The sequence below is a fragment of the Eublepharis macularius genome, chromosome 1 (assembly GCF_028583425.1).
Source record: "Eublepharis macularius isolate TG4126 chromosome 1, MPM_Emac_v1.0, whole genome shotgun sequence".
NCBI classification, from domain to species: Eukaryota; Metazoa; Chordata; class Lepidosauria; order Squamata; family Eublepharidae; genus Eublepharis; species Eublepharis macularius.
The window spans coordinates 222,968,303-223,112,481 of NC_072790.1; the positions used below are offsets into that span (position 1 = coordinate 222,968,303).

The window sequence follows — 144,179 nt, forward strand, 5'->3', positions numbered from 1 at the left end:
TGTTTTGGTTTCAGTGGGCTACATTACTCAAAGATCATTTACAAAGTGAAAACAGTATGGCTGTACTGATTGACTTCTACAATTTCAACAGTGGTGTCATGTGACAAAGACTATGTGAACGCAAGATGGCCTGTCATGAATGACAGCAGGAAAGTTCCCCTCTTGTCAAGGGAGCAGTCCTGACTTTTATAGGGCAAGGGAATGCTGCTTGACCAGTTCTGGCCTATGGATCACACTTCCTTGCTATAGTTTCTCCAACTGGCCAGAGGAGCTATACTCATTTAATCTCCGCCTAACACTGCTCCAAGTTCTGGAAGTTCTGGAGCTTTGACTGCCAACATAAGGTGGGGAGTCGGGAGTCAGGGTTAAGCAAATACTGATTATGTAACATTCCCTGAGTCTTCACAAACTAAATCATTTTCAACTCAGAAATGAAAAGAACCATCAAGAAGTGTGGTGTGTTGCGTTGAAGGAGGGCAGGAATTCTGAGTAAAATCTCACTGAGATACAGAGCTATATTGTTACCTGTCTGAACAATAGTCATTGGCAGAAGTGCCAGACTGGCTGGTCTGTCTCTGGGCCTTCTCCATCCAGGTACTCTTCAGCTGGCCCACGTATCACCTAATATATGGGAGGCCTTTACAAAAGAAAGGTTGTTTAAAACAGAGTACAATTTTTCAGTACGCATTTATGCAACTGTGCTGTTTCCACGTAGTGAGAATGTGCATTTCTTTGTGCTTTGCTTTTTTTAACTGAAAGAAATAATTTTAAAAGTGTGATGTCTCAAAAATGCCCATTTGCTGAATTAAGTTTTGGTGCATCTGAACTTTTGGAAAGCTGCTCATCAACGACATCGGGAGGGGAGGGGGTCAGACATCCTATGTACAGTTCCTTCTGAGTAAGCCTCTTTGAACACAGGGAAACATACTTCCAATTAGAGGTTGGCACAGGCTGGAAAAACCCCATGGACTATCGGTCCATGGTCTGCTGCATTTCACAGACCACAAACTTTTCACGAACCGCCCCATTCATAGACCGGTTCATTGGTCCATGGTCTGTCACTTCCAGGGGCCCTAAGACTGCTCCCTTCACACTCAGAGATGCCAAACTTGCAGTGAGGCTTCGGCAGGCTCTCCTTCAGCCACCCTTCACGTTTGGCTAAGATTGCATTTCAGAGGTCCGAGTAACTCCCAAAGTGGCCACCCCAGGAAACTTCCAGTAGATACTAGGAGTCACAAATGCCAATTGACTTTCATTGGCTTGCAGCACCAAAAAGTTGCAATGAAGCAAAATCAAACAGAAAAGGGTGAGGGGAGAGCCCTCTCACTCACCACACAGACACCTTCCCAGACATTGCTTAGGGAATTAATTCTTGCTTCTTGCTTGCATAGCGAAGAATGGGAGCTCTCTAGTTGGCAGCCAGAGCTTCCTATCAGGCTTTTGAGGGCTAGGATTGGTGTGTTCCCAGGGCTGCCTCCGTTGCCTAGGGAATTAATTCTTGCTCCTTGCTCACATAGAGAAGAATGGGAGCTCTCTGGTTGGCAGCCAGAGCTGCCTATCAAGTTTTTAAGGGCTAGGATTGGTGTGTTCCCAGGGCTGCAGAACATCCCTCCCTTCCGTTGCCTAGGGAATTAATTCTTGCTCCTTGCTTGCATAGAGAAGAATGGGAGTTCTCTGGTTGGGAGCCAGAGAGCAGATGAGTCTGCGAACATCCATTCCATTGCCTAGGGAATTGATAGATCAGCACCAAGATGTCTGGACTCATAGGCCACGGACTGACAGACTGGCCCAAATGGACCAAAATTTGTGAAAAATGTGAGTCCCGTGAACTGTGTTCATAAATCATGAACTGGGCTGGACCGTGTCAAATTTAGGTCCATTTTGCAGACCGTGCCCACCTCTAATTCCAATTGAACATAGTTAGCATTAGGCAATCTGTTGAACAAAACATAAGGGACAACCCCAAAGTTACTGGGTAAAAGGAAATGTTTTGAGTTATCTGGAGAATTCTAATTTTTTTAGTGAAGAGGAATCCAGCATAGCATTTTTTCAATTGGTTTAAAAATAATAGGGATAGGGAAAATATCAGAATAGGTGACAAAATCATTTTTATCTAGTTTATAATTACATCTCTTGGGGGAAAATGAGATACAATTTTTTTAAATTATGTTTCCAACACTGTTTTTTTAATCATCAGATTTCCAAGATATAGAGACCTCAGGGTTATGCTGAACATTCATCAGTATCCTTTTGAATCTGTTCACTGTTGTGATTGCATCCTCTCTACCCCTGCTTTCACACTTTTTTTTGTTTTGGTCTGGTTAGGGTCCCTCTGGAAGTGATCCAAGCTTATCAGGGATCACATAATGAAAATTATTGCATCGCAGTGCTATGTAGCTTGAGATTTGTTTTCTCTTCAAACTTGTCTTGGCTCCACCAGCGTACGTTTGCACTGAATAAGATTAAGCCTATGGTCAGAGCAATATCTTGCTTCTTTTTTACGGGGTGGGGTGAGGGGATTCCAGGTGCAATTCAGGTGTTTAATTTAAAAACAATCCTACAGCTACTCTATGGTGTTGCTATTTGGATCTCAGTGATTACAAAAACTTTTGACAACCAGTTTATACGTAGGATAATAGGCATTCCTCAATGTGTCTCAAATGTATCTCTCAGGGCTGAATTAGGCCAAAAGTAGCTGGAAGCTAGAACATAGCTCAGTGCTTTTAAGTTAAGAATAAAGACCATCTTCGCCACAGAAATGGAAGGTTTGCAGTTTGTTCTTCAACAAGATGCTTGGATGAAGATGGTTGATACTGGTTCATGACAGTTGGGGCTCAAAACCAAAGACATTCTTGTTCTGGGTAAGGCCTTTCTACTGTTAAGCGTCATCATCAACCTTGATTACAATAGTACAGTGATATGGACTCGTAGACTTAGCTCGAACCAATTTCTTGGTATCTTACCACCATGGTCCTTACCATCCTACATGAGATATTTAACGGCCTTTTATTATGTTTGGGCATTTGTGCTCGTTCAGTTGAATGCTAACTCTTCTGAAGTACTGAATGGCAACTTTTATCATATTCCATATTCAGATCTCTCCTTTGTTCTTGCGGTCCAAGTAAATTTGACACTTTGTGTCATAAAATATTGGAATGTCCTCTTTTTACTATGTTTACAAATAGTAGGATTTTACCTTTTAAAACTTGTGCTCTGGTTAATAATTTTCCAAGGGAGGTACTTTCCTATCTGATGCTAGAGGAGTTAGCCATGTTAGTCTGTAGTAGCAAAATAGTAAAGAGTCCAGTAGCACCTTTATGCTACAGTAAAGTTGGTTAGTCTTAAAGATGCTACTGGACTCTATCTGATGCTAGATAGTGATCCAAATATAACCTTGTTGGTTGCTAAATTTCAGTCTAGCATATTTTCCTTTAGAAATTAATGTATTATTCTATTAGTCATGGCTCAGCATCATTCGATCATAGGAGCTCTGAAAAGGAAAGGGAGGAGGATGCTATGTGGCCAATCTGATTTAGCTATGTGATGACATCTTTGATGGCAAATAAAGCTAATTGAGCATGAGGGCAAATTGGGAGTGAGGACAATGGACTATTCACATGGGTGGTCCCAAATAATCAGATAATTTATTATCATTCTGAACCCATGGACAGTTTGACATTTTTGTGCAGCCCCTTAGCAAGTCACTAAAGGGGAACACTTTTCTCCACTGCCAAAATTCTGAGAAAAGCACCTAGCTTTTGACTCAGTACTAATTGATTTCAAGTGAATGTTTAGACTTCCTATGTGTATAGTAAAGAAACTATATAGGAAGTTCTAAACATGGTTTGCACCTGGTGATAAGATAGGATGTGTACATGTGAGTGTGCGTGCAAATGTATATGTGATTCATTGGTAGATCCAATAAATGGCCAGTTAAATGCATTGAATGATTTTTTAACTAAGAAGTTTCCATAGCATCTTGGGATAGTTCCTTCTGTCTCCTCAATGAGTAGTCTGTGGGTCAAACTACACAATATATATTTTGGGTGAGTTGGGTTCAGGATCTCCAGACCCAACTTATTTTCCATGCAGCCACACAGCAACTGAGGGGAAAGTCATTTTGAAAAACAATGGGAGCCCAATTCACTCCAGAACTGCAACGGGAGGAGGGGCTCTTGCCTTCTCCCCAACACTATTTTCCGAAGCCAAAAGTGTTGGGGGGGGCGGGAGTTATCTCCCCCATTTTGGAGCTACAAGTCAGGCCTGGGGATCCTGAACCTGACTCAACAAAAAAATGTATCATGTAGTTGGCCATGTGGTAAGAGATGAATTACCACAAACCACTTGGCAGGTATTCCTAATGGTCCATGCGATTAGAATTATCATCATTATGATCACCTTACTTTATAGTTTCGTACCTGCTACAAATGGCTCATTCTGATGTTTTTAGAACTACCACATCCACATGCTCACCTACAGGCCGTTTACCATGGTACATTGCAAGAAAACTAGATTTGCTACCGTGTATTCTTGGACCAGGCGCCTCAGCTGATCCTGTCTCTCTGACACGTGTTTCTTTATGATAAATGACTTGGATTCTATGAATGAGTTAGTCTATGCTGTGGAGCATGCTTCCTCTTCTGCTAAGACTTCCATTTACACAAGGGCCCACTGAAAACCATTGATTGCCCATGAACTGAAGTTTTCACTCTCATGGACCTTATTCATAGGATCCAAGACTCTGTTATCCCAAATTCATGTATGTCATGTTCACACTGTGGCATTTCTGGCAACTCCATGCCTTGATCCAGGTCAATATTTCAGACTGTCCAGGATTAACCACGTGCTAATCAGCTCAAGTACTAAAATTCTACAAACAAATTCAGTTCATTGCTGTAATTTCATGCAGCAATTATTTAAACTCTGCAGCATTTTAAACCTATGCTGTCACCAGATTCTCATAGTTAAGAGTCCTTTCTCAGTTTTTGGTGTGCAAATTCTAAATAGAATTAGTGAATGCCGACAAAAATCCACTCTGCAAAAGGGCCACAAAATCCGTCTCAGGACAGCTAAATAAACCAGTTTGCTGCTGGCAGCAGTTAGAAGAATGAATGGTCAGACCTACAAAGATGATTCAAAGCCTTCTAGCCAACACTGAGCACATGTTAGCTATAGACCTTTACCTGAGCCAGCAGCCTAGCTTCTGTGTCCAGGATCAGCCCAGGAATACATCAAGGAACATGTAAAGAAAGCCATGCTTTTGAGCACATGCAGTGTGCTTTATCACCGAGCGAGCAAAACCAGTCTTCTCCCATCTGGGATTCAGTCTGAAGATATTCAAGAAAGCTTGAACCCTGGCAAAGGGTTAAAATTAAGTCTTGGTGAATTGCACTGCAGAGATTATTCCCTATCTCTACTCTTCCCTGCTCCCAGGTAGCAGAAGTCATCAGGAATTTCTTGTAATCCGGACTGTGATTGCTTACCAACTTGGACTGATCAACAGCAGTGAGAGCACGGCACCAGACAGACAGGAACAAAGTTGTTCAATGCACCCCAGCCTCATTTTTGGAGGCTCACAATGCAGTCCTAAACAGAGTTATGCCCTTTTAAATCCATTAGAGTCAATGGGTTTTAAAAGGTGCAAATCTGTTTAGCAGTGCTCTGTAAGAGAGATTTAAGCTTTGCTGAGGTGGGCAAATCAGAGGTTGGTTTGGTATGATTTTTTATTGGGCCAAACTGTAAGCTGCAGCAAGCACATTCTGTATTTTTGTCATCCTTTGCTAAGGATATAGGGACAGTCTCTGCAACACCTTTTTACCAGTTTGCCATCCCAGACCCCGCCCTGTAGCCCAATGATGCATTCTGAAGATTTTGTCTGCAATGCACTCAGCCTTATGTTTTTTCCTTTGTGTACGTGACACTGGGTGGGTTGCCTCCATCAAGGCAACTGTGGTCATGTGAGCAAAAAAATTGCAAAAGCCTTAACCTAAGAAGGTCTTAGCCTGATTTGCTTGCTGATGCATGAGCCAGTTTTAGCCAGGAAGCATAGATGTCCTGAGCACTCTCTCTCTCACTCCCTCTGCTTCCTTTCTGCTTCCTTAAGCCTCTGCTCTGCTCCCTGTGATGATGTTAGCAAGATCGAAGTGAAATGAAAGGTCATGTTGGAGGAAGCTAATGCTCTTAACTTTGAAGCAAGCTGTCATAACTGTTGTTTGAGAGCTGGCGATGGGGAGGAGAAGTCAATGGAACTTGCTTGGGGAAGGAAAAGGGGGCCAACACGAAAGGGAATTGCACAACCAGGTTCAGTTTTCCGCTGGTTTAGTCTTTTTCTCTGCTTTTTTCCTGGTTCACCCCATGTGCCAGTGACTGAGATTTTCACATTGCTTTCCTGGACCATAATATCCTATGCTCAGGACGGTTTACCTTGTGAGTCAGACCAACCTCTCATTTTGACATTGTTAATGGCAACTGCTAAGGCTGCTCCGGGAGGTCAGGAACGTGCCCTCCTTAAAATCATAACCTACGAGTATGTAACGATGGAGGAAAATGTCATGCTTGCAAGTACTGTCCTGCCTCCCTCGGTGCAGGCCAAGGGCCAAAGAAAGGCCAATTCACACAGCCATTTTGAGTGGCTCCTGCTTTGCAACAAGTCACTGGATTGTTTTAAACCATCCCCGGATCATGAGTCATGGTGGTCTTTAAAGGTTGATGGAGCTGATATTTGAAGATGTCTCAAAACCATGACACAGCCTCTTCATTGTGAAGCGGGACCTGTTCAGAGGGGAGCACAGCACCCAAGTGGTATGATAGACAGTTTGCCCTTTCAAGGACTTCAGTTCTTGATATCTCCAGTGAGGGAGGAAATCTTTCTTGGGTAAGAAAGGCCTTAGAGTTGAAGTACATGATGGAACGATCCGGTGTAACTTCAATACTTACGCAGGGCAGGAATCATGTGTTTTAATGATCCACTCCCCAATATAACACTGCTTACAGTCAGAAGAGTTCCTCAACCTTGTTAAGCTTATGAGCACTTAAGGACCTTTTGAGAAAGGGTGCCACCACAAAATAGCTGCCATGAGAGGCAATTAGAAAATTATGAAGCATCTTTCCATGATGGGGACAGCCATTTCTATATGGGCTCTTCCTGCAGACCCAAAGCCAGTGACCCCTGTGGTTTTCTGAAGCACCGCCTGCTCCAATGAAGTGGAAGAAAGACAGGAGTGGCTCTTTGCTTTGGAGAAGAGGCATTTTGGGGGAGAAGCAAGTGAATGCCAGGAGACACATCAGCAGGCACTGTATTAGGGCTGAGAGGAAGGATGATAGCTCAGTGGCCAAGCCCTTGTCTGCTTGCCAGAAATCCTAGGTTCAAGCCCTTGCATCTCCAGTAAGCAGCAGTGGGAAAGACCTTTGTTTGCAAGAGAGCTGCGGCCAGCCAGACCAGACAATATGGCCCTACAGTCCGTCATGATCTAAGGCAGCTTCATAGATCAACTTCCTAAAAGTTAAGAAATGGAACATGTTAGCAGAGCTCTAACCAGGCCTTCCCCATGATACCTGATATATTTTATACTCAGCTCCATAGTCAGTTTCTCTCCCAAAGCAGCTTACGATAAAAATCTATCGTGATTTTGTTGTTGAGAGTTGTTGAGAGGCACAGTGTCATTGGTTTGATGTTCCCCTCCCATCTGTATAAAGAAACTCTGCCCATTATTGCACCCTTTCTTGGGACCTGGCAGAATCTGGGAAGTGGGAGCCATCTGTGAATAGAGATGATGGTGAACATTTGCAGGAGTACATGAGGCTGCCATCAATGTTGGCATTGTCTACTCTGACTGGCAGCGGCTCTGCAGTATCTCAGGTAGAGATCTTTCACATCACCTATTACCTGATCCTTTTTTTATCTGGAGATGCTAGGATTTGAACTTAGGATCTACTGAATGCAAAGCAGATACTCTACCACTGAACCATGATCCCTCCCCCAAGATGTTAATCCTCCACTCTCATCCACACTTTCCAGTTGCTGGGGGCTTTTAACAAGTGGACCCTAAGTGTCCCGGCACTGGACAACAAAAATAAACTGGTGAGCCCAGAGAGCCTTCCTCGTGAGACCCAGTAACTGCTAAGCCCTGCCAGAACACTGACACACTAGATTTTTATATGCCGGGTGTTTTTTAAAGAACACTCAAAGATGCTGCCTGAAGTGGGATTGTTCTGCAAAACCTGTATCCTTAGATTCTTCTCATGGTGTGCATCAACTCTTAGATAAAGAGACAGAAGAATCATTAGCCAAGCATTTCTTTTCCATCCTCCATCAAGCATGCTAATGGTGGTTGTGTGAATTAATCCAGACATTTTGGATTGGTGACAAATAATGATGGGGAGATGTTTCATAGAGGGGCTTTCAAATAAGAGCAACTGGCTGGTGTCTGCTGGGGTATATCAGGTCAGAATGCACCATCTGCTAAGGCTCACCTGCTTTGCATGGGTATTACAGTTCATCCTGGGTCAGAGAATACCCAGTTTGGTTGGAATACGTTGTGCCCTTAACATCGCACCAGACTCCTCCCGTACCACAGTGCGGAGATGCCATATCAGGATATTTCTAGGAACCCTTCACATTCAAACGCAGCAAGCACAAAATGTGTATGTTGGGAAAAGATTTGAGAGGGAGTGGCATTCCCTCTTCGAACCTCTGCAGAGGGCACAGAGAGAGGAACAAAGAAAGGGAGGGAGGGAGGGGGAGAATGTAGAGATCCAGTCACTGGAATTTGATTTGTTAGAGGAGTAATGTGAAATTTTGGGGCGTAAAATGTTCAGTAATGGACCTGCACACATGCAAGTGGCACGGATAGGCCCATGCACATATGTAGCATATAGACATCCTCACAAAAGCACATACATGATCAGGGCTGTTTTGTACACTTTGGTACCCTGGAACCTATTCCTGAGTGAAAAATACAGAACAGCAATGTCACAGGTGAAAAGAACACAGTAATTACAATGCAATTTTTGTTCAGCTCCAGCCTGGCATCTTGCAGTAAATTACAGATATTAGTTTCACATGTCCTGTACCCAGGAATAGATTCCCCACCCTCTGAAAGATGCATATGAGACTCAGTTACACACCAGTGAAGGTCAAGTGAGGGAGTACTTTGCTGTTAAAATGAATGGAGAACAAGATAACAGAGTGGGAAAGTGCTGTGTTCACCCCAACACAAACACACACACACACACACACACACACACACACACACACACATGCACTTTTACTGGACTGGGATGCAAAGAATTGCTACATCATTCCATCAGTCCTCAGAGGTATACGTCTAGATGCAAACACTCACTCATGAGAGCCACCTCCACATCCTATCCAGTGCTCCCATAAGGGTGCACATTTTTATTTTCAAGTTTCACATTTTTGTGGAGTTGCTGCAGAAAGAAAAATTAGAAGTTTAACCAACTTAAACAGTGTGGGGGGGAAAACTCCCTTCCGGGGGAGAACAGGTGCCCAAGGTATACCCCACTGGAGGAGTGACTGCCATTTCCCCCACCCTTCCTGATCCACATGGAAACACAACTGAACCCACCCTTACATCCTTCTGTAGAGACCCAAGAGGCTCAGCACTCCATTGTGTTGGCCAAGGTGGCCAACCCATTGCTTAGTCGGTCTGTCTATGCATTTCCTTGCATGGTGCACACCCAAGATGCATGCTCTTTCTTCCTCAGCGTTAATAGTATCGGTTTGCTTGTCACCATTTTTACTCTGCCTGGTTTTTGTTTTGTTTTGCCCATCTCCACTAGTTTCCTTCCTTGCTCTGTATTTAAGGGTTGTTTTTAAAAGAGTTCCTTAATTTCACACAGAGCTACGGCGCTTCATAAGTCCTTGGAAGGCCGAAAGGCTATGAAGCCCTGTGGAAACAGAGCTGATGGCGGAACGCTGAGCATTGCAGAAGCATCTGTTGGACGGTGTCTCAGGGTAGTGGCCAGGTGAGGAATGGCTCTGTTCCATGCACGTGTCTGAGGTGGAGAGGTCTCTGGGGATTATCATAGGGATAGAGTACTGCAACTTCTCCCGGCTCTTGTACCAGAGGCAGGAGCACATGGACTGGAAGTGGAGAACCTCAGCGTAGACATTCCGGAACCCCCCTCGGCCACTGCCACTCCCACCTCCCACCACACCCCCAAGTGCGGCAGTAGTCGAGGAAGCCGTTGTGTCCGTGGTATGCACACTGCTAGCTTGCCCGTTGCGATTAAGCAAGGCCCGGTGCTCAGCATCCCGCTTCTCATCCTCAGCATTCATAGTCATGAACCGCAGCACCACCAGGTTGAGGAAGGCCCCAATGACGGTCAGCCCAGTTAAGATGTAAATAAAGCTGAAGGCCACATACTGGGGCTTGGTCTGGAGTGCGTGCTCTTTCTGAAGGGCCACATAGTCCCCAAAGCCGATGGTGGTGAGGGTGATAAAGCAATAATAGTAGGCCTGGAAGAAGGTCCATCGCTCATAGTGGGAGAACGCTGCAGCTCCAATACAAAGGGTGCTAATGCAGGAGAAGAACCCAATGGTGACCATATTGGCCATGGACACTTCTGGCCGTCTCATGCCAAGGCACTTCTTGATACGGTGGAGGAGGTATCTCACAAAAGTATTGATCCTCTCACCCAAGCTCTGGAACATTACCAGGGTAAGAGGGATTCCCAGCAGGGCATAGAACATACAGAAGACTTTCCCACCGTCGGTGCTAGGGGCTGCATGGCCGTACCCTAAGGAAGAAAGACACAAAGCACAAGCAACCTGGTCAGTACCAGTTGACAGACAATTGGTATCATTTGTAGGCTGAGAAAGGAGCCTCCCCTCCTGGCTTGATAGCTGGTGGGTGCCACTTCCTCCGCATTCATAATGGTAGCTTGGAAAGGAAGGAGTCATGGCTGGAGGGCCACTCTGGCCTGCAAACTCAGTGGTGTGGCAATCTGTGCCGAGGTCCTCCTCTTCTGGTCCATGTGCTCCTGCTTCTGGTACAAGAGCCAGGAGAGGCTACAATACTCCATCACTATGATGCTAACCACAAAACCCTGTCCGCACACCCTGGACACATGCAGAGCCACACCATGAAGTCTGCAGGCTGGAGCTGCCCTTCAGGGACAATTGTAGGAGGGAACAGGATGCGGGAGGAATAACTGGACCAGACTTAGGGAGGATATGGGAAAATCAGAGGTGCACGGCTGGGTAACACAAAAGAGGGAAGGTCTGAACCTCTGTGTGGCTGTGTATGGTGCAGCTGTACGTAGGGACACTGGTGTGATCTGAACTCTCTTTCCCTATATCCAAGCCCAACCAAATCTCCTAACAGATTTTTTCCCCCTTCTAAGAATATTGTTGGTTTGATATTCATTTGGGAACTGAAAGTCAATATCCTTTTTCCACACTTGAGCAAGGGGAGCTGTGGATTGTATTTTCCAGGGACTTGTAATACCGGACTTTTGATATGTTATGTATGCTTTTTCCCACGGTAACACTGGAAAAGCTTGTCACGCTCATACTCAAAAGGATACATGGATGTTGTCTCCATCAGTTCCCTACAGAATGCTCAGCCATTTCCCTTGCAACTGCTGGATAGCAATCATATCCTCTCCACGCATCCCTCTCTCCTTAGCTCCATCAGAAATGTGTCTGTCCTTTCCTGGATGTGGAGGGATCCTGGTATGTTCCTAGGATTCCCCCACATCTATCAAATATAGCCTTGGTTATTTAATTGTTAGTCCCTTCCCGAGGATGAAGTCACATTAGTAGAGTGTGGGACTGATGCTGCACAAAATGGGCTCAATGCATCCAACATATTTCATGAAGCACTTCACTTTTTCTTGCAGGACAGCAGCGCATCCCAGCATACACTTTGGGAATTGGTGTTTTATGCTAATATCATACTTTTGCGATCCGAGATTGCTCAGCCATCGTTTGTAGAGACGACATTTGAAAAGCTAATATTTGATCAGCGCACTGCTGTCTGGCATGGGGTACTTTGTAACTTTGAACTGGGAGTTCATAATTGGGGTGAAGTTCCCCGTCTGACTCAGTTCCCCCCAAGTATGATCTTATTTTTAAATTTCCTTTCCAGCTAAAGTTGCCATTCTCAAGGTATTGCCTGGTATTCTCTGAGAATTATAACTGATCTCCAAGGATCAGTTCCCCTAGAGGAAATGGCAGCTTCAGAGGGGGGACTCTGGTCATTACACCCCCACTGCACTCCTTCCCCTTTTCAAATTCTGCCCTCCCAGCACCAGCCCACAAGTCTCCAGTTATTTTCCAATCTAGAGTTGGCAACCCTATTTCCATCTGATATAGCTTATAAAGACATTCAGCATAAGGTTGCCAACCTCCAGGTAGGGTCTGAAGATCCCCTGGAATTACACCTGATCTCCAGCCACAGGTTCCCCTGGAGCAAATGGCTGCTGGGGGGGGAGGGTGGATTGTATGGTGAGATCCCTCCCCTTCCCAAATTCTGCCCTCCCCAAGCTCCACCCCCAAATCTCCAGGAATTTCCCAACTTGGAGCTGGCAATCCTAACTCTAAAGCACCATCAGGATTGAAGCGAGTCCAGAGCAGCATGCTCAGTGCCAACAAATGACAATCAAAGCAGCCACCTTTATAAAATAAAAAAAAATCATTAGTAGAAAGTTTGACAGGAATCATTTTGGAGAGAATTCCATGCAAGGAAGCAACAACTTAGAAAACCTTGTTTTCAACTTTGCTTCAACTGTGGGGGGTAGTCTCTTTCGGGAGACAGCCCTCCTTGGTGAAGTCAAAATATGCAAAAGCCATCTGCATTAGGTCCAATATCACAGGAGAACTATCTGTCTTGTCTTCAAGGAGAAGCTTCCTGTGACAAAAAGGGATTCTTGAGAGGCTTCTGAGCAGACGATACTACCTAAGCTTACGTGAGCAAATCAGCAAAATCGTGGAAAAAAATTAACCCCGTGCTTCTGGGCAGCCATCTTGGAGGCTCTGAGGCATTGAAATAGCACTGCTTTCCACTAGGGGGCTCTAGCATTGCTTGACGAGTCCCCAAAGGCCATGGCATCTCCTGACCCCTTTTGTCGCTGATGATTAGAAATTCGCTTGTTGACTGATCTCAGCAGCCACGAAAATGAAAAGAGGAGGTCAAATCAGCTTTAAACTTGCCCTGTAGCTACAAGGCATAATTACAGATGGTTTTAAAGCCTAAGAGGATAATGTGACCTCAGAGAGAAAGAGGGAAAAAGCAGAAAAGGGAGCGGAGGGTGTATGGGGGAAGGGCGCCTCTGCAATGCAGATGGAAGAGGCTGGACACACAATGGCCTCACAGTAGGATTGCCATATCCAGCTTTGGAAAATCCTGGATATTTGGGGGTGGAGTCTGGGGAGAGTGAAGGGGAGGGCTTCAGAAGGGTATAATGCCATAGAGTCCACCCTCCAGAGCAGCCATTTTCCACAGAGGAGCTGGTCTCTGTAGTCTAGAGATCAGTTATCATTCTGGGAGATCTCCAGGCCCCACCTAAAGGTTGGCAAGCCTACCTAACAGAAAAGTCATCTTCTTCCTCCCCCACCCCAGGAGGCCCAAAACATCAGAAAAGAAAGCCCAGCCCATCCACAAGATGGATGGAAAGCCATTTCTATTGCTTTCCTACTCCTACCCCAAATCACGGGGAGAACGTCGCACATCACTCTGAGCTTCTTGGAGGAAAGGTGAGATAAAAACATGATAAATTAGAAAATCCTGTTCATTTCTTCACATTATCATAATCATGAAAGGATTACCTTCAGAGAAGAGGGCTGATCTGGAAAGAGTACATAATTGATTCTCTACCATGTGTATTCATTTATTTATACTCACACCCCTTTCTGAGAAATTCCACTAATCTTATCATAATCCCTTTAACTTGCTTCAGATTCCTGTTCCCCACAGATGTTTCATCTCACCAAAAGCATTCACAAGTCCATTACTCTCTGCAGTTTTCCAAGCCCTCATCCCTCCCTCCAGCCGAAGCGATTTTGCTGATTGTATTCAAATTCTTTCCGAAATTCCACAACATTCAATACTGTTTCATCCGAGTCTGAGCCTTCTAAAGGCACACCATCATTCCATTTTTATTTCAGCAAAATTCAGAGGTCATCTCTAATACATTAATTTTGGGCCTCTCTTCCCAAGGACTTTGGGTAGATAGCCATTTTTAAATGGCAAACTAGATGATGACTTTAAAAAAAATCCCATAAATTAACACTTTGAGTGTGAATACCTGTAGCGTGAATTCTGAGCATCTTTTATTCTAGATTATTTGCTCTGCAATAGTCTCCTTATCAACCTGGCACAAATAAATATAACTCACTGGAAGATTATAACCCTGACTATGCCCTTGCTGTGACACACCCTTAACACATTAGCCACTAAAGAGTGACTTCAGCAGTGGGTATGATGTAATAATCCATGGGAAGTGACTCAGAGCATGTGTGGAGTGCAGGCAGCCTGCTTCCAGGAAGCTTTAGAGTGCCCCAGCTTCTTTTTCTGGGAAATAAATGCTGGATAGTATCATATGGATGGTCAGTCCAGCCTCAAGCAGCTCCTTTCCCAGTGCTCTCTTTGTCCTGCCATGAACTCTACGGAGCTGCACAGATGCAGGCAGGAGGGGTGGTGTGGGGGAGGGAGGAAGAGGGAGGCTGCCTGCTGCCTGCATCTTCTTAGGGAAGGACATACAGCCATACAAAGACTATGGGATGAAGTCTTCTGCTCTGCCAGAGGTGTTTTGGCCAAGCGCAGAGCCCTCCTCCACTCCTGCAATCCTCACACCAAGGATAAGGGAGTGGCCTTTGTTGCAGGATGGCAAGAGGGCCCAGGGAAGGGGAGAGGAGGCAGGATGAAGCCTCCTAGTCCTGCAGGCAGCCTGACCTCATTCGGCCCCCTGTCTTCAGGGAGTCCCATCAAGTTTGTTTAAGTGCAGCGAGTGGAGATGGTTCTCGCCCGGCAAAGAACAGGCACGTAGAGAAAGAGAGAAAGCTATAAAAAGAAAAAGGGGCTGGAATGCATGCGGCTGCCGGCCTCCTCTTGGTCTCTGACTCAGCATCAGCCCCTCAACAGCCTCCCCCACCCCTGCCACAATGGTTTGAGGCCAGAGCTTGAGATGCCCCTAAATGTAATATCAAGTCAAAACAAAATAGACTCCAGCCCAAGCCAAAAAGAAAAAAAAAATGGAGGAATTTTGTCCACAAGGAGTGCCCCTCCCGTCCCTGGCTTTAATCCTGGAAACTAGTTCAATGGGTGGATTCAACTGTGATAAAAGCAGTAATGAAAGAGGGCATTAGAGCATGCAGAGAGTTCCTTTGCCTTATCACTGAACAAACATAACCCATTATTCCCAGTGGACTCTGCCATTCCACAATTCAGAAATTTTTTTTTGCCATATATGAGATGGAGTTGAGAAAGGGGGGCCATGTGACAAGTTTGAACTGGGTACACAGAAGTGATACTCAGGCCTTGTTTTGGATTAGCAGTAGAAGGTAGGGCGGTATAGGTGCAGGGCTGCCAGGTCCCCCAACATCCCAAACTCTGAGACTTATGGAGCAGGTCCCAATGCACAGCCATATTAATGGTACTATTTCCTTACACTGCTAGCATTTGTATCACATGATACCAGTAAGAGTGTACTTATGTGTCTTTGATAGGTCTCCCATTTACCCGCCCAGGGTGAGGAATTACCTGCCCCCAGCCCCAATGTCCTGCCTCTGATGAACTGAGTGGGATAAAAAAAAAAAGACCTCATCTATTTTGACACTCTAGGAATTCCCCCTAGTCTCTATGGTAAAGACCTTTGCAGGCTAAGAGTGGCAGCCTAGAGAGTCACCCAGAAGTGACTCGATCTTCCCAACTCCACCATTCCTAGGCACTGCAATCTCCAGGCATTTACTTAGGTAGTGTTGGGAACCCTCCTCGTTGAAAAAATTAAATATTCATACTATACAGACACACACTGCCCTTGACGATTGTTTGGAGGCTACAATTGATAGAAAATGCTGCTGCCAGAATGCTAACCAGTTAGGGACCATATCCTTCCAATCTTATTCCATCTACACTGGCTCCCAGTTTGTTTCTGGGCCCAGTTTAAGGTGCTGCTATTGACCTTTAAAGCCCTATATGGCTTGGTGCTAGGCTTGCCAGTCCCCCAGTCAACATGGGAGATACCCCACTCCCAGGTCCTGTTGCCCACACCACTCCATGCAGTGGTGGGAGAGAAAAAAATTTAAACCAGCAGCAGTGCATGAGATGTTATGTCACTTCTTGTGAAAACCCATAAGTGATGGAGGGCGGCTCTAGAAATCACCATAAACTCTAAGATATTCCTATAGAATTTTCATTAATTCTTAGTGCTACCCCATGTCAATTCTGGGTTTTCACCAGAAATGATGTGACAGCATACACAGTGTCATGGCCTCTTCACATCCCTGTCCCCAAACATCCCACCAGTTGCGAGGCTTGGCAAGGCCTGTCAACCCTACTTGGAGCCAGTATAACTTAAGGACCACTTACTCCCTCATGAACCTACTCGACCACTCCAGTCATCTTCAGAGGCCCTGCCTGCTTCAGTTGCCCTTGCTATATGAGGCTAGATGGGCGGCATCCTGAAAAGGGGCCTTCTGGGTCATCTCTCTTCTCACATTGTTGCCTTCTGCCAGAGAGTGAAGAATTCTGTGGGTTTTTTGGCATTCCCTCACTAGCTCTTATTAGCATTCCTCCCTGTTTATATGTTTTTATGTGTTTATGTTTTATTAAACTGTTTTAAATGTTTTATTTATATTTGTAGTTTAAACACTGTTCTAATGTTTGAAATTTTTTTAATGTTCACCACCTTGGGGACACTGATGGGGGTGGAAAGGTGGCATAGAAATGTTTTAAATATGATCTAATAAATAAATGAATAACATTGTACGGGGTTGGATCAGGCAGAAGAGCCTCTTAAGTCGGAGAAAGACTCCTTGCACCAGGGGAAATGCAGGTACTACTGGAACAGACCTAGGGGATCCCATGGAAATGAATCATGCACAAAATGCAAAACATAGCGGAGCTGCCAGGGCCAGATTATTGTCTTCCATCTCCAGTCAACAAGTGCTACTAAAAGCGCAGAGAAAGCGCAGAGGTCATTTCGTAGAAAAAGAGCTGCAGGAACTCATTAGGATAACTCATTAGCATAACTCATTCTCATATGTCACGCCCTTTGACATCACTGGAAGTGTGTCAGAAGGTAACACCCACCCCTCAGGCTCCACCCCAAAAATAGGACTTTACTTCTTACTGTTTTTACAACCTAAGTCATAAACAGCAACCCTCATCCCACAGGAGGAGAACCAAAAAAATTAGTTATCGTGTAACTTTGATGTACGTTTTAAGAGTGCGGGACTCTAATCTGGAGAACCGGGTTTGATTCCTCACTCCTCCACTTGAAGCCAGCTGGGTGACCTTGGGATAGTCACAGTTCTCTGGAACTCTCTCAGCCCCACCCACCTCACAGGGTGTTTGTTGTGGGGATAATAATAACATACTTTGTAAACCGCTCTGAGTGGGCCTTAAGTTGTCCTGAAGGGTGGTATATAAATCAAATGTTGTTGTTGTTATTAACTTAACAGCTGCCAAAAGTTTTTCCAGATTTCAATACAATAGGACTACAATTCAGGGCCGGATCAAGGGGGGTTACCCTGCCCCCGAAGCCACCAAAGAGGAGGCGGCAAGTTGGCTGCCCCAGAAAATGGCGTGCCGCGGAGCTGGCGGCAGCTGCACGGGTGGCTGAATGGAAGGCTGGAAGGCCACTACACCATTCGCCTGCCCCGCTGACCAGGTAGCTGGCAGCAGCACAAGGTGCCCCCTGGAAGCGTAATGCCCGCACTACCTACTGCTGGAGGGAAGGGAGCGTGCAGCAAGCTGGGGAAGAGGAATGGTGCGGGCAGCCTTCCAGCCCTCCACTAAGCCACCCACACAGCCGCCACCAGCTCCACGGCCCGCCGTGTTCTGGGGTGGCTGGCTTGCCATGCGCTCCCTTCTCTCCAGCGGCAGCGGGGTGGCATGCTTTTCCTGGGGGCCCCCGCATGATGACATCACAAAAGTGACATCATCATGCAGTGCCGGGAGCGCGTGCCCAAAGCGCGTGTAGGGGGGACCACAGGGCTTGGGTTGACCCAGGCCGCAGGCAATCGTAGATCTGGCCCTGCTACAATTACAGACTAGAACATAATACAACCCCCCCCCCAAAGGCTCCTAAAACATGACATACCAATGTGGAGTGGGAGGGAGATAATAGCAACACTCACCACCATTCACCAACATTCAGCACCATGACTTGCAGGCTGGGAGGATGGGCCGCACAGGCCGCAGTGGCGCCGGCTGGCCATGGGGCCAGCTCCGGAGGCCACCGCAGGCCATGCGCTGCCTCGACCAGCTTGCAGGGTGGGAGGACGGGCCACGCAGGCTCAAGTGGCCTGGTTGGCAGCAGGGCTGGGTCCGGGGAGGAAAAGGAATCATGTGGGCGGGGCCACCACCGACATAATTTCTTTTCAGAGCTTCCGGAATAGTGTTCTGGCGCGTTCCCTCTCAAAATGAGCCCTGGTGCTAAGCAACTATTTAGCCCCTAAACAAAGTGCAAAAATGCTGTGTGAGGGATTGCCAGATGACATGCATCACATATGAATTCCTACTTGGGTGTGCCTTTTTCATAGAGATTGTGTGACATGGAGAAAAGGCTTATGCTTCATGGCTGGTATGAATTAGAACCTAGATTCCCTCATGTCCAAACACAACACTATAATACTATACAATCACATTGTATATGGACTTCATATGGTTGATAACAAAGACCAAAAACCAACCCACAGAAAAAGGACTTACAGTGTTCCTTGATGTTGCTCAGTTTAGAGCTTTGGCTAGCCACTGTGGGACATGAATTCCATAATGGGAAAGATACAGAGGTGCTAAATTCCTTTGAGAGTTGATCATCAGGAAATTTCCCCCCTTCCTGGATACACACCTTAACACGGTGAGGGAGTTTGAATATGTCAGTGAAGATGAGAGCAACACCGTCAGGAGCACAGGCTTGGTCAAGAGTCTTCACTCCTGGAAGAGGCACTCAAGGCGGAATGGTCAAAGCTGAGACACCAGACTAAGATGCATCCACCCCCTTCAGGAATTAACAGTCACATCTGCAGAAGAGAATTGACTGTTCCAATGGTGATGGGAGCGGAGGAATTCCTGAAGGTTAGCTACTGGGCAGCAGCAGTAGTGGAAGGTGACAGTGGCAGAGGATCTTTCACAGACAACCGCAGTGTTTCTTCAACTAACCCAGGTTAGTACTGCGAAGCAGAAGACGGCAGTGGTAAACCACTTCCACTAATCTCTTACCTTGAAAATCCTATGAGACAAGTCTGTTAGTGAAAGATGTTTTGGAGGTCTTTCATTCATAGGGTCGCCATAGATCAGAGGCAACTTGATGGCACATAACACACACATACATCAGGGAATTTAAGGGAAGAGGCAGCCTCTAAGGCAGTGATTCCCTGTGTGATAACTCTGGGCACCATGGATCCTATTGATGTCTCCCCTAGTGATCAAAGAACCATGGAAACTTTTGTTCCAGTTGTTGGCCTAGTGAAGGGGGAACTCAAGAGTGAGGTCATGGCTAAGTGGCAAATCTGGTTCATGTTCAGAAGGTTCTAAATTCATTCCCTACCATCTCCAGGAAAAGCATCAGATAGTAGTTAATGTGAAAGACCTCTACCCTGAAGAACCAATGCCCGTCACAACAGACCAATTGATAGACCAATGGTCTGACTCATTATAAGGCCGCTTTATGTGTTCTTGTAGACCTCCCCATAGCTGAAGCACAGGCAACCAAGCTACTACCGTTCTTCCTTGAGAGAAAGGACTACTGGAAGCTGCTGGTGATAATACTGGGAAAGGAGGGCAGCAGGTCACAAATTCTCTTTGCCAGGCCCTTCTTCTCAAAAGCTGCATCTACACCATAGTGCACAACAGCTCTATGGGATGTCCATCATTTCCAAACACTTCTTGGAAGAAGAATAAAAGGCTCTGTAAATGTTGTGGATCAGCTGGCAGCTGATCTGTGTGACTCTTCTAGGATTAACTTTCTCTTCTCCCTTAATCCCTCTCGATTTAATAGACTTTCAAGATGCAACTGGATCGGAGAAGAGGGCAAGGTACAAGCTGGTTGTTCTTTAGATTTCTGTTGTTTATTTGTTGCAGTCGCAAGGACCCATATTAGGCCCCGTAGGGCACCCTACTGGGGGGGGGGGAGAGCAACACCCACACGCCCTGCTCTGCCTCTGTCACAGCCAGTTATCGTTATCGCCACTGCTGGCCGGAGCTAAAGATGGTAGGGACAGGTGATTAGGAAAGCAATCCTAAGCAGGTCTACTTAAAATCCTACTTAGGTCTATTCAGTGTGCCTTACTCCCCTGGAAGTATTCTTAAGATTACACAAGGGTCGCTAACAACCTGGATAAGGTAATGGAATGCATTATCCATGTTAATTCGGGTTGCCAACCTCCAGGTAAGACTTAGAGTTCTCCTGGAATTACAACTGGCCTCCAGACTACAGAGTTGAGTTCCCCTGGAGGAAATGGCAACTTTAGAGGGTGGACTCGGTGGCATCACATCCCTTCTGAGCTCCCTTCCTTCCACCAAACTCCACCCTCTTCAGGCACTGCTCCATCGATCTTCAGGAATTTCCCCAGTTAGCAACCCTAGTCTTAACACAGTTCAGTAAAATAATGTCTGCCTGCCTATCTGTCTATCTATCAGATAGCCCATTCACAAAGTTCCACCAGGAACAAAAATCCAGAACTGCTCTAAGAGCCAAGCTACAAGTGATGCCTGACACAGGTTGGACACTTGTCAGCTTCCCTCAAGTTTTGATGGGAAATGTAGGCATCCTGGTCTTGCAGCTGTAATGGAGAGCCAAGCTGCAAGAACAGGACGCCTACATTTCCCAACAAAACTTGAGGGAAGCTGACAAGTGTCCAACCTGTGTCAGGCATTACTTGTAGCTTAGCTCTGAGATGATTAGCTCCTCAGTGGTTCCCACTGAGTACAGTAAATGAGCTGCAATCCAGGATGTAGCTGAATGGGCGGTAAAGCCCTTGCCCTGTCAAAGGTGTCACCAGTTCTTGATTTGTGATACATCAGCTTTCTAGACATGTGCACGGGCTCTGGGCCTGTGATTCTGTGACTGGGCTATAAACTTCCAGGTGGGATCTGGAGTTTCCTCCAAATTAGAACTGATCTCCAGATGGATAAACTAGAGTTTCCAAGTCTGCCGGGCAACTGGCAGGAGAGGGAAAGACAGTGCTTACCCGGCTTCATGCATGGGCATACTCCATGACCAGCGAGCAATAATGCCACCTCCCAAAGTGATGTCATCACACTGGATGTGGGAGTGCTTCTGTTCTTCGTGCAGGTCGATTCTGTTTGGAGCTGAAATTGGCCCTGCCCAAAGCGTGGGATCACTCCTGCAGCCAGCATGATGGCATCACTTCCAGAAATGATGTCATTGCATGCTGGCTGGGAAGCTGCATTTGCCCAGGTTATTTCCTAGTGGCGGGCAATCGCCAGGTGGCTTGTCACCTCAGTGGCCAACCCCAGAGTTTGCTTGCCACTGGGGGGCACCTGGCAAGCCTAGATCAATCCCACTACAGGAAATGGCAGCTTTGGAGGTCAAATTCTACAGTTGTGTTCTCCAACCTTTTTCACATGGAGGAACACCTAGATCGATTTTTGAAATCCCAAGGAGACCCTGCCTATGAAAATGTTTACAGGCTAGAAAAAAATTAGTGGCAGGGAGCGCAATTCAATTACTGCTAAATTGTTGTCAAAAAAAATTATTTGTACAGAGCTGCACATGCTGTCTCTGTCTCTCTCATGTAAGCTGATATAAGGGGGGAAAGTGTAAGAAAAAAGTATTTTTCCTATCTTCTTTGTATTACCTAATCTTTTTTTGCAAATATCAGATCAAAACAAAGTTTACTTAAACATCATCACCTGCTTTCAGTTTGCCTGGGGGCTTGTTGAGTTGTTTACATGTATATTGTTGGTGTGCATTTTACAAGCTGGGCCTCTTGGGAGCTGGAATTGATGTTTCAGGCATTTGTTTTCTTGCCTCCCCCATGGGAGGGAGAGGATCAGGGTGTCATGCTTCACTCCCTGCTCCCCGGAGAGTTCAGGGAGCAAGATCAGGCCGGCTGCATCCAGCTGTCCTGAAACTTGATCTGAATCTAACACAGAGGTGGTTATGCTGGGGATTGGGGTGGGGTGCCAATTTCTGAAAAGATTTAAATAGATTTTGATATATTCCACCGGGACAGCACAGAACTTCTGGGAAGCTGCTAGGAATGTGGCAAAGTTGCTCAGCCTGCCAAGGTAAACAAACATCTCCATTTCCCCTTTTATTCCACCCCCCCCCCCATCTCATAAAATAGGAACGATTAATTCAGTGTATGGAGCCCTCGTCTATAAGGATCTGCACACATCATTGTAGCCACTAGGTTCTTAACCTTCCGTTGCTCTAGCAACATTACGGACAGCCATAAATCAAAGGTTTGCCTTCTTTTTCTCAGGAACTACTACACAGTTTCCCTCCATCTGGAGACAGCAGCATCACCCCTTTCACCATACTCACCCTTGGCTTACGGCTCCCCACAATACACTTTGCTAACCCTTGACTTGCCTCACAGTATTTTCCAGTTTCCCTCATGAAGTTCACACGCGAAACAAAATAAATATCTAAGGGGATGATCCACAAAGCAATTCCCATGCATGAATACCCATTACAGACACCTGGCTTTCAACTTGTGAGAGGGCATGATTCTTTCTAGCCCTCATGGAGGAAGCCCCTGATGACTCTTTATTATCCTCTCACAGGGTCCTACAAAGTTTCTGTAACCATCATAATTTCTCCTCTGCTACTTGCCCATCAGAATCCCATCTGGTTTCCTCTGCTGTTGTATCCCTTCTTGGTAGGGTTGCCAGGTCCAGGTTGGGAAATTCCTGGAGATTTGGGGGGTAGAGCATGGAGAGGGTGGGGTTGGGGGAGAGGAGAGGTCGCAATGGGGTATGATGCCATAGAGTTCACCCTTCACAGCAGCCATTTTCTCCAGGGGAACAGATCCCTGTTGCCTGGAGATCAGTGGTAATTTTGGAAGATCTCCAGCTACCTACCTGGAAACTGGCAACCCTCCTTCTTGGCAACTTCTGCCAATCCATTCCATCCACCATTTCAGAAGGCTCGTTCTATAGATTTTTACAAATTATGCATCAAGGGACCTTTTCGATGCACAATCTTAAAAACTTGCTCTATTCAGAGATGCCTTCTGGCCGACTAGGAGGATATTCTTTAGCCTGGCTAAGGTGGTTCTGAAAGCTGTCTTGTGGCCTTGCTGGAAAGCCAGGAGAAGCCCTCATGAACTCTTCTGGAGTACGGTTGCCAGCCCAGCATTGGCAGCTTCCAAGAAACAGAAGGTGGGGAGGGTGGAGTAGGGACAATTGGCCTTGACTGTGATGTCACTTCTAGTGCACTCAGAAATGATGTCATTGCATCAGGGTGACACGCTAGGATTCACCTGTGACATCACTTTTAGAGGAATCACGCCAGAAAAGACATTGTGATGCTGGAGCAATGCCAATGTTTGCAGATTCCTCTGTATCTGGGAGGCTTTTCTACAGGCAGGAAGAAGCCACTAAAAAACCCAGTGCCCAAACTGTTGCAGAGTATAACTTAGACAAAGGAGGTCCTAACAACAGACCTAACTGGGAAGAACGAAGTCGCTGCATTTGAACATGGAAGGAGAGGCAGGCCTGTCAATATGTGTGCCCCAAGTCAGAAAGGACTTTGAAGCTAAGTAAAGGTAAAGGTCATTACTGACCCATAGGGGGATGTCACATCATGACATTTTCTTGGCAGACTTTTTATGGGGTGGTTTGTCATTGCCTTCCCCAGTCATCTACACTTTACCCCCAGGAAACTGGGTACTCATTTTACTGACCTTGGAAGGATGGAAGGCTGAGTCAACCTTGAGCCAGCTACCTGAACCCAGCTTCCGCCGGGATCGAACTCAGGTCGTGAGCAGAGCTTGGACTGCAGGACTGCAGCTTACCACTCTGCGCCACGGGGCTCTTTGAAGCTAAGTACCAACACCTTAAATTGGACATGGAAACTACTCAGCAACTTCAGGACCTCAAAGTAGGAGTAATGTGACTTTGTCAATATTTTGACATTGGTATTCCGGACCTTACAAAGATGTTAAACAGCATATGGGACAGGACAGAACTCCTGTACCCCTCAAGTTCCCTCTGGATACTAAAAAACAGATTGCAGTGATAGTTCCTTGCTAGAACGAGGGGATAAAAGATTTTCTGAAACCACTCTTTGTGAGCTGGGTTGGGGTATATATTTCATATCATAGCACTAAACATTGCAATGGCCAAGTGACCTCCTGCAGGACGTTCATGGAGAGTTACGGAATAAACAGATGATAATCCATCTGGCTTGGACTCCATCTGAGAGGAAGACATTCCTGCCAACGACAGCTGTTGCCAACTATGCCCTCCTCCCGCACACTCTTGCCACTGAAGATAAGAGCATAGCCAGGGAATCTAGATTTATGAAATAAGCCCTCTGGCACAGAATGAGGTCAAATTTCAGCTGTTCCATTTTAACGAGTAAGTATCTAACCCTACCCTCTTCATGGCGGGGGTGGGGGGGGGCAGGGAGAGACTGCAACAGCTTCTACAAATGTTTCTGCTGATGGCTCACAGATTCCATGGAGGCAGCCGTGTTCATCTGTTGCAATAAAGAGAGAGAGAGAGAGAAGTCTTGCAGTGCTAGCAAATGTATTTTAAGTTTCATGGGCTGGAGCCCACTTCATCCAGTGCATGAAGTGAAACCTCAGATTCCACATGGAGAGGGGGGAAATTGTGAACTGTGGTGTTAGCAGGGCATAAAATGCAGTAGCTATAATTGTGTGGTTCCTATGCCAAATTCAAAAGCATACGTGATAAACACAGAGTGGTGGCTCAGAAAAGTGGTGGCTCTGCTAAGTCCTGGTTAATACCATTGAGGCTATTAAGCGGTTCTAATTCAGCATATTCACACTCTGAAGTTCCTTTGTGGCTGCTGATTCTCAGCTAACAGATCACGGACAGAGCCCTCACCCACCCACCCCCTGCACCAAAAAAAAATATGCAGAGGGGTGGTCTAAGGGGCATGTGAAACAGCCGTTTTGATGAAGCTAGTCTGGTTAGTGCCTGGATGGGAGACCAGTACTCAGCAGTGGGTTGGACTCAATGATCTCTGAGGTCCCTTCCAACTCTGTAAGGTGAAAATTAGAGAATAAGTGAGTTTCCCTAGCTCTTCAAACACTGAAGGGTGGGCAATGAGTTTCTAAACAAAAATGGAGCGTGAAGATGGTGGGGCTAACACCCCAGGCCTTATCTCACTGTCCTCTGGGACCCATCTATTGTGCTTCTCTCCTCATAAGGCTCTAATATAGGAAGTTAGATAGACACAGAGAAAAATGTTTTAAGTACCACAGGAAGGTGCAGGAAAAATCAGAGTTTAACTTCCCTCACCATTGTTTAAAAATGGTGGGCTTGGTCCACTTTGGCTCTGAACTAAAAAAAACGGCTTTCCCTTTGATCACCCTCCTCCAGAGGTCCTCTTAAATGGAATTCAAGACATTGAGAAGCAACAGTTCTTTCTCACTTTGTCATGGTCTTTCCTTATCACCACTTTCTCATGTCTTGTCTGGATGGGGGTTTTACAGACAGAGGAGTGGTGGTGGCTGGGGGGTGGGGCAGGATGCCTCCCTGCCAGAAAGTACAAACAAATAATTTGCTTCAGAGCTCACTTCCAGGGAAGGTATGCTGTCTATCGAAGGGTCAGTGTGCAGCCCCGGCTTCCTAATTCTGAATATAAAGAAAATGTCTAGTAGGTGCAGCAACAGATAATATGATCTCTCATACAAACAGGACCCAATCAGAAAGACCTCCCAAAGCCTGAAATAGTGGGAAAGACTGAAAACACTGTGCCAGTCAAGACAATCCAGTTCAACAGATGGACGGACAGACGGACAGACACTATTGTTGCTAGATTCATTCTCTGTACTTTTAAAAACCTACCTAAGCTAGTGGACATCCCTACATATTGCAGCAGTGAAATACATAACTTGCTTATAGATTGAAGACGTAGCTTCCTCGTCTTAAGGCTGTTTTACATGCTAATGCAGAAGCAGCAAAACTAGAAGACTGAATGTCCATTGGATTGTCTTTCCCATAGCGAACGGAATGGGGGCTCCAGGAGTCCCCTGGAATCATGAATGTCATGTCACAGCATTCATGATGTTATGTACCTTACATCAATGTATAGGCTTCACTGTAAGTTGCCCAAACACTGTAAAACCCTGAATTTATTATAGTCTCAGGTTATCATTCAGTACAGCTTAGGAAATATCAAAATAGTAATGTCAAATAAGCAGGAAAAAAGGGGCCTTCTGATCAAGATGCCTACGAGGTGGGGGACTGCTAGCGCATAGTGGCAGTCTCCAATTCAAATCTCCTGTCCATCACAACTCACCAGGTTTCTCTTAGGCAAGCCATTCCCTCTTGGCCTCAGTCCACTGTCTACAATATGGAAATAATAATACTGGCCTACCTTACAAAGCTGTTGTAATGACTACTGAGATTATAAATGTGAAATGCTTTGAACATCAATAGCACTATAAAAATACTAAGTATTTATTATTAGGATCTTCTTTCCCAGTATGGAGAGTGAGAGTGCTCCAAGGGCCTTTCCGCATGAATTAGGCTTGCCAGCTCTGGGTTGGGAAATTCTTGGAGTTTTTGAAGGTGGAGCCTAGAGAAGGCAGGCTTTGGGGAGAAGAGGGAACTCCACAGGGATGGGATGCCATAGAGTCCACCCTTCAAAGCAGCCATTTTCTGTCAGGGAAACTGATCTTTGTACTCTCAAAATCAGTTGTAATTCCAGGAGATCTCAAGCCCCAACTGGAGGCTGGCAACCCTAACATGAATACAAAGAAAGAAAAAAAGAGTGTAGCTTTTCTTTTTCTTTTGTAATGCGTGAAGTATCTAAAGATCAGGCTATGTACACATCTAACTGGGGTGTGTTTGAATAAAGGGCCAAGCTATACATGGCTAGGGGATCTCCATGTATTTATTCACATGTCCTCCCATTCACATAGAAACCAGGGGGTCTTTTATAAAAATGAAAATAACCTTTGGTGAGTGAGGGAAATTAAATCCTGCCCCCTCTCTCACTTTACCAGCCTGGAAGAAACATGTTACAAACATGCTTCAAACGAATGGAACGCATCAGAAAGAATAGAGGGATGGGCAGTGTTCAGTTCCCTTTGCCCAAATGTTCCATTTCCAGTTAAAAATAGTGCTCCAATCTCCACTGTATACACAAATAAGAAGACATTAATATAAATATATATGGGGCCCCATCACAGCCTAATCCTGTTTGGAGCAAAGGGAATAACTAGGCTATCCTCAGAAGCCTTTCTAGTTCTGCCTCTCACCTTAAAATTATATTTGAATAGGTTGCCAGAGAAGCTAGCAGAAGCTGGATGGTTTCTAACATTAATGGTTTCTAACATTTTTGTTTTTTTCCGTATTAAATATTTTTATCGCACCTTTCCCTTATGACTCAAGGCATCTTACAATTCCAGAAATTAAAAACCAACAGTGAACATAAAAATCCTCTGTAAAAATACTCTCCTTCCCAAGAAAATGCCTGTAGTTTAAACCCCCTTAAAATGTTGCTATTGTTGCTGTAATTAATTTTTTTTTTTACTGTTGGATCACTATGATGTGTCATTATGTTTCAAAAATTTCTAAGTCACCTCATGCATACTGGAAAAGTATATAAGTGCTTTAAATAAGTAAATGAAAAGGGAGGAAAAAACGGTCGCTATTTACAGGTAGCATATAAGCCTTACAGATTTCCCTTGGCTAGTTGAGCCGTAGCTGACATTTTCATGGAAGATAAAGCTAACCATTTAATGGCATTGATTTTTGAGCAGCCTCCACCTCACCCCACTGAAGCTAATAATGTCCAGCAAAGACTGTCCAACCAGAAGGCAAAGCAGCTGCAGGCTACACAGTCTGCTTCTGTTGGCTGCTCCGTAGCTGGGATCTGTCTGGCTGTGACTTTAACACATGGGCCCATCTCCTCCGTCGATTCCTTATTAATAGCATATGCTCTATTTTCTTCTTCTGAGTTGTGAGGTTTCGGTGCCACTTTGAGGGTAAACATCTCTTTGCCAAGCACATTAATAAAGGGTGACAGTTGGGGACGGGGACCAGGGAAAAATAAAGACAGCTCTGCCTATTTGAGAAAATAATAGAAATGTCAAAAATGTAAGGTCAGTAGACTCATCCGGCAACGTGCAGACTGCTGCAGTCAACTGATCGCACACAGCCTCAACCTCAGCATTTATCTCTCTTGGATTAAAGTGTCAAGAACAAAATGAACAATGCTTTGACATGCTAACGGTGTTGAGTAAGGCCAGCAGGACATCCAGGCATCCCATTTAGGAAGGGCCGCTGCTTGTCCGTTCTGTATCTCAGACCACATCAGGTGATTAGTCCAGGGATTTCAGAGAATGAAAAAATTGAAACCCTTCTATTTCAAGCCAGCTCACTGCTTCTAAACACTAAGTGACACGTGTTGTAAACAAAAATAAACAGAAGTCTTGTGGTACCTTAAAGACTGACAAGTTTTTATTCTAGCATAAGTTTTTTGTGAACTAGAACCTGCTTCATCGGATTCATGCAAGCACCCTTCTTTCCTAAGCAATTCCAGCAGATGAGGGATCATGTCACAAAGGTGATAAATGTCACAAGTCACCTAGCCAATCAGATTTGGTGCGGCAACAATAAGAACCCCATCACATCACTGATTGGTTCACAATTTTAAATTAGCAGTATTTTGAGTGGTGTTACCTCTGTAGAGTTGACAGCATTCCACATGGCAGCTGCCTGGATAGTTGCTGTTGGCCACATGCACATGAGATACAACATTCCTGGGACTTCATGTGACTCAAGGTCATGAAAATATGAAGCTGCCTTATATTGAGTCAGACCCCAGGCAATCTTAGTGATTCTGGAGCCTTGGGGAAAATCCAGGTTAGAGGCCTAGAATCTGCTACCCTCTGCAAGGATCCCTGTCACCAGAGTCCAGCTGCCAGGGGCTGTCTCACTGCCGTATTGGCTGCCCAAGTTCCAGTTAGGGAAGTGCAAGCAACCACGGTGCCCTCCGTTGGGAGGTCTTGGGTTGTCAGGCCTCCCCCAGCATGGAGCCTGGGGGCAGTTGCCCATTACCCATTAGTTAACATTGCCCTGGGCAGGCCATTAGTCTATCAAGGTCAGTATTGTCTTTTCTGACTGGCAGTGGCTCTCCAGGGTCTCAGGTGGAGGTTTTTGGTATCACCTACTACTTGGTCCTTCTAAATGAAGATGTTGGGGACTGAACTTGGGGCTTTCTGCATGCAGTGCTGATGCTCTGCCACTTTGCCATGGCCTCTCCATGTCATCATGGGCAGGTCATGATAATCAGCTACCATTTGAATGTATAACAAAGCTCAAGATAATGCATCCACCTGGACTGAATCGAGACCTAGGCTTCCTGTCTCATTACCAATGCTGATTTCTCCACACCCACCTCCCCTCTGCATACCCCACCCTATCCAATCACGCCTGCCATTGTCATTCATCGGCTGTTATCATTTGGCTTTAATTACTCCACTCTCCAAGACGTAAGGACAAACAGACTCACAGTCTAGGTGTATCTGAAAAAATGAGCGGTGACTCATGAAAGCTCATACCCTACCACAAATTTTGTTAGCCTTATGGATGCTACTGGACTCTTGCTTTTTTTTTACTGCTACAGTCAGACTAACTCATCTTGAGCTATTTGAATGTATGTGCTACTTTTGTGCTTGCACCATTAGTGGAATTCTTCCTGGTCATCACACAGGGTTTACTGAATTGAGTAACAATTCTCATGCAAAAACAAACTGGAGTCCTGTGGAATCTTAGAGACTAACACATTTTTATTCAAGAACACACAAAATCCTGATCTGAGCACTTGCATACAGTCTGCTTTGGGAGTCAGCAGGCAAAATGGACCAGCTTGAAAATATAGAGAGAGTCGCATCCAACTAGAGATGGGCACGAACCGGGGGGAAACTGAACCATGTGGTTCGTGGTTCGTCAAATTTCATGAACCACGAACCATGAACTTTCAGAGACTTGCCCCTGGTTTGCGAACCAGTTCGTTTGGTTCATGAAAACGTCACATCCAGGTCAGAAAATCATCACTTCCAGCCCAGCAGAAGTTCACTTCTAGGTCAGAAGAAGGTCTGCAGGAAGTCCATCCCCTGTTGTCTAGGAAACTGATTGATTGGCTATCTGCAGTGATGAACCAAAAAAACGAACCAAATGAAGCAGCCTAAAGTTCGTGGCGGTTCATCAGAAATGGGATCTGACGAACCGTGGTTCACGAACTACAAACCGGCCTGGTTCGTGCTTAATTTTGGTTCATATTTCGGTTCATGCCCATCTCTACATTAAACTTATAGCAACCCTGTAGGGTTTTCCAGACACGAGGTGAACAGAGATGGTTTGCCATTACCTCCCTCTGCTCAGCAACCTTGGTGTCCCATTCCAATACAAAACAGGACCAGTCCTGCTTACTTTCTGAGACCTGATGAGATTGGACTACCCTGAGCCATCCAGGTCAGGAGCTGGAATATTAGAGAGAGAGAAACCATGCAGCTTCTTACCCTGCCCCAGCAAAATGGAGACGACTATGGGAAGCATTTGAATGCAAAATTAAAGGCCAGTGTAGTATAGTGGCTAGAACTCTGGACTCTGGACCTTTTATTTCAAATCCTTCTGCTGCCATAGAATAGAATTATAGAATTATAGAATAATAAGGTTGGAAGGGACTTCCAGGGTCATCTAGTCCAAATTCACAACTACCTCCCCCCCCACACCCCCAGCGGCCCCTGTTCCATGCCCAGAAGATGGGGAAACACCTCTAGGCTCCCTAGCCAAACTAGCATGGAGAAAATTGCTTCCTGACCCCAAAGTGACGATCAGGATTAACCTGGGTGTGTAAGAAGGGGCCACAAGTACTAATCACTGATGTAACCCTTCCTGCCCTCCCACTCATGATCTGCCCAGGTTCACAGAATCAGCATTGCTGTCAGATGGCCATCTGGCCTCTGCTTAAAAAACTCCCAATAATAAGAGCCCACCACCTCCTGAGGAAGCCTGTTCCACTGAGGGACCACTCTAACTCTCCGGAAGTTCTTCCTAATGTTTAGCCGAAAACATTTTTGATTTAATTTCAGCCTGTTGGTTCTGGTCCAACCTTCCGGGGCAATGGAAAACAACTCTGCACGCCATCCTCTACAGGACAGCCCTTCAAGTACTTGAAGATGGTTATCATATTGCCAGGAATCTAATGGTGACCTCGGGCCAATCACTCAGCCACACAGGGCTCTTACCTTGAGGATAAAATGAGGGCAAGGAGAGAAGCATGAATGGGTGGGATAGCAACACGATAGCAATCATTTTCCTGTTGTGTGGGCTGGGTGGGGACTGGGAAAGGTCTGCAAGAAACTGTATCATCACAGATCCAGAGGAGTTAGCCATGTTCGTCATGCATCTGACGAAAGCTTATGCCTCCGTAAAGTTGGTTGGTCTTAAAGGGGCTACTGGATTTTTTACTATTTATCAGCACAGAGTTTGCAAAGACTTTAGAATGCTTGAGAAAAAGCAATCATTTTCAATTGTTCCAGAGTGCTGCTTGGAATCTGCAGGTCATGATAAATCTGCAATCAGTCTGCAATCCAATTGAATCTGGGCTTGGGAAAAAATCACATATTTGAGTTTTTTAACCGTTTTATTGATTTCTTGATAGCAGCCTTATGGGGTGGTTCAATTAAAGGGCAGGATATAAATATCTTAATTAATCAAATATAAATAAATGTAGAGAGAGTTCCTCATGAAATTCTCTTAAATGTAAAGGAGCTTCATGGCCACCTGACCTCTCTACATCATCAGTTAATTAATTCAAAAGACAATGGTGGTATTTCTTTATTAATTAAAATATTTATACCCCACCTTTCCTCTTGGCTCAAGGTGTTTGGTCTTACTGACACTTAGGTCAGAGTGTAGCCTCTTGACCATCCTGATAAATAGACTAACAGTAAACTCAGAGATTTACTGCACAGAAATGGCTTATGCAGTAGATAGAGAGGAAAGCAATCATCTAGAAAGGATAAAAAAAAATTTTAAAAAACCAGCAACAGTGTAGGAAGCTGTCAGTATAAAAGTAGCATCAGAAGCCATGGAAGAGAAAGAGAGAATGCAGAGAGCATGAGAGAAAGAGCGAGACCCACATAATAAAAAGCTTTGGGGATCCTTGCAGCGAACTGGAGCAGTGAGGAGGGGGCAAGAGCCCCCAGAGAAAGTGCAGATGATCAGGAATTTGAGATAATGGAAAATTTATGGCACAGATCAGTGATTTGCACCTTCAGAGTCCAAACTAGCCCCATCCAGGATACTACAGAACCAAGTTGTCAACAGTAAATCAAGAACGCATATTTGTGGGATCAGAAGAGATTTGGGAATCTTCCCTCAGCCCTCTCATTTGTGAATGGAAGGGGCACAAAGACTTTGGCCCCACCCTCCATCTCTGTAGCATCGCCAGCTCATGAACATGGTGCCTACGCACAGAGGAGGAGTATGTCCGCTCCCTCACTATGATCAGGGATACTGCTTTCCAAATGTTCCTAATCATGCATTGGAAGCGTACGCACACCCGCTTCCTCCATGGATAAGCACCATGCTCATAATCTGGCAACTGTGCAGGGAGACACGGCCAATAGTCTCATGCCCGCTCCTGCTCTGTGTGCATTAATAGAACTCATGAATGGATGGCGTCTAGATGGGTACTGAATTAAACCATTGGTCTGTTGAGGTCTGTATTGTTTTCTCTGACTGACAGTGGCTCTCCATGGCCTCAGGTGGAGGTCCTTCCACTTTATCCACAGGGGTTGAATATGGAAGCTTCCATATGCAAAGCAGGTGCTCTGCCACAGTCATGGCCCTTTCACAGCTACCTAGTGTGAGAGACAGGATGGGGCTCCAGGACAGCACCTTCCAACTCCTCCTCCAATTGGGCCTTCATAAAATTAGTTCCTAACCAGGGATGGATCCAAATACATCAATGCAACAGCTCAAGAGCTGCTTCCTATCTTGCTCCTGCCATCATTGCTCTTCTAGTAGGGGAGGCCCCTTCACCTGAGGGGTGTTTGGTGGTTAGAGGAGGGATGTGAACCTAAGAATATAAGGAGCACTTGGTTGGCTCAGAGCAAAGATCCATCTGCTCTAGAATCCGGCTTTCAGCCATGCTCAAATGCCTCTGGGAGACACAGTGACAATATCCCACACCCCCTGCTGCCCCATCAACTGGTATTGAACCATTGTTACTTTGATCGTGGAGGTTCAGTTTATCCAACATGGTAGCTGTGGATAGACCTGTCCTCTTCCCTGAATCTCATCTCATCATCTTTTAAAGCCAGCTAAGCCAGAGGCTACTAACACAGCAAATTCTGCAGTTTAATTAGCATTGAGTGAAGGAGCACCTCCTTTGGGCTTTCAATGTCATTGGGCTCAAGGAGAGAAAAGTAAAGTTCTCTGCCTGCTGATTTATCCATGTGGTACATCATTATCTAAACCACCAATATGCCCTGCCTTTGTTTAACCTAGGGTTGCCAGCTCCAAGTTGGGAAATTCCTGGAGATCTGAAGGGTGAAACCTGGAGAAACCTGGAGAAAGTGGGGTTTGGGGAGGGAAAGGACCTTGGCATGGCATAATTCAATAGAGTCCACCCCTAAAAGTAGCCATTTTCTCCAAGTGAACTGATCTCTGTGGCCTGGAGACCAGTTGTGATTCCGGGAGATCTCCAGCCACTACCTGGAGGCTGGCAACCCTAGTTTAACTTTTAAAAAGTCCCCAGTACTTTAGCCTTAGGAAAAAGGGCCCCCAACACCTTGACCATTTTTTGTTGCCCTTTCCTACTCTCTTCCCACTTCTAGCGTAGCCTTTTCGAGATGGGGCAACCACAATTGGACACAGGTTGGTTGCTGTTCTGCTCAGCTGACAAGTACCGGATAGAGACTATGCTTAGGAAGAGAGATGAGCAGTTGGCTCCCTCTCCAGCCCTGTTCACAGCCGCCCCACGCTCAGAGACACTTTTTATCTGTATTATTTCTTAACATATTCTGTGCTGATGTTGACTCTCAGCCTGGAAAGCAGGCCCCAGGCCTCAGCCTTTATAAACCCTTTGTCAATGGTACAGATTCAATTTTGCCATTCGTAGCTCCAGACAAATCTGCTCCCAGATCTGCTTGTTATAGTGTATGCACGTACAGCCTGTATGGACATCTGTTTATAGGAAAGATCCGACTTGACAAATGAAACCAGGGGACTAGTATCTGGATAAAAGTAGGTTTCAATTATATGTTCACCTGTACATGCATTGAACATAACACAAGAATTACTCGAGGCACATATAAAGAAAAATCAAGTCTACACTGTACAGGGATTGTATGTGCATTCACTGTAACTTGTGAACAAGGCTACAGTGGCCTCTTATTTGCATCTCTAAATGCTAATGCAGGGGCACTAGAAGTTGGAACGGTGCATTAGCATCAAGTGAGTTAATTCCTTGGGGAAAACGAGCATCTCTCCTGCCAGCTTTCTGTCTTGCTAATTCAAACAACATCCTTTGCAAAACTGCATGCAATCCCAAAGGCGAGAGTCCGAGATGAAAGAGATAGGCTTTTTCTGAAGCAAGACATGGTCATTTAGCTGCCAAAGGAAAGATCAAGTTCTTGTCGGTTTATTCCCCTGGGAAACAGTGCCCAGTCAAGGGAATTTTTTCCTTAGTAAGAGTCATGGAAAGCCCAAGGAAGAGAGAATATGGAAGAGACTGTGATCTTCCTGTACAAGGAGAAGAGATCTGGATTCAATTTCCAGGTTGTGGTCTTGGGCATCTCACTGGCAACCCGACTGCAAAGCTTTGGCATTTGAGTCCAGATTGCTTATGACTTCTTTGGGGCACATCAGCGGCTGGTGCTTGAGGCACAAAGACAGGCACTATTTCCAACCGTAATCAAGGGGGGATAGAAACAGCTAGATTTCCTCATACACCAAGGAAGAACCAGCTATCCGGCCTTGTAATCCATTCTGTGGAACACCTGATTCCTTATTAATCCCTTATTTCCCTGAGGTATAGAAGCAGAATGCCAAGGCCACTAGCTGAAAGGATAAACAGTTCTTGGTCCCACAGGAATGGCTGTTTAGAAAGGTGGTCTCAGAAGGAGACAAAGCAATGTTTGGCATTCCTCCTTGGCTAGAAATCTTCTCTCTCTGAAACCAAACACAATCTGAGAGGGCCATTTCTTTTTTTAAAAATGTGTTGGATGGCATTTGCCTCACTGTCGTTTGAAACTGAAGGGCTGTTTCCAGTGATGAGGGGAGGATCCTTTGCACACTCTCAGAGACACTTTTTTTCCTGTATTATTTCATAATGTGTTCTCTGCTGATGCTGACTCCTAGCATGGAAAGCAGGCCTCAGGTCTTGGCCTTCATAAAACCTTAGTCAATGTTACAGGTTCCGTTTCGCAGTCTGTAGCTCCAGACAAACCCACTCCCAGATCTGCTTGCCCAAAACCAAGGAACGGAGTTTATGAGGAATTTTTGGATCTCGTAGAGATTAAAGTACATGCAGCTATAGTACAATGCTCTGCAAAGTGGGATTTCTAGAGTTTAGGGTGTAACGCCCAATAACCTACAGGCATTTGAAGGTACATTATAAGGGGTGAGTTGGAGGCAAGGAAAGGTTAAAAAAAATCATGAGACTACACAATGTTTGTTAAAATTAAGACTCAGCCTCACAACTGGCTTCTGGTGTCAAGTCTCAGTCCTAGCAGAAATCGAATAAAACCAACGGTCTTCACATCAGGGGCCTGACTACCCCAGTGCCTCTTCTCTTTAGAAATTAAATCCCATGCGTGCCATGTGCTTATCAGAACCCACTCCCCGTTTCCTGCCCCCTCACCTGTTTTCTCTGCCTGCCTGCCTGCTGCCATCCCTCCAAGCTGCATCCCACAAAGGCACAGCAGCTTCTTCCACCCTAACATCCAAGGCTGTCAGGTTGAATCTGTCACCCGTGCCTCCCTTTCCACCACACCCCCACCCCAATATCTCTACTGCAGGGCTGGGAAGGCCTTATCCCTCTGCCAGAGAGCCGATGGTGTCATGGAAAATGCTGCAGCCAGCCAAAGGGAGTGTTTGTGCTGACAGAATCAGGCAATTTTTTCTTGTTTTTACATTGGCCCCAGGCCAGACCCATTCCATGCTGGAGTCATTCCAAGCCCTTTGCAGCACAGGATCAAGGCAAGCGGCTCCCTCTGCCCTCCACCCACCCAGGCCAGAAGGAGAATGTTGTTTCCCCCCACCCACCCCCACACACACTGACCACCTCATTTCTCCCCTCCCTCAGCCAGCAGCCTGCTTTTGTCAGCCAGAGGCAGAAGCAAGGAGGACAGCAGAGGAGGTTTAAACAGAAAAGATAGAAGAAATGGCTAAGCAGAGGTGGCTGCAGCACCCTAATCCCCTACTCCAGGAAACTGTGGAGTCCAGATCGGCCTAGGGCAGGATTTATGAGGAACTCCTTCCCCATAAAGCCAGCATCTGGGGTCTGCTCATAGCAACAGGTGCTCTGTGCGTGCACAGGGACACATGCTACAATCTGATTCTTCCTTGTACAGTTTATTTTACTTTTTCTAACTATGATGCTGGATTTAACTGGCTTAAATTGCATCTGCCCCCCCCCCCCATGCGACCCACCTAATATCATAACAAAACGAATTACTTGGCTTGCTGTTACTTTGAATAGAATAATAATTGTTCATTAGGTAAAAAGCATTGAAGGAAAAGACCCAGGATTATTAAAGAGCAGATTTTACTTCTTACGGTTTACATGATGCATATTGTAATAGGTTATGGTACAGAAAAGCCACTTTCAAATAACAACTCAACTGGTACAGGTAGTGTTGCTACTCCCCAGCTGATGGCTGGAGATTTTCCAGAATTACAACTGTTCTCTAGGCCAGAGTAGTCAGTTCTCCTGGAGAAAATGTTTTTTTGGAAGGTGGAGTCTATGGCATTATACCCTGCTGAGTTACCCCCCCCCACACACACACACACACTCTACGCCCAAATCTCCAGGAATTTCCCAACTCAGAGCTGGTAGCCCTGTTTGCAAATTAAATTGTTATTAAAGGGACTGCTACAGGGACCAGTTTAAAAGTCAGCAACCCTAAAGGATACCTTATTAAATATTTGTCATTCTGTAAACAGGTGCTCCAGACTTGCTATTCTTGAGGTTCTAGGCCAAATGCCCCACCATTGGTCATTCTGTCTATGACACTCTCACAATACCATGTGAGTGTGGAAGTTCTACCACTAGTTTGGTTATTCATTCTGACATCACCAGTTACAGCCCTATTTTATTTATTCACTCAATTTATAGTTAGTTGTCAACTCCAAGTTGAGAAATTCCTGAAGATTTGGAGGTGGTGTCTGGGGAGGTATAATGCCATACAGTCCACTCCCCAACACAGCCATTTTCTCCAGGAAAACCGATCTGTGGGGTCTGGAGATCTGCTGTAATTCTGGGAGATCTCCAGGCCCCACCTGGAAGTTGGCACCCTAGCATAAGACAACTAATGAACACTGCAGTAGGACCTGGGCCATTTTCACACATCTTACCAACTGCACAAAATCACGCAAAACTACCAGAATGACGGCATCTTCCTGGAGCAATTTGCCATCATGACTCTAGTTTGTGGTGCAATTTGTGCTACAAACCGGAATCATGACAGGAAATCGTGCCAAGAAGACATCGTTGTTCCAGGAGTTTTGCGTGATTTTGGGTGGCCAGTAAGATGTGTGAAAACAGCCCTGGACTACAGAATTAGAGAACAACATGAACAGCGAACTATCTAAGGCAAGGTATACTATATAAACAATAAAGAATGTGGATTACAAGGGATAAGAAAATGCAGTGAAAGCAGGTGATACCTGCAGTAATTGCTGTGGTCTTCAATCTTTTTCCATTATAAACAGTGCCTCCTGGATTTTTCCACTCTACTACAGTTTTCATCTCTTTTTAAAAATGCTCTCTTGAACGAATTTCAGGTCTTGGGATGCTGAGACCCAGGGCTTTTTTTCTGGGAAAAGAGGTGATGGAACTCAGTGGGTTGCCCTCTGCGAAAACGGTCACATGGCTGGTGGCCCCGCCCCCTGATCTCCAGACAGAGGGGAGTTTAGATTGCCCTCCGCGCCACTCCAGCAGTGCGGAGGGCAATCTAAACTCCCGTCTGTCTGGAGATCAGGGGGCGGGGTCACCAGCCATGTGACTGTTTTCAAGAGGTTCCGGAACTCCGTTCCACCGCATTCCTGCTGAAAAAAAGCCCTGCTGAGACCCATCCACCTTAATGGAGTCCACTGAAGAGAAGGCACATCGTGGAGGGACAATATCCCTCAGCAATGGGGGTGGAGCCCAAACAGGGCCCTCAGAGTAGGCACAGGACTGCAACAAGAATGGAAGGATCGGTTCATCTATCACTTGTGCTTCATGCTGCATTGAAAACAATTTATAAGGAGGTAAAGCTAAAATGTCAGCTTTCTATGAAATATGGCAGGATTTTATTTCATATATGAATCAGAAAGGGACTCACCATCAACATCTATCTAGGCCTTTCCTTAGATAATGGGAAAGGAGTTAGATATAAAGCATTCAAGGAAATACTTCAAAAAAATCCCTGTGCCATTACTGATTTCCTCTCTTAGATCTTGTAAGATAATTTGAAAAATGTCTTGGATATTAAGCTGTCTGTCAATAATTTGTTTTAACATTGTCTACCTTTGCTTTTTTAATGTATTTCTTTTTTTGTAATCTTGTTTTCTATGTTTGTAAGTAGAACAGTGGTTGTTTTTCTTCTTGTTTCTTATTTTGTTTGAAAATTAATAAAATAATTTTTTTTAAAAGAAAAGAATTTATAAGACACATCCAGTCCTAGGGAAGATCAAATCTATACACCTCCACAGAGACTGGCGGGGGTGGAGAGGGAGGGGATGAATCAATTCCTAACCTTTCCAGGAAAGTATAACCACATTGTGATTGGAGCGTCCTTAAGGAAAATATTTCAGGAATTCAGCCCTACAAAGTATCATATTTCACAAGCGGAATAGATGTGTGGTTTTCTATCTCGACTTTTATTTTTTAACTATGCCCTTCCTCCAAGGCATTGTGACATTTCCCCTCCTTCCTTTTATCCTCACAACAACCCTGTCTGTGAAAAGGTTACGCTAAGAATGAAAGTGCGTGTGTGACTGGCCTGAGGTCACATAAAGAGCTTTAAAACCCAGTGGATATGTGAACCCACATCTCCTTAATGCTCGCCCAAACACTACACTGCACCACTGACTCTACCACTGATTTGGACCAGAGAAATCAAGCCAAAATCCCGCCGTACTAAAATCCTTTACTTAGCCTTCCTTTTTTTTTTTTTTTTTTGAAAAATTTTTTATTGGGTTAGAATCCATTATTTCCACATTTACATTCAATTTTCCCCAATTTTTTCATCTCTAACCCCCTCCCTTCCCCCCCCTTTTTGTTGACTTCCAACAGCTTTTCAACCCTTTGTCCCCTTTCCCTTACTTTTATTAGCTTCCTCTATCTAAAACAAATATAAATTCTCCATTATTCTAAGCAGTACATCCTTAACTATTTTTAACATTATATGCCCAAACTGTAAGCCTTTGTTTCCATCTTAGATAAACAATTTATCCCAATTTTTCAATTTCAGGTATTTCTATATATCATAAACCATATAGATCATACATTCGTTTATATCAAACAATTTGACTTATTCTCTATATATATTACTCATTCTATCTTTTTATAATAGTTCTATATATCTCTCCTCACGTAGTCAATCAATTTGACCCATCTATATCTTCAGACATTTCAGTTTGGTACAAAACTTCTGTTTGTACCAAACTTTACTTAGCCTTCCTTAGGGATCCGGTGTAGCATAGCAGCTAAGAGAATGAGCTGGGTGGAAATCTAACCTCTGCCATGGAACAAACATGCAGCTGAGGCAAACTCCTTTTTCTCCTCCCTTTATCAGCAATATGGGGCTATTAATACATTTACAGCTGTTATAAGGATGGAAACAACATAAAATACGCAATTTGAACATTTGCACTAGGATTGCCAACTCCAGGTTGGGAAATTCCTGGAGATTTGGGGGTGGAGCCTGAGGAGGGAAGGAAGCTCAGCAGGGATGTGATGTCATAGACTCCACCCTCTGAAGCTGCCATTTTCTTCAGAGGAACTGATCTCTGTACTCTAGAGATCAATTGTAATTCTGGAAGAATGCCACCTCCCACATGGAAGATGGCGACCCGACGCAGGACCGGATCTAGGGTTGCCAGCGCCGGGGGCAACCCTTGTCCGGCCTCGCGCGCACAGCGCGCACACACTTCCGACGCAGCGCGATGACGTCATTTTGGTGACGTCATCACGCGGGCGCCGGAGGCAGCGTGCGGGGCTGGGAAGCCACCTGCGCCATTCACTTCTCTGCAGGCGAATGGTGCGGGCAGCCTCACAGCCCCCCGCGCTGCCTTTCGACTGCCCTGTGGGACAGGGGGCGGCCGGCTGACCTTTGTCTGCCCTGCAGGACGGGGGGTGCATGGCAAGCCGGCTGCCCCCTGTGAAAGGCAGTGCGGGGAGCTGCGAGACTGCCCATGCTGCCGCCTGCGCACTCAGGCAGCTGGGAGCTGCTCCCGGCACCCCCTCCCTGGCAGCGCCGGGGGCAGACTACCCCCCCTGCCCCCCCTCGATCCGGCCCTGACCCAACGTGCAATTCTATATGAATGCTAAACAATACTGGAAGTGTCTTGAATACCACCAGCATCTGCCCCTCCTCCCAAGAATGTCCATGTGATTTCTGACTGGGCCCTTACAGAATACAGAAGGAGCTTTGAGTCTGACCCAGCCCAGCAATCTTTATGTTCTCAGGCTTCAGATTACAAATTAGGGATAGCAGAATTGAGAGAGAGTAAAGTAGCACCTTTAAGACTAACCAACTGTAGTGTAGCATAAGCTTTCGAGAACCGCAGTTCTCTTCATCAGATGCATCAATATTTTGATTAATTAGTTAGTAAAATATGACTGTAAGAATGAAAAGGACATCCAGTTTCATACAGGGAAAAAAAACACCAACTAGTTTAAGTTACAGAAAAATTACAGAGTTGTAAAGCAAAGCTTTTCACCTCTGTTTCATCCCTATTCTCTCTGCTTTCTAACCTTTTTTGTATAAATCATCTCTCCCCACCCCCGTCTTCTCCAAACTTTAACTAATATATCTATATAGTTTTAAGGGGAAAGTCTAGTAGGAGGCTGAGAACAAACCATCTCTTGGAATGCAGTTTATTCGCCAAGACTCATATCGGTTGTCTTTCGTAAGGCAACATAGTGCTGACACCTATTCGGATCCAGATAAGCAGGATATCTGATGTGGGGGAGATGGAAAAAATCCCGACTGTAAAAGCAATTAGGCACTGGAAAATGCTGCTCATGCAAGTTTTGAAGCTTCATCTTCAAGTGGGTTTAAAGAGTAGACAAAGGACATAATCCACAAGCAGTTTTCTAGGAGGTGCCTTCTCAAGTGATATAGCGGCTTTTTGGAGTGAAATCTGAGTGCCGTTTTAAGAGTTTAGAGGGAAGTAAATGGCCTGGCTCTCCAAGCACACGAACCTGCCTTATACTGAGTCAGACCCTTACAATGAAATCCTAAGTAGAGTTACTCCAGTCTAAACCCTCTCAGTATTTCCTGCCCTGACCGGCAGCAGCTCTCTGGGATCTCTGGCAGAGGTCTTTCACAGCACCTACCCACCTAATCCTTTTAACTGTAGATACTGGAGGTTCAGCATGGGACGAACTGCATGCAAAGCAGATGATCTGCCAATGAGCCATCCCCCTTTCCCCTTTGGATGAACACTCACCCAGTGTTCAAAGTGACTTACGTCATAATTAAAATGCAATGGAATATCTAATCGCATCCAAAACATGACTAAGTGGCACTGAGTGTGGTGGAGAAAATGGAGAGGAATTTTTGTTCCCTTCCCATAGGAGCATCCAATAAAGCTGAAGGGCAGCAGGCTCGGGACAGACAAAGAAAATTTCTCCTCCACACAATGCGTACCTGTGGCTTCAAAAGGAGGATTGCTCTGATGCATGGAGAGAACAGAACTATCAATGGCGACCTCTGAATGCCTGCTGCTGGCGTGCAAAAGATGGGAAACGACTGTTGCATTCATGCCCTGGCTTCCTTGTTGGCTTCCCTGAGGCTTCTGGTTGGCTATAACTACAGAGCAATTAAGCAGAGTTACACCTTTCTAAACCCGTCGACGTCAATGGATTTAGAAAGGAACAAGCAGGGGATCTGTAAGGACTTGCGGGGGGCATCTCACATTCTCCTGCACCCCCACACTATTTCTGATTTCCCTTCCCTCCTCCCACCCCATAGCCTCTCCCCCTTTCCTGGTTCTTCATCTCCTTCCCACTTCCCAGTTGACATTTATCTGCTCCCTGTCATCAGCTTTCTCTCCTTTATTCCCATAGCAGCGTCTCCCTAGGAAAAATCTGGCTGAGTTCTGCAGCGGCCACCAGCACTGGGCCAGAGTGAGTTGCTTAGTGGCCACTGCCATGGGGGAGGTCAAGGCTGGGCCCAGTTGTAAAGTGGCCACCACTGTCACTGCTGAGCTGGGTCCAGTTGCACTGTTGCTTCTGCGTTGTGTCCTGTTATGCACTGGTCATTGTTGCTGCAGGCCAAGCCAAGTTAGGCATTGGCCACTGTTGCTGCCAGGCTGGGCCTAGTTGTTCCCCCTGTTCCCAGGCTAGGCCCAGTTATGCAATGGCAGCTTTCTAGGGCTACCATTCCCCTGGTGGGAGTGGGGGATCCCCCAACTTCAGATCCTTTTGCTTGCTGCCGTTCCAAGCAGTGGCAGGAGAAAAATAATTTAAAAGCCAGTGTAGCTTTTCCAGTCAGAGTTGCCAGGCCCTCACAGGGGGCAGGGTATCCCCTGCCCCATCGGTGTTTCCCTCTGCCAGCTTGCTGGCAGGGGAAAAAAGAGACAGAAACTGGCGGGGGGGACTTACTGGAAGCACAGGCCCTTGCCAGAAATGTTGTCATGTCGCCAGCGATGTGCTGACTTCACTTCGTGTGTACTCAGAAGAGACATCATCACATGGTTGTGTGAACCCCACTGCAAGCTACACAGGCTCCGAGAGGCCCACTGAGCCACTGCACATTAGCCTAGGAGGTTTCTTGCATCCTGGGCCCATTCCCCGGGGCCTTTTCTCCCCACCAGGCAAGTTAGTGGTGGCGTGGGTAGGGTCGCCAGCCTCCAGGTAGTGGCTGGAGATCTCCTGGAATTACAACTGCCACAGAGATCAGTTCACCTGGAGAAAATGGCTACTTTCAGGGTGGACTCTATGGAATTATGCTCTGCCAAGGTCCTTTCCCTCCCCAAACCCCACTTTTCTCCAGGTTTCTCCAGGTTTCACCCTCCAAATCTCCAGGAATTTCCCAACTTGGAGCTGGCAACCCTAGGCAAGAGGCAGAGGCTGGGAACAGGGACCTCCTGCCCCCACTGAGGGACTGGCAGTCCTACTTGGAACATTCTTCAAGTTTACAGAAATCGGCCCATAGCTACTTTTGCTCATCTATTAATTCACACACTATGGCCCCATTTAGAATGAAATATATTGATAACTGTGATGAGGGTTGCATAGCTGGAAATAGGATTTTTGAGCCAGCAACCAGTTACACTCCATTCAAACTATAGGAAACAGACAGTCCAGTAGCTGCACCCACATCCTTGCGGAATCGGTTATAGTGGGGACACCACTGCAAAGACTCAGCTCCGTGCCCTTGGGGCCCAAACATGTGGTGTATGTGTGTGGCAGAAACGGGCATAATTTACTGGGGCCCTGGGACTCAAAAAGGCAGAAATCTCAGAGCAGAACCACAAGTGACAGAAGGCACAGGTTGGACACTTGTCAGCTTCCCTCAAGTTTTGGCGGGAAATGTAGGCAGCTCGGCGGAATGTTAGACAAGTGACAGTTGAAAAGTCCATTGGACAGCAGCCAGAGAGCCAAGCTGCAAGACTAGGATGCCTACATTTCCCATCAAAACTTGAGGGAAGCTGGCAAGTGTCCAATCTGTGCCTTTTGTCACTTGTAGTTCCGCTCTGAGAGCCTCGCTACAAGTGACATCTTCCACGCGAAGGGCACTTGATCATTTTCGCAAGTCTTTCTGGGTACTGAAGTCCCTCTCCCACACCCCTTTTCCTTCTGTTCCTTCCCGTCTCCGTTAGCACGGCTGCCTGAAGAGACGGAGAAAGCCTACGAGAGCAGCTTTTGCAAATCGTCTTGCTGGGGGGTGGGGAATGCTCTAGAGAAAGCTGACATGTGAAGTCCTCCCCTCTCTGTTAGAACTGTTAGGATCGCTGCCTTAAAAGTCAGAGAAAGCCTGCGTTTGCAAATCGTTTCTCTAGTCGCAAGCCTGCTCTCAATGATCTTTGGGGGCGGGCAGCTGCAACTTTCTAAGCTTTCTCTAGAGTATTTCCCCCCCTCCCCGAGCAAGACGATTAGCAAAGTTGCAGCGGGCAGCTCGGGGAGGGGGGGAATACTCTAGAGAAAGCTTAGAAAGTTGCAGCTTTCTCTGACTTTTAAGGCAGCGATCCTAACAGTTCTAACAGAGAGGGGAGGACTTCACATGTCAGCTTTCTCTAGAGCATTCCCCACCCCCCAGCAAGATGATTTGCAAAAGCTGCTCTCCTAGGCTTTCTCCGTCTCTTCAGGCAGCTGTGCTAACGGAGACAGGAAGGAACAGAAGGAAAGGGGGTGTGGGAGAGGGACTTCAGTACCCAGAAAGACTTGCGAAAATGATCAAGTGCCCTTCGCGTGGAAGATGTCACTTGTAGCGAGGCTCTGAGCTGCAAGCTCATCTCCAGGGTATGTCATTTCAAGTATAAAACAGAACAAGCTGGGGGGCCTGTGAGGAATTATGGGACAGGGTGGCAATTTGTGCCCCCCTCAATCTGTCACGCCAAGATTTTATAAGAGATCAAGGGTACTGCTCTGCTTTCTCCCTTCTCTGTTAACTTATACTCTGCTGTTTTCATCCTCTTGGAGCATGCTCAGTTCTCACTAGTTCACTTTAGAGCAGGATAAGTTCTTTTGCAACTGATCAATTTGCAAGCACTTTTTTCTGGGTACCTTTGGAGAAAAATGTCCTGTCCCTTTAACAGAGGCTTAATTTGTAGAAAGGAGCAGTGGAGGCTTTTCATGGCATGGAGGTAAATAACCTCCCTTGTTTAACAACATCCCATTAAGCCTCTATTAAAGGGACAGGACTTTATTCAACAGGCAGCTGGCAACCCTAGAAGAGGCCCTGACGTACACAGAATGCCTTCCATCTGGCACCAAGTGTGCAAACCTTTTGGTAACAAGCCAAGGTGTACTTATTTACCCAGGCTGTTGTAATTTGCTAATTTGGTGTTGTTCTTCCTCTGCTGTTTTAAAATCAAGTTTCTAGTGTGGGGAGGGGGAGATCTTGTCTGAACTGAACTTTCTGCTGCCAGTTTTTAATATTCACTCTTTAACACTGCTGGTTGATGTTTCATGTTGATTTTGCTGCTTTTCAGTATTCATTCAAAACTTTTAGATGCCACTTTTCTGAATCTGCTGGAGGCCATTTCCAGTAAAGCACCTAGGATCAGAATATACAATAAAACCATACAGTTATGTTGTACAACGTGACTCAAACAAATCTGGAGATGTGATATATCAATAATTTTGAATAAGAGGAGAATATATCGGAGAAGATGATAGCAGAGGTATACTTACCCCTTTGCTATGGGTTTACATTTTTTGCTTAGTAACCCCAAATAGCATATCTTTTGGCTTTTCAGACATTAGTCAAAGTTAAACTGACAGTGAGAGGGTTATTAATATCACAGCTGGCCTTGAATTTGCTCAGTCAAGACACATAACTCTCTCTCTCTCTTTCCATAGGCGTGTGCGCGCACACACCCCTGCCCTGGCTGCCTGCAATGCTGGACTTGGCATGGGTTTTTCACAAGTTGCACTGCAGGACGTGCTGATGACATGGTGAACACCCAGCTGCAAAGGCCAGGATCACATACTTTAGGGGAGAGGATTAGAGAATCCATGATGACCTTGGCAAGGTGGCCTCAGAACAAGACAATGAAATTCAGTAAGGACAAACTGGAAAGTGTTGTGTGCCGCAAGTGGAAGCCTAGAACAGTGCCAAGGAAGGGCAAGGATGGAGGTGAAGAATCACAGACAGCCGCACAATACTTGCTGGATGAATACTTGTCAGGGATGCTTTAGGCTGTTGGGCTGGACTAGACGGTCTGTAAGGCTCTTCCATCTCTATGATTCAATACAATGGATAAAGAAAGAGTGGGACGAAGCCATTGCTGTGCATATGGTAGAAAGAGCAAAAGAGGCTTCTGGGGAGCAGTTCAGGAAGGCACCAGCCCTCCCTCTAGGGGTTGGTTGTCCATATGAATGGGGATCCCATGAATTATACACACTTTTAACAAAAGATCTGGATGATATCCTGGTTACGTTCTGGCTGCTGTTTTTCCATCTTTTTTAAAAAATAAAACCTGATTATGTCCAGATTTTTTTCACTTTAAACTCAATTATGATGCAAGGCTTTCCTGCAATGAGTGTCAGAACTGTTATTCTTTCCTTTCCTTTCCTTTCCTTTCCTTTCCTTTCCTTTCCTTTCCTTTCCTTTCCTTTCCTTTCCTTTCCTGGTACAGCTCTTTTGGCCCTAGCCTTGAGCCTGATCTCGCATTAACAAAAACCAAAATACTACTACTACTATTACTAATAATAATAATAAAAGAATCTCACTCCAATCACAAAAGTTTTCTAATTTTAGACTGGGTTACTAAAAGGTAGGATGCCAGTGACCTGGTAATGTACAGGCCCTTATCTTGTAAAAGAAAAGAAAGGCTCTGATTAATATTTGTGAGCTCATTCTTCTCAAGTATCAAAGTAATCCATCTTTGTCTCTCCTCACTGAAAATTTCATCATTCAATAACTAGATGAGACAATGTAACTGTCAGCCCCTGGCAGTTAGATGCCCAAGTTCTCCACAGTTAACACACAGGTGTTCCAGTTGAAGTAATTTTATTAGAGATCCATTCAGTACAAGGTGCTTAGACAGTGGAATTGGCAGAAGTGACGTATGTGGGGCTTGCAAGGTTAGTTATAGGGAATCTTCCTGCCTTGGGAAAGAGGACTGTTGTGTGTGGGGGGGGGGGGGCGGGGTTGGAGTGAGACATTGTTTTAGAGTAGACAGTGAGAAAGATGAACTTATCTTTGGTTCTCAAGAAGGATACATTTGAGCCAGTTTTGGCTGGCAGTCAAGGACACAGACTCAGTGGAGCGAGAAAGAGAAAGTAAACATTTGTGAGATAACCTACTGGCATTGCAGCAATAAAGAACTTCCCATACTCTCAGAGATCAGAGGCAAAGCCCATATATACTCATGGTAGATATGCAGGGGCCATATATGACAGTAACTATCTTCCCTGTATTGCAGGGAACACCTACGTTCTGAAAAGGGAATTTTCAAAAAGCGACCTTTCATTTCTGGAGTTAATACAGCATTCAATCTAGCAGCCAAGAAAATATCTCAGTATGAAGGTATTGTCATGGACTTTAAATATGCTGGTAAAGTATCTGGAGGTTCAATTCCATTATAGGCAAGAGGACATACCCTTCTTGCCCGCTGATTTGTGTTTCTGAAATCCAGCAGCAATAACTGCTTTTTGACCCTTTGGAATGCAGTTTTCTCACTTCCTACAGAAAGTAGTAAAATTGGAGTAAAGCCTAATTGTTCCAGTCTCTGATCAATCAGTCTCTTCCATTTACTCTGGAAGGGATCTTCTCTTAATCTAAAAAGGAGTTTAGATCTGTAGTTAAAAAGGATCTTGATTCTATATGCATCCAAGCTAGTGATTCTAATGAAGAGATTGCAAATTCTTGGTGGATCGCTGTACTGGATACACACTTTGGTAACCTGGTTATTTTTCTCAGGAATTTTAATAATAAGGAATCAATAGTCTCAGATATACCTTTGACCCACACTCCAGCACCATAAAGTATCATTTGATTAATTTTACCCCAAAAGGTCTTTATTGCTGCTGGGTAATGTTTCCCTCCTTCTGTGTGAAAAAAGGTGTCAAGGCATTTAAATATGGTGTTATCTTGTAGGAGATGGACTGGAACGGATTTTTCCAAGATAGGTCTTGAGACAATGTAATTCCTAAGTATCTAAATGTTGTTACTTGTTCATTGTTGGTATCTGCCATCCTCCAGTCCTTTTTCTTTGGGCGGCATCCTCTTGCAAAGACAACTACTTTGGATTTCTCAGCATTTATAGCTAACCCTTCATCAACACAGTAAGAGCTAAAGCTAGCCAGCATGCATTTCAATCCTATCGATGTGCGAGTTATAGGGTTGCCATTCCCCCGCAGGAGGCGGGGGATCCCCAGATCCCACCCTTCTCCCCCCATGTCCACTTACTTGCCTGGCAGGGGGCGTGCTCCTCAGGTGGCGCAGCATGCCCCCGTGCCCTGAATCACACCCCGAAGCGGGCCCGTTTTGGGTAGAATCGGGCCCCGCAGCAGGCAATTCAGCCCCTTGGGAGCACAGGAAGGACCCTTCCACCCACACAACGGCAACTGCTGTCGCCACTTCCAGAAGTGATGGTGTTGCGCAGCCGGTGTGATGGCGTCACTTCCAGAAGTGATGTCATCATGCCAGCTCCAGGGCGCACGTATGCAAAGCGTGCACGTGGAAGGTCTCCACGGAATGGGGGAGAGGTAAGTGCCAGGTCCCAATCCTCCCACCAGGAGGGTAGAGGGACCTGGCAACTCTAGCGAGATAGTAGCGCAGTGTCATCAGCATAAATTAGAATTGAAAGATCTTGATTATTGAGGGTGGGTGCATGGTGAGTAGGTCCTGAAACTGCTTTAACGATATCATTGATGTAAAGATTGAATAAATAGGGGGATAAAAGAGAACTTTGTTGGACACCTTTAGAGGTTGGGATGGGATCTGTAGTCTGGCCTTCAGAGCTACATCTGATTTTCACTTCTGTGTTGTGATACAGTCTAGTCAGTAGCCACATCAAGCTCCTGCTGATCATAGTTTACTTTAGCTTCTGCCATAGTCTAATTCTAGATATGCTATTGAATGCAGAGCGTAAGTCCATGAAGGCTACATATAAATGATTATTTACTTTACTGGTATACTTTTCAATCAAATGAGCCAAAACCAGGCAGTGATCGACTGCAGAGCATCCTTGGCGGAACCCACCTTGTTCTTCACTCAAAATTTCTGACTCCTCCATCCATTCTTTCAATCTTAAGCTTAAATAAGCTTCATGTAGTTTCCCAATTACTGAGAGGAGGGTAATTGGGCGATAGTTCTGTGGGTCGTGTCATTTCCCTTTATTCTTAAAAATCAGTACCAACAGAGCTTTCTTCCAGATGGGTGGAATACATCCCGAATCATTTATTATAGAAAAAAGGGGGGAGTCAAAACTTCTGCCCACCACTTTGGGTTTGATTGTAATAGATCTATCGGTACTCCATCCATTCCTCGTGCTTTTTCCAATTTCCTGTTCTTTATTAGCTGTTCAGTAGTCTCAACTGACACTGGTAGCCAAAATTCCAGTTCCCCGATCTCAACCAATTTTTTTGCTTCTCTATTGCTGGTTGTATCCCCTTTATATAAATAATTAAAGAAAGTAAACCATACATCCGAGGAGATGCAAAAGGGAATAAATGAAATATTCTTAGTACTATGTTGTTCACAGTACATCAAAACTGCCTGAACCACACCTCAAAGCGGGCCCGTTTTGGGTAGACTCATGATGGAAACTGTTGCTCTCCATTTTTTCATCCAAGGTACCCTTTTCTTATAGATTACTAGTTGTTTCCATCTCTCCTTAGCCATCTTAAGTCTGGTTATGGTATATTCTGATCTCTTCAGTCTAAACTCCTTGTGATAGGCTTTCACTAAAAAAGTTATTAAGATATTGCCAAGTTGTATTCCCTTTAATTTTTTCTCTTGCTTCCATTTCTCATGGAGATGCAATCAAAGTAGTAAAATGTGTTCACCTTAACATGAAAAAAATGGTGCCAAGAAACAATGGCATGAACATAAAGACTGTGGAGTTAATTTCCTTTAAAGGAGAAGGCATATAATATCAGAAGAAGGACACTCAAATCAAACCAGCAAGCAGATTCACAGGAAGGCAGGGTCAAGGAGCTGAGCGTCCACCACATCTAGATGTTTTTGCTCCCAAGTGGGGATCCAAAGTGGCTTATAACATTGTTCTCCTCTCCATCACTTCATCCCCACAACAACAACCCTGTGAGGTAAGTTAGGCTGAGAAAGAGTAACTATCCAAGGTCTCCCAATGAGTTTCCATGGCAGAGAGGGGGGCTGAACCTGGGTCTCCCAGATCTAACACTATTACGATTCTTTCAATCTTAATAACTTTCTTTCAATCTTAATAACATCTATTATAATCAAATATCTATTACAACATCTGTTACAATCAATCCTGAAGTGGTGGGCAGAATCGGCTCTTTGGACCTTGAAACAACTTCCCTAGTAAAGTCCAAAGATCCTCTGCTGTTCTTGCAACTCTAAGGAAAAGATGCAAAAAACACGAATCTCTTCCAAAAGAATTGTAAGGAAGCACTGCAGGCCTGTGATACAGCTGCCCACCTTTTCACAATAACATTTTTATGATCGTTTTGTTTTATTGCTTTTTGCATTGCATTTCCTGGAAGTCACCTCGAGCCTCAGAGAAACAGGATACAAGAGTTCTACATCAATAAAAATTAGAATTTCCTGAGTATCTCAATAGATTTTTATCAGGTGATGTTTAATACATGCTGCTGCCTTGGGGGGGGAGTGTGTGTGTGTGTGTGTGTGTGTGTGTGTGTGTGTGTGTGTGTGTGTGTGTGTGTGTGTGAGAGAGAGAGAGAGAGAGAGAGAGAATACAGATCCTTGGCTTATAGCTGGACACTTTTTTCTCTCTCTCTTGGGTTCAGTTTACATTCCCAAAGAACAGGAGGACACATTTACGGCCTCCTCTGGTTGACTTGCCCTGTTACTTGGCAGGACAGAAGAGCAATAAACACAGAGACTGTGGCACCTGTTGGGTTTTTCTAATGAGGCCCTGACAGTCTTCCAGAGACAGACGTTCTTTTCGTTTGGATGCTAGGGAAAGAAGCCCCCTTTCTCCTAGATAGCTCTCTGATCAGTCTCATTTCCCACCTTTTCAGTTGCTGTGATTCTGGCTCTACCTCACGTTACCAGCACAGCACACTATGCCCAATCCACTCGATTCACATGGCTGCCATTTTGTGTAAATAGGGCAAAGCGCAAATTTCCCAGCTTTGGTATATGTGAGCCATTTGAGGGTACTCATTCATGCATACCAAAGCTGCAAGAAAGACACATAACGCCCTAGTTGCATAAAATGGCAACAGCATATATTGAGACGTTCACACATAGCACACTCTCTTGACATGCACAGTAGGAACACCAAAATTGCAAGAACTGGAAAAGACTAGTGTTGATTAAACAAGTTCCATGATACTAATCCATTCTTCTAATTCTGCTTCTCCATTCCACAAGTCTGTTCAACGGCAAAGCGGAACTACAACACAGGCAATGGATGCACTACCCTGCACAGAGCGCTGCTTCCTTTCAATTTTCCAAACAAGCCAAAAAAGTTTTTAATTTGTGCCGTGACAGTTTCCATTTAAAGGATGAGATCTTGTATTCAGGTTGTGAGTGTAAAATGTCATTCAGGTGCAGAGGCTTACTGCCTTTAAATGTGGAGATTTCCTTTAATCACCATGGCTAGTAGCCATGGATAGACCTATCTTCTATGAATCTGTCTTAACTCCTTCTGTGACTTAGGACTTAAAACATGAACTTTAAGCTAGAAATGGGCACGATCCAAAAAAAAATATTAACAATCCAGCTGATCGTGGATCGGCACCGGCGATGATCCAGAATTAACGATCCACACCGATCATCTCCCGTTCCCAAGCTGTGGATCGTGGATTGTGGAGGCCAAAGTGGGGCACACTGGTATTCCCAGCTATGTGGGAAAGTGGGTTGTGGCGGCGGCCAACTCTCTCTCTCTCTCTCTCTCTCTCTCTCTCCCCAAAGGCTAGCAAGTAGCAAGCAAGAGCTGTGTCCCACTCCACTGCTCGCAGAAAGTGAAACCCAGCCTGGGAGCCCAGTGCTTTTTATAAGCTGAGGTCCCATTGAGCAACACAGGAGGTCTGTGGTTGGTCATAAGAGCTGCCTATCAGGGTTTGCAGGGATGAGATTGGAGTGCCCATGGCTACAGAACACCCCCTTCCCCCTCCCTCCTCTGGGTCTCTTCTCCCAACTGGTGGTGAGTGTGTTGCTGCTCCGTGGTTGGAAGGAAGCCCTGCTGATCAAGGAAAGCTGGGCTTCCATTCAGGTTTCCAGGGCGACAGAAGGAGGGCAAACAGAGCTCAGGCATTCCCCTGGCTCTGTTGCCAGGGGAATAGATTGCTGGCGCCTGAGTGTCTGGATCCCCGAACCAAGCCCGATCACCCCAATCCAGGCCTCTCCTGATCACTGGATCGTTGGCCGTGGACGATCACAATGCGCCGGGTCACGATTGTGCGATCACCATTATCATGGGTTTTTTCAATCGTAATGCGGATCGTGCCCATCTCTACTTTAAGCAGGGATGGCCAGAAAGCTCGTGCTGGATTTCAAGAAGCTCCAACTGCAATTAGAATAACTTGACACAGTTATTGACCTGCCAAGCCATGAATACGGAAATCTCCTGTCCTTGAAAATAAAGCATGAAAATCAAGGCTGACGTCTTAAGAGTTTTATTGATTATTAATGAATTAATCTCACACTCTCCTCTTCGAACACGCATGGCCCAGGCTGAGAAGTGTGCTCTGTGTCAGGGACGCTTATCAGGCTTCAGCAGAAGTTCTGTCACAAACTGTGATCACCACACTTGAAAACTACCAGAGAAGTACACTTTGTTAAATGTTTAAGTTGGATTGCAAATTTATCTCTATTTATGTATTTAGATACTTATCTCTCACTTTTCTCCCTAATGGGTATCCAAAACAACTCACAACATCATTCACTCCTCCTCCTCTGCTTTATCTTCACTCAGATCATATTCTGAAATGAATGCTAAAATTTAAACAAAAATATGGTCCGTATATATGTCCTAAAGTCTAAATGCAAGGCCTTGGAGCTAAGATATTCACCTAAGGTCTCACAAGACCTAGGTTTGGGGCATCTCGTAGCTTAGATCTTTTTAGGCTTGCTGGTCTCCTTCCCCCACTCCCAGCCCCCAACCCTCTGCCACTACTCACCTGGCTGGTAGGGGGAAAGACAGTGGAACAGGCCTCCCAGGCGCGCTCCTGGTGCGGCACGATGATGTCTCTCCCAGGAGTGATGTCATCACACAGGCCCCAGGAGCACCCCACACTTTGCACCAGGCTGATTTGGACCCTACACAGGACAATTCTTTAAGAATCAGCCTGGTGCAAAGAGTGGGAGTGCTCCTGGGGCCTGCACAATGATGTCACTCTCGGAAATGACATCATCACGCTGTAGGCTTGCCAGCTTCCAGGTGGTGGCTGGAGATCTCCTGGAATTATAACTGATCTCCAGGCCACAGAGAGCGGTTCCCCTGGAGAAAATGGTTGCTCTGGAAGGTGGACTCTATGGCATTATACCCTGCTGAGGTCTCTCTCATGCCCAAACCTCACCCTCTCTAGAGTCTACCACCCAAATCTCCAGGAATTTCCCAACTTGGAGCTGGCAATCCTATTGCGCTGTGTCAGGACAGCGCACACATGCTTTGAGTACATGCGCAAGAAGATGCTGAAGATGAGTGCTGGGTTCCTCCCCTCCCGCTAGGAGGGTAAGGGCACCTGCAACCCTAATTTATTTAAGTGTCGTATCATAAGAAGCTTTCATTTGAACCATACAAAACCTGCTTGCTGCTAAATCACATTGTAAAATGCCTTGGTTCCATTATAAACTAATTAAAACAAGAACCTGAACTGCTGGATCACTTTAATTGACTTGCGAAAAAACCGATTTGCTTTGCAGAGTGTTCTGCTTTGATCTAAGGAATATCTCATCTTTCTGAATCAATTTAACCTCAATTGCCAATAACATGTACAACAGCTATTAATAAAGGTAAGATTGGTTATAAAATTGGCCCCAGAGCGTTTTGAGCCTCTGTGGAGTGCAAGAGCTCTCCTGCGCTCCGCAGTGGCCCAAAATAGGCCCAACCCGTGCCAAAATGGGCCCAAAATTAGCCTGATTTGGGCCCAAATGGGCGTGTTTGGGGCCGCTGTGGAGGGCAGGAGCACTCACATCCTCTGCAGTGGTCCTGATCCAGGCCAAAAGGAGCCCGGTCCAGGCGGCTGCTGTGCACAAGAGTGCGTAGCTCCTCAGGGGAGTGCGCACGGAAGGTGCATGTGCCCCCAGCTGGCCAGGTAAGTGGGGGCAGGTTGTGGGAGGCAGGGGATCCCCCACCCCCACCGGGGGTCTGTCATCCCTAGCTGGGGGTTAAGAATCCCCTTTCAGAGCAGGGGACCTGGTAATCCTGTATGGTGCAGTAGCTTTGTGAAGCTAGTCTGGGCTGGATTATTGCCTAGATGGAAGACCTCTGTAGGGATCTTATGTCACTTATAGGGCCATGAAAAATAGTAGAAGATAAATGTAATAAAATAAAGAACACATCAAGGAATGGAAGATCAATTTAGAGTTTCCTAGCCTCTCACTACGGTGGGAGGTCTCTCATTGGAAACCCTTGTGTGTACTATCATTGCATGCATCATGATGTAACTTTCCAGAAACCTGGAAGTGATGTCACATAGCCCTAGAAATTGCTGGAAACTTTGGTTTTACCATAGAGTTTCTGACAATTCCTAGAGAAACTTGACATCACTTCCTAGTTTTCCCAGAAGTGACATCATGGTGTCATCATGGTGCACACAGTGCCCTTTGACACCCTCCATGTTCCCATCCCATATGCTCCCACTGGCTGTGAGACATAGGCTGGCAACCCTAGGTAAATTTGATTATAATCTAGTTTCCCTTTTACAAACTGGGAGAGTTGGTTGCTCTACCGATCAGATCAACTCTAAAAATACCAGTTTGTGGGTGCAAAGTATGGCATAGACTATTATCAAGGGAGCAAAGAATTTGCTATACATATTCAGTACATACTTTATAGCAGTGAGTTGCAGCTTTTCCAAACCTACCACTCAAGCCCAGACATCAGCATGATTCACTCTAAGCTGCAGCCAGGAAGTCATATAACATCAGAGTAATGTGACAGGAAGAGAGGAACCAGAGTACAACCTGACCGGGAAAGGGGGGGGGCGTTCTACACTGCTGCACAAACTGGTAGGGGTGAGAATGACTGGGCTAGGGGAAGAAAAGGTAAATAAGAGGGTGTTAAATTTGGATATGCTGCACAGGAATCATCTTCTTTGCCTAATCTTGCCTTGGTATCCTGTTGCACATCGTGGCTTAGGGTTACCAACCTCAAAGTGGGGGCCTGAATTGCAACTGATCTCCAGACTACTGAAAAAAGTTCCCCAGGAGGAAATGGCAGCATTGGAGGGGGGGCTGTATGGCATCACATATCTGCTGAGCACATTCCTCTCCCCAAACCACCCCCTCTTCAGGCACTGCTCCCAAATCTCCAGGAATTTCTCCAGGCTGGAGTTGCCAACCCTCTTAATTGGTTACATGCAGTGCGAAGCAAGTTGCATGGTGCTGCTGTGCTCTATGCACACCCAGCAGCAGCAGGTCGTCCTCCCCAAATAACCCAGAATTAATGGCAGGCTTATAGGTGCTCATGTGACTCAGCAGGTAGAGCTCTGCAATTCACTTGAGGGTCCGGACACAGGGGCTGAAGGTACCTGTTTTATACAATGGGGGTGTTAAATGAAATTGTAATCCATGCAACAGAATCTTAATAGAACCATGAATGAATAGCAGGGGAGGAAAGGGGCAGCAGGGAGAATGGAGAAAAGAAATTGCTACCACTCTCTTCTCCTTGGAGTCCTCCTAGCCGCAGAAGACAAATTTACTCAGAGTCACAGTCAGACAACAACTTTGCAGTAAGCAGTGCTTTGATTCTTTGCTCACAAAGAGCTGTCAATTTGGGCAAAGGGAGAGGTAAGGATTGCTATCACACCCTGTGCCAAGAAGGTTGTCAAATTTCCACTCACAAAATCACAGCGTGAGTACATTTAAAATCAAAGAAATTCATAGTCTGCACTGATCCTGTGCATCTGACAAAACAGATGGGGTTTAAAAGGTCTCTTCTTTTCAAAACCTCTGCAGAAAGGTTTTCATTCATTTCCCTTTCCCTCCTTCACTAAAGATTTAAAGCCATGAGATGTGACCAGTTCTTGTATAGAATATGAGCAGAACATGTGGAAATACAATTAGCCTTACACCCATAGAACCATAGGGTTGGAAGGGACCTTTAGGGTCATCTAGTCCAACCCTCTGCACAATGCAGGAAATTCAATCACAACTATGCCCCCACCCCACCCCACACACACAGTGCCCCCTGTTCCATTCCCAAAAGATAGCAAAGTCAGTTGTGACAAGTCAGTTATCAGGGCAACACTTATTTGGAATTAAGTGGAATAGAGTATGCTGGTCTCCTTCCTACACCTACAGTCGAGTACACTGGCCCCATCCTTGCCTACCTGCTTTCTCTTTAAAGAGCACAGCAGCCATGCATAATGCAACCTGTATGCACATGTGCTGCACTTTCATGATCAGGAACACTTCTTTTCAAATATCCAATCATAGGGGCAAGGCAGCAAATGAATAGTTTGTATGTGTACAGGCAGTGTGCCCACCTGAAGACAAATCAAGGACAGGACTGGCACACTCAGTACTAGATAGCAGCAGAGCCAGCCTGCTCAATCCTCCTTTTTGCACACTGCCCTAGACACAACCATGTCATGTGTAAAGAGCCAGAACTACCATACCCACATAAAGGTACATGTGAGAAATCACAGGTCTACCTTGACCCTCAAATGCATTCAACGTTTACTGTTTGGGTAGGCAGTTACGGAATAGGGTAAGGAAGCAGTGTGCACAAGCCATTGGTGTCCACACATGCACATTTGGAGGCATGTGGGCTGCAGCAATCAAGATGTGTTCTCACTCTGCAAGAAAGGGGCTGGGTACTGAAGTAATCTACTGCTCCTGAGCCAAGGCCCCTTTGATATTTGCAGCCCTTGGACAGCTACACCACCCAATCCATGGTCTTTCCTCCAGGCAGCCTCCTCCACAACCTCCCCAAAAGTAATCCACTTGCTTCAGGCAGGCCCAGCAACCTCCCTTCAACCATTTCAGAAATACCATCCTTGCCAGGGGGAGTTAGGAAACTCATCAGTTTCCGAGCACATTTCCCTTTCAGACTGTGTGTTTAGCAAACATTAATCACCATATTCCCCCTGGGAGGTCAATTGGCAAATATTTTCTTTCTCGTGTGGACATAATTAATCAAACAAAAATATGACTGGGTGCTTAGAAGGAGCTTAGCAACTGCCCCAGTGTGCAATTTTCTGCACAAACAAGAACAAATCCACAGAGTTAGCAAATGTCAAATGCTTTATATCTATCTATCTTTTCTGATGACTTTTTAAAAAAAATAGCAATGTCTATTGCAGTAATAACTAAGCCGAGAAAAATCAAAGGCAAAAAACAGGCCATAATGGCTAAATACACTGATTTGATGAAAAGACTGGATTAGAGAAAAACAGAATTATAGACTTCAAAGGCACCCATTAGTTCAACTATTTGTTAGGAGGAACAATATACTATTCTGAATGAATAGGTCAAGAATATTCCAGATGACCTGAAGCTTCTTAACATTGTCGAAGAGACGACCTCACATTGTGGCTAAAACCCTATCTGGTGGTCCTGAACAGGAGTAGAATCAACAGAGAGGAGAAATCAGGACTCTGACTGCTCAATGTCTATTCACTTATGTGTATATTTGTGGAGAAACACCATTCTGTTGGTGGAGTTAACTTTCTATGGGCTGCAGAGGGGAGGGGCCAGTTCTGGAGTAGAATGTGATTGGAGGGTGAGCGAGTCAGTTGGTGGAGGGGAGTTGGAAGTTGACAGTTGGTGGCTGAGAGCCAAACTACAAGTGACACCTGACACTAGTTGGACACTTGTCAGCTTCTCTCAAGTTTTTTTGGGAAATGTAGGTGTCCTGCTCTTGCAGCTTGGCTCTTCGACTGCTGTCCAATGGACTTTTCAACTGTCATGTCCAACATTCCGCCAAGCTACCTACATTTCCCATCAAAACTTGAGGGAAGCTGACAAGTGTCCAACCTGTGTCAGGCGTTACTTGTAGCTTGGCTCTGAGTTGAGGGAGAGATAGCTCTAAGGGGAGAGGTAGATCTAATGTAACTCCAGGTATCAAAGGATCATGCCTGCCCTACACAACATCTAATTAGGGCATGAGTATAGCGAAGCAGAGGGAGAAAGAGTAGAGGTTTCTTTTTATGTTGTATTATTCCTTCGGTTCACTATATATTTGCCTGTGTATAGTTAGAAGTTAAATAAATGATTTTCGGAATTTATGAAGGAAGAAAGATCTGTTCCACATAGTCCCCCAACCGCTTGAGCCCACTAGCAGGTGAGGGAGGTTAGGAGGCTGTCCCGCCTAACCAGGACTCCATACAAGGACAGTGGTGGCAGCAACTACCTGGAGACAGGAGACAGCCCCTTCAGGTGCCTGGCCAGAGGTGAAAAGGGAGGGGTAGGCAGAGTGGGGTCTACCAGTGGGAGGAAAGGCCCCATTTTGCCACAATATTTATTTATTTACTTCATTTATATCCCACTTTTCTCCTCAGCAGGAAACTGAAGCAGCTTACATTATTATGTTATCCTCACAACAACTCTGTGAAGTAGGTTAGGCTGATTGGGGATTCGAATCTGGGTCTCCCGGATCCTTGTCTGTCACTGTGGTAGGGGAGGGGAGAGGATGAGACCAACAAGCCTGAGCACAATCACCTGATTCAACCTGTATTCAGAATATCTGATTGCTGTTTAAGAGGGTAAGCTTACCAAGTTCTGGACTCAAATTTCACACCAGCTACATGCTCACTAGGTGGATCCTCCTGAGCTTCCTTTGAGTGAATGCGGGTTCCTAATCCAAACTGATTCGAAACTAGCTTGTTTTCAGAAGAACTCATTCTGAATCAATCCTGGGGACGCATGAAACTGCCTTATACCGAGTCAGACCATTGGTTTATCAAGGTCAGTTTCATCACTGGCAGTGGCTCCTCAGGATCTCAGTCTTCCACATCATCTTTTCCTTTGGACTAGAAACACTGGAGATTGAACCTGGGGACTTCCGCTTGCGAAGCAGCAGCCTACCCACAGACCCACAGCCTCTCTCCAACCTCTAGCTCAAGATAACTTTTCAAAATGGTGCTTAGATCAGGCAGGCAGGCTCTGAACAGACAAGATTAAAATGAATGTGGAGTCAGCCAGTGCAGGAGTACAGATCTTTCGCATGTACCTATTCAGGAGGAGCCCAGGATGTGGGTCAACTTGCAGTGCCTTTAAGGGCAGCCTAGTATTTATTTGGGAACAAAGGCAAAAGATAATTCCAATACCGTCACCTCTAAGCTGCATCTGTGCCAGTACATGCCAAATGGCTCCAGCTATATTTAGCTAATAACTATCTACATACTGAGCTTTCCTCCCATCTGCTGTGGCACACCTGGAGGCTTGATCTTTACAGCACTTAGGGAAGGGAGGCAGGTGAAAGAATCAGGGTGTTCTGGGGAGGGGGGGGGAGAATGGATGAAAAAAGCTGCAGCTGCCTCCCAATTCAGCAGCAGATTTAAAGGTAAGGGCAAATCTCCCAGTTGCAATCTGGCAAGCCCAAATCATCTATTTGCCTGTTTAAGATATGAGAGTGCTACCATTATTTTTGGCAGTGCCTCCCTTTAGCAGATACACAGCAGGTAGGAAGTCAATAGTGTGCATGTGTGTTATCTGCCGTCAAGTTATCTCCAACCTATGGTGACCCTATGAATGAAAGACCTCCAACACGTCCTATCATTAACAGACTTGCTCAGATCCTGCGAACTGGAGGATGTGGCTTCTTTTATTGAGTTCAGCCATCATTTCCATCTCTGTGTTTATTACTTTTGTTTTATTTATAGCTTGCTTTCTCCTCAATTGGGGGGGGGGGGCTCAAAGCAGGCTTCCACCCTATCACAACCCTGTTACAACCTTCCACCCTATCCTCACAACAGCCCTATAAGGTAGATTAGGCACCAAGACAGACTGACTGGCGTAAAGTTACCCAGCAAGCCTCTATGGCAGAGGGATTTGTACCCATGTCTCCCAGATCCCAGGCTGACACTCTAACCACTACACCATGTTGACTTTGGCTGCTGAATTTCTGCCTGTTGCCCAGAAGTTAAAGACATAGGAACCCACCAGAAGAAAAGATAACCACTGTGTAGATTCTGCAGTCTTCAGCTTGCACAAGATTGGTACAGCCTGGTACATGATCCAGGCGAGTTGCGCACACACACTCAGCGCTTCTCTGTCAACTTCACTCTAGCATCATCCGTGATGCGCCTGTTGCTCTTTCCCACTTCCCACCGGGAATGATTCAATGAATGATTCATTGGCAGAGTCAGCGCCTCAGCAAAAGCCAGACAACTGCACCCGCTCCAGCACGAAAGTCATTTGATAAATATTTAATCAAACCCATAAATCTAGCAGCAGAGTGAGCCCCGTGCTCTAAAAATACTGCATTTTGCCCACTAGACCCTGAAGGATGCAAATGAGGAGCCACACCTGGTTCTCAGTGGGCGTGAATCCTACCTATTCTCAGGCTTCAATGTTCACTTTTCAAGACCGGGTATGAAGTGTGTCCTTTTCCTTTTTTGGCAGTGTTACCTGAAGCTGCATTATGTCCAGTATTTGGGGACCAGTGGCTCTGCTCTCAACCCAGCCAGTGATGACCTCACTGGGCCAGCATGAGCAGATTTTGCTGCCAACTGGAAATATAAGAAACTTTGGCAGGAGAGAAAAGTACAGAATTAATTTACTACAAGAAGGCCATCCGCTTAGATGACTTTAGAAAAAAGGAGCCTTTCCAAAAAAACTGGACAAAACTCTTCCCAATAGAAACGGTCATTAGGAATGGAACCTCCCTATTCTGAGGCAGTCTACCTTTAATAAGCAGCTGTGGGGAACAAACAGCAGAGGGAGGCTATCTATCACCTCTGAGTCCTGGAGGAAGCAGGGTGCCTACTGCTGGAAACCAGTGGTTTTCTTTTCTAGCAGGGTCTTGCAAGACAATTCATGCATTAGAAAAACTGTTTCCATTAGCGTCATCTGATTCAGGCAGGGCAAGCCCCGTATCGGGCCCCTGATTATGTTATCTTTATTTTAATCTGTTTGCTAGAGTTGTTAGCCACTTTTCCAAAAACATCAGGCGTTCATAACGATACCAGCTGCTCTGTAGAAAAGTTTTAACAACCTGCACCCAAAGAGGTACATAAAGGAAACAGAGGGTGGCAAGAACACCCAGAGAGCAACAGGAACAGAGTGCTCGTCCAGAAGCACAGGGAGTTGTAGCCAAAAAGATGGAGTTCCCAAGTACACAGCCCCGCCCCACCTTTCTCACATATCTCTTGCAATACGATCTAAATTATGTATCTTAAGGCTTGGTTTACAAGACAACTTACCAGAAGTCATTATTTTGAAAGGAAAACCATAGACAGGCAGACAGTGAATAGTCTCCATCATTTCAGATGCTTGTAACTGGAACTCTTGGATGCTAAAAGCCTTTTTCCCAGGAGCCAGGGTCGCCAGCTCTGGCATGGGAAATTCCTGTCGATTTGGAGGCACTGCCTGGCAAGGGTGGAGTTTGGGGAGGGAAGGGAGCTCAGAAGGGATGTGATGCCATGGAGCCCACCCTCTGAAGCTGCTATTTCCTCCAGGGGAACTGATCTCTGTATTCTCAGTATTCTCATCAGTTCTAATTCCAGGAGAACTTCTGAGTTGGCAAACCTACCAGGATTATAATACAAACATTTCAATTGCCACAGGCTCAAAAGATCATGTGAAATCATTATGGAATTTTTGAAGGGGATTCCTGAGGCAGCAAACTACTTAAACAACATGTATAGGGGCACCATTCTAAAGGAAGAAATAGGTCACATAAAAAGAGAAAGCAGTTTGGTGTAATGGTTAAGAGCACAGGACTCTCATCTGGAGAACCGGGTTTGATTCCCCACTCCTCCCCTTGAAGCCAGCTGGGTGACCTTGGGGCTGTCACAGCTTCTAGGAGCTCTCTCAGCCCCACCCACCTCACAGAGTGTTTGTTGTTGTGGGGATAATAATGGCATACTTTGTAGATTGCTCTGAGTGAATGTTATTATTATATTTCCGGGATGACTGTATGGTTTAGACTAGTGATCCTGCACCACTGTGCAGCAGCCAAGGGGAGAGGAGGAGACAGGCATACTTCACTGCCTGGCCTGGCCTAGCCTGGCCTGGGTTGCACCCCATGTCCAGGTCATTTTAGTTCAGAGAATTTTTTCCCATGATTTATGAGAACCCCTCCCCCCATGGAGCACAGGAGTGCTCCCGGGGCAGCCATGGCCTGTGTGATGATGTCACTTCCTGAAACTGACATCATCGTGCAGAACCGGGAGCATGCACATGCATGTTTTGACAGGCCCACCACCTCCTCCGAGGAGTTACCCCGGGTGAGAGTCCCCCGACCTTTCCCCCCCCCAAAAGCCCTGCCCCAAACCATGCCCTCTCCAGGTTCCACCCCCAAATCTTCAGGAATTTCCCAACCTGAAACTGTCCCCTGCCTGGCACCGGCCCAATCTGGGCTGTTTGGGGCCCGATCTGGGCCCAAAGGGGCCAAAAGAGACCATTTTTAAAATACCCACATGACAACAGTCACGTGGGTATTTTGAAAAGATGCCAGATCGCCGTTTCAGGGCATTCCAGCTCAAAAAAAGCCCTGGCTTGGGGAGGGGGAGGACCTCAGTGGAGTAGAATACCACAGAGTTCACCCTCCAAAACAGCCATTTCCTTCAGAGGAAGTGACCTCTGTAGCCTGGAGATCAGTTGTAATTCTGGAAGATCTCCAGTCACCACCTGGAGTTTGGCAGTCTTAAGCCCTATGACCTCCACGACCACCCCAGAGTCTTCTGTTCTAATAAAAGGTTCTGCCCTTTCTCCCTTGCCATCCAGAATGCTTGGTACTCCCTCTCAGCCACACCTTCTCCACAGCGCTGCCTCTTTCTTTTACTTCATAGCCTTCTTCAAGGCCCACCTTCTCCACCAAGCTGTCAGCTTAACCCTGTAGTCATCATCCCATACTATAGCTAACAACAACAACAACATTCAATTTATATACTGCCCTTCAGGACAACTTAATGCCCACTCAGAGTGGTTTAAAAGCATGTCATTATTATTAGAGATGGGCACGGAACAAAACAAAACAAAAGAACCAGGAGGTTCGTGCAGTGTAGAAGTGAGAATGCGGGCCTAGGATCTAGGAGACCCAGGTTCAAATCCCTTAACGCCCACTCAGAGTGGTTTACAAAGTATGTTATTATTATCCCCATAATAATCACCCTGTGAGGTGGGTGGGGCTGAGAGAGCTCCTAGAAGCTCCTAGAAGCTGTGACTGACCCAAGGTCACTCAAGGTCACCCAGCTGGCTTCAAGCAGAGGAGTGGGGAATCAAACCCGATTCCCCTGATTAGAGTCCTGCGCTCTTATCCACTACACCAAACTGGCTCTTGTGTACTGGGAGCGCAAGGGAGTAGTTGCGTGACACAGCTCTAACACAGATTCTTACCCGGTATGTGCCCCTGTTTGCACTGTTATAGAAGGCATTTCCATACATTCAGTGTCCATGCCTTCAAGTGAACAAGTGTCTAACCTGTGTACACTGTGCACATGATTTTTTTCTTTGTATGGGTGTTGGCTAATCATGTTATATTCAATATGTGTATGGCTGAATGCACAATTTATCCAATAACAGGCTCCTGGTTTTGTTTTTAAGAGGAGTGCATATTGGCTTTTTCTTACTAACATTTTACACTCTGTAACTTGCACACAGAACTTCAGTGTTCACTGTAAACATATAGACAGCCTGCATAAGCGCACACACACACACACACACATATTGAGTTACTAGACCTGTATTTCCTTTGCTTTAGGTCAGAGCACATGACACAGGTAGGCTCAGAGTCCTGGTTCCACAGTTTAGAAATAGCAGGCAGAAAGGAGGGTGTTCTTTGAGTGCAGCTGCAGAGGATCCTGCCAAGTGGTACGCCCACTGGCCTAATTTTAACTTTACCTCTGGCCACAGCATGGACATGAACAGCAGAGTGTCTAGGCCAGCTGGTATGGTGTGGTAGGCGGCTGCTGCTGCCCATCACAGGCCAGATCCGGGGCTTTCGCAGTGCCTAGATCCCACCCTGTTTGCTAGGGTTACGAGGAAGGATTAGAAGCTGTCATGATCTCCAGAGCTGTTAAGGGATTCAGAGATTTACAGCCAGACAGAGGACCTAATGAGACATCTAACCACTGTCGGAAATGGACAAATACAAGTAAATTGCAATTGTTGATTGCTGCTCCTGCCATATTTAACCATCTCACATCTACATTCAGCTGGAGGTCATATGATGCCACCCAGGGATTTTTTTCAGGGGGAATGGAGTTCCAGAACCTCTTGAAAATGGTCACATGGCTGGTGGCCCCGCCCCCTGATCTCCAGACAGAGGGGAGTTTAGATTGCCCTCCGTGCCGCACGGCGGCATGGAGGGCAATCTCAACTCCCCTCTGTCTGGAGATCAGGGCGCGGGGCCACCAGCCATGTGACCATTTTATCCGAGGGCAACCCACTGAGTTCCACCACCTCTTTTCCCAGAAAAAAGCCCTGATGCCACCCAAAATTCTCTGTGCTACATTGTGTCAGGGCATTTCCCCATCTTCCTCTCGTGGGATCCTTCTTCTATTTATGAAACTGTGGATCTTGCTCTCCTAGTGCTTTCTCTGTTGTGGTTATTTTTTTTTAAAAAAAACACAGTCCTTCTTCACAGAATTGCAAGCCATCACTACATCTTGTGGCAGTAAACACAAGTTCTGGTAGTTTTGTTCTTTTCCTGGTCCTAGTTATATCTTTCTTATCCCTCTTTCAAGCTTTTTTCTTGTGCCTCCTGGTTTCGTGACTTTGGAGTTCCCCAAAGATCCATGCTGTTCTCTTATTTTCAAAAATTATTTTTCCTGCTTGGGTCTATTATTTTTATTCTTTTGGTCTTCAGGGTCATTTCTACACTGAGGGACTTCAGCTTGAATGCTTGCTCTTGCTTTCCCTTCTTCAGCTAGTTTTTATGATGTTTTCTTGGCTGGTTCCCTCCGGATGACTACTTTTGATTTCTTAAAAATGAATTCTGACAAAATTAAGTTTCTATGATAACCACTTCCTCCTCCTTGCTCACTGTTTTTTCCCCTAATAGGTGTCTACCAATTTGTCCCCATCTGTAAGTACTTAACTTCAAAATGACCTTTCTGCTCTTTCTTCCTCCCCAGATATCCACTCAACTTCCACTTTCATCTGTATAATATCAGTAAAATTTGCCTTTTTAACTCATCCAAAATTCTTGTTTACTTCTTTGTTATCAATCACATTTTTAGGATTTTTAAGGATTTTTTAAAAAAAATAAGCAAAGACCTTTCTGCAATAATTACAAAATGCAAGTACAACCAACATTACAAATAGTCTTTCACATCATCAGCTCCTTGATCCTTCAAACTAAAGATAATAGGGATTGAACCTGGGACCCTTTGCATGCAAAGCAGATGCTCTGTCACTGAGCCACAACACTGCCTTTTGACTTCACTCTCCCTTTCTGTCCCTTGTAATGCTTAGAGCAGAAGCCTCAAAGCAGGTCCAGAGCCCTGCTGGTGTTTTGTCCCAAATGCCTCAGTGTTGCAGATGCTCTAAAAATATATATATTCATGATGACAAGGCATGCCTCTTAGCTAATCTTGCCAGAGATGGTCACGACTGAAATCCAAAAGTTGTGTTTCCATCCATAAATGATAAATAATGCAGTGCCACATGGTGAGCTGATTTCCCTGTTAAGGAACTTTGGAGTTTGTCATATCCTGACAAGAGGCAAACAGGGGGCGGGGCGGGGAGAGACTGTTCATTGAAATCCTGCAGTTTCAAATTTGCATGAGAAAAGCTCTCTTTCCAATGTCTGGATAATGAAAAGATTTTTTAAAAGATGCGAATTTGTGTTTCACTGTAGAATCATCCGCCCTCCTCTCCTGCAGATAGCTCCTCTTTGCCCCTCATTTCTCTGTGCCCGCTGTCACTCTCTCTTTGGCTTGTAAAGGAGTACCTGCGGTGCTTTGCCCACCCTCCTGCCAGTCCAGGTGTCCTCTACTTCTCTCCCTGTGCTCCTTTATAAGCAGATTTTCTCATCAGAGTGGAGCTATTAAGGCCTCTGACGTCAAGGAGGACCTCCGCTTGAACTGCATCCAGGAGGGATTGGCTGCTGCTCTGTAAGCAGTCAGAAGGGGTCTGCTTGTGAATTGTCTCTTCTGCAAACTCATTGGGTTGGATTGATTCCTTTCTAAACAGGACAGAAGGAGTTGGGTGTGGAGTGGAGGAAGAGACCCCACCTGACTTCAATAAGACACATACTGTTTTTGAACACACTATGGCCTATGGTGGGCCCCGGGTGCCTGTTGATGTAACTGCAGTTAAATTGATTGAAGAATGAGGACTGAAGAATAAGGATGAACAAGAGAGCTCCTAACAAACTGGTCTTTGTTTTGAAACAAACACATTTTACAGGAAGATAGGACTGAACGAAATGATGTTCGATGCAGAATAACAGGGTGGAATGTCTGATGCTGTGCTTTACTCTGAAACACTGCACGTTCATCTGCCCTTAAAATATGGCCATTGCTTTATGTCAATATTTGGTTCTCCAAAAATTCTGTGTTTAGCAGTCTTCCTGGGGAGTACAAATTAATGATACAATCCAGTGTATAGCTTTTCTGTGGAAATCCCCTCAGAAATGAATAGGAGCTGCTGAAAAGTATGTGGGATTGTGTCCTCCTGAGTGCACAGCTACAAAAATGCAAATATTTATTGCTGGGTTTGATAGAGGAAGGCTGCATAGTCATATAAGGCTGTGAACAGCGTGATCCTATGCACCACTCCTCTGTTCTTAGCCTACTGATTTCACTAAGATTGGAGTTATTCTGCCTAATTCTGCTCAATGAGACATTAATTATCTCTAAGCAGCTTTCAGCCACCTGGTGGTACTCAAAATCCAGCTGGTGAAAGGAGAGGTTCTCTCTAGCCTTTCAATGTCTATTTGCAACTACTGTTTGGAATGTAGGAAGGGCTGTGGCTCAGTGGTATGAGACACTCTGCATACCGAAGCTTTTTGGTTTCATCTGAAGTGTGACCTATTAAAGATCACTGGTAGTACATGTTAGGAAAGACCTTTCTCCATCATAGACTCCAGAGAACACCTGTCAGTTAGAATGGAGACAGTGGCCTGACTCAGGACCTAAACACACATTCTGTTTTTCCTGGGTTTGAGTCACACATGTGTTCTAGGAGTAGGGTTGCCAGCTCCAAGTTGGAAAATTCCTGGAGATCTGGGGGGTGAAACCTGGAGAAAGTGGGGTTTGGGAAGGGAAGGGACCTTGCCATGGCATAATTCCATAGGATCCACCCCCCAAAGTAGCCATTTTCTCCAGGTGAACTGATTTCTGTGACCTGGAGACCAGTTGTAATTCCGGGGGATCTCCAGCCACTGTCTGGAAGCTGGCAACCCTATCTAGGAGCTTCTTAGGGGTACAATTCAGATTGGGACCATGATGTGCAGGGAGAAGGGGCTGAGACTTCCCCCTCCCCATGCCATTTTCTAACCAGGGGACTTCTGTCTGCCCTGTTGGGGGCTGCATATGTCCTGATATGGCTACACATTAGTTTCCCCAACAGAGCAAACAGTGGTTCTCCAGGGCCATTTCAGATCAGAAAATGTTGCTCATGAAATTCTGAGTCCCTTTCCCCAATGCACCACAGTTTCAGTCTGAATCCATCTCCTACATATCATGGAAGAATGGAACTCCCAGAACACGTCAACCCCCAAGGCCACATACAGGGGAAAAAATATGTAAGCCCTCAGTATAAGTCAAATGCGATATATTGCACTGGGGAAGGATTATATCTCTGAGGCAGAGCACCAGCTTTGCATGCAAGAGGCCCTAAGGCCAGTCATAGACAAGTCATGGCCTGGGATCTCAAGTAGCAGCTGTTGGGAAAGACCCTTCTCCACCCACGAGCTGCTGCCAGGCAGAAGAGACAAGACTGAGTGAAGTGGAAAAGAGCAGACGGACAGACAAACGTGGCTATCCTTCTTAAGTGGAGTAATAGAGGAAGGGAGAGACCACAGCTCATTGCAGAGCTCTTCCTTTGCAAGCAAGAGGTCCCAGCTTCAATCAGGAACCTCTTCCCTGGAGTGATCTGAGGCAGCAGGTGTTGAAAATGACCCACCTCTGTCTGAGACTATCTGGAAAGCAGAACAGACAATATTGTCTGAACAAGATGCATTAGTGGTCTGACTTTTAAAAGAGGCTTAACATGTGGAAATGGACAGGCAACATATTTCATGGCATGGAGGCTGATGATATTGTACTGGGGAGGGATTACATCTCAGTGGCAGAGCACCAGCTTTGCATGCAAGAGGCCCTAAGTCCAGTCACTGACAAGTCATGGGATCTCAAGTAACAGTCCATTAAGTCTCTATCAAAGAGGAAGGACATTTTTTCCTCCAGACCTGTTGGCAACCACATGTATGTGAGGGTGTGAAAGGATCTCTCATTACATTAAAAAAAACAGCTTTGTGGAAGGAAGGAAAAGGACAGAAAGAAAATGCCAGGACTGAGATACATAAAAGGAAACAGACTGGATTGTTGTTAATTAGAACTGCTCTGTTCATTAATACATTCATCATAATTTTATGAATCAGCTCTCGACTACAGAATGGCAAGGCAGAGCTAAGTGCCTGAGCAGAGCCTAAGCAATGCCTGCCCCCCCCTCTCTGCCCAAACGGAAAATTATCAGCCGCGTGATCTTCTTCCTAACTACAAAATCAGGGCCAAGTTGAACAGCTGCACCAGGACCCTTCCCCATCCCATAACTCCCTGTTAGTACCTTCAAATCTCTCTTCTGCAAATGCCAGAGAGAACAGGGTAGTTTTCCTTTCTGGCAGCGTTCTCTTTAACAACCAGGCAGCTGGCAGAAATTAAATTGGTATAGTACCCCCCCCCATCCTGTTGGCATTTCTGTGACAGAGACAGCTACACCCATTGACTTTCTGGTAAGGGAACAGATTCTATCCCCTATGTGACAGAGCCCATGAGAAGGGGCTGGGATGCGGTGGCAAGGGAAATGGGTCTCAGGCTCTGGACAAAGACCTGTTAAGGGAGCCATTGCAAGTGTGATGCAAGGTGCAACCTCTGAGAGCAGAACCACAAGTGACAAAAGGCACAGATTGGACACTTGTCTGCTTCCCTCAAGTTTTGATGGGAAATGTAGGCAGCTTGTCGGAATGTTGGACAAGTGACAGTTGAAAAGTCCATTGGACAGCAGTCAGAGAGCGAAGCTGCGAGACCAGGATGCCTACATTTCCCATCAAAACTTGAGGGAAGCAGACAAGTGTCCAATCTGTGCCTTTTGTCACTTGTGGTTCTGCTCTGTGTGTTCTTTTTAGAAGCCCTGAAATCATTCTGATAAGCCCTGAGCAAGGCTAGTTCTGAAGGGACAATCCTCAGGCACAATATGTCTGCTTGCTTTTGTGTCATTCGTGTACATGGTTACACTTCACAGACTAAGGTTGCCAACCTCCAGTGGGGCCTGGAAATCTCCCAGAATTACAACTGATCTCCAAAGAGCAGTTCCCCGGGAGAAAATTGCTGATTAGGAGGGTGGACTTTGTGACTTCATACTCCACGGAGATTCCTCCCCTCCCCCAATCCCACCTCCCCGGGCTCCACTGCCAAACCTCCAGGAGCTTCCCAGTGTGGAGTCGCAACTCAAGCACAGGCTGTCAGAAGCTAACCAGGTTCGGTACATGGATAGGGGGCCTCCAAGGAAGACCCCGCAGAGGAAGGCCCTGGCAACCACCTCTGCTTCTCACTTGCCTTGAAAGCCCCTTGCTGGGGTTGCTATAAGTTGGTTGCTACTTGATGGCACATACATGCCTATAAATATGGTATAAAGTACTCTTTTAAAAAAACATGCATGCACCCATGCCTGCGCAGTGTCGAGGTGAGAATGCGGGCCTAGGATCTAGGGGACCCAGGTGCAAATCCCCACTCTGCCATGGAAGCTCACTGGGTGACCTTGGGCCAGTCACCCTCTTTCAGACTGAATTCAGAGGGGTATCGCTGTGAGGATAAAACAGAAGAGGAGAAAGCATTGTTGTAGGCTGCTTTGGAGTCCCCATTGGGAAGAACTGTAGGGTTCTCTAAACAGAAAAATAATAAATAAATAACAACTACAACATTCGATTTATATACCGCCCTTCAGGGCAACTTACGCCACTCAGAGCGGTTTACAAATTATGTTATTATTATCCTCACTACAATCACCCTGTGAGGAGGGTGGGGCTGAGAGAGCTCCTAGAAGCTGGCATCAAGTGGAGGAGTGGGGAATTAAACCTGATTCTCTCGATTAGAGTCCCACTGCTCTTAACTACTACACCAAACTGGCTGTCGCCCTACAAGCAAAACACCAAAGAGTAGAATCCAAAGGGCCTATTTGCTCATTTCTTTTGGACTCCTCCCCTTGAGTTGGGCTCAAGCCCAAAAGCTAGACTAACTTGTCAGAAATATTTATGCTATCCCTGGGCCCACATTGACTGACAGACTGTCAACTCGGCTGCATTGTAATGTAGTCTGGACTTCCCTGGGCCAGCTCCATCCTCCTGAGCCCCTCCCGGAGAGCAAGGGAACATCGCTGGGTAGTAAAGCAGAATGTTTGTGGGGAGAAAATCTCAGGTTGCATCACCACAGAAAGGATCTTGGAAGAGAAGCCATTTTCTTATTTATTTTTAAAGCTTCCACCCCAACTTTCCCATAAAAATGTGCAATGTAGAGCACAACAAAGAAAGAGTAATAAAAATGTGGGGAAAGGAGACTCAGAGAAGAACAGCCATACTCCTGTGCCTTGAAGGACTTTGTCACACAGAACAAATTACTGACTTCCGGAAGGTGCTGGTGATGGCTGTTGGCTCCACTGGCTTTCAAATGGGCTCAGAGGAATTCATGGAGGAGGAGGAGTCTATCAGTAATGAACGTTGCCATCCTAAGCACAGTTAGGATGTGCTTCTTCTGGTGTAGTGGTTAAGAGCAGAAGGACTCTAATCTGGAAAGCCAGGTTTGATTCCCCACTCCTCCGCTTGAAGCCAGCTGGGTGGCCTTGGGTCAGTCACAGCTCTCCGGAGGTCTCTCAGCCTCTCCCACCTCACAGAGTGACTGTAGTGGGGATAATAATAACATACTTTGTAAATAGCTCTGAGTGGGCGTTAAGTTGTCCTGAAGGGACGAATGTTATTATTATTAACTAAAGTGAACGGGCTCAGAAGATATAACTCTGCTGGGGATGACGCTGTTAAAAGAGCTCCATAAATCAGAGGCAGAAACACACTGAAGCATGGGCTTCTCCAGAGTAGGACAAAGCCGCCCGTGCCTTTAATCGTTGTGCATAAATGACCATTTTTGGCAGATCTAATGTGACACTGAAATTCTCTTCTTCCCACTGTTCCAGATAAAGGAGTCCTTTGGTTCTTCTCTGCATTTGGCCACTAGACTGAATTTTATTTCTATCCAACCTGCTCCAAGCTCAGAGCGGCTTCTGTGGCTCCCCCTTCTTTTATCCTCAGAACAACCCAGTGTGGATCGGCTAAGCCGATAGAGACTGACTGGCCCAAGGGTAAAATAGGAAGGGGCCACGACTCTGTGGAAGGGTAACTGCTTGGCATACAGGAAGCCTCCTGAATCTCCAGCAACTCTGCTTAAAAGGATTGGGTAGGGGGTGATATAAAAGGCCTCTTCCTGAGATCCCAGAGAGCTACTGCTAGTCAGAGCAGGAAACACTGGCCTTGATAGGCCACAAGTTCGATTCCGTGTTAGGCAGGTTCATATGAGGTATATCACTGAGTGGAAATTTGAACTCATAGCTCCACAACTGGACACACTAACCACTATGTTATGTGAAAGCTTAGCTGGTGCTAGACTATCAGACTAAGATCTGGCAGATCTGAATGTATCACCACACTGCCATGGTAGTTCACTGGGTGACCTTGGGCCAGTCAGTCTCTCAGCCTAACTTCTACAAGTGACGCCTGACACAGGTTGAACACTTGTCAGCTTCCCTCAAGTTTTGATGGGAAATGTAGGCATCCTGGTCTTGCAGCTGTAATGGAGAGCCAAGCTGTAAAACCAGGACGCCTACATTTCCCATCAAAACTTGAGGTAAGCTGACAAGTGTCCAACCTGTGTAAGGCGTCACTTGTAGTTTGGCTCACAGAGTCATTGTTGTAAGGATGAATTGGAGGAGGGGAGAATGGTGTAAGCCATTTTGGACCACCATTGGGGGGGAAACTGGAGTATAATAAATAAAATATACACTGCTGAGGATCTTCAGCTGAAAGACACATAAGTCCCTCATACATGACAACACATCAGCAGCTGGGATCGCTTGCCCCATTATTACATTCCAGGTTTTGCCCTAGTACCAAACATTATGAGCATGTGTGCAAAACTAGATCTAAGATGGTTAATGCGTATGCTTTTTCTGTTCTCACTCCTCAGTAGAGAGTAGAAAATGTATAGCCCAAACCCACAACAGGAGGATACCAGCACTTCTGCATTCAGCTGCCAACCCTTTCCCTTTCTTTCTTAACCACTTCTGTGCTATCAGAAATCTCAGGGGCAGGGGTAAGAAGAGACAGGGGTTTGCAAGCCAGAGAAGGATCCCTTCCTCCCATGTAGTGCTTCATTCTCCAGTCTCACTCACTCAGATCCTCACCAGCCATTTCAGGCAATGTGTCAGAAAGTGAATGAGGGAAAAGTGGAGGTAATGGGAGCGGTGACTTTGCCAGTATCTTTTAGGTAGCCAGACATGCAATTTGGTCTGTGGTCACCAAATAAAGGCTTTCAGGAAGTACTTCACCCTCTCAAGAAGGAATAGCCATTTCAGAGAAGACAGTACAGACTTAGAGAAGCGTGGGACTTGATTATAAAAAATAGTTTTATCTTGCAAGATCTTTTAGCCGACAGCGCATTTAGCTCCTACATCCAGATTCTAGTGAAATCCACCCAATTAAACAACAAAACAAGAGTTTGTTTGTTTTTTGCACATGCATATATGGATTTGGGTTTTTTCTACCCTACCCCTCCCCTACAGGCAGGACCTGTAAGACCCAATTATTCCAAAGGATTTCCACTGTTGTTCAAGAATTGACTTGCTAGCAGTCAATCAAAATCTGTATTCTTGAGTTTCATTAACAGTAATGACAGTTTTGAGTTTGAGGCTTGAGCATTTTCTTAGAGAGCTGTATCTTGATATTAGCTGCTCTGTGCTTTGAGGAAAGGTGTGGCATAAATATTTTAAACAATTCAATAAAGAAAGAGTTGAAGGGAGGGAGTGCCAAAGATGGAGCACCACCGTAGTGAAGGCCCTGTTGCCACTACCGGCCGTACTTCACGGGGAATGTAGAGCCACACTTCTGAAGATGACCTTCTCAACAAACTCCTGATATGAGCCCATGCAGCACTGTAGGTCTACCCAGCAGACCTTACTATTGTGCCTAGTGTTGCCAACTCCAAGTTGGGAAATTCCTGGAGATTTGGGGGGTGAAACCTGGAGAAAATGGGGTTTGGGGAGGGAAAAGACCTTGTCATGGCATAATTCCATAGAGTCCACCTCCCAAAGTACCATTTTCTCCAGGTAAACTGATCTGTGGCCTAGAAACCAGTTGTAATTCTGGGAGATCTCCAGCTGGCGACCCTAATTGTGCCCCTTTTCCCAATAACAATGCTATCATCTTCTGTTAGGTCATGGCCTGATATCAATTAATGATTCTTATTCTTTTGATATAGTTTTTGATATTGTGGTGTGGCTCAATGCTACTGTATCTGCCTTGCATGCAGCAGGTCCCAGGTTCAAGCACTGTCATCTCCAGTTTGTATTTTTTTAGGGATCAGGTAGTAAATAATGTGAAAGTCCTCTACATGGAGAGCTTCTGACAGTCAGAGTAGACAGTACTGACCTTGAGAGACCAATTTTCTCACTCCCATATAAGGCAATTTCTTATTTACACAGGTGTCAGTTTACATGGGAGTCATCAGTTAACAATATTGAAAGAATGGCTTTGCAAGCTGAATTGATGGGTGAGCAAGGATTGAGTTCAGTGGCACCTTAAAGACCAACAAGACTTTCCAGGACATAAACTTTCAAGAGTCAAGCTTCCTTTATCAGATAAAAGCAGGAATGGAGATCTCTAAGTCCCATTCAGAAAGTGGGAGGGGTGTTGCAAATAAGTAAGATGTGTGGAGGTACAATGGGAATGCAATTGGCTTGATTAGGAGCAGGGCAGGAAATGCAGAAAATTAGCATCTGTAGTGAGAGAAGACTCCTATGTTCCTATTCAGCTGGACAGGGAGGGGGAGGAGTGGAGCATTGTTCTGAATTGGAGAATGAACTAAATTTCAGCAATCTCCCATCGTAACCTTCCTTTGAAGCCTGGGTGGTGGAATGGCATAGATTTTGGAGGGGGGAGGGGGAGAGAGACAGAAAGAAAGAAAATACCCTTAAGCTGGCAAGCCTGTCGTTAAACACCCAGTCCAGGCTAGGCCAGAAACAGGCACCCAAGGAACAAGCAATGTATCAGTTCTGGCTTTCGTTCCTTCAAGATGGTTTGTCATCTATCCAACCCCCTTTCTCAGAGAGCAGAAGACATTTGGAGAGAGAGGATGCTCATTATGTGTTTGTATCTGTGCTGCTTACGGTGGATCAGGGTCTCCACCAAATTATGTTGTGAATGTGTTTGGCAACACATTTGGGGGATGTGTCTTTGAGCTGTTGCAACTCAAAAGGAATCCCATCTCTCTCTCTCTCTCTCTCTCTCTCTCACACACACACACACACACACACACACACACAGAGCCTCATTATTTCCCATCATCTCAGCTCCTCACAAGAGCCTTGACTAGTCTGTGTTCCTGGTGAATTTCTTTCCTTGTGGGTGATGTATTCCAAAGGCCAGCCTTCCTTGTCTGTGCCCATGGGCTATGCTGCAGCTGCCTCTGCCATTAACAGACAGGGCTGTCCTTTGTCAGCTCAGGAGGGAGGAAATGTTGTTTCAGGGCTGAGGATGGCTGTATCTCAAGTGGTTCAAGCAGCTTAGGCAATGTATCCCCCTGTCTGGAACATCTCTAACCTTTTGGACCAGTCAGCCATGTTCCTAGTGCCAATTAATCACTGCATTTGGACCTTCCCCACTGTCCCGTGAATGGGCTGGATGGGAAGGGAAACTAAGTTTGTATGTATATTTTTCTCTATGAGATTACATGATTAGCAGTGACACAAGAGGAGTATAAATTACAGGGATTATCAGTGACACAAATGGGTTATAAACAAGTCAAACTACGTATCTTACATAGAATTCAGTAATATAAATTGACTACTGATATGACTATGTATAACTATGAATCGCCTGACCTGGATGGCTCATGCAAGTCCGATCTTGTCAAATCTCAGAAGCTAAACAGAGTCAGCCCCGGTTAAGACTTGGATGGGAGACCACGAAGCAAGTCCAGGGTGGCTGTGCAGAGGCAGGCAACGGCAAACTACTCTGAATGCAATTTGCTTTGAAAACTCTATGGGGACACCATAAGTCAGCTGTAACTTGACATCACTTTACACACACACACAACTATTCAGGCTCCTGAAAGCTCATATCCTGGAAATCGAGTTGGTCGTTAAGATGCTACAGGGCCGCAGTACTGCTCTTCTTCTATAGACCAACACAGCCACTCATAACGTTGAATAACATTTAAAAGACTCAGTGAAATAAACAGAACGATAAATATATAACAGATAATAATGCAAACACACACAGAGAAATGCACACACACACACACTCCCAAATGCATTATCCCTACAAATTGTACTACATACAAGACATTAGGAGAAGGGCTGTGGCTCAGTGGTAGATCCTGTGTACATATAATTAGAATAATTCTACTAGAAGATATGAACAATATCACTGGAAAGTAAAAGACAAAATTTTGTCACAAAATTTATCATTACAGAGTATGTGTTTGTGTGTTGGTTTATTTAAAGGTAAAGATAGTCCCCTGTGCAAGCAATGAATCATTACTGACCCATGGGGGATGTCGCATCATGACCTTTTCTTGGCAGACCTTTTACGGGGTGGTTTGCCATTGCCTTCCCCAGTCATTTACACTTTACCCCCAGGAAACTGGGTACTCATTTTACCGACCTCGGAAGGATGGAAGGCTGAGTCAACCTTGAGCTGGCTACTTGAACCCGGCTTCCGCCAGGATCGAACTCAGGTCGTGAGCAGAGCTTGGGCTGCAGTACTGCAGCTTACCACTCTGCACCACAGGACTCTTGTTGGTTTATTTAGGCAATTTTTAAACCCACTGTCCTCCATGCAGTGAAAAATAACACCAATTTACAATATCAGACTACAGCAATACACAGGAAATCACTGAATGCCAAAAACATTTAATCCCAGGTTAGTTTGGAACAGATTTACCTTTCAACAACAGACTAATTCACGGGTTGAGGAGGGGGTTAGCAATAGGTGGCCACATCTTTGCCCTGGAAGGCAAAAGTCTCTCTCCACTTTTTTATTTATTCACATTTTTATCCTGCCTTTCCATTAAGGCACCCAGACCAGTATCCATGTTCTCCTCCTCTTTCAGGTTGTCCTCACGACAATAATGTGTAGCAGCCTAAGCTGAGAATGGCAGGACTAGCCTGAGGGGAGCTCCATTATAGAAGGAGGTTTTGGACCTCAGTCTCCCTGGTCCCAGGCTGACACACTAACCATTATACAACACTATCTCTTTTATTTATTAAACATACAAGTCACTTTTCTGTACAGCAAGGGTCCTCAAGGCAGTCCAACATACAATTGATTCTTATAAAACAGCAGCATTAAAGCCAATCAGTCAACAGGAAATGGATTGAAAGAGCAAAGCAGCAACAACATGGCGGAAGATCAGGAAGCAGGAACTGTCAGGTTCAGTCTTGGGCATCACCCTGTGAGGTGCCAGCCCGCCTGACCTTGATATGGGGATGCCGTCAGGGAATATGCAGGTTCCTGCTCTGTGGACAGAGGAGGGGGTCTACATAACCCTCACTCCCTCTCATTCCCCTCACAGGCCTGCTCCACCTGTCAGATTCCTGGCTGCCTTCCCTTCCTCCTCACCTTCTGCAGCCCCCAGACTCCTGTCCCTTCCTCTCCTTCATCTTCTGTCCTCTTCTTCCTCTCAACTTCTCTTGCACTCTCACTCCTCAACTCCATCATCCTCCTACACAACCCACCATGCCCTGTGGGTGGATTCTCCTTATATCCTTTCCCCTATTCCCAGCTCCACCTGCCAGCCATGCCCTCTCCTGCACTCTAGCCACAGCCTTCAATGTCTCAGGCAGCCACACCTGGGTTTTCTCTGCTGGCTGCCTTGATCAGCCACAGTTGTGCTTTCCTAGCTAGCTGCCAAGTTTTCCCTGCTGAGTGCCTCAGGTTGCCACACCTGGGATGGCTTTGCTCCCAGCTTTTCCTGGTCCTGGCTAATCCCCTCTAGCTTGCCTGGAGGCTGAAGCGTGGTCCTGAGCTGTCTTTGCTGCTGTTTTTCCTCCCCTGCCGGTAAGGTTGCTGGCTGGCTTGCTAGCTGACTGCCCTTGCTTTCTGAGCCTTTTCCCTTGTGGCTGTTCCCTCCCTAGTGGTCCTCACTCTCCTGGCCTGTCATTTGAGCCTTCCACCGGAAGGTGGGCCTAGCTGGCTTCCACCTGCCCCGCCTGACTCTCTGGGGCATGGGTGCTGCTCTGCCCTCCTGAGACTGGGGCGTCTCTCTTTCTCCTTCTGTTGTCAGCCTGGTTTGGTCCTGGGTGTCCATTGGTGTGTCTGGGTAGCTGTCCCCCAGCTGCCTTCCATCCCCTTCTTCTGGCAAGTTTGGGGGCTGGGCCCCAGACTCTGGACAGGGACTATCCAGTCTGCACCTGGACAGGAGGCAACTTGGAGCCCACATAAGACATCCTTTCTTTTGTAAAGGAGCAGAGCTATACAACCAACAAACAGATGCTGCACCAGAACATAAGAAATGCCCTGCAGGATCTGACCAGTGATCCAGCTAATACAGGAGGCCAAGGCCTTCCTCTAATGTTGGCACCCCACACTGATGTTCAGAGGCTTATGGCCTCTGGGTGTGGAGTTTCCCTTTACTCACCATGAATATGTCTAATCCCCTTTTAAAGCCATCTGTGCTCATGACCATCGCTACATCCACAGTTTGTTGAATAAAGAAGTACTTCCTTTTATCCATCTTGAATTTATTGTCCATTTCAGTTCTGTGCCCCTGAGATACAGCATTATTACATCATTTTAATTCATTTTATTGGGCATACCCTTTCACTCCTGATCTGCCATTCAAGAAGCTACTAGTACTAACTTTCTCTGTTACTCTGTATTCTCTGGTTAAGCATCTGCCTCCCTCCCCTTTATCTCTTCCCATTCAGCCTTGCCAGGTCTCTGTATTCAGGAGCTAAAAGATCCATCTGAAACCAGTGCCTGGAACTTAAACATGTGGGACACTTAGAAGTGCATACCCGGATACTACTCTCCCGTTAGGCTAGCAACATTGACAGCGCAAATGCTCTAATCTGATTCTCCCCCATTTCTAAAATGGGTTTAAATACTACCCCCAGTTTTGCAGCCTGCTTGGGCCTGGAAAACCAGACTCCTGCCAAGAAGCCTGCATGCCACAGATTCATGGATGGCAAACCGTATTGCACTTAGAGCAGTGATTCTCAAACTTTATGAAATCTGGACCCTTTCTAAATCTGGTCTACATTCCGAGCACCTTCAAGCCACAAGCAAGCATCTCTTTCAGCAAGCAAATGCATAGCATCCTTGCTCAGTCTCATGTACTGAGAGCCATTGTTCTGTAATAGGTCAGGAGGCGACGTCGATGGGACGCTCGTTTGACACTGGCGTTAGGTCAGACCATCCACTGTCCAGAGAAGGAAACAAGAGGAACTGTGCTTCACCCAGAAGCTCTGACCAAACAGCAATGGTGTTGAATCTCAGCTACTAGAAGAAAAGTGCCTTTAGCTTTGTCTGCCACAGGATCCTTCCCCCTTCCTAGAATTTCCCAAAGTCTGCTTGGAAGGAATCTTCAGAGACACTGGCCTGTCCTACCCCCACCCTGAGGGTCCACGATCATCTTACCACAAGCCCTTTCCACAGACTCAATCAAGTCATGTGGACTGTGTATACATTTGACACATGTACGTTAATGCTTGTAATCTAGACAACCAGTGTGGTATAGTGGTTAGAGTGTCAACCTAAGACCTGGAAGAACCAGGTTTGAATCCTTGCTCTGCCATGGAAGCTTTGCTGGGTGACCTTGGGCCAATCACACAGTCTCAGCCTAACCTACCTCACAGGGCTGTTGTGAAGATAAAATGAAGGCGAGAGAATTATATAAGACACATTGGGCCCCTGCTGAAAAGAAAAGTGCAGTATAAATGAAGTAATTTTTTTTAAAAAAAATGAATAAATCCTGGATTTTGCAGGGCACTGGTCCACAGGTACAAAATCCGAAGCCCCCACATTCATACATTTACAGGCCAGCATACATGCAAAAGTACCCTGAAACTGTGTAAAAATCCCTAATGAGTCGACTGCTGATCCCTCTGGCCTAATAATAGCCCACCCTGACTGCAGTTGACTGGTACCTCAAGCACCTGGCCTTCCTCTGCTGCCTGAAGTTGAGTGCAAAGTCTTGTGCAGAGACCTGGCAAAGAAATGCATACCTACAACTTTAGTGATGATGACTGATTGGGCAACAGCACAGTGAAGAATATTTGCCAAACTAACAGAGAAATGTTCAGATTTGCACCAAAGAAATCCAATGAGATGTCTGCATCGTTGTGTATTTTCAGGACCATGAACAACAATAACTCAAATAAACATACACACACTCAGTCTTTGACCCGGAAACCCAGACACTGTATCAAGAAAAACTGGTCTGTGTAAATTAAGAAGACTGATAGTGAAATCCTCCGCCGAGTTACTTCTGTCTAATGACATGGATTTTTAGACTGGAATAAGTCTGCATAGGATCACACTGTTTCTATGATTCTTGGCAGTGCAATCTTATGCAGAGTTAGTGCAGTCTAAGCCCATGGGTTTCAACAGGCTTAGACTGGAGTAACTCTGCATAGGATTGCACTGGGTCTATTTCTATGATTTCTTGTATTTGCAAGATTTACCCTGCAACGTTTTTACTACTTTGCCTAATGTATTCTGCTTCTGCTGCCCTGTGGAGTGGTCCAGAGCTGGAGTTCCACCCCAGGCACTATACTCTGGTTCCGCCCTTTGCCTTTGCCACCTGTGAGATTTCAGCCGGCCACACCCACACACTCTCAAGAATGTCTTGGCAGCCCTAAGGAATAGAAACTTGGGAGGTTTTCACGGAAAGCAGAGATTCCCAGGAAGCTGAGAGCCTCGCCTAATTCCTCATGCTGCATTTTCTCTCTTCTTTGGCAAAACCTCAGCATGTGTCAGACATCATCTCGCTCACTCGAGTGCCCGCTTTCTTGATCTGTTCCCGATACTTGAGTCATCATCCAATTCAGAATGTTTTTGAAATCAGTGAAGTGACAGGAAAGGAGGAGCTGTAAATGGAAAGCTATAGAGCATTTTGGGCAACGGAACAGGACTATGAGACACAAAAGGGGAAGAAGAACCCGGAAGGAAGGACGGACGGACGGACGGAAGGACTGTTCATTCGGCCATCTTGTTCAAACAAACATGAGGACTAGGAAAGTACGCAGGATGTCTCAAAGAAAAAAAATCAACACCTGCCAGATCATTTTGAATATTTGCGGAGGGAGGGGGGGGAACCTGCATCTACACCCATTCTTTTTTCCAGTGTTGCCAACTTTTCAGCTTTTCTGCTAGTTCTGCTTCTGTGTCTTTACCGACAAGCAGCATGTACTAGGTGAGCCTTTTCCCTGCGCTGCATTTTTATCATGCTAATAACAATGCTGCCTATTTCATTTCTGCATGCCAGGCTGCTCCAAACCACAGAAAAGCGCAGTTATTCCAATCAAGAAGCCCTTGTTTATGTTTTAAAAACTAGGTAAGATCAGGGAAAAAATGCTATCTCCACTTTGTAATTGCACAGGTTTGTTTCCTATTTGTCATTTCAATTCCATAGGTGTCAATGGAAATGTATTTCCAGCTGTCACCTGTTTGTTTTCCATCCAATTACAATAGAAGTTTCAGGGATTGTATGCCTCACCCACGGGATTCTGCCTGCCAAAGGTCAGGCAGTTAAGAGAAATGGACCTAATTTTGCTACCAATTAAAGGAAGAACATTTCGGGGCTTAGTCCCCCCCCCTCCCCCGAATTACTGAGATGAAAATTTCAAAGAGCCTCACTGCCAAGTTTCAGGAAGATAGGATAAAAGGTCTTTGTTTTATATGTAATTAAAACTCTTCTTTGCACAATGGGCACCAGGAGGCATGAGGCATTCCAAAAAAGGCAGGCGAAGGTAACGTGGGCACAGGGCATGCAGCATTTGGCAGCCCAGTGTTACAGAGCAGGTTTTTGGAAGCCAGGCACTGAAAAGTATTTGGTGCTCCAAGAAGGCATAAGAGGCAGAACTGGCACTCAGGAACCCTAAGACTGGCATACTTTGACACTCATCACAGCGTCTCTGTAGAAACTGTAACAAAGAGCTACAGAGAACAGAAAAAAACAGAGTCTCTCAACACGAAAGTACTTGGCAAGAGCAAATAGAAATGGTGGCACTGCTACTGCTTGTATACAATCCCCAAAGCCCTCCCAGGTTGCTCAAACAATGCAACAATTGGTGCAAACATGGTGCTCAGATATCTGCTGTCACAATTCTCTTTGGTGGCAAGATCTGTATCACTGCTGGTTGGACAATATCCCTGTCACTTCTATCATGTAGTGATTGCCTGTCTCCTCTTTCTGCTGCCCTCCTCAGACTGTGAAAACAGCAGGGTGCCAGAATACCAAAGATCAGAATTTTCTGATTATTTCCATTTTTTATAATTGATATTAACCTTATATTATTTTTTAAAAAATAGAAATAATTATTAGTTATAATAAAAGATTGAACGTTTGTGGTTAGGAGGGAAGAAGAACCATGGCAAAGAAGCTTCAGGGAAGGAGAATGACTGAGGTTATTAGGGTCCTTTAAGGCCAGACTTTTACACACCCTTGTCTGAAACAAAACATTGTTGAATGAAAGGAATCAGGCTGGTCTGTCTGACAACTGCTTCATTTTCATATTTGCAAGGCATGTTATTCTATTCAGTTTATACTGTACATCTTTCAATAAGATAACATGCAGTGGTTGAAATGATGCCCAGATTAATCTCATCAGATTTTCTGAACAAGTACAAAATTTGATACATGCATTCCAAGAGGAAGATTTGCTCAAGCTTGAAGAGAAACTCATCTCCGGCTATTGGAAGGGACAAATCAGTGAACATTGGTATGGTCATATGGGTTTCAGGTAATTGATCTTATATTAGCCACACCCAAAAGATCCCTGATTCTCTCATACATGGGCTGAGACTATCTAATCTTTCGGAAAGAGCTTTGGTGAGATTTTTAAAATAATAATAATAACATTCAATTTATATACTGCCCTTCAGGACAACTTAACACCTACTCAGAGCAGTTTACAACGTATGTTGTTATTATCCGTACAACAATAATCACCTTGTGAGGTGGGTGGGGCTGAGAGAGCTCCTAGAAGGTGTGACTGACCCAAGGTCACCCAGCTGGCTTCAAGCAGGGGAGTGGGGAATCAAACCCGGTTCTTCAGATTAGAGTCCCACTCTCTTAACCACTACACGAAACTGGCTCAGATGCATCTGATGAAGAGAGCTGCGGCTCTCAAAAATATACGCTACAATAAAGTCTTAAAGGTGCTATTGGACTCTTTACCATTTTGCTACTACAGACGAACTCCTCTAAAATTATATTTTATCTTTTAGATCTAAGATCTATAGGATAAGGGATTATGACATGAATGTTTATCTGATTATCATTTCTTTTATATATGGAACTGTAATATGTATCTCTGTGATCTGTTTATAGTTGACTGTTTCAAGATTGATTAGATTGATTTTCAATAAAAAATCTTAAAGACAATAGTGCGTGATAGTTGGCTTTTCCTTTATACCTGGAATAAAAAACTTCTGCTCTTTCCCAGTCAGAAAGCTGTGAAACTGTAAAAGATAAGCTGTGGGAGAGAACAGCTATCTTAAAAACAGCTTTGTGGTAATGGTTAGAGCTTTGCTTTAAAGTAGACACTGGCTGATTCCGCACACGTTGAATAATGCACTTTCAATGCACTTTATCAATCGTTTGAGGTGGATTTTTTGTTCCGCGCACGAAAAAATCCGTTCCAAATGATCTATAAAGAGGATTGGAAGTGCATTATCCAACGTGTGCAGAATCACTCAGAGATACTATTTTGTTTCCATATGTCTGTTTTAAAAATAATGCTCTCTTAATAGAGATATTAAACTGTTCCAGACTGATGGAGCAGAGGGAGGTGTAAAACACAGAAAAAGGAATAGGGAGGAAAGCTCCAGCTGGCTGGCAGAAAATGCATATGGGAGGAACGGAGAAAGAGATATTATGATGGGGGTATTCCCCTGAGCAAGTTACTGTCTTAGACTGTGAGGTGGCAATAGGGCCCTGCCTTGCAGAACTGTTGTGAATGTGAATTATAGGCATTGTTAAGCATTGGATAGGTCTACATTGCAAATCTAAATGAGTTGTACTCTAATTTGATGACCATGCTTCTGCATCTCCAGCAAATGGAATCTTAAGTTAAAGATCTCCAGTAATAAATTCTTAGCACTTTGGAAAAACAACAATAGTCATTGTCTTTGGAGGAAAGCAAAGCCAGCAGAACCATTCTGAAACTTGCTGAAGCGGGCCTCTAAAACAACAGAAAAATCGTAATCATTAATAAGCCAAAAGATGCCATTTTACCATGCCTAGACCAAGTCATCTTTGATTGGTGTTTCTCAGCTGATCAGGGGACAATGAGTCAGCCAATCTGAAGATCTATAGGGTAACATATTTGACAACTCTGATGGACACTGAAACCCTGGGACTGCTAGACCCTGCTTGCCTGCCTCAGGGAGTGGACACTGGACACATTGCTAAATGTTTGTCGTCTAATGGAGATTTCCTGTGCCATCAAAGAACGAGATCAGGAAATGACTTTGGAGATAAGCATGGCCCTGTGAGCAAAGCCAAGGACAATTTTAAGCAAGCAGAGGAGCAGAGCTGCACAGTCAAGGCCGGAGCAGGGATGCCACAGATAGCGTACATTCTGTGCTGTGCAAGGGGAGAGGCAATTTGATGGGTTGCAAAGCGCAAATGGGTTGTTCGATCATATCACTGTTCAGAGATGCCATGTGCTTCACAAACCAAATCCTTGTGTTTCCAGTGTCTTAAAAGTACCTATGCTGACAGCTGATCTCTGAGACCAAATGAATCTATCGTATATTGAGTTGGTCCCAACTAGAGATGGGCGCAAACCGAAATATGAACCAAAATTAAGCACGAACCAGGTCAGTTCGTGGTTCACGAAGCATGGTTCATCAGATCCCATTTCTGACGAACCGCCACAAACTTTTAGGCTGGTTAGTTTGGTTCGTTTTTTGGTTCATAACTGCAGACAGCCTGGTGCCAATCAATCAGTTTCCTAGGCAACAGGGGATGGACTTCCTGCAGACCTTCTGCTGACCCCGAAGTGACCTTCTGCTGGCCTGGAAGTGATGATTTCATAAACCAAATGAACCGGTTCGCAAACCAGGGGCACGTTCGTGAAAGTTCATGGTTCATGGTTCGTGAAATTTGACGAACCACCAACTACATGGTTCGATTTTCCCCTGGTTCGTGCCCATCTCTAGCCCCAACTAGCCCGATTCTGACTACAAAAGAGGCCTATAGTGACATTCTAAGCAGAATTATATCCTTCTAAGCCCACCATAGATGCAGAAGAATATAACTTTGCTTAGCATGACACTTGCAATCCTGGGCCCCTTTTAATGGGAGATGGCAGGAATCAAACTAGGGTTGCCAGCCTCCAAGGGTGGCTGAAGATCTCCTGGAAATACAACTGATCTCTAGTTGACAATGATCGGTTCCCCTAGAGAAAATGGCTGCAGAAAATGGCTGCATTGGAAGGTGGACTCTATGGCTTTATACCCTGCTGAGACCCCCCTCCCCAAGCTCCACTCCTAAAAGAGAGCCCGTTTGGTGTAGTGGTTAAGAAGAGAACAGGAATCTAATCTGGAGGTTTTGATTCCTCACTCCTCCACTTGAAGCCAGCTGGGTGACCTTGGGTCAGTCACAGCTTCTAGCTCTCTCAGCCCCACCCACCTCACAGGGTGTGTTGTTGTGGGGATAATAATAATATACTTTGTAAACTGCTCTGAGTGGGTGTTAAATCATCCTGAAGGCCAGCATATACATCAAATGTTATTATTATATTAATGTTATTAAAAGCTCCAGAAATTTCAATACCTGGTGCTGGAAACCCTATATCAAGCCTGGCACATGCAAACCATCTACTGTACCGCTGTGTTACAGGGACTCCCTTTCAGAATCCCTTGCAAATTTTGCAGAAGACACTGGGAGACAATTCTGGGATTTATCACAGGATTGCACAAAATAATTTCGGGAGGGGAGTGAGCAGACCATGTCTTTGGCTGGCTCTGGTCCCAAGCACATAAGAGATTTCTCCACATAAGACTCACAAGGGACTTCCCATTCTATCACTTGACCAGACTTAGCCATAGAATTTTTTAAGCCATGATGGAGAATAGAGGACCTTGAACTCATACAGAGTTCCCCCCCCCTTGACTGCCACTTACTGGTTCATGCATGAACACAAACACAGGAAAATCAAAAAGAGTCCAGTAGCACCTTTATGACTAACCAATTTTATTGTAGCATAAGCTTTCGAGAATCAAGTTCTCTTCGTCAGATGCATGGGACAGAAACTGGTCAAATATAGAAGAGGAGGGGGGAGAAGGGGAGGAGAGAGAAGATGCAGTTAGGGGGGGGGAGAGGGATGTAACCAAAACATTCCTTTGCTAGTAAATGTAAACATCTCCTCTTGGTATGGAGATTAATTGGCTTGTGTGAGGCTTCAAAGGAGTTTGCCGTGTTGGTTTGTAGCAGCCAAACAACCAGACCATCCAATTCCAATGTAGTATAAGCCTTCGATAACCACAGCTCTCCCTGTCAGATGCATCTGACAAAGAGAACTGTGGTCCCCGGAAGCCCACGCCAGGTGCCACTGGGCTCCCCCAGACCCCGCCTCTGTAAAGGAAATCTGTTACCTGTGATAATGTGATAACCATTCATAGTCCCTATTCAGTCCCAGCTTGACAGAGTCAAATTTGCATATGAATTCCAGTTCAGCAGCCTCCCGTTGGATTTTGTTTTTGAAAGGTTTCTGTTGAACTACAGTGACCTTTAAGTCTTTGATGGAACGTCCTGGTAGATTGAAGTGTTCTCCCACTGGTTTCTGGACGTTTCCATTTCTAATGTCAGATTTGTGTCCATTTATTCTTTTGCGTAGAGGTTGGCTGGTTTGTCCAATGTACAGAGCAGAAGGACATTGTTGGCACATGAGGGCATATATCAGATTGGAGGATGAGCAGCTGTGAGAGCCAGAGACAGTGTAGTTGATGCCATTGGGTCCTGTAATTGTATTCCCTGGGTAGATACAGGGGCAGAGCTGGCATCTGGGTCTGTTGCAGGGCCTGGTACCTGTGCTGGTGACTCTGCTGGCCAATTCATGGTTGTGAGTGAGAAGTCGTTTAAGGTTGGGGGGCTGTCTGTAGGCAAGGAAAGGTCTTCCACCCAGGGCTTCTGAGAGAGAGGCATCATTTTCCAGGATGGGTTGTAGCTCACTGATGATACGTTGGATGGGTTTGAGCTGGGAGCTATAGGTGACAACCAGTGGTGTTCTGTTGTTAGTTCCTTTAGGTTTGTCCTGGAGCAGACTGTTTCTGGGTACTAGTCTTTTTGATTTTGCTACCACAGACTAACACGGCTAACTCCTCTGCATCTACAAACACAGGAAAATGTCTTATAAGACAAAGACCATAGGTCTGTCTTGTTCAGTACTGTCTACTCTGAGTAGCAGCAGCTGTCAAGGTACGCCAGGACTAAGCTGCAGTCTCCCTCCACTCTACTTTGTGAATGAATCTATAAAGATCCTTATACTGAGCCAAACAGTCTTTCTCCTCTGACTGGCAGCTGTTCTCCAGAGTCTCGGACAAAAGGGCCTTTCCCAACACCTGTTATTTGAGATCTCTAACACTGGAGATGCCAGGGACTGAATCAAGGCCTTTGAGAATCCCAAGCGTGCGCAGAGCCTCCCACCCTGCACAACGGGCAATCGCTAGGCAAAATTCCATCTCGCTTCAGCTTTTCATTGGACTCAATTCACAAAGTCGTTGGTCATCAATTGCAGATGGACTGCACAGAAACAAGCGATGGACATGCATGTGTGAATCTTTCCACTGTCACCACCACAGCTGATTACAGCATACGTGGGATGAAGGGAAACCTTCCAGCCCAGAGACCGTTCAAACTTTGCTTTGTTGACTAGGTCACCTGAGCTCAAATGACAAAACACTTTTAATAATAAGTTGTTAATAATGATAACACCACCAACAACAACATTTGATATATATACCGCCTTTCAGGACAACTTAATGCCCATGCAGAGTGGTTTACAAAGTATGTTGTTATTATCCTCACAACAATAATCACCCTGTGAGATGGGTGTGGCTGAGAGAGCTCCTAGAAGCTGTGACTGACTCAAGCTCACCCAGCTGGCTTCAAGTGGAGGAGTGGGGAATCAAACCCGGTTCTCCAGATTAGAGTCCTGCCGCTCTTAACCACTACACCGAACTGGCTTTGGCGGCTCCTTCCATTATTAGTAGCACTGTAACTGGCTGGACTTTCTCAAACAAAATGGAAATCGGGTCCCGATCCGATTTGCCACATCCATGTGCATCATTCACAACTGCTGATGAAGTTTGTGTTTTGCTATGGAAATGGAATTGTTTTTGTCCCCAAATTTGAAATAAGAATTGCATGTCTGCTTTTATAGGCATCAGTTCCTGGCTTCTGCCTCCTCCTCTGTCAACACCTCCCTGTTGTTCACAATGAAGCTCTGAGCTTGAACCCCTCCAGCCCTGCTTCACAGTTGCTGGGTGACCGCTAGCTCTTCTGCCACTTCTCCCTCCCCCTTCCATAATCCCACCTAATCTCTGTTCACATTTTGTTTCAAATCCAGCCTCCTTCCACTTTTCTGGATTAACTTGACTTGACCAATTTTGTGTGCCAGGATTTCGAAGTGGTGCCAATAGGGGCTTGAACCAGCACAAACTGTAACTGTGAGCTAGGGAAGGCAGGCAAGGTGGTGCAAAAAAAAAAAACTCCACCGAGCCAGCTACACAAAGCGCTGTGGATGAAGCAGGTGGAATTGCTTAAATTAAAGGATCTCCTTGCCTCACACTCTTGCATACTCTTCGGATGGGAGGAGTTGATTCCAGTAGCATGTTAGAAACCAATAAGATTTTCACTGTGTAAACTTTCGAGAGTCAGAGCTCCCTTCTTCAGACAAGAAGCAGGGAGCTGTGACTCTCAAAAGCTTACATTCTGGCAATCTCGTTGATCTCTAAAGTGCCACTGGATTCAAATCCTGCTGCTCTACTGCAGACCAACAACCCACCTAACTATCCTCTTAGGATGGGACTGTGACTCAGTGGTAGAGCATCTGATTTGCATGTAGAAGGTCCCAGGTTCAACTCCCAGCGTCTCCAGCAAAAAAAAAAAAGCTCAGGTATTAGATAATACCTGCAAGCCTGGAGAACCGCTGCAGTCAGAGCAGACAAGACAGACCTTGATGGACCAAAGGGTCTGACTCAGTCTAAGGCAGCTTCAGGGGTTCGTGTGCTCAGCTTGCTACTCATAATGTGTCTAGGGCAAGAAAACTTCCTACTGGGCTGCTGCTGGATTTTTTTCAAGCAAAGCCATCATTATGCATGGTGGTTTATAAAGCATCTTTTTGATAGGTTCCCCTCCCAAGAAGCTTACAAATTATGCATCAAAACAGATGAGGCGACAGATTTCCAAGCAACCTGTACATGAAAATTTCATACGTACAGAGCAACCATAAGAAGACGGGCGAGAGGCTTTAACCATTCCACGCTTTCATGATTTTGCCTTTCAAAATTATCTCCCCATGCTGCTTTTAGCCTAAGAAGGGGGAAAGGTGGGCGTTGGTCGTTCCCCTATCTTTTCCCCTTTGAAGGCTTATAGCAGCATGGGGTGGTTTCATTTGGAGAGGCCAGTCTCAATCAGTAAAACCACACAGTGGGGGGCGGTGGGAGATTAAGCCCTTCCCACCCTCCCCTTCTTGATCCAAACTGGGCCTCTACACAGGGGCTTCTAGTATTTTGAAAATGCTGGGAAGGTCCAATCACAGGTCTGCAAGCATCTTATTTTGTCTTCATTCAACACAGAAAAGGCAAGCTAGAGGACGGGGAGGAGGCAGAGATAAGTAGGAAGAAACTATGCCTTGTATTCAGTAGTTCCTAATTAGACTTGGTTTCCGTAGGAAATGCTAAATGTCTGTTTGTTGTTTCTTTGTTTGTTTGTGGGGATGCCTGAACCTGTAAATATTTGCTTCTTTTAGCATTCTCCAACCTTAAAGACCAAGCTCTTCTTGCCAATTTTTTTACAATGAGAATTAACTGAATTTTAGCTGCTGATTCCCCCTTTTTACACCTACCATCTTTAGCAGTTAGCACTTTCCAAGTTGATAGTAATGTGCAAATTGTGGTTTGTGTCCCACTGATTTCACCTCCCATTACAGATCCCCTCCACTTTACCCCTTTGCTGTTCCTGGGAGTCCACTGATTCCTACCCATCCCCAAACCAAAGGTAGGGCTCAGTGGGCTAGATTTCTACTCCACACATGAATCTCATAGAACACAAGCCAATGTCAGTAAAGTTTGTAGATGACAAAACAAATTATTTAGACTGCAAAATGTTTTCTTTTAGAGGCCTTTTTTGCATGGGCGATTTTTGCCACTTTTGGCCCCATACCAAAAGTGCCACTTTTGGCCTCTTCGGGTTCTCTTCTGAATTTTCTGCCTTTTTGTGCAAAAGTGCAAAAGCACAGGCAGATAATTCAGAAGAGAATCCTTGAAACACCGTATTGAAATCTGAAGGAGGAGTTAAGCGTCCAGGAAGAAACCCCAAAGAGGTATGGGGCCAAAAGCGGAAATAATTGCCCGTGCCAAAAAGGTCAAATAAAATATTTTCAGACTGTGTTAAATTCCTTTAGGCTGGAATTCTTACCTCCGAAATTACTACTATCCAATAAGTTACCAGGATAACCAAAGACTGAGAAGTCAGTATAGCAGCATTTTTTAAAAAATCCAAAATCTTTAACCTCAGGCATTAATATTGCTGATATTTTTTTCTGTCGAAGTTCATCTGTAAATCAATCATGTTCAGCAGCTGCAGTTTTGTCCTTCAGAATAAAAGAACCCCACTGAACCATTGAAATAAGAGCTGAACACGAGAAATTCTTTTTTATCCCTAGAATGAAGGCATTGTGCCAAGGGCTTCATGGGAAAGGAGAGTTCAGAGGAGGGCTTGTGCCCCATTGATCCAGTTTGTCTGTCTGTCTCCCGTGCAGCTGAAAAATCAACTGCACAAGGGATGTGGCTCAGCATTAGAACATCAGCTTCACATAAAGAAGGTCCCAGATCCGATTCTCGGCCTCTCCAATGGAAGGGATCAGATAATTGGTGATGTGAAAGACCTCTGCCTAAGGACCTGGGAAATCACTGCCGTTCAGAACAAAGTTGACCTCAGTAGACCAATGGTCGACTCCGCACAAGGCAGCATGGCTCAGTGGTAGAGCCAATGCTTGGCAGGCAGAAGGCCCCAGGTCCAAACTCTAGGTAAATGTATCACGCAGTAGGTGCTATGAAAGACCTCAGCCCAAGACCCTGGAGAGCTGCTGCCAGTCTGAGTAGACCAGGAGCCCATAGATACCATGGTGCTGAGTAGACCAGGAGCCCATAGATACCATGGTGCCAACACCTTATTTGGTGCACACCGACAGATTTCAGAAAGCAGGTGGAGCTCTTGACCAGCATGGCTTCTGATAGGGCACTGGAGATTTGGTTGGCTGTGCCGATTAAAATCATGTTGCTTGGGTGGCAGCTGCCACCAGTGTTGGTTTTATTCTTTCACTCCTCTCCTAGTGAATTTTTTAAAATTACCCCTCTTCTCCACCGCACTTGGACTTCCTCTGGGTGTGTGCATGGTTCTGCCTCCTGTGGCAGCCATTTTGTGGTTGTGCCCTCACCGTGTGTCAAAATTCTAAAAGATCCCCAAAGAATAGAATCATAGAGTTGGAAGGGGCTCTACAAACCATCTAGTCTAACTCTCTGCCCAATGCAAGAACAGCCTAAAGCATCCCTGACAAATATCCATCCAGCTGCTCCTTGAATGAGAGGGAACCCACCACATCCCTAGGCAGCCAATTCCACTGCTGAGTTACTCTCAACATGAAGTTTTTCCTAATGTCCAGCCGGTACCTTCCCTCCTGTAGTTTAAACCTGTTGTTTCAAGCCCAGTCCTCTGTTGCCAACAGGAACAGCTCCCTTCCCTCCTCTAAGTGACAGCCTTTTAAATACTTAAAAAGAGCAATCATATCTCCCCTCAGCCTCCTCTTCTCTGAACTGAACATTCCCCAGTCCCTCAGTCTTTCCTCATAGGGCTCGGTCTCCAGGCCCCTGATCAACCTGGTTGCCCTCCTCTACCCCCTTTCCAATTTGTCCACATCCTTTTTGAAGTGAGGCCTCCAGAACTGCACACAACAATCCAGGTGGGGCCTGACAAACAAGGTTAAAAAACTCAAAAAGGTAAACAATACTGACCTTGAAGGACCGTGGTCTCATTCAGTACAAGGCAGCTTCCTGTGCTCAAGTTCATGTTTTAATGGTGGCTCCCACATTGTGGAACAGCCTGCCTGATGCTATCAGGAAGCACCCCCCGCACATACACATTTCTATCATTTCACAAAATGTACAAACAAACATGTTCAGGATTGCTTTCCTACAAAGGAATCAGAACTATAGTACTAAAAATCAGCTCAAGAGATTGCAACTGTAAGGGATAGTAGCAGGGCTTTTTTTTCAGCTGGAACGCGGTGGAACGGAGTTCCGGCACCTTAGCGAAAATGGTCACATGGCCAGTGGCCCCACCCCCTGATCTCCAGACAGAGAGGAGTTTAGATTGCCCTCTGCCCCACAGGTGCAGAGGGCAATCTAAACTCACTTCTGTCTGGAAATCAGGGGGTGGGGCCACTGGCCATGTGACCATTTTCGCTGAGGGCGATTTAAACTTTAAAAAACTCCCCCCTTGTTCCAGCTGACCCAAAGTGACGTCATTGTGCGGTCCTGAGTTCCACCCCTGAGTTCCAACACCTCCTTTCCCAGAAAAAAAGCCCTGGATAGTAGTATAGTATACTGCAATGTTTAGTGTATGTATTACTGCCCCCTGCAATGCCATTTCTTCAAGCTCTGTTATCCTGCCTTCATTGCTTTACTTTTTCGTTTGCTTGCTTGCTTGCGTTGCTTTTCAGTCCTAAACCCCACTGCATAGTTTTGTTTATTAGAGATCTTTGCAGTTTGATTGAATTGTTTTATCGTATTATGTAATCCACCTCGATTCTCGGTGACAAAAGTGGCCCTATAAAGGAAGTTAATAATAATTTATGATGTGTTCATACCCTTGCGAGAACCCTTTACAGGTGGCGCCAACACAGTGCGTTGGGACTAGGCCATGCAAAACAGGCTCCCAGGTGATAAAGTTACAGCGTAATCCTAAACGATGCTACCCAGAATCCTACTCTGTTCTATTCAGTGGGATTTACTCCCATGCAAATGTTTTTAGGCTTGCACTGTGAGAACAGAGCTGTGAACTCTCAATGTGAAGTCTCAAACTCATTTCAAACATGAATCTTCTGTACATTTTACATTAAATATAATTTATATATAATAATTTATGCAAACCTGTTTATTTTTACAAGGCCTCTCAGTTTTACAGAGGTCATCCCAAAACACAATAATGTCAGGGAAGTGGTTAGAATTTGTGTTACCTGGTTGCTGTTTTTTTTCTTCAAGGAAATGATCAGATGCCAAATAAAGAGGTAAGATAGGGGGAGGCTATAGGGGTATACAGAGAAAAAAAAGGGGAGTCCAGGAAGGAGGGACAGGTTGCTGTATGGGGTACAGAATATTCCTCTCACACACTCTGCCAAGCTTGCTTACATGCTTTCTTTCAAGCTAGCATCATCTGTTTTCAAGAATCAAGGTTAACATTTCCACCAGAACAAACCATGTCCCATTGATGGGCCATCCCCCTGAGCCTGTCACCTCTTAGGTGCTGCCATCACACATACTTGTGCTGTGTGTGCATGCCATGAACCACTGCAGCAGAGAAATCAAACATCTGCTCTCAACCAGCATAAATCTTGAGATTGAATAAAGCACAAAAGTCATCATTTGCAAACATCTTAAAAGCAGGTGTGTATTTTGCTACAGCCCAATACTTGTAGTTCCCTTAGGGAGTTGCCTGCTCTTTCCTTTGGGTTGCACGAGCAGCACAAGGGAGTTGCAGACACACTGTAACGTTGGCTGCCCTCCTTCCCCCACAAACGTTTCAAAGCAAACAGCCCGTACAGTTCCAATTCCTCTTCTGCATTTCTTCTTTCCCACCCTTCTAGATATAAAAGCAGGGCTCACACAAGATATTTGGCATGCACACACGCATACCAAGCAGCTGCTCTGTGCGATCGAAGCATTGCGCTCAGCACCTTGGCTTCATTGGACCTGAGAACTACCCCTGAAAGATCCCATTCATATTTGCATATGACTTGCTGACTTTCAAAGGTAATTCACATGGCCAGAGGAGTGGAAGCCTCCCCTGTAAGGTTGGTGGTGGCACATCTGCATGAGCTACAAAGCATCAGTATCCCGACTGAGCCATACTTTTATAAATTGTAAGATGGACTACTGCAATTTATTTATGTGGGGCTGCTCTTGAAGATGCTTCATAAGAACATAAGAAGAGCCAGACCAGGGACCCATCCCGTCCAGCATCTTCTTTCATACCGGGGCCAAGCAGTTACTCTGGAGTGCCAACAGCAGGGCCTAGATGCCAAGGCCTTCCCCTGATGTTGCCTCTTTTCACTGCTACCCAGAGGTTTACTGCATCTGAATGTGGAGGTTCCCTTTAGTCACCAGGGCTAATAGCCACCGATAGGCCTAATCACTGGCCCAGTTACTACTGGCCACTTCCTGGTTGTAGGAGGCAAGATCATATGTGCAATAATGAAGGAAGGCAACAAAGAAAGTCAAGGTTCTGGAAAAGAAGAACTATGGGGAAAGAGAAGTCAAAAGAAGAGAAGATGAAGGGGACATGGTAGCACTCTTCAAACACACTTGAAGAACTGTCACGTGGAAGAGGGCAAAGGCTTGCTCTCAGCTTCTCCAGTGGGTAAGATTAGATGTAATGTGTTGAAGTTACAAGAAGGAAGATTTCATTGGAAGAAACTTCCTAACGATAAGAGCAGTTCAGCAATGGAACCAGTTAGCTGGGTATGGTGGGTTCTCCCTCAATGGTCGTCCTCAAGCTGAGGCTGGACAGCCATTTTTTGGGGATGCTATAGCTCAAGATCTTGTACGTTAAGGTAGAGTTCGGACTCGATGGTCTACAAGGTTCCTTCCAATTCTTTGATTCTAACTGCTACAGTTTTGGGGTATGGTCCTCTTTTCTAAATCCCTTATAAAATCATGTGGCAGGGAGAGTGGAGAGAGAGAACTCCCCCCCCCCCCGGTCTCCCAACATTCTAGAACTCACAGGCACCCAATCAAGTTGATGGGCAATAGATTGAGAAGGAAACACTTCTTTACTCCAGATGATTAAAAGGTGGAGTCCCCTGCAGAGGATGTAGCAATTCCCACAAGTACAGATAGATTTAATAACAACAACAACAATAACAACTGAACTTATATACTGCTCTTCTAGACAGATTAGTGCCCCATTCAGAGCAGTGAACGAAGTCAATGTTATTATTATCCTCTCAATACAGCTGGGGAGCTGGGGATGAGAGGAGTAGCTTACCCAAGGCCCGCTACTGAGCTCATGGCAGTAGTGGGATTCAAACCAGTAGAGTGTTGATTCACAGACGAACCACTTAACCATTGTGCTGCAGCAGCTAGATGAATTCCTGGACAACTGGTTCATCAGTGGATACTAGCCATGTTCAGAGGCAGTCAACTTCTGAATAGCAGTGCCAGGAGGCTAGATCAAGGGAAAGCCTTGGCCTCAATGTCCTGTTACTGGGCCTGCAGAATGACTGGCAAGCCACTGTGAGAGACAGGATGCTGCATTAGATGGGCCAGTGGTCTGATCCAGCAAGGCTCTCCTTATGTTCCTATACATCTAGGGTATCATCACCACTCCCTGTATGAGACCATTGATGTCCTGCAGGTTGGTCTCTGCTCTGCTTACTGCATGAGCATTCTGGGCCAGTGTTGCTCCTGCTGATAGTGCCCTTGCATTTATTATTGTTTTCATTGGCTTTCTTTCTCCTTTAATTAATTGAGTGTTGTGTTGGAAACTACTTCAAGTTTTGAAAAGACAGGATAAAAAAATATTCAATAAATACGCTGTGGGGAAAGAATGGCAATGGCCCACCTTGCGAACCTGTTGCAAGCATGAACAAGGAGGGAAGTTATAAAGAGCTTTGCAAATTTCCAAAAGCGAGAGCAAAGGTAATTTCCTAAGCCACGGAGGGCAAATGCTGAATGAGAGAAGCTGCAGAGAAGAGCTGGAGATTTGAGAAATAATTCAGAAGCACTGCAAGCAGTTTCAATCTTGTCTGGCCTCTGTGGGTCTTGGGCCAGAATTCCACTCTTGTTATGTAGCAGCAGAGGCATAAATCAGGAATTAATCTGTTTGCAAGCCAGAGTTGGGAGCTTAAAGTGATCTCTTCCTCTGCATGTCCAACAGTACCCAGTTGCATTTATTTGTCCTTTTTTTAAAAAAATTGCTGTTTGTATCTGGTTTCATATGGTGTAAACAGAGATACATAATTTCTAGACAAAGAAATCTTTCTGTCCTCATTTAGACTAGAAAAGATGAAGGAGAAGAGTAAGATGATTTGCATGTTTACATTATGTGCAATGTGATCCTCTCTGTGTTTGCTGGGGGTGGGGGAGGGGGGAGATCCTCCTATTGGGTTCAATAGGATTTACTCCCAAGTAACTGTGCACAGCCTAGCAAGCATAGCCACATAATCTGGACTCAACATTTCATGTACAGAATTGATCCTCTTTGATTTTATTATGGATTCAAGAAAGAAATCTTGATTACAGAGGTGTCATTTGGAAATTACTATCTTTCCGTCTTTATGGGCAAAGGCAGTATTCTGTAGAAGAGCTCCTTTCCCATTTCCCCCCAGGATTTCTACTAGTGAAGTTTAGGAAAGCAAAAGTTTTCCATTCCCTTCTTTCTCAGTTTAGGCTGGTATAACCTACCCTGATCCTTCTGAGTAAGATAGGATAGCAACAATAAATAAAGTTTCTGGAATTTAAGTATGATGTCCAGAGACGCAGGTTTAATTTCTCAGTATGCTGGTCTCTCACAGAGAAATCCTAAACAGAGTTTAGGGGCTTAGACTGGAGAAACTCTGCTTCAGATTTCAATATCAGTTGCTCAGTTTCTGCCTCAGTTCCCCCTCTGTAAACTAGAAACAACAGTGAGCCTCTAGCAGCTTTCTTGTGAAGATCAAATAGGAAGCATTATTACCTGCCTAGACCATTTGCAGTCTAGAGGGCTAAGATCTAAACATAGAATGACATAAGATAGCCACACACACACACACACCCTGCCTCGCAGTTGAGATATTTAAAAAGATGTTCTCTGGATCATAACAGAGCAGAACCCTCTTAAACCGGTGCCCACAGAGAAGGGGGTTCCTATTTCAGTGATCTCACAGAAGGGACCCACACCCCTCCCTGTTTTCAGCATGTTGCTACTGATACTTGCAGGAATCCTACGCATTGCAGGCATAGTAGGGACCCCCCCCCCTTATTCACATGTTTGGAAATTGTCAAAAATGATGGTCAGGCTTTCCTCTCAAATAAGGCATGAATTGCAAGACCTTCCCTCTGGAGAGCCAGGAGGTGTTTCCCTTCAATCCTAGAACAGCTGAAAGACGGTCCCTGGACATCTCGATCGCTTGATGAGCTAGTGGAGGGACTCTCATCTAATGTCTCTTCCCTCCCTCCCACCGGACAAGGCACGTAGGCAAGATCACACCTTTTATTCCAGATTTAAAAATCTTCCCATCACTTTATAGGCTGTTTCCTTACAATCCCTAAAATAGATTTTTGTTAAAAAAATAAATAAAGTGGCAGTGCATATATTGAGGGGAGGGTGGAGAGTAAAGCTACTTTGTAACTCTTTGAGCATCCTGATTGTATTTTACCCCAAACAAAGGTCATTAAAGAGTGGTAAATAAGCCACATTGGTTTATCTCCAAGAGGCGCTTTTTAAAAAATGGGGGGAGGGGCTCCCCTCCTTCACTTGTTGCCTTGCTATTCTATCTCCCCCCACCCCAAAATAATTCCCCCATAAATGATTTTTTCTTGATAATTCAGCAGCACCTCCTGTAACACATTTTTTTAAAAAAACATCGCAGAGTCTATTTTGATTTTCAGACTCATCCCCTTCAAATGCAACCCCCAAAGTCGTTCATTGTCTAATTGGGGGGCTAGGGAAAGAGGAGAGGTCTGCTTTCCGCGGGAGCCCCTTTGTCTCTATTGTTCCCAGCGCTTTAGCATTCACGCCACGCTCCCCCTCCCCCGCCGCCTCACCAATCCACTAAGCAGCCGGGAAAAGATGAAATCCAACACTGGGGCTGAAATGGGTTTGCTTGAATGAGACTGATGATCAAAGGGAATCGCTCGGCCCCGCTTGGAACGTGACCCGGACCCAAGATGCGCTTTCAAGGGGAAGAAAGAAGCCAAAGCGATGGGAGAAAGCGAGGGGGGAGTCTTTCGCAGCATTCAGTGCTCGAATGATGGGGAGGGAAGGAAGGAACTCTCTGTTCCTCTCGCTCTCTCTTGCGGGTCAAGATGAAAACTCGGGGGGGGGGGGGTCCTTCCCCAACGGCCCAATAGCCTGGAGTCCCTGAGCTGAAGCCAGACTAAGTGGCAATTTCCACCTATTCCCCCTTCTTGCTACAGACCCCTCTCCATTCCTCAGGGTCCCCCAAGAGCAGCATTTGTGGAGCCGTGGTCCCTTTAGTCCACATCCGAACCCCTGTTTCGGATTGCAAAGTTGCAAAACTGCCGTCCTGTCCCGCTTGGGTCCTCTCTGTGCCCCATAAGAATCTCCTCCAGTTTGGGAAATAAGTAGCGCCCGCTTCTGGAGCTTCCCCCAGGCGAACTACAGGTGCACGGCCATTCCTCGGACCCTCCACCAACCCCGCCCCGGGGAGAGCGTCCGGGTTAGTTTAGGGAAGGGGCGAGCGCGCCGTGCCCAGGGCGAGGGCGAAGGGCACAGGGGGTGCCGCTGCCTTACCTATGGTGGTGATGACGGTGATGGCGAAGTAGAAGGAGCCGGCGAACTTCCACTGGACGCCGGCTTTGTGGGGCTTGAGCTGCAGGACCACCCCCTCGAGTTCGTAGTAGTTATCCTCGGAGAGGTTGTACTTGCTCCGCAGCTCGCTCTGCTTCTGCTCCAGCTTCTTGCGCTCGGCCGTCTCCTCCTCGGACTCGAGCGCGTCGAAGACGGCGGCGCCCACCAGCAGGTAGGTGAAGGTGCAGGTGATCAGGGCCAAGGTCCGCACGTTTTGCCGCTTCATGGTCCCGCCGGGCGTGGAGCGGCGCGGGCGCGGCGGCAGCGGCGGGCGGCTGGGGCTGGGGCCGGGGCCGGGGCTGGGGCTGGCGCGGCGGCTGGAGGAGGCGCGGAGCTTGCCTGGCTCATGGCTGCTGCGGCTGCTGCGGCTGAGGCTCCCGCGGCAGCTGTGCTGGGCTAGGCAGGGCGGGCGGGCAGGCGGGCGCCCGCGGTGCGCCGAAGGGGAGGGACGGAGGGAGGCGGCCGCGGAGCTGTCCCTTCAGCACCACCTCCAGGGCAGCCCCAAGCGGGCGCCGCTCCGGCCCGCCTGCCTCTCCCTTCCTTACAAGGGGCGGGCGGGTTGGGCGAGGGAGGGGACCCGGGCGACCGCCGGCGGCGCACGAGGTTGAGCTTGCGGGGGTCCCCGAGGTCCCGACTGGCACTTCCTGGCTCCCGAAAGGCCAGGAGACACGCTCTGAAGAAGTACCAGGAAAGGGGCGTTTAAGGTCCAGAGAACGGAACCTTTGGCATCTCCAGTTCAAAAGATCTCAGGTAGCAAGGCTAGGAGAGATGGTCCTGCCTGTGTTTGATGCCCCAGAAAGAGCAAGCCTAAGCAAGCAGGACTCCTTTAACCAGCATCTTGGAGATCTGAGTTCAAGTCCCCACCTTGGACCCACCATTCTCTCTCAGACCAACCCGCTGCACAGAGTTATCAGAAAGATTAAAATGAGGAGGGAAAAACCACGAATGTGGCTCTAACAGGGAGGAAGGGAGCAATGCCAATGTTTTAGATAGATAGGGGGAGCAGTGGTACAAGAAGGCAGCTTCATAGAACTCCTACTTCTGCACCAATTCATACCTATGTTCCACTGACAGACTAGCCCTAACTGCAGTGTGCTTAAGGTCCAACTATGTCCAACCCAAAGCTGAAGGGTGAAACTAACAGATGAGATTTCACTTGCAGGTGGGAGTGGGAGGGAGACTTTTCTAGATGTTACCAAACTCTATGAGAACTTTAGCTCAGTGTAAGAAAGGCAGGCAAAATGAGTGCCTGTACAAAGTCATAGATCCAGAGGAGTTAGCCGTGTTAGTCTGTAGTAGCAAAACCAAAAAGAGTCCAGCAGCACCTTTAAGACTAACCAATTTTATTGTAGCATAAGCTTTCGAGAATCACAGTTCTCTTTGTCAGATGCATGGAGGGCAGAAAGAAACTGGTCAAATATAGAGGAGGAGAGGGGAGGGGAGGAGGAGAAGAGGGATGTAAACAACTCCTTTGATATGGAGATGCAAACAGCTCCTTTTGATGTAGGGATCAGTTTGCTTGTGTAAAGGTTCAAAGGAGTTTGCCATGTTAGTCTGTAGTAGCAAAATCAAAAAGAGTCCAGCAGCAAAGTCAGCAACATTGCAGTCTCTTGGTTTATCTTATTAGAAGTCGATTTTAAATATAAATTTACAGTTGGAGTAATCACTCAGCTATATCATTATCATCATTGTTGTTGTTCGGTTTATATACCGCCCGCCCTTCATGACAACTTAACACCTACTCGGAGCAGTTTACAAAGTGCATTATCATTATCCTCACAACAATCACCCTGTGAGTGGGTGGGGCTGAGAGAGCTCCCAGAAGCTGTGACTGACCCAAAGTCACCCAACTGGGGAATCAAACCTAGTTCTCCAGATTAGATTCCTGCTGCTCTTCACCATGACACCAAACTTTAAAGGAACAACTAGCTATGGAAGTAAAAAGCTGGGGGTGACAGTTATCTTAGTATTTCATGGAGTGAAACACACATGATTTTCTACCTGGAGGCAGAAGTTGTAGGTATGTGCCTGGTGCAATAAACTTCTTTCTTTGAGGAAATGAGTTCTTTCCCTTGAGGACCGAAGTTGCTGACATGGAGAATCTGAGGGAGGCAGACTGGTACTTGGACAAGACTTTCAAGGATGTGGTAGAGCCATCCTGCTGCCATGCCAACAGCTCCAGTGATGTCATGGAGAATGATGGCCAAATTATACGATGTTGTTGGCAAGTTGGATATAGGTTCCCTGCCAGAAACATATCATGAAATTTTCCCCTGAGAATATTGGAGGCTGAAGAGGAGAGAAGCAAACCATTTGAACAGACCCATTCCCTAGAAGATAAAGAATACTGCCAGTGCAATCCTGAGCAGAGTTGCACCCTTCTGAGCCCACTGACTTCACTGAACTTCACAGGGTGTAACTCCTCTTAGAATGACATGGAACATAACCTAGAAAGCATAAGGAAACTCCTTCACAGAATTGCAATTGGTGAAGATTTCTGGCCTGGAAAGTACCTTAAACTTTTTTTTTAAGATATCATAATTGGGATGGGGAGCTAAAATAATCACGGGGTTTGAATATGTTCCCTATGGAAAAAAGGGTTAAATAGTCTGGAGCTCTTCAGTTAAGTAGAAAGATAACTAACAATAGAGGTTGAATTTATTATTATTTTTAAAATGACCACAGTGCAGAAAGTGAACAAGGAGAACCAATTTTACTTTTGTTTATTCAATTAAAAGCCAAATAAGGGACATTTTAAAATGAAGATTTATGCATGCAAATGCACGCTAAGATAACTTGTGTTTGTCAGCCCGAATGTTCCCTGCAAGTCATATTTTTCAGCCATCTCCTTCCTCCAGATTGCCTTGGGAATAGAGTCACATGTAGCCTTCCTGTCCACACAGTGTCAGAGAAAATCAGTTAATCTTCCCCTGGATGGCTCTTTCCTCACCCTACCAACGACAGAAGCAATCATGACAATTCTTTCCTGCTGATGCTTCTTATGTTCTGGAATAGGCCTCGTTGGAATTTAAGTGTGATGTAGTTACAATTAATCCACTGTGCTTGGCTCCTGTAAGATGTTTCCATGCACAGAGAGACCATAAATTCTATCACAGGTGCCTCCTGAAAAATACTGTATCCTTGTGTGGCCTTCTTGTCTCATATAATTTGAGAACTGTGTTGTTGCAAAACACATCCTTGAATTCTGCCCAAAGCAGGGGCGTAAATCTAGCCCTTTTGTTCAAGGCAAAAAGATGCTACCCAGTGGGTGGTCAGGCCGATGGAACATACCATCAAACTGAGGAATGAAGCAGTGCTGCATTCCAGAGGCCCTAGCAAAGAAGAGAGGAATTTCAGCACCAAGGACAGGTCATAAGGAAATTTGCTCCAGAATAAGGTTGCCTCAAGTGTCACTCCAGGATTATTTTATTCAGAAAATTTATATGCCGCTGAAATATAGCCTCAGGGAGATGTGTGGGGTTGTCCCTGCCTTGTCAGAGAAAATCACTTCTCAGTTTAAATGGTCATGCTGTAGTTTTTAGATATGGTGATAAGTCTCCTAATGTTTCTCCTGGTCATGCTGTAGTTTTTAGATGTGGTGATAAGTCTCCTAATGTTTCTCCTGCCAGTTAGTTCTGGGGTGGTGGTAATGGAGAAAGAATGCCAGGAGCTGAAAGCATTTCAGAGAAGAGGAATCAGTATTCAAACATGTCAAAAGAAAGTGCAGAAGAAATATGTTTGAAGAAAGTGCAGAGCCTTAACGGAGGTATTCTTTTTCCTCAATCTGCAGTAAAGTCTGCAAAATGGTTTCCCAACAGTTTTTTCTTCAGATAGTCAAGGGAAAGTGTGTATAAAGTGCTGTCAAGTTGCAGCTGGCTTATGGAGACCCCTGCTGGAGTTGTCAAGACAAGAGACAAATAGAAGTGGTTTGCCATTGCCTGCCTCAGTGTAGCAACCCTTGTCTTCCCGAGGAGGTCAGGAGAGCCCCCACTCTCCTAGCTTTCTGCGTACAATGCAAACCCAAATTATTCAAAAAGACTTTTGTATTGTAGGGAGGGGTTCTCAGATGCTTCACTAATGAGTTAAGGACCATAGACTTCACCATTATGTTGCCTTACATACTACCTGTTGTCTTAAATATGTGCTCCTATGAGCTACTTGTGCTTCGTGTGGTCTAATGTCAGCCCTAGAATTGCTTATGTTCTGTTTCAGTATTTCTCCAACTCTATATTGGATTCTTACTAATGCTACGTCTTTGTAAAATTGTGTTTATTTACCCTATGGCATTGTTTATGGAAATGTCCTTGAAACTGACTGTACTGGTCTCTCACTATGTAATCCACCTTGAGTCTCAGTGAGAAAGGTGGACTAAAAAAGACATAAATAAAATAAATAAATAATAAATGGATATGGCCAAGGAGTTCTTCCTGATTGAGTATGATTGGAAGGAGGCATCATGGATTTCCTCTCTCCCATTTTAGAAGATCAAGGGTCCAGGATCTCCATCATTTTGACATCTCCATTCCTTAGGAATACCTGTAGGATCACAATATCAAATGAGAAGGGCCTGAGAATGTAAAAAGTAACTATGTCTTTAATAGCCATCCTAAAGGGATATTGTACAGGCATAGCCCCTATGGCCCCAATCAGGATTCCACCAGTTCACAACAAAGGCCAAGGAGAACACAAAGGAGCACTGCCTGTGGTCCATTTTGATCTAGGCTCAGGCATGAAGGTTCTGCCACAATAATCTTTAATACATGCCCCAGTGGCTTGTAATTGACTGTCTGTCTTGTGCATGTGTGTATTAGAGAAGAGCAGCCTCCAAGACAGCAGGGCAAACACAGTCCGAATCCATGAAAATACTTCCAGATGGTAGCCTATCCTCATTAGTTTGTTGCAGTAAAATAAATAGGAGTCTTGAAGCACCTTTAAGAGTAACAAAACTAATGTTTCATCATAAGCTTTTGTGGACTGCAGTCTACTTCTTCACATGCATTGAAAACAGGGGAAGACTTTGTGGCCAAAATAGGCCCTGGAAAAGGGTCACACCACCTTCCTGCTGCCATGTCCCTCTCATCTGAATTAAACTGGATTAAGATGAAATTTAATCCTGACAAGACAGAGATTCTGTGGGTTAGCAGAAAGGCTGACCAGCAATGTGAGATCTCCTCTGTCTTGAATGGGATTACATTCTCCCTGAAAAGTCAGGTTTGCAGCTTAGGAGTACTGTTTGACACTGTGGTTACGTTAAAAAGCCAGGTGGCCATGGTGGCTCAGTCTGCATTTGCCCAGTTCCTTCTGGTATGCCAGCTATGTCCATTCCTGGTTCAATCAAATCTAGCCATAGTGATCCGTGCCTTAGTTACATCTCAACTGGACTACTGCAATGCACTCTACTTGGGACTACTCTGGAAAATGGTTTGAAAGCTGCAGCTAGTTCAGAATGCTGCTGCTAGGCTGCTGGTTGGGTCCACCTATTGGAATCGTGGCCTGGATACTATAGCAACCACACTGGCTACTGATCCACTCCCGATCTCAATTCAAGGTTCTGGTTCTATTGTTTAAAGCTTTATATGGTTTGGGGCTGGCATATCTGGAGGACTATCTTCTTCCATACGTTCCTGCCTGGGAGCTGAGAAGCTTGGTTGTTGGGTACATGTGAGAGGGCTTTTTCAGTCAGTGGCAGTCTCACAATTGTGGAACAATCTCCTCAGGAAGATGTACCTGGCCCCCTCACTCTCTAGCATCAGGAGTAGACATGGGCACGAATCGAAATACAATCAAATTTCGTGATGAATCGGGCTGATTTGTGTTTCGTGAAACGTGTTTCGTGGGACCGTGGTTTTCATGAAATTCACGACTTTGGGGGCTGATTCATTCAATTCCTGAATGATTCATGATGCCAGACAGGCTGGCGCCAATCCATTGATTCCCTAGGCAACATAGGCCCAGAATGACTGCAGACCTTTTGTTGCAATTGGAAACCCCAATCTTAGCCCACATAAGCTTGATAGGCAGCTCTCCCTGCCAACTGGAGAGCTTCCATTCTACCCTATACAGCAAGGAGCAGGGGGTTAATCCCCTAGGCAACTGAAGAGATGGGCCTTCTGTACCATGGGAACACCAATCTCATCCCTCTGAACCCTGTTAGGCAGGTCTGTCTGCCAGCCAGAGACAACCTGTTCTGCTCTATGTGAGCATTTCTTACATAAGGCACAGCTCTCTGCCTCGTGCTTTTCAGTTCCAGTAGGCAGAGGGAGAGGGAGGACCTGTTGCTGGGATTTGGAGTGAGAGAATGGAACTGGGAGCTTTTGGCTGTATTTGCTGCTGCTTTAAAAGAGACTGAAAGGCCTCTTTCTTATTTTCAGCTCTTGGCCTTGCTGGGAAGGTTGTTGGGTTAGGGTGCCTTCTTTCCTCCACCCCACCCAACCCCAGTCTCAGGGCATTGCCTGGCTCTGGGGCCTAGCTTGACTGAGGCCTACCTTTTTTTCTTTAGGGAGGACCATTTAAAATATATTTTTAACTGAGTTTTAGCTTTGTTTTTAACAGTTGTTTTTGATATATCTGCTGTGTTGATTCCTTGGCAGTTCTCCTCCCAGCCTATACTGTGAAGTTTTATTACAGCTGCTGCATTTAAATTGATTAGCACCATGTTTGGTATTTCAACTGGCTTGGTTTTAGATTGATTTTGTGTTATTTTATATGATATTTATTACGTATTAATTGTTGTTGTTGAGGCCCAGAGCCTGTTTGCAGGGAGGTCGGGCTACATACCTAATCAATCAAACAAACAAATACATATTTATGTAGTTTATATTTTACATTGTAAACCACTTTGATCCCCTTTGGAGGAAAGGTGACGAGTAAATGTTTTTAAAATAATAAATAATCTGATGGAGAGGCGCAGAGCCAGCTGAAAGAAAGGAGGTGCTGCTGTACTTCTCCTACACACCACACTCAGTCTGGCAGGTCCAAGATGCACAGCGCCATGCCCATGCTTTTTCTCACAAGGAGAAGCCAGGCACTGCTATTCCCATGTTCCTCTTCACTTGCCAAGCTGGGTGCCATTGTGCCCGTGCTCCTCCTCATAGGGTGAAGCTGGGGGCACCATTTTCTTCCTCACTGGCTGCACCATGCCCAGACCAATAAGGTGAAGCCAGGCACCGTCATGCTTCTCCTTTCAGCACCCCCAAATGAGCAGCCAACAGCCCCTGAGGGTTTTTCCTGGCAGAGGAAACAGTCAATGCACCTGTGAACGAGAACTGAGCTCTAGTCTCATTGTCTCTGAAGAGGTGGGCTCTGGTCCATGAAAGCTTATGCTCAAATGAAACGTTATTATTCGTTAAGGTGCAACAACATTCCTCTTTATCAAAGTAATGAGATAATTTCTGCAGGAAATAACTGTGTCCAGCATTATTGAAGAAGAAAAGCAGTGTGGTGCAATCAATTCTAATGAGGAGGAAGAAAACCCAATAGTACAATCAGTCAATGAATAAACTTCCTTCATGCCGGTGAATAGTTATGAGTGGTTTTATGTTTTTTTGCTCAGATTTCGATGAGAAACATTTAGAAACACAGAATCAACATTTGGAAATCTTAGGTAGTTAGAGAGACACAGACAGACAGATCTTGCACTTCATCTCTATATATAAAAGAGCAAGTTTGTATTTAAGACAACTCACTTCCTACCCTGGTGTGGCTCCAGAGGGCGCTGCTGTGGTGGAAAACCCAGGCTGGGATCAGGAGCAGAGCAAGTGGCAATGCCAACACTCCACCTTCACCCGACAGGGATCAGGAGTGGAGCAGGAGGCATTCCCCCCCCCTGCCTTCACCCGGCTGAGATCAGGAGCAGAGCAGGTGGCAATGCCCTCCCTGTACCCTCACCTGACCAGGACCAGGTGCGAAATAGGTGGCAATGCCCACCCCTCTGCCTTCACCTGGCCAGGATCAGGAGCAGAGCAGGTGTATATGCCTGCCCCCAGCTTCATCCGGCCAGGATCAGAAGCAGAACAAGTGGCAGTGCTCGCCTCCCTGCCTTCACCCCGTCATGATCAGGAGCAGAGCAGGTGGCAATGCTCGCTCCTCACCTTCACCCAGCCAGGGTCAGGCACAGAGCATGTGGCAATGCCCGCCCCTGCCTTCACGCAGCTGGGATCAGGAGAGAAGCAGGTGGCAATGCCCACCCTCCACTTTACCTGGCCAGGATCAGGGGCAGAGGAGGAGGCAATGCCTGCCTGCCCCCATCCCCTTTCTAGAGCCTGTTGTATTTTTCCCCACAATGGTTTTTGTTGCTAGTCAGTCATAAAATACTTGCTAAGACAGAAAGGTTCTCCATCACTTCTAAAGCTCTAGCAACACAACCCTATTCAGAATTACTCTATTTACATCGTTTGGCTTTGACTGTAGTAACTTTTAATAGGATGGGGGAGATTTATCTTGGCAGTAGTATGTGTGAAAAGGATCTAGGGGTCTTAGAAAACCATACACTAAACATGAGTCAGCAGTGTGATGTGTTAGCTAAAAAGGCAAATGTGATTTTTGGGCTGTATCAACAGAACTATAGTGTCCAGATCATGCAAAGTGATGGTATCACTCTACTCTGCTCTGGTTAGACCTCACCTAGAGTATTGTGTTCAGTTTTGGGCACCAAAATTTCAGAAGGATATAGAAAAGCTGGAAGGTACCCAGAGGAGGGCAATGAAGATGGTGAGGGGTCTGGAGACCACGTCCCATGAGGAAAGGTTGAAGGAGCTCAGTATGTTTAGCCTGGAGAGGAGATGACTGAGAGGTGATATGATAACCAAGTACTTGAAGGGCTGTCCTATAGAGGATGGTGTGGAGTTATTTTCCTTTGCTGCAGAAGGACGGGCCAGAATCAACGGGTTGAAATTTAATCCAAAGGATTTTTGGCTAAAATTTAGGAAGAACTTCCTGACAGTTAGAGCAGTCCCTCAGTGGAACAGGCTTCCTTGGGAGGTGGTGAGCTCTCCTTCTTTGGAGGTTTTTAAGTAGAGGCTAGATGGCCATCTGACAGCAATGCTGATTATGTGGAACTAGGCAGATCATGAGAGGGAGGGCAGGAATGGTTATATCAGTGCTTAGTTCTTGTGGCCCCTTCTTACATGCTGAAGGTAAGGCCGATCGCCATTTTCCCCAGGCCAGTTTGGCTAGGGACCGTGATGGTGTTTTGCCATGTTCTGGGCAGGGAGCAGGGAGCACTGGGGATGTGGAGGGGAGATAGTTGTGATAAATATTCTGCATTGTGCAAGGGCTTGGACTAGATGACCCTGGAGGTATCATTCAGCTCTATGATTCTATGACTGTACGGTAAAGGAAGCAAATTGCAAAGCATTCCATGCATTTCCATTCATTCCATGCATTTATATCCTACCCCACCCTTCTCCCAAAGATCGCTAGGTGGTACACATGGGTAGGATCACCCATTTTTCCTCTTTGCCATGAATTAAATTAGGCTGAGAGCTGATGACTGGCTCAAGATCACCCAGTGTACTTCATGGCTCAAATGGAAATTCAAAGCCAGGACTCCTTCATCCATGGCCAAAACCTTAACCACTACACCATACTAACCAACCACTACGCACCCACACTTCTAAATACCTATCTATTTGAACTTTTAAAAGGAAGGTCTATACCATGTGACTGTTGCTGTGCCTATAGATCAACAATACCACTCTCTAGATATCTTTTTGAAAATATTAACGCTCATAATATATAAAAAGAAGAACCGAGTCTCAAAAATGTACAGAATACAACAAATTAAACCAATAAACTCTCAGCAAAATATCCCTTGTCTTTCGTACAGTGCCTTTATTCCTTCCCTTCCATTCTTGTTTCTTCACTTTTCTTTATTCTTGAAATATTCCCCTTTGAACTCATCAAAAATAACAGAGACTGCTGGCGGAATTACAGCGCCCAAAGCATTTCTCTTCTTCTAATAAGCGAGAAAGACTTCCCACCTTTTCACAGATGAGTGCAAGGCCTTCCATCTTCCAAATGACACATATGATACTGCAAGGCTTTCACACATCTTATAGATGATAAAGAAACAGTGCAATCCTAAAAAGAATTACACACTCGGGAAACAGGAATTACACCCTAAACCCATTGACTTCAGTGGAGGTAGAAGGGTGCAACTCTCTTTAAGACTGCATGGCCAAGGCTGGGATGTTTCATTATTCTACTTCTGGCCCATGTTTTCTGTTGCAAGCATATTCCCTATTCACTTTTTATTGTTTTTGTTTTGGATAAAAAAGTGGGTAACAGTGCAATCCTAAATAGAGTTATATCATTCTAAGCCCATTGATCAATCAACTTAAAAGAGTGCAACTCTGTTTAGAATTGCACTGAAAGCAATAACTTGTCTATAAAGGGTACTATAATCCTGTATAGATTTAATACCCACAGTTTCCAACATTTTTACATTCATACACTTCCACCACATATGCAGGAAGCAGTCTTCTTCTGTTTGGACACTTCCAACTTCAGCCAACTCATAAATTCTGACCATTTTTAAAAATGGTATAATACCTTGACTGGGCAGACAATAATGGAACACAGCAATGGTCTTGGAAGTATGTAGAGTCTAAGCTGATTAGATATTAGTACCAACTTGCTAATTCTCTTTTTCCATTTTTGCCCACATCCATGGACAGATCTAGATATATAGAACCATCTGTCTATGTGATAGGGGAAATGTCTGAAACCTAGTGAATATTCATGTTTTCCAGTGTTTCTTCTTTAGAAAGATTGAAGTCATTGGTAAATTCCAATATTTACTAGCAAATCTCTAGTCCAGTCCTCAGTAATTGACCAAATCTGATAATAAATCATAACATTTGCTAGTGAACAACTGCACTTACCATGACAAGTTGGCAATGCTTTCAACAAATAACTAGGGCTGTGCCAAATATTTGCCTAAAAACCCGAACTATTGAGAACAAGTTGCTTTTTTCAAGCCATTATTTTCCCAGTTTGCTACTTTCAGTGCTTTTGTTTTCATTGGTCAGGGTTTCTTGCTCCTTTACAGAGTGATCCCAGACAATCAGGATCAGGGATCAAATAATGATTGTGATGATGTGATGGCCCTATACATCCGATGAGATCTGGCTTCATACCAATATCACAGAATGCAAATTACTCTCATTTAGAGCAATGACCATGCTTCTTGAACGGGGCACATGGTTTGTCCTAGCCAGTCAAGAACAAATGGTGATATTTCTTGAATAAGTAAATACTTTTGTAACTATCGTGGCAATCTCTGAAAAATCACTGAAGTACTGCTGATTCATAAAAATTACCCTCCCTTTCAACATAATCCTACAAATGAATCAATTTCACCCTACTTTGCACCATCTACCAATAGGCATTTAGGAGGATAACTTAGAAAATATCTTGGAGAAACAAATTCCTTTCCAGATTTCTTTAGCACATTGAATGATTACCTCACAGTTATTGCAGACATGCTAATGAATGGATTTGTCCCAAACAGTGTTTTTAAAAACCTTACTGCAATTAAATTCTCTCCACAAGCCTTGGCTGGAAGGAAGTGATTTAAATATTCCTTTCTCTGATGGAAGTCTGCCATAGTCAGAGTGCCTGACTGCCACCTCCCTGGTAGAAAGCCGACTCATAGCTGACTTATGGCAATCGCTGCTGGGGCTTTCAAGGCAAGAGATTAACAGTGCAATCTTAAAAAGAGTTACTCCAGTCTAAACCCTTTGATTTTAATGGGCTTAGACTAGAGTATCTCTTCTAATTATTGCACTGTAAGAGAGGTGGTTTGCCATTGCCTGCCTCTGCAACCTGGGTCTTCATTGGAGGTCTCCCATCCAATTTCTAACCAATACTAATTCTGCTTAGCTTCTGAGATCTGAGGAGATCGGGCTTGCCTGCACAATCCAGGTCAGGACAACACTTTACAATCTATCTCAATCTCAGTTCCATCCAAAATGTTATTGTGGTGGGTTGTTAAATTATAGAGCCAGTTTGGTGTAGTGGTTAAGAGTGTGGGACTGTAATCTGGAGAGCCGGGTTTGATTCCCCACTCCTCCACTTGAAGCCAGCTGGGTGACCTTGGGCAAGTCACAGCTCTCTGGAGCTCTCTCAGTCCCACCCACCTCACAGGGTGTTCTGTTGTGGGGATAATAATAACATAATTTGTAAACCGCTCTGAGTGGGCATTAAGTTGTCCTGAAGGGCAGTATATAAATCGAATGTTGTTGTTGTTGTTGTTATTCGAATTATCCAAAACACAATCAACAATAAGCAGAGGTCACATGCTATTATTGATTGGGCTTGCTAAGCTGATACAAGTTTCCACTGGAGACCTAAGTATCGACCAGATATCAGCGTAATATGTACGCTGTTCCAAGTAGCGTCATCTTTTGCAGTTCTGTGGGTGTTGTTGTTGCTGCTGCTGGTGCCGCCGCTGCTGCTGTTATTATTATTAACCTTGAAACTTTGGCTCAGATTGCTCTATGTTATTCCCTTCAAATCTGCTGGTTTTTTAAATCCATTTTTTTATTTGCTGTTTTTTGTTTCCAATTTTTGCATTTGTTTATGTTTCTAGAGCTCTATTGACGTTTCTTATCATTATTCTTAAACAAGGCCATTTTATTTATTCTAATCCCATTTCCTGCTGTAAAATTCTTCTCCATCCAATTTGGATGAAATCCTCAGGAACTGTACCCCCTCTCCTGAAGGATCATCCCTATGTCGTTTCAAAGTGAAGAGAGAAAGGACCTCGATTTTATAATCAATTAGAAATTTGTAAATATCTTTTAAAAGGATGCTGTAGCATCTGTGGGGGGGGGGGTGGACTACAAATACAATTACTAGGAAATATAGGGAAAATCTCCAAGGGGACTTCTGCCTGGAAGTGCAAGGAAAGGGAGAGAATTAGCACCCTTAGAAGGCAAGCAGAAAACGGAGGCACTGGCCGCCCCAAGAAGGCAGGCAGAGTAACACAGAAGATGGTGACTTGCATTTAGCACCCAAAGGAAGAAGGCAGAAAGGGTCCTTGCCAAAGCTACTGAGCCCGCAGTGATTGCTGGAAATAGTGTGTGCACTTGCAAGTTTTGCAAGTTCTGTTTGAATCTTATAACTGGAAAGTCAGTCAGTCAGTCAGTCTTCATTCATTCATTCATTCATTACCTTGGGTTTCTCTTTGGAAAACCATGACCTCTGCCTTTTTTACAGAGTATTCCCCTTCCTGATGCAGAGGAATTCCTTTTCATGTTATTTTTTCTCTCTTTCATTTTCTTTCTTAATAAATGGACCCATTTCAGTTTTAAAAATCAACCTTAGAAGCCTAGTGATTGATTTTGGAACTGTCTGTTTTCTTATTGGCAGCATCTTGGGTGAACTTTATTTCTCGGAGGCACCAAAGTTTGTTTTTTGGTCAATTATTTAAAACTGCTGGTGGAAGCTCTGTTTGGTAGATGTGTGGTGGGTGTGGACTCTCTCTTTTACCAAGAAACTTGTATTATAGAACAAGAGTTCCACAAACAACAGATTACTTTGCATTTCAAAAGACATTTCTTATTGTACAAGCATACTTAAATAAAATGTCATTGGTCATTGTCACTGAAGTATCATTAGAGATGCTGAATTCATAATAACAAATAAAAGCTTGGCTTTGTGAAAAGGTTGTTTAGATTATGAAAAAATGCAGTTCATGGTACAGAATGGAATAGTCTAGTTTAAAAAATACTGTTACAGACCACAAGTGTCTGAGCCCTTGAAGGGAAGTAAAATCCAGACAACAGGAGCAATCTGAAGTAGATCTACTCAGAAGTAAATCCCATTCTAGTCACTGGGGCTTACTCTGAGGAAAGTGTTCATAGGGTTGCAGCGTCTGCTAATTGTACCCCCATTATCATCATCTCAAACATGTAAATACTTAAAAGCATAATAATATTAAGACAAAAGTTAAGGTTAGGGATGCTCTTAACTTTGTGGTGAACATGTGCGGCAGCCAAACACATACTGGTTTTGACAACCTGGATCTCCTCATCTAACAAATATATGACTCAAGCACTACATTGACCAGCTTTGCAGCTGTGGTGGAGTTTCATTTTCCTTCTGCCTTTTGGCCAATTTTCTAGCTGTGCAACAAACGACCATGCCAAGGTCACAGATCTAAGGTAATCAATGATGCTAGGGGTAGAAAACCTTTGCTTCTATGGGGATGGATATGGGATTGTGTGAAAATGTGCATATGCCAACTGCTGCACATTGGCAACCCTTAATATCGAACAAATGAAAAAGCCACTTAAGCTGGAGGAAAGCTCTTTATATTGGAGGAAGGCTTCACACATCACTCAGTGGAGTGGTGGGACAGGGGTAGGCTCCACCCCAATATCATTTATTTCTTGAAGTTCATTAAGACTTGGGATAAATTCCCTGAAAAGTGCCTGTCTTGAATTCCAAAGAATTTCATTCAAAAACAACTCCTTCGTAGTTTAATTTTTCAAACCACAGTGTTTCTCTAGATGAAGTTCTCTTACAGGTACAGGAGATTTTTGAGGCAAGTTCTAAAGGAGCTCTTCTTTAAATCTGAGAGATAGCTTGGTGTAGCAGTTAGAGTGTCAGGCTAAGATCTAGGGAGATCCAGATTTGAATCCTCATTCTTGCTATGAAATCTCATTGTGTGATCTCCAGCCAGTCACACACACTTAACTTGCCTCATAGAGTTCTTGTGATGATAAAATAGAGATGAAGAGAAAAAAAATACTGTAAACTGCTTTGGGTCTCCCTTAGGGGAGAAAAGTGGGATTGTTGACCAGAAATTGCCCCTACTACTGAACCTAGAAGTGGAGTCTGAAAAGGGCTCTGGTTTTCTCTGCACCCTGTTACCCGCCTTGTCATCCTCTCTGAACTTTTTCTCTCCTTTCTAGCCAACCTGGAAAAGAACAGCCTCCACTGAAGCCAGAGAAGAGGAGGAATTTACATCTCATTTGCATCAAGCATCTTAAGTCAGCTAATTGCTTCATGCCTTCATTGTCATCCTCTCTCATTTTTCAAAAGGCTTCCTTGGCCACAAAACCTTTGCTTTTGTTGCATTGTTATGGTGCTGCTAAGATACATCAGCAGTACCCAAGAGTCCCAGATCTTCTTGATTCGTCCAGCTATGACACAAAAATCCTACAATAAGCTCCCTTTGAATTTAGGACCCCATCTGCTGGGAAATTCTCCTGTGCAGCTCCCTTTCGTTTCCATGAGGCTGGTGCAGGAGAACTTCTCGCCAGATTGTGCCATTGAAAGGCCAGGAGACTTCTGCAAGCCACGCATGTGGTGTGTTCCGTGCACAGGGCATCTGTTGTTGCCTTCTGCAGCTGTCCCCAGAAACTGGACCTTAATTTGTAACATAGTTAAAAGCAACAAAATGGAGATTTGATTAAAGCAACATCTGGTGCCTGTTTGCTTAAATGCTCAGGAGTCATTGATCACATTGCGGCTTGCTGCTGTTGACCGGGGAGAGGGCTAGCGAGGGACAGGGAAAAAGCAACTCTACAACTGACAAAAGAGTTGTTTGCACATGGCCAGTGCATGAATTGTGAACTTTCTTCAAAACCAACATGGTCAATTTCCAGGCAAGATGAAGAGTGAGTGCAGGGCAGGGCTTAAAATGTCAGACTGGGCAAGCGTGGGTTCAAACCCTGCTTTGCGTTGAAACTCACTGGGTGACTTGAACTAGTCATGGTCTTTTGATATAACCCACCTTGCAGGGTTGTCGTTAGGAAAACAGGAGGGAAGGGAAAACAAGATATACTGCCCTGAACTCCCTGAAGGAAGGGCAACAGGATAAAATACCAAAGAGCCACAGTTTCTACCTAGAATTCAGCACAGGATGGGAGAGGAAGAAGGGGGCAAAGATGCCAGGGAGGAAAGTTCCATTCAGCTACATGCGCTCACCTCCCACACAATTTAAAATTAAATATCAAAAGCAGATGAAGGATTGTACCAAACACTTTATGGGAAAAGCAGGGTGTTTTTAGGAGTGTTTTGGGGACAGAGAGACATTGACATCAATGTACTTCAGGCCTTATCTATAGAGGCCATCTGCCATATGACTCCATATCCGTCACTGAATGAAGGCCTATTTTGCCTAACACCCATTTTGCTGTTTGCCAAACAGAGGCCGCCCACTTTCCAAGAAAACATGCAACCAGCTGGCTTCAGCAGCTGCCACCCACCCAACTTTGATGTTTGGAGTCCGGACAAATTTCGCAATGGGTTTACTGTCCCATGTCAAGCTTGGATATCCCTACTTGGGCAAAATTCTCCACACCATCTGCCTAAGAATCCTCTGGAACGAACACCAAAAGGGAAAGGGCTTCCTCAAGAAGACTGTACCAAGAAAATATAAAGGAAGCACGCCAAGAATTATTATATTGCCCTATGTACAATAATACACTCAAAATTACAACAATGGGTGCAATGACAATTGTTTACAATAATCGTAAGAGCAAGAAAAGTTCAATATTTACAATAAACATAGGAGCAAGAAAAGTTTCATCAAATCCTATTGAACATTCGACAAGTAAGTGGTAATCATGTTGCTGTTAATGCATAATGTCCCAAAGTCCATGGAAGCTAATTGAAGGCATCCAGTAACGCTGAGTGGCAGGAACGCTGAGTGGCAACGAGCATACCGGTCCCATTCAATTTGGCTCGTTTCAGGATAAAACCTTCATCAGGCCACCAACTATTTTGATTCCAACATAATCTTAACACGTGAAGTTAACCACCAGGTACAAAGTCAATGTACTGTATCGTAGAGCAGTGACGTCCACTTGATACATACCTGCTTGGTAGGCATCCAAGTTGCTCCATACCCAGACACACAGATCAGCTCAAATACACTCATCACAGTCGAGTAAGGTAATCTTGATTGTTGAACATGTCCAAGATGAAATGCGTAGCATCCCTAGCTCTCCTCTACTTGCACCTGCTGAAATTCCTTCCCCTATGCAATCATTGCAGATACTGAAGCGCTGCTGTCATCCTTTAAATCAGAGTCACACACCTCTACCCAGGAGCCCAGTGAAGAACTGGGAGGAAATATTTAGGAATTATTTCGGAAGGTGGCAAGAGGTAGTGGATGTCCCTCCAAAAGCTTTGCCGGCTGTTTCTCCAGTTATTCCACACATCTGACCAGAAAATGATGATAGCTTCATTGATGGAAGCAAGCTGAGGGCCAGTGTGGTGTAGTGGTTAGATCACCTGATGAGAACATTCAAGTCCCTACTCAGCCAGTGAAGTTCACCAGGTTACTTTAGGCCTGCCACTTCTTCTCAGCCCAACCTACCTCTTAAAGTTGCTGTGTGGGCAAAAAAGGAAGAGGGGAGAGCCATGGGTACTGCCCTGGGCTCCTTTCAGAAAGGGCGGCATAAGATGTGAGAATGGGCTAAGAATGCCTGGATTATATATTTGCAGGTGGTTTTAAATCAGAGTTCTCTCCCTGCCTCTCTCTTCCAACTCCTGACCCAACAAGCAGGAAGAGATGCAACTTTGCCAGCTCAGTGCTTAAGGCAGTCTCCCCTCCCTGCCATAGCTGCTTGCTCAGGAATTTCCTTGCTAAAGGAAATCCTTGTTCCTCATTCCTAATAATGGTCTTTGCCGCCTCTTCACTGCTCCAAATGAATCACCTCTGATACAGAACACAGGGAGAGGAAGAGATGTTATTGATTTTTGTTGATTTGCGATTTGTTTTTCTGCCTGTACTTTGCCTCTTGCCAGTTTTTGATTTTCAGATCACACTGCTGGGTTTTGCTACTGGATTATTTATTGCAGATCTTTTAATTGATTGATGATGGTCTGTTGTGTTATTGCTTTTGCTTTTGATTGTTTTATATTAAGTTTGGGAAGCCTCCTTAAGAGCAAAATGATAAGAGATTGGGGGAAATATTTTAAATAAAAAGAATGGTGGCAGAGAGAGCTTGACAGAAGCCAAGCTGGTGGGAGAGGCTGAAATTTCACATTTGATGTTAGATGACCAGTTGACTATTTAGTTGTCTCTCTCTACATGATCAGAACCTACTAGAATTCCTGATAAAGTTGCTAACTTTTAAACTGGTCCCTCTAGCTGTCCCTTTAATATCAGTTTGATCTGCATACAATAAATAGGTTCTTTAACTTCATGCCCCCCAAAGCTTCATATGCTAATTTCCACTCATTAAAACTCTCTTAAAAGGACAGGATGTTTTTCTCCAGGCCAGGTGGCAACCTGAACTCCAGATTAACTGCATTTAGGGCTGCCACAAGAAGAGATTCAAAAAGGAGGAAAATATGCTGTCCTTAAAAGGTGACATATTATATGCCAGAGCACATTATACGTGCCAGAGAATCCCCAGTAGTTTCCCAGGATATAACAAGTCCGGGACATCTAATTTTCCCTCCCCCACTATTTCCTCTTTCCCTTCCCTGAAAGCTCCCACATCCTTTCCCCCTTTCCTGCTTCCTTTTCTCTTTTCCACCCACCAATCAACCTACCTTTATCTTCTCCCCTGTCTTCAACTTTCCCTCTCTCCCTCCCTATCCCTGCCAGTCTCAACTCTGGAAAACTACAATCCAGTTGTGTGGTGCTGGCTGCCCAGCTGGGTCCAACCAGTTGCATGGTAGGGAACCTGCAAGGATGCACAAGGGGCACCTCACTTTCCCCTATATCTACATTATTTCCTTTTCCCTTCCTCCTGGCACCCCCTCTCCCATATCCTCACTTTTCCCTTTCCTACATTCCTAACCACCAATCAACTTTATCTGCCCCCCATCTTCAGATACATTTATTATTTACTTCATTTATACTCCACCTTTCTCCAAAATAGGAATTCAAAGTAGTTTACATTCTTCTCCTCTCCTTCATTTTATCCTCAACCCTGTGAGGTAGGTTAGGCTAAGAATGTATAACTAGCTTTGATGAGTCCCGGAAAGGGCCTTTTATCTTTTATTGACAGAAACCAAAGCATGAAGATTGCCAGTACTGTTGTGGCTGCCTAGCAACCCCTACAAAGGCCACTGAGAGGCCATTCATTTCTTAAAGCTACAAGTACTACTTCTGTTATTTGGGAGGGCGGAATTAATCCCAAATTCATTTATTAATCTTTTAAAGATTTAAGATTTTTCTGCAAACCTGCTTTTTTCAGGTTTGCAAGAAGATCTGTCTTGTCTGTTCACGGCTCCAATCTCTGGATTTAAGTATCCGTAGATCTGGCCGTGTTGAGAATTAGATATGTTAACGTATATTCCCCATATACACCTCAAGTTTTTGTTTTGCAGGTATAGAGCATCTCTTCTTTTTCCTAATATTTCTGAAATAAAGTAATAAAGACCAGGCCAACCTCACTGCTATGTCTGCTTAGGACCATTCTCAGCCTAGATATTTGACGCTCATGCGGCTTTTGAAGAACTTGGTCTGCATGCTAAGATTTCCCCCCAACCCCGGAAGCCTGACTCAAGCAAGGCAATTTTCTCTGCACTGTAAAGACATCTGCTTGGCTCTTCACATTCTCTAATGGACTCTCTCTCTCTCTCTCTCTCTCTCTCTCTCTCTCTCTCTCTCTGGTGTTCCTTTTTTCTTTCAATAACAGGCGCATTGGAGGGTCCAATTCAGATTAAGGCAAAATGCAACATGGGGGAGTGTGGCGTAGTGATTAAAATGGTCAGACCGGTGCCTAAGGAGGAGCCTGGATCCCCCACCCTGCCATAAAGTTCACTGGCTGAACTTGGGCCGGCCATTCTCTCTCTGCGTAACCTACCTCAAAGAGTTGTCATTGTGGGGATAAAATGCAAGAGGGGAGAATTAGGTATGCCGGCCCGAAGCTGCTTGGAGGAATGTCAGGATAAAAATGCAGCAGACAGAGGGAGGATTTGGTCTTCTACCACTTTTATTTTGCCAGCCTAAAGCAGGCACAGAGCTACCAAACACCTTGTTGAAGAAACATACTTATATCTGAAGTCAGGCAATAATTCAGACAGAAAAGTGTAACTTTCTCTTCCTCTCACATCAGAGTCCCAGTCTGAATTAAACCCCTGCACACCTTGTATTTAAAGGTGTGTGAGGGGGGGAAACTGCTAGGAGCTCCATTCATGGACCAGTCAGCATCATGTCAGCTCCTTCCCCTCCCCAAACTCTAACCTCTCCAGGCTCCAGCCCCAAATCTCCAGGAATTATCAAAGCAAGTGGTAGCAACCTTAAGAGTACCTGGCCCAAGGTGAGACTCCACGGCAAGGATTTGAACCTGGGTCTCCCAGATCCTAGCCCAGCACTCTAACCATTACAGCATGCTGACTCTCATGTTATGATCGCTTTCCCCCCGGGCCCCCATTCTGCCCCTTGCAGCATTTCCATCTTCTTTTGCTTCCTCTACTACTCCTGCGGCATCCAAACAGCTCTGTTAGAAAGGTGCTTAAGCACTCAGCAGGGTTAGATGTTTGTTTTGAAATCGCTACCTGATCCTGAAAACTTTTGTCAGGCAACAAAACATCAGGAAGCCTGCATTTCAGCAAAGTCGGTTGCCAGTGCCCCATTTGTCTAGCAGGCAACAGGCCAGTATTGGGATTTTTCAGTGGCCATCCCAAGTCTATGAAACGGCCTCCTGGAAGAGGTCAGGAGGCTTCTACTCTTTTGGCTTTCCAGTGAAGACGCAAGGCTGATCCAGAGAGCATGTTGGGCAGCCTGAGTCTGCAGAAAGAGAAGCTATCCTCCTGATGGGCCATCAAGTTGTTTCCAGATTGGCTTTTAATATGATTTTAACAGAGCGTGCATCTGTTCTTATAATGTTTATTTTAGATTCATTTTTACATGGTTATACCCCTTAGGGTCCTGAAGTGTTCAGGAGAAAGGAGGGTATATACATGTTTTAAATGTATTTAATCTGCAATTTCCCCCCAGAAGACTGTATGAATTGAAAATCTGTCCAAATGACAGCTTCCCCCCAGCATCTCACCAACGCCAGTGGCTTGCCAAGTTGTCCTACCCCAGGGGCTGCTGGCTGCCTGATCTTTCAGGCAGGTAACACAACCCCAGTTGAGAGAAAGGAAAAGGGGCTCCTTCTACTTCCATCTGTTTTTCTGTAATCACTGGATGGGAGAGACATTTTGGCATCTGATCTCCCTAAGGGGGTCCGTTTCTGCCTCCCCAAACAGCTTCAGCATTGTTCCTGGGCTTGCCACCTGTTATGTGTCTAAATATAGGCCCCGGCTGGCCATTATTGCTTTTTATTGGCAGGCTCTGACCTGCCCAGCTCAGATTTCCTCTGGAAAATGGGAACACAAAACAGGCTGAGAATTGTCTAGCCTTTGCCAGCATCCTGGCCACAAGAGAAGCAGCTGGCAAAGGCAGAGAGAGCAAAAATATCCACTTGGACTTGGAGGTTTCAGTGTCCTGGACAGCTCCCAAAGTGCAGCTAAACAAGTCTAGGCCGGTTCCAGGCATGGGTGGAAGGCTGTAAAAGAGACCACCTGTTGTTGGAAGCGAATGCTTTTGCCTCTGGGGCAATTGCCAGATATTGAGCGGGATAGCTGGGGGCTGTCCCTGAATGGGTTTCCAGTGCCCCTGTGGTGGCTGTCAGTATCTGCCGATGCAATGTTCATACTTGAGATAAACAATCCAAATGGCACCACACTAAATAATGACCAGGGGAGAGTGGCCGTTTTGACTGGTGAGAGTTTAGGACTGTTCATCGTCTGACACCAGGCAACATACAAGTGAGAGATTGACCAGCAAGTCTAACGTACTTCCCATGTCCTCCAGCTTTGGAATCCAGTTTGGAAGTCCCCCCTCCCCACCTCAATTTCTGACACCTTTGCAGCCATCTTTCGAGACGGTGTTTTGTGCTGCTCTGCACATGCCTAGAGGCAATCTTTTCTTTATTATTACCTCTGATATTGTAGCACTGTCCTAAAAATTGTTTCTAAGAACTCTGTATGGAGTGGGGGGGAGCAAACTTCTCACCCCATCTAGATTTGCTGTCTTCAGCGAGGTGCCCTGGCTCAGTTGCAAAGCTGAGTCCCCAATATCTTCTATAGGACCTCAGTTGGCAGAGCGAGGAAAGACGCCTCTCTGCTTCAGTCCCTGCTGCCATTTCTGACCACACTGAACTAGATCCATCAAAGGCCTCACTCACTCAGTGTACAGCAACTTCATAACGCTCACCAAAAACCTCTCTTACTTTCAGTACATGAGCCTAAAGCCAGAGGGAAAGCATATTATTTATTATAACGAAAGGATCCACCATTATTTACTATGTCTGTGGTTCAAGGAAGTGGCATTTCCAGTTTAAAAATCACAAAATATGGGCTTGATTCAATACCTTCTGAGATCTGCAAGCCAATCCCATGGTTGTTGGGGGTTTTCCGGGCTGTATTGCCGTGGTCTTGGCATTGTAGTTCCTGACGTTTCGCCAGCAGCTGTGGCTGGCATCTTCAGAGGTGTAGCACCAAAAGACAGAGATCTCTCAGTGTCCTTCCCGTCTCTGTTAGAATCACTGCCTGAAGAGCCAGAGAAAGCTGGCAGCAGCAGCAGCAGCAGCTTTTGCAAATCCAGAGCAGCTCCCCGGGAGCAAGATGCCCAGGGAGAAAGCTGCAGCTGCCTGCCCCCAAAGATCGTTGAGAGCAGGCTTGTGACTGGAAGAACGATTCGCAAAAGCTGCTGCTGCAGCCGGCTTTCTCTGGCTCTTCAGGCAGCGATTCTAACAGGGGAAGGACACTGGGACTTCAGTTCTCAGGAAAACTTGCGAAAACGGTCAAGTGTTCTACGTGTGAAAAAAGTCACTTGTAGCTTGACTCTCAGTGTCTGCCCACAAATGAATGAATTCCCTTCTCCTGGAGACTTGCCAGAAATGGAGGGCATTTTCACACATGAGCTTTCAGTCAGTTTGTGCTGGGCCAGTCTCTAATGTAGGTAAGACCTACTTTGGAAAATCTACAAGAGGAAGTATTAATTTTCTCATAATGGGTAGTTGGTTTGTGGAACCCCCGCCACAAGTTGTGGTAAAGTTTTCTGGCTTAGATGTACTTAAAAAGGGGTTAGAAGACAGGCCTAACATTGCCCAATAGGCCTTCTGGATTCAGAGGCAGAACAACTGTGCTTTTCAGAGGTCAGGTGAGGGCTGCTGTCTGTGGGCCCTGCTGACAGGTTTTCCTATGACTGGCCACTATGGGAAACAGGAAGCTGGACTCAGTGAGCCAATGGTCTGATACAACAGCTGCTTTTCTCTTCTTTTAGTGGTAAGTAGGGATGTGCGTTTCGGCATTCAGAATGCCGAAAGAATGCCGAAACAAAAGTGTTTCGGCTTCTTTCGGGGAATGCCGAAACGTTTCGGGGAATGCCGAAACGTTTCGGGTAGCCGAAAGAAAAAAGCCGAAACGTTTCGGGATTCTTTCGGCTTTCTTTCTGCTTTTCAATGGGAAAATGCCTCCGTCTTCCCGGACGTCTGGGGGAGGCATTTTCCCACCGAATAAGCCCAAAATTGGTGGGGACCTTCCTCTAACCCTTCTCTAACAACCACCCAAGTTTCAGACAGATTGAACTTTGGGGGGCCATGTTATGGCCCCCCAAAGCAGGTCCCCCCATCCTCCCATAAGAAAGCGAAGGAGCAGCATATTGTTAGCATGCTGCTGCTCATCTTTCTTCATTATTTCCTATGGGGAAAAAATGAAGAGGCAGGCTTCCTTTGCCAGGGGTGGCATTTTGCATGCAAAATGCCCCCTTACCCTCAGGGGCCCTTCTCCCACCCCTCCTCCCACCCCCCACCAAGGCTCAGCCTGCTCCCACTTGGGGGGGCCATTTCATGGCCTCCCCAAGTAGGTGCTCTAATCTCTACCACTGACAGCTGGGGGAGGCTTGTGTTGCCAGGGGTGGCATTTTGCATGCAAAATGCCCCCCAACCCTCTGGGGCCCTTCTTCCACCCCTCCTCCCACCCCCCACCAAGGCTCAGCCTGCTCCCACTTGGGGGGGCCATTTCATGGCCTCCCCAAGTAGGTGCTCTGTTCTCATCTCTACCACTGACAGCTGGGGGAGGCTTGTCTTGCCAGGGGTGGCATTTTGCATGCAAAATGCCCCCCAGCCCTCTGGGGCCCTTCTCCCACCCTTCCTCCCACCCCCCACCAAGGCTCAGACTGCTCCCACTTGGGGGGGCCATTTCATGGCCTCCCCAAGTAGGTCCTCTCAGCCCCTAAAGTCCACCCCTTACAGCCCCACACAAACCCAATTCCCCCCCAGCTGCCACACACAGACCCAAATCCCCACATTAGCCCCTCACAGACCCAAATCCACCCCCATCTGCCCCACACCCATAACCCCAGGAACAGGCTGGCAAAGGCCAGCCCTCTCCCTTTGTTCCCTATGCTGGGAACTTCTAAACTCTCTTTCCCTGGGCAATTTTGCACAGCCCAGGGGTGCCACAATGGTGGGCACACTTCTGAGTGCCAGCTGGTCCCTGTGAAAGAGCACCTGAACCACAGACACCCTCCCTCAAATTCCCCCACCACCTACAGAGATGGCTGGCCAGCCAGCCCCATTGTTCCCTATGATGGGAACCAACTGCACAACAAAGAATAAAACAAGAACAACACAAAATAAAGTTTTAAATTTTTTTTCTCCCTTCCAAAGTACAAGTAGGCAAAGCATTATGACACATTACACCAGCAGTCCCCCACACAGAAAAATAACACAACTCACTTAACATCAGAGAATCACAAAGCATGATTCCTGTCAAAAACACTTTATTTCTTGAACAGCTTTAGGTTACACAGCAGGGGGGAACACCAAAGGGCATGGCAGCACTATCTTACACAAAAATAACACAACTCACTTAACATCAGAGAATCACAAAGCATGATTCCTGTCAAAAACACTTTATTTCTTGAACAGCTTTAGGTTACACAGCAGGGGGGAACACCAAAGGGCATGGCAGCACTATCTTACACAAAAATAACACAACTCACTTAACATCAGAGAATCACAAAAACACAATTCCTGGCAAAAACACTTTATTTCTTGAACAGCTTTAGGTTACACAGTAGGAGGGCACAACAGGGCATGATAGCAATGTACTACAAAAAATAATACAACCCACTTCACCGTTTTTGACAGCAATTGTGTTTGTGTGATTCTCTGATGTGAAGTGAGTTGTGTTATTTTTGCGTAGTACACTGCTTTCCTGCTCTGTGGTGCCTTCCTACTGTGTAACCTAAAGCAGTTACAGAAATAAAGTGCTTTTGACAGCAATTTTTTGGGGTGATTCTTTAATGTGCAAAATGCCACCCCTGGCAACACAAGCCTCCCCCAGCTGTCAGTGGTAGAGATTAGAGCACCTACTTGGGGAGGCCATGAAATGGCCCCCCCCAAGTGGGATCAGGCTGAGCCTTGGTGGGGGGTGGGAGGAGGGGTGGGAGAAGGGCCCCTGAGGGTAAGGGGGCATTTTGCATGCAAAATGCCACCCCTGGCAAAGGAAGCCTGCCTCTTCATTTTTTCCCCATAGGAAATAATGAAGAAAGATGAGCAGCAGCATGCTAACAATATGCTGCTCCTTCGCTTTCTTATGGGAGGATGGGGGGACCTGCTTTGGGGGGCCATAACATGGCCCCCCAAAGTTCAATCTGTCTGAAACTTGGGTGGTTGTTAGAGAAGGGTTAGAGGAAGGTCCCCACCAATTTTGGGCTTATTCGGTGGGAAAATGCCTCCTCCAGGCGTCCTGGAAGACGGAGGCATTTTCCCATAGAAAAAAGCTGAAAGAATGCCGAAATAATGCCGAAAGAATCCCGAAAGCCGAAAGCCGAAAGAGATTCTTGTTTCGGCTTTCGGCTTTAACGATAGAGAATCTTCTTTCGGCTTTCTACTTTCAGCTATAGCCGAAAATTTTTGGCTTGCACACCCCTAGTGGTAAGGTTTTATCAGCTGCCATCTGCCCTGTACTAATATGCTTAACCTGTGGCAAAAACTGCAGAGGAAAGGTCCCAAAAGAGTTGTAAGGCTTTCTTGTCTACGCTATCTTTTATTAACCTAGCATCATGTGGCTTTGTCACACTCGAATGCGAGATTCCAGCATGTGATAAGCACTCCCTTATACAACAGACAGGTAATACACTTGACGATATTCATTAATTATACATTTGTTCATAGCTGCTGGAGCCACAGGCACCATTATGCCCGCCGCTCCCCTTCCCCTTTTCAAAGAAGCACAAGTACAATGGCCAACCTCCATGTGGGACTTCTGAGATTGTAATTCTGAGACTACAGAGAGCAGTGGCTGCTTTGAAGTGTGGACTCCATAGCTATATTCATCGCTGAGATCCTTCCCCTCCCCAAACCCACTCCCTCCTTAGGCATCATCCCCAAATCTCCAGGAATTCCCGAGCCCAGAATTGGCAACCTTAGGCACAAGGCACTGTGGGTGTCCAGCTGGTAAGATGGCCAGTTGCTTCCACATCCTCATTAGGTTTCCAGTCTCCATGTGTGGCCTGAAGCTCTCCCAGAATACTAACAGATCTCCAGACTACAGAGTTCAGCTTCCTTGGAGGAAATGGAAGCTTTGGAAGGTGGGTTATATGAAATCACATCCCTGTTGAGCTCCCTCGCCTCCCAAGACCCCACCCTCCCTAAGCTCTGCCCCCAAATCTCCAGGATTTTCTCAGGACAATGTTGACATCCTATCCCTTACTCAGGCACTTGCCGTTTGCTGCTTACCTGCCTACCCACCTTTTGCGATTCACCGTCACCTGGGGCAGGAATTTTTTGGATGTCCTTCAAATGAGTTCTGAGGTCTACTGCTAGAAAAGCAACTAGAGGCAGCTGCAAAAAAATGCATTCCACAAACTCAGTCTAACCTAGAAGATGGCCCTCGACACTGCTGAACTGGCTACCTGGAGCCATGCCATGGTAACATCAAGACTTGACTAATGCAATGCGCTATACGCAGGTCTCCCCTCTAAGTTAACTTGGAGACTCAAATTGGTTCAGAACGCTGCAGCTCAGTTATTATCAGGAGCTAGGAGGAGCAGGAATAGCACTGCAGTCGCACTGTTGGCTACCTATCAGCTACCAGACTCAGTTCAAGGTAATAGCTATCACATACAAAGCTCTCTATGGCCTTAGTCCATCCTATCTACAAGACCGCCTCTTTTCCGATGTTCCATCACAGCAGCATTGCTCATCTGAACAGGGCCGTCTGCAGGTTCCACCTTGCACATAAGGCACAATTAACAGCTGCCTGTACACTTGCCTTCTCTGAGGTGACCCCCCACCTTATGGAATGGCCCGCCTGAAGAGGTCAGGAAAGCTCCCACTCTCCTGGCTTTCTGCAAATGATGCAAAACTGAATTATTCAAGAGGGCTTTTTACTCAGGTAGGAGGGCTATACTGTAAGGAAGTGCTTTCAAAAGAGATACATAACTAAAGGGACAGGGACTATAGACTTTACTACTGGGTACTACACATTGCTGTAATTCTACTCATAGTTTCTGTGTTGTTTAATATTTCAGTCTTAGAATTGCTTGTGCTCTGTTTCAGCATTTCTGTATTGCATTTCTGCTGGTTTTAAATCTTTTCAAATTTGCATTTATATACCCAATTTTATTCTTATTGAAATGTCTTTGAAATTGACAGTACTGACTCACACTGTGTAATCCACTGTGAGTTGCAGTGAGAAAGACATGCTAGAATAATGTAAATAAACACATAAACACGTTCATCTGTATGGGGTGAAATGAATAGGCCTGGTCTAAGTGACAGGTTAGCCATAGGGATGGCAGGAATGGTGTGAGTGGCTGAAAATATAGGTAGGACTAACTGGTGAGCACTTTGAAACATCTAAGGATGGGCATTCCCTGGGGAGCCTGATCTTGACTTGTGCATCAGGGTGGATTGTGGAGAGGATGTCCTTGGTGCTGTTGAGTAGCATCATATATATACTGAAACATACCCTTGGTCCATCAAGGTCAGTATTGTCTACTCATACTGGCAGCCAGGCTTCACAGTCTCGGCCTGAGGTCTTTCACATCACCTGCTACCCAATCTTTTTAACTGGAGATGTCGGAGATTGAACCTGGAACCTTCTGCATGCCAAGCTGAAGCTCTACCACTGAGCCACAGCACCTTTGTTGCTGGAGCTGCACACTGGGAGAGGGAATTGAGTCTTAGCAGCTCTTGGCATTTTGGAATGTGAAGGCTAAGATAAACAAAGCCAGCAGTAACCACTGGACAAGTTTGGGGGCCTTGGGGGAGTTGCCCCCAAATGCTGGCATAGTAGCTAGACAGATGCCATCCTGAAAAATTAAAGTGAAGCTTGGATTCTGCAAACCAGCCATTAATTCAATACAATATAATTAGCGTGTGATAGACTAATAGACATACACATACCACAAGTGGTGAACAAAGCAGGTTCAGAGAAGGGATTTTGTTTTCCTCCTCCATTCCACTAAAAAGCTGCTCCTGTGGGTCAGAAGAACATTGGAAACAATGGTGAGAGGGCAAAAACTGGAACTGGGAATCAACAGAAATCTCCAATACCACCTTGTTTAAGCTGTTTCATAACCTCAGCAAAAGTTGGGGGGGGGATTTCTCCTGATCCCCCTTTCTGGTTTCATTCCCCCACCTTATTTCCAAGGGTCCCCTGACCTTCCAGAGCAGTTTTTCAGTGGATGGGGGCACAATGGGAAGGGAGATGCAGCAAAAATTCCTTCCGCAAAACCATTTCATTTACAGTTCAATGGGATTAAACTCAAAATGCGTATTCAAAAACCCACACACTGTGGACATTTACATAGACACAATTTGTACAGAGGAACAGGAGAAAGAGCAGAATGTAAACTTAATAGATTCATTTGTTTTAAACACATTTCGGAGCAAAGCGTTCATGCTCTGTATACTGAATGAAAACAAAAATGTACTTAACATGTGTCTCCTGTATGTTTCAAAGTTGTTTTGCACAGGTGTGGTTTAGATTAGAGGAAAGAACTCTTGGGTTATTGCAATTCAGTGCCAATTCAATTCTCAGCAAACACAATGAATGAATAAGAGAGAAAATAACCAGTAATGAACCTCAGAACTTCAAATCCATAACTGCTACAGATCAGTTTAACAGTTCAATTTGCAGCACTTTGAGACAATAATTGGCTTTTATGTATTCATATTTTCCTTTCCTTACATGAGCGGGAATAATGAATGCCTGAGCCGCAGCAGCCCGGGGGACTGAAAGATGAACATCTAAATCTGTCTTACGCCGAGACAGACGGACCTCCATCTAGCTCTGTATTCTCTTGTCTGATTGGCAGTGGCTCTTCTGGGTCTCTAGCAGAAAAGGGTCTTTCTAAGCACCTGCTTTCATCTTCTGCTGAAAAAGCCAGGGGCCAAACCTTTAGGTAATACATGCGCCTCACCACTCAGTTACGACACTTCCCAACGGTTGACTCTTGTTTTGTTTTCTCAACATTTTCTGTCTTTCTCTTGGCACTGGAGGCATTTGTTTGTTTGCATCTCACTTTTTCCCCAATGGGGATTGAAGGTGGCTTACACCTCCTCCTTCTTTTTAAAAATTTTAATTATATTTATAGTCCACTGTCCCTGCAAACAGGCTCAGAGTGGATCACATCAATAACAATATAAAAGATAAAAACAGCACAACAATAAAACCTACAATGGTACAATTCAATAAAAACTCAGCAGTGCACATATTGCACAGATCCCTCAACATCAACAATCCTGTAGGGAGGGGTGGGTGACCAGCTGTCAGATACGTCGCAGATGAGGGGGCAATACCCCCTATGGCAGGAGGCCGATTGGATGACCCACCCTCCTCAACCACCATATTCCTGGCGGAACATTTCTGTCTTACAGGCCTGGCAAAAAGTTAGTAAGTCTTGCCGGGCCCAAGTTTCCACAGGTAGAGAGCTTCACCAGATTGGTGCCCTTGCCGAAAATTCCCTGGCCTTGATCAAGGTGAGGCAAACATCCTTGGAGCCAGGAACTAACAGTAGATGTTGTTCTGCTGAGTGAAGTGCCCTCCAGGGAATGCATGGAGAGAGGCGGTCCCACAGGTATGCTGGTCCTCACAACATAATCCCTGCAGGGTAGATGAGGCTGAGATGTGTCTTTTGAGAAACTAGATCAGAGAGTCCTCTTTTTGCTTTGCATGCATTTGAATGCCATGGGGAAAATCAAGACATCAGCACCAGTTGTGAATCTATTATCAGAAGAATAGCAGGACAGAGGATTACATTGGGTAGTTCTGCATTGGTTTTTATCTGTATTTCCAGTACATCTTTATCCCACCTTTCCTCCAAAGAGCTCAAGGCCGCATAAATGGGTCTCCTCCTTATTATCCTTGCAACAACCAAGGAAAGGAGGTTTGGCTGAAAGAGTAAGTGGCCCAAGTTCACCAAGAGAGGTTCCAAGCTGGGTGGGAATTTGAACCCGAGTCTCCCAATTCCTAATCCAACACTCTAACTGCTGTGTCAGTCTGGCTCTCAGTGGTTTGTGGGGGGGGGGGGGCACATGTAATTATATGCACAACTGTGAAAATGATGACTCCGAGCTGCTCTTTAGCTGTAGCAAACATCTCCTGGCTTGTAAATACAAACTGTGTGATTGCAAGTACAGTGTGATTCATTATCCTCATCTTAAGAGTTTATAACCTGCTTTGTAAGAGCTAACAGGTCATAAATCTCCAGAGACAGCTACTTTCCCCTCTGTTTTCAGAAGAAGATGGCTCTCCCCCCCCATTTCCCACTGAACAAACACGTTTTCTTGTAATGTTTCGCTGCCACCCTGTGTTAGAATCACAACTTTCAAACACAGTTGTATGCAAACAGTTCACAATGTGAAGACAAGGCCTGGGCACATAAGGACATTTTCACTTGGCACCTAAAGCTCATGCATGCCGTGCAACCATTGAGGGGAAGGAGTTCCAGAATCAATGTGCCACAACTGAAAAGGCCCTGCTCACTACCCACCATACTTCCAAAGATGAGGGCACTATGACACTTTTTAGGTTAGCAGGGCCTCAGAGGAATCTACAGTGATTCCCCACATAGTACTCATGCGCCATGGCTTATACCAAAGTGCTTCTAGGAGCCACTTGCTTTTGAAATCTTGGGGGTGAATCCAAGGGGTCTCGAATGGAAGAAAACCAGGAAGCTTCAGATTACCGCTACCAGCTGACTGACAAGGAAAGTACTGACCTCATCTTGGGCAGGTGCCTCACAGCTGCATGCTCTCAGACTGGCCTTGATAGACGCAGACCTTCTTACATCTCTGAGACTAGAAACTTCTACCTGGGGCTGCACAGAAGGCAAACCCTCCCCTTTCTTTAGAAACTCAATGCTACAGCATCTCTTCCCCAAAGCAAAGAGCTAGTCTGGCCTCACATGGCAGCCATGTTGTGCTGGCGTCCAGCACCCTGCATCACAGATCCCAAAGTACCTGCAGGCTCAGCAAAGTTGGAGGCCTCTCTGGACCTGCCACATCCACTTCAGTTTAGGAACAGTCATTCACCACATTGCTGGCCGGTACTGCCATTGTCCAGGCTCCGTTGCATAGGGGCTGAGGGGTGTTTCCAGTCAGAAGGAGATGCCCTTTAGCAGTTTTGTCTTTGCCTCAGAAGCAGGCCTCAGCTTTTCTGACTTCTTCGGGATGCTTGTGCTCTGTCTCCTTTTTCTCTCCTGTGCTGCTGGAGTCTAGGTTCTCTCTCAAACTGGCTAGCTCCTACGTCCTGCAGTCCCTTCCTCCTCTCCTAATCTCCTATTGTTGGTATTATACCATAATGTAACTTCTGGTGCAACCTGAAGTGACATCACCATGTCAGTCAATGCTCTAGCATCCACCCAGGACTCTATGGTTTAACCATATTGCTTTGGGCAAATGCTACAGTTTGGTGAATGCTAGAGTTTCAGATAACATCACTAGCAAGTCTCCCACCACCACCACATAAGTCTCCCACCCGCCTTGAGTTTAGTAACCCTACACACAGAGTGAAGCCTCTGTAGCAGATGATTTTTGGTGGGTAAGCAGCCGTGAGGAGGGGGGGAGATTGCAGTGGTGACAACCAGGGGGAGAAGGTGACAGGAGGGTTGGGGTACAGGGAGAACACATTAACAGAGGAAGGCTTGGAGGCCTGCAAGAAAAGATGAAGTGGGGGGGCAGCAGAGGGGGCATGGTTTTCCCTTCCCCCACACATCTTCTCATGCCTCTCCTCCTGTACAAGTATGTGTATGGCTGTACAGAGCACCACTGAATAACATCGCCTTTGCACCATATGCAATCTATCATTGTGTGCAGTAACCACTGTTTCGAAATATTAACTCTGAATAAGCTGATCCTCAGAAACTTCTCGAGTATCATTTTTCTTAGTACAATGACACTTCGTTAAAATAAAAAATAACTTTTGAGTGGGGGGTGGGGGAGGTGGTCAGAAATTCAGATTATATTATTGAAAAACATAAGAAGAGCCCTGCTGTATCAGATCACAGATCTGTTCAGCCTCCTGCATCTTATAGCAGCAAGGAAATGCTTCTGCGGAAGGCCATAAGTGTGGCATGCTCTCGAGGAACTGCTATTAAGGGGTACATTGCCTCTGAACGTGGAGGTTCTGTTGGGCTGTCGTGACATTAAAAATAAGTTTTAAATATTATTTCGCTGAATTAAAAATCCCAAGCAATTGAATGAGTGTTGCAATGTAATGTTCATGTGATAGACATTTTAAAGATTATTGGTAATTCATCATTGTGTTTTGCGCGATGTCGTGCAAAACTTGCGCAAGAAGACACTATCTTCCAAGGTTTTTTCGCGATGTTCCAGAGCGTTCCGGATGAAGGTGAGTAATGTGGAAATGACCCAGGTTGTAGACATTTTTTGCTTTGTGATGTTATCAGCATTGTCTTATAGCATCATGGAAAAATTCAACTGTCATCTCTGGAAACTGTAGCTGAAGTTTTGACATAATATGCTTACAGAATGTAATGTGAACAATAAGAAGAAATTAATGTCAATAGTGCATCCACAAAATTAGCAAAAGAATGTCTGTGGATTGCAATAGTGAAACAGAACTTTACCAAAGATATTTTTCTGCAGCTTTCAAATATATATATAAATATAGATAGATAGATTGCAGCAGTAAATGTTGCGGCTGCTGGCTGACTATTCCTTTGTTAGGTTAATAGTCCAGAACTGATGAGCTGGTATTTCTTCAATAGAGGCTAATGACTTGGAAATGAACCTCTGACAAGGAGCCCTCAAACCTTCTGGAAGTTGTCCTCTGATGAGGGGGCAGGTGGGGGGTGTTTATGAAGAAACAGTGGTTTGAATTTGAAGCTGAGAAAGCAATATTCATATATTTGATTTATAGCCTACTTCCACCACCCCCTTCCTTTAATATTTACCAAGATGAAGAGTTCTGGAGAACTCAAAAGCTTGGATGTTGCTTTGTGACACATCAATCGGTCTTGATGAAAAATATTACATGGCTTTTGTTTTTAGATCATTCGTTCATTCATTCATTCATTCATTCAACCAACCCACATTGTGCTGCCTTCTAGAACATCTCACCATTTGCAGATTCAAGGGAACACAGAATAGTACTGTAAAGCATTGCTCTGGTGGACTTACCCACTGAGACAAATTTGGTTGCCTGGGCCAAGATCACCCACTGAGCTTCATATCTGGGTGGAGATTTCAAGCCAACTGTCCCAAGTCCTCCTTCAGTCTTCTAACCACATCACCACATTGGCGTGGATCCTGTGGTAAATTTCCATGAACAAAAGGAGGGAGGCTATTTTCTCCACTTCCCCCCATCACTATAGACCTGCCTGATGCTGTTCCGGGGCGAGGAGGGGGTGGTCCTCCAGTAGCAGCATTTCAAGGATCATTTGGGGCTGCAGTAGAAAGGGGGCAAAAGTGTCCTGTTCTGGTAGCAGAAATGCTTTCCATTCGTGGAAATTTACCTCAGGATCCAAGAGCAATTGGCTGTTCTATAGGAACTGTCATCCTTCCAAACATGTACTGTAGTTAATGTCAGTAGGATATGAAGGAGCACATCCACACAACATGACTGCTAAACAGAGAGGTGAGAATGAGAAATTGTTTGGTTTTGGGAAAATTAAATTGCATTTTCCTTGAGGATAACAAACACATGATTTTACTCCATGATCAAACTTGAAATGTATGTTTTGACTCTAATGATGAGAGAGGAGATGCCCTCATTGAGCGCTTCACAAGAGTATTCCCACTATCAGAAAAAGACAAAAGGCTGAATTGTTGCCACAAAAACTTCCTTTCCCATTTTCCTACCTCAAGATCCAGGAGAACTGCTGGTCTAGGAATTTGTGTACCACCTCTTGAACAGAGTAGCTTCATCCTGTAACTTCATTGGGATTGGGTGTCTAAGGGGTGCTGTATAGTGTTTGAACAGGACTCCTCTGGAGCAAGAGTCTTCTGCCCATTCAGCTAGCAAAAAGAAAGTGAAGATCTTTAGGACCTAGGAGAGCTCCCATGAAAGGCTGGCACTGTTCTGAGCTCAAGTGAGCACCTAAATAGCAAATCAAATTGCGGAGTGCCCAATCAATGCCCTTTAGCTGAGGTTACACAGAAATTTAAAGGTCTCTGGCTTAGAGCCATAAACTCCAGCCTCCTGTTTTGCCCTTTGTCTTCTCTGTTAGAAGCTGCAGAGTCAGATTCCTCTCTTAAGAAATCAAAACTCTTCGCCTGAAGCCTCTGGATGGACCGCAGACAGCTCTTCCCCAGACTGAACTGCAGACTGGCTTGAGGAACATGGTGTCCCTGAGCCAGGGTCTGCTGAACTGTGTCAGTAAACGATGCCTGGGTCTCAGTCTCACAATCTGAAGCATTCAGGAACTGGGAAGTGACAGCTTGTGAAGAAGAGAGACTATCTTGAAACACCGTGTCAGCCATCTGGGAGCTCTTGACATTCTGGACACGGAGTCTAATGCGCAGCTCAGCCTTCAGTAGTACTTGAAGGGCTGGCACAAAATGACGTTCCGCCTCCTTAGACCACTGTGTCATCGGATCTGAGGCATGCCCCCCAGGATCTCTTGCAATGCCGCTGAATATGTTGAAGTGCTCCTCTTGAATTCTCCATTGCTTCACTTGCCAGTTTTAAAAAAATATATTGCTATCCCAATGACACTTCAGGTGGCTTCTGCCATCTGGTCAGGCCATGCCAGGAGACACAATTTTGATTGAGTTGTTGACATAGAATCATCATCAACCTCCATCTCCATCTATTTTTATACTTCATGTTGCTGCACCATAGTTCTAAAAGATGTGCTGGCCAAATACTACTTGATTTAAATAACTGAACAAGGTTATTACTAATAACTGGAGGCACTTTGCCAGCTTCTGCTAGCTCAAAGGAAAGGGGACAGGAGAAGGGTCTTGCGTTGCCCTTTGACCCTATATGCTATAAAAGCACGTGCCACTGGCACATATCTAGTTGTAGTATCTGTCGCCATCAAAGACGATTTGTGTTAGTGTCTCAAAGGACGCAACCTAAAGGCATCGGCCCTCTCATCTGAGCCCAGAGCTGAATGTGGCCTCTTGTCAAAAGGCACTAGGTTTTCACAATTTGAAAAATTAGTTATGAAAAAGAGCTCAGCTCACCCCACATCCCAACAGTGGCGGGAAGTTTCAGGAATGCGTCTTTGATCAATTCTGTTTCTTTGCAGTGAGGCAGAGGACTTACAGATGGCACCTTTCTAATACCTGTTTATTGACAAATGTACAAACACAGCAAATCAGAAATTAGGAGACTCCCAGACAGGCAGCACAGCCACACATCTTGCTTTCGTTCCCTTCCAGTTTGGGGCAACTTCGTCTGAAATCTCATCACTCTCTGTAGATTATAGGCTTCGCTTTCTGAAATAGCTTTAGATGTTCCAAATACTTAGAAAGAGAAGCTTAGAGAGAACTTAGAGACAGAGAGAAAAGATATATGAGCCATCTTTCCTACTTAATATGACGCAAAAAAGATGCCATCCATCAGACTTGCCATGATATAACTGACAATTATGGACCCTCCTTACAGAAAGGAGTTTGGATATTGGATTCCCACTAGAAAGCACTGAAATTATTGAGAAGCATTACATCCTCTATGCAGCTGCATCCACAGAGATGTTCCAAATGGGAAAAAAATACTAGAGCATCTGAAATGCTCCGAAGTCCTAAATCTGCATTAGCCCCTGCCTCCTGCACCTCTTGTATTTTAGAATACAGAGGCAGTGGGAGCCAGCATTCTAGCACCATGTTCACACATGCAAGTGAAGGAGGTGCCAAAGAGTGTTGAGTGGTAGCATGGACTCTGCCAGTGCATGTGGAAGATCATGGAAGGTTACATTTCGGAAAGCTTCCCTGTGCTAATTCTACGGCACCACATCCCTGCTGAACACCGCCCCAAATTTCACCTTCCCTAGGCACTGCCCCCAAATCTCCAGGAATTTTCTAAGCCAAAGTTGACAAGCTATGTTAGGACCCAAAACAGCAGATCTGTACCCCAGTAAACACCATGCTAAATCTATTCTCCCCTCATTTAAGCAGGGGAAGAGAACGGAGTGTCTTGCACACTTGGTATTCAACGTGTTTTAACTTCGGGCACTCCAAATGACCGTATTGTGCCTGTCGTCTGCTGCACAACCTTTGATGAATGGTTGTGCTCATGGGCAATGAATAAAACAGGCCAGACCTTCCTCTCTGGAGGGAACATCTGAGGAGCGCGTTTCGAGGCATTCCACCGGTTTTGCCTCTTAAATCTAATATAAGAAATCAGATTCCATCCCCCTAGTCGTGATTGCCCCAGGGACAGTTCTCATTCAAGGGAAAGGAGTACCTTTGATTTCATTAGGCCATCTGGAAGGCAGAAAAGTTCATGGCTTAGAGAGCAAATGGGCTGGCAGACAGGCCTAGGTCTGTCTCAGCCCAGTATTTTGGATGACAGGAGTACTGGAGCAGGGGATCAGCCTTCTCCAGCATTGGAGCCATCACAGTACAGTAGTTATCAGACTAGGATCTGGGAGAACCAGGTTTGAATCCCTGCTCTGCTATGGAAGCCTGCTGGATGACCTTGGACCAGTCAGAGTCTCTCTACACGAGACATCTTACACAGGGACGCTCAAGTGTAGGAAGGTGCAATGTTGGCTGGAAAGTGTAGTTTAAAAAGACAGAGCCACCAGAGATCACTCCTCAGAGGGTTTGTTAATTTCATCTTCACCTCTCCAAAGACTTTGTCAATTTCACCACCTCCCCTTTGGAGCATGAGGAACTATAGCTGCCAGCTCTGTCTTTTTAAACTGTCTTCTTGTAGAAAGGTGAAATTGACAGAGCCTTTGGCTCTGTCTTTTTAAACTACACTTCCTGGATAACATTGCCTCTCCCTACACTTGAGCATCCTCATATAAGATGTCTCATATGAAGAGATTCACATTCTCAACCTAATCTACATTACAGGGTTGTTGTGAGGATAAAATGGAGAAGAGAATTATGTAAGCCACCTTGGTCCCTAATGGGGAGAAAGATGGGGTAGAAATGAAGTAAATAAATATGGAAGGAACTTCACTATAGGCCTTGTGGTATTACCCGAAGAAAGCACATTTGTTCCAGAAGGTCGTTGAAGAAGCTAAATTATTTTGTATTGTTGACAATTGTTTTAAACTGATATTGTACTTGAGGTTGTGAGCTGTCTCGTGGCATATCAAGCATAAAAAATTGATCTAACTAAGTGAATATCTCAACATTTTTTCAAACACTTTTCTGGTTGCTCCCTGCAACAGGAAATCACCCACGCTTGCCAGCTCTCCATCCACCTTCCCTGCTCTCACAGCAGGAGAAAATATGAGAGGATGACAACATGGCAACATCACTTCCAGCCACCACATCCTCAGTTGTCTAGAAATCTCCCCACTCTCTATGGCCTTTAGAGATTGTGAGGAAATGTCACTTTGCAGGGCAAACTCTATGGTATCACATCCATTCAGAAAACTCTCCTTAAGTTTCACCTTCCCCAAGCATCACTTCTGAGGAGAGAAGAAAGTGACATCACTTCCTGGTGATCAGCCACAAGTGTTATTGCCACATCAGCAATAACCTCCACCTCCACGTCTCCCTATTTACACAGATTATTTCAGTAATTCTGCCAATACCCTGTAACGTAGGTCATTATTATTATCCACATATGAAAAACTGGAGTGGGTTGGCTATGAAAATGGTGGATAGCCTTAGCTCAACAATTAAATTTATGGCAAACATGAGATATCAACCAGGAACTTGCTCCCCCAATTACTGTTCTGTAGTAGCTGCCCTCTTCAGTACTTATAAAACATCCTACTATATAAAAGGCTAACTGTGTTCCAGAAAACTCACTTCCTATGCTGGTGCTCCTCCAGAGGGCGATGCCATGGAGGGAAGCCCAGAAGAGGCAGCTGGTCTCTCTGAAAGTGCACTGCAGCAGGAAGCACAGGCTAGGATCAGGGGCGGAGCAGGAAGCATTGCCTGAAACACCTCTTCACCCACTTGGATCAGGAGCAGAGCAGGCGGCAATGTCCAGCCCCTGTCTTCACCTAGATAGGATCAGAAGCGGAGTAGGGGCCAATGCTTGACCCCACCTTCACCCAGCTGAGATCAGGAGCGGAGCAGGTGGAAATGCTTGCACTTGCCTTCACCCAGCTAGGATCAGGAGTGGAGAAGGTGGCAATGCCCACCCTCTTCACCTGGTTGGAATCAGGAGTGGAGCAGGAGGCAATGCCCACCCACCCTTCATCAGGCCAGGATCAGGCGCAGAGCAGGCGGCAATACTCACCCCCGCCTTCACCCAGCTGGGGTCAGGAGCGGAGCAGGTGGCAATGCCCACCCTCTTCACTAGGCCGGAATCAGGAGTGGAGTAGGAGGCAATGCCCACCACCCCTTCATCAGGCCAGGATCAGGCACAGAGCAGGTGGCAATGCCCACCCCCTGCCTTCACCCAGCTGGGATCAGGAACTGAGTAGGTGGCAATGCCCTCCCCCTTCAACTGGGTGGGATCAGGAGAAGAGCAGGAGGCAATGCCTGGCCCCCACTTCACCCAGCTGAGACCAGAAGTGGAACAGGTGGCAATGCCCACCTCCAGCCTTCACCCAGCTGGGATCAGGAGTGGAGAAGGTGGCAATGCCCACCCCCACCTTTACTCAGCTGGGATCAGGAGCAGAGCAGGTGGCAATACCAGCCCCCTGCCATCACCCAGCTCAGATCAGACATGGAGCATGAGGCAATGTCCAACCCCTCTTCACCCCACTAAGATCAGGAGCAGAGCAGGCGTCAATGCCCACCCCCTGCATTCACCCAGCTGGGATCAGACATGGAGCAGGTGGCAACGCCCATCAACTGACTTTACTCAGTTGGAATTAGGAGGAGAACAGGGGACAATGCCCACTCCTGCCTTCACCCAGCTTGAATCAGTAGCAGAGCAGGAGGCAATGCCTAACTCCTCTTCACCCAGCTGGGATCAGGAGCAGAGTAGGGGGCAATGCCCACCCCTGCCTTCACCAGCTGGAATCAGGTTCAGAGAAGGCGGCAATGCCCACCCCCTTCACCCAGCCAGAATCAGGCGTGGAGCAACCCCCCCCCCTTCATTAGGGTGTGATCAGGCACGCATGATCAGGCAATGCCCACCCCTGCCTTCAACAGCTGGAATCAGGATCAGAGCAGGTGGAAATGCCTGCCTCCCCTCCAATCCACCAGAAATAGGTGTGAAACAGGAGGCATTGCCCTTCACACAACTAGGATCAGGCACACAGCAAGTGGCAATGCCAACTCCCTTCACCCAGCCAGAATCAAGCATGAAACACAAAGCAATGCCCACCTACCCCTTCACCCAGCTGGGATTAGTAGCAGAGCAAGAGGCAATGCCCCCCCCCCCACACACACACACACCTTCACCCAGTTAGGATCAGGTTTTGGGGAGAAGGCAATTCCTGCCTGCCCACCCTCCCCTTTCTAGAGCCTGTTGTATTTTTTCCCGCAACGGGCTTTGTTACTAGTAGCTAATAACAGAGCTGGGGCTGGACACTTCTGATTTGCAAAAGCATGTATGAGTGGAACAGTTAAACCCTTCTTTCTTGCCTATTCTGCCCTCCTCGAAACTGCTGACCACCCTCCCTAATCCCATTTGGTTTCATTTTTCTATAAAACACAGAGCAGTCATATCCTGTCTGTACCTGAGACCCTGCTGCTAATCAAAGGATTCAACTTAGAGCAGTGGTGGGTAGCTTCATATGCCAGTTTGGTGTAGTGGTTAAGAGCGCGGGAATCTAATCTGGAGAGCCGGGTTTGATTCCCCACTTCTCCACTTGAAGCCAGCTGGGTGACCTTGGGCGAGTCACAGTTCTCTGGAGCTCTCTCAGCCCCAACCCACCTCACAGGGTGTTTTGTTGTGGGGGTAATAGTAGCATACTTTGTAAACCACTCTGAGTGGGCATGAAGTTGTCCTGAAGGGCAGTATATAAATCGATTGTTGTTGTTTGTTGTTGTTCTTATGCTACAAAAGAAGTGTTTATGGGGCTTCTGGATGCTGGGGTGGCAGTTTTACATATGGGTGTGGGGCAGTCCAGCTAGTTACCAGAAAACAAAGGAGAAATTCAAAGGCAGGTTAAAGACAAAAAGGGTTAAGGGCAGTTGGGACCACATTCAGGGCTGTTCACACATGCACAGTCATCACTTGGTTATTCACATATGAATGTGTAAATGAAAATGAGACATCCCAGATCAAAAGCCTCAGGCAGAACATTTCATATAAGGCATATTTTCCCCAACAGACATTCAACTGCGTGTTATGAAGTGTTACATATTCAAACAAGGGGACATCCAGAGAAGCCTAGTGGTAAGGAAAGGGGTCTGAAACACAAGGCAATCCTGCTGAAGGGCACATTGTTCCTGCAAGATACTGGCTTGATTTAGACATATTTATTTATTTATCTACGTTATTTATAGTCCACATTTCTCACTGAGACTCAAGACAGATGACCTAGTGTAAGTCAATAGATGAATGGTTGAGACACTCAATAAACAATACCATAGATAAGCAGAAATCTGATACAGGAATGAAACAAAGCTGAAACAAAGCATAAACAATCTAACATGGCATATTAAACTATGTGGAAATTATGCAGTAGGAGCATACTTGCATATGTACCATAGTTAGTGGAGTGGCCTTTATTTAAAGAACCATATATCTTTAGTCCTTTACCGACATTGCATCCATGTGTGCAGGGAACTCAGCAACCATGTTATTGAGCGCATGTGCTACCTACAGCACTCCTGATACACATGTCCCTATGTTGTCTGAATAGGAGCAACAAGAGTATTTTGCATGCATTTTGGTACATGCAAATCAGAACCCTGAAAAATGCAGCAGTCAGTTTGTATGTACCAAAGTGCATGCAAAATACATGTGTTGCAACTTGCCCTGTTCAGACAACATAGCAACCATGTGTATCAGGAGGATCTATGCACCTTTGGGAAGCCCCTGGTGTGCCCAGATGTAATGTCTGAAAAGGTCTGTTACTAGTTTAATTAAACCACAGTTTCATGCAGTGTTTGAACTTAGCCATCTGTGCATGGGTACGAACTCAGAAATTACTAATGGGAGTCATCCTGGATTAAGTGAAGCACGACAGATTCCTGAATCTCTCAGTTTGTCACAATAAAATATTGCACCTGTGGGATTTTGAGATGCCCTGCAGCCATCACAATCTGCCCATTTCCTGCAAGTATAGACAGCAGTCCCTTAACTGAGAGATTGTGTAGCATCCATTCTCTTAGAGGTGTAGTAGCCATGAACAAGAGCAAGAACCCCTGTGATTACAAATTAGTCAACTGGATTGCACAGGGAATAAGAGCTAGACATGTGAGTACCAAAAACACTTCTTCAATCAAAAGATTTCCTCTCCTTGCCTTGAAAGGTTGGTTCATTTATTTGCAAAATATCAAATATCACCAGGAAACTGCAGCATTGCTTATACATTTTTGTGTTTACATTTATTTCCAGCCAGTGTTTTTTCATGGCTGGCAACCCCTTGCTTTCCTCCTGTGAGCATTTCAGCCACAGCACAAAGCCAAGGAATTCTTCCTCTTAATGTAGGAGGGAGTGTCGGCCAGTGGAAGCTGGTGGCTGTAATTTTGCATACCGCTGGGAAGATGCTGATAGATTTCACTGCTAACTCTGATGTGGATCCAGGAGTAGGGCATAATCAATGTGAATTTCAGCCTGTGGTCAGTGCTGGCTTGTAGACAACTGGGTACATAGGAGCTGAATGCCAATCCTGACAGGACTGTCAGGGACACATGGATGGCTTTGGACAGAAGAGAATCAAGAGGCAAGGGAATTTGCAAGCAAGGAGTCCAGAACTAGGTAAGCAGCTAAGTCAGAGTGGCCACACTTTTGGACAACAGGTGCTAAGATCAGGAGTAGGAAGCTGAGGCTGCAGCCAGGTAATGTGAGCCCAGCAACCTGCACCAAAAGTTAAGGAGTGAGGAGCCAAATAATCTATCCTGAAAAGAGGAAATGGAAAAGGACTGGTCAGGCTGGCAAGTAGGGAGCAGGAATCAGAGCTCAAAAGTAGGTGCACAGTTGCTTAGGCGAACACCTAGAACTGACCTGGAAGTATTTGTAGCCAAGGGACAGGTTAGAAAGAGCTAATGCAAAGGATGCTGGGAGGTAAGGTAAAGGTAGTCCCCTGTCCAAGCACCGAGTCATTACTGACCCATGGAGGGGACATCGCATCACGACGTTTTCTTGGCAGACTTTTTACGGGGTGGTTTGCCATTGCCTTCCCCAGTCATCTACACTTTACCCCCAGGAAACTGGGTACTCATTTTACCGACTTCGGAAGGATGGATACTAAAGCAGACCAACTGTAAAATTTACATTTTAAAATTTTGAATATAAAGTGTTGAGTGTATGTAAGTAAGGGGATAGAAAGGAGAAACAGTTTGTAATATAACATGCTGTAATATATTCTGCTTCTATTGTCTTTAAGTATTGTTATATATTTTGTTTATGATATTGTATGCATAGTTTCTGTCTTTACTGTTTTTACTGTTTCCTTTCCTTTCAAATAAAATTTAAAACTAAAAAAAAGAAAGAAATCTAGGTGAAGTTTATTTTATTTATTTATTGTATTGGACTTATATTCCACTCTCCCTGAAAGTAACACAGTGAAGTGTTAATTTGCCATAGTAAATCATTTTTTTAAAAATAAATCCCAACATTCAGTGCCATTCTGGGCACACTGTGTGAATTTCTTTTTCATTGCTCATAAGAACTGAGGATCTAGTGAGGGGAGAGAGGAATATAAATTCAAATAAATAAATAAATAGTACGAATGAGTACTTTGGACAGGGCGCGCTCCTGTGGAGCACAAGCTGGTAGCCTTGAGGTGCAAAAGCTTCCTTGACAAGCTGCACAGTCTGTAATAAAGCAACAGCTCTGGGAGCTTTATACCAGCCAACAGCCCTGAACATAAGAAGTGGCCTTAAATCAAGTCAGCAGGAGGGAAGGGTCTTTTCCAAGCCCTGGGACCCTGTATGTAGAGATGCCAGGGCTAGAATCTGGAACTTGCTCCCTCCTCTAAGCCAAGGGCTATGTCTATGATATTAGCCGGAATTTCCTGCTGTTCTTTCTTCTGGCCAGGCATCCCAGGGCCAGTAGCATAGGCAGCCAGTTCCGATCTGCAGACAGGGATTCCATTCCCCCAGTGGGGGTGACGGATCCCCCACTTTCACCCTCCACCCCCTGCCACCACTCAGCAGGCCAGCGGGGGAGAAGGGCATGGGAACAGGCCTCCTGGCGATGATGCACTGCCACCCTAAGAGTGCAGCATGCCAATATGGGCACTAAATGGGCCGAATTGGGCCCGTTTGAGGCCCAACTCAGCCCGTTCTGTAGTGCACGTGTGCTCCTGCACCCGCGTGATGACGTCATCCAGAAGTGAAGCATGCTGGAGACATAACAAAGGTAAGTGCCAGGTCCCCAGCTCCTGCCAGGACAGTAAGGGGAACTGGCAATCCTATCTGCTTGTGGGGTTTGAACCCCACAAGCCCTAACAATGCTTAGCGCTGCCCTTCCAACATAGAGGCCGTTTCCACACACGTTGAATAATGCACTTTCAATGCACTTTAGTTATCCTTTAGAAGTGGATTTTTTGTTCCACACATGGAAAATCAGTTACAAATGTGCACTAAAGCGTATTGATAGTGGATTATTCAACGTGTGTGGAAATGGCCAAAGAGTAGATTCAGGGACAGGATTTTTAAAGTTCTTTTTACCACTCACAGCATTACCTGGCAGCTGTCATTAGCGTGAGCAACCAGGCCCCATAAAAACGTATCTGGCGCTCTGAGCTCTTGCCCTTAGCAAGGATGTATGCTGAAGAGTAGCACATTTGTATAATCACAGTCTTAGATTATGCATTGCGTTACGGTTGAACACTTAGCAAGAAGCGGAAGCAGACGAGTCTGCGAGGATCT

At 45.5% G+C, this 144,179-nt stretch overlaps 1 protein-coding gene across 1 annotated transcript; it reads right to left on the reverse strand.

The window, feature by feature from the left end:
• Nucleotides 1-9,399: 9,399 nt before the first annotated feature.
• On the reverse strand, nt 9,400-99,898 carry KCNK3 (potassium two pore domain channel subfamily K member 3). Its single transcript, XM_054987972.1, has 2 exons — nt 99,598-99,898; nt 9,400-10,761 (listed from the first exon to the last, which is right to left on the reverse strand). Exons 1-2 carry the CDS (start codon nt 99,878-99,880, stop codon nt 9,854-9,856), a joined length of 1,191 nt encoding a protein of 396 aa, XP_054843947.1. The 5' UTR covers nt 99,881-99,898; the 3' UTR covers nt 9,400-9,853.
• Between the last annotated feature and the right edge of the window lie 44,281 nt (nt 99,899-144,179).

Excerpts from the sequence above, each read along its gene's own strand:
- KCNK3 (XM_054987972.1), bottom strand. The coding sequence starts at position 99,880 with ATGAAGCGGCAAAACGTGCGGACCTTGGCCCTGATCACCTGCACCTTC. Across the intron at positions 10,762-99,597 it reads CACCGTCATCACCACCATAG|GGTACGGCCATGCAGCCCCT; the intron begins GTAAGGCAGCGG and ends TTTCTTCCTTAG.